This window comes from Staurois parvus, unplaced genomic scaffold, assembly GCF_062004578.1.
Source record: "Staurois parvus isolate SC_StPar_1 unplaced genomic scaffold, SC_StPar_1.0 ptg000293l, whole genome shotgun sequence".
Taxonomy (NCBI): Eukaryota; Metazoa; Chordata; class Amphibia; order Anura; family Ranidae; genus Staurois; species Staurois parvus.
The window spans coordinates 2,472,323-2,616,501 of NW_028318089.1; the positions used below are offsets into that span (position 1 = coordinate 2,472,323).

Here is a 144,179-nt window from a genome sequence, read left to right on the forward strand (position 1 = left end):
GTTGAACTGGATGTACTTTTGTTTTTTTTCAGCCAGACTAACTATGCAACTATGTAACTAGGCCACAACATGTGTTAACTGCATGCAATGTCCACAACTGAGTGCAGTTAAAGTAGTAGGTATTGGTGTATGAAACTCTCTCACCCAATGGGTTGCTTTCAGTAGGTCCTGGCTGTCCCTCTCTGTCAGCAGATGAGGGTCCCTACAGGTTCTCCAGCCCCATGTGCAGCATTGTGTATGGTCACCGCACTCCGGTTCACCTGCTGGCAGCCTGTCTCGCTGAATAAGGTGGCAAGGCTAGCGGTCAGGGTCTCCTCCTTGCCTCTCCTCTCTCTAGCTCTGCAGCCTGATTGGGTTCTCTGGCAGTCAGCACAACTCTCTCTCTCTGCTTCGTCTCTCCAGCTCTCTCCCCTCTCACTCCCTGTCCATTCTCCCAAGCTTCTGTATATATCTGCCCCAGTCCACACTCCAGCTCTTCTGGGAAAAGTAGTCCTCTACTCCCCAACAAAGTCCTATGGCTCAGCAGACAAAGTCCATGGGGCTGCTCTGCAGAATGTGAGTGCCACTGAATTTGCAGGACACTGCCATCTTGTGTTGGTTTTACCATTCTGCAGCTGAACTTACAGCAAGGGTGTTACATTGTGTTCACTAAGATGCACATCAAAGAGGCTTTTAAAACTATCAATACTTCCTACTGACACCACCGATTGTGGAAGTTCCACATCCTTGCTGCCCTAACATTGAAAAACCCCTTATGCAGCTTAAGGTTAAACAGCGTCTCCTCCAATTTCAGTTAGTGGCCCCAAGTCTTCTTATAGTCCCTGAGATGGAATAGTTTACTTCCTACACTGAGATCACCATTTAGGTATTTGTATACTGTTCTCATATCTCCTCTCAAGCATGTCTTCTTCAGGGAGAATAAGTTTAGTGCTTGTAGTCTTTCCTTGTAACTGAGTGCAGTCCCCTGGATAAATTTTGTTGCCCTTCTTTGGACTCTCTCTAGTTACAGCACATCCTTCGTAAGGAGTGGTGACCAGAACTGAATGGAACACTCCAGATTTGTCTGAACCAGAGTTTTATAAAGTAGCAGGATTATCATTTATCTCTGGAGTAAATTCCCTTTTTAATGCATGCTAATATCCTGCTGGCCTTGCTTGTTGCAGCTTGGCATTGCATGCCATTGCTGAGCCTGTGATCTACTAGGATCCCCAGATCTTTTTCCATCTTGGATTCCTCCAGAGGTTTTCCCCCTAGCAAGTAACTTGCGTACATATTTTTATCCCACATGTGCATTACTTAACATTTTTCAACATTAAACCTCATTTACTTATGTAGTTGCCCATTCCATTCTATTATTCAGGTCTTCTTGTAAAGTTTCTATATCCTGCTGTGAAGTTATTGCCCTGCTTAGCTTTGTATCTTCAGCAAACACTAAGATTGAGCTATTTATTCCAGCCTCTATATAATTTATGAATAAATTATACAGAATTGGTCCCAGGACAGAGCCTTAGGGCACTTACCAATTCAGACCACTCTGAGTATACACTATTTATCTCCGCCCTTTGGACATGCCCCTGTAACCAGTTTTCTGTCCAAGAACAAACCCTATGGTCAATGCCTACAGACCTCAGTTTGTAATTTAAATGTCTATGAGGCACTGTATCAAATGTTTTTGCAAAATCCAGATACACCACATCCCCATGCCTTTCTTTATCTAGATGACAGCTCACTTCCTCTTAGAATGTTAACAGGTTGGTTTGGCAGAAATTATTTTTTGTAAACTCATGGTGATTACTACTAATGATACCGTTTTCCTCAGCAGTTTATTGGATATACAGTCAGGTCCATAAATATTGGGACATGGACACAATTCTAACATTTTTGGCTCTATACTCCACCACAATGGATTTGAAATGAAACGAACACGATGTGCTTTAACTGCAGACTGTCAGCTTTAATTTGAGAGTATTTACATCCAAATCAGGTGAACGGTGTAGGAATTACAACAGTTTGCATATGTGCCTCTCACTTGTTAAGGGACCAAAAGTAATGGGACAGAATAATAATCATAAATCAAACTTTCACTTTTTAATACTTGGTTGCAAATCCTTTGCAGTCAATTACAGCCTGAAGTCTGGAATGCATAGACATCACCAGACGCTGGGTTTCATCCCTGGTGATGCTCTGCCAGGCCTCTACTGCAAATGTCTTCAGTTCCTGCTTGTTCTTGGGGCATTTTCCCTTCAGTTTTGTCTTCAGCAAGTGAAATGCATGCTCAATCGGATTCAGGTCAGGTGATTGACTTGGCCATTGCATAACATTCCACATCTTTCCCTTAAAAACTCTTTGGTTGCTTTTGCAGTCTGCTTTGGGTCATTGTCCATCTGCACTGTGAAGCGGTGTCCAATGAGTTCTGAAGCATTTGGCTGAATATGAGCAGATAATATTGCCCGAAACACTTCAGAATCCATCCTGCTGCTTTTGTCAGCAGTCACATCATCAATAAATACAAGAGAACCAGTTCCATTGGCAGCCATACATGGCCACGCCATGACACTACCACCACCATGCTTCACTGATGAGGTGGTATGCTTAGGATCATGAGCAGTTCCTTTCCTTCTCCATACTCTTCTCTTCCCATCACTCTGGTACAAGGTGATCTTGGTCTCATCTGTCCATAGGATGTTGTTCCAGAACTGTGAAGGCTTTTTTAGATGTCGTTTGACAAACTGTAATCTGGCCTTCTTGTTTTTGAGGCTCACCAATGGTTTCCATCTTGTGGTGAACCCTCTGTATTCACTCTGGTGAAGTCTTCTCTTGATTGTTGACTTTGACACACATACACCTACCTCCTGGAGAGTGTTCTTGATCTGGCCAACTGTTGTGAAGGGTGTTTTCTTCACCAGGGAAAGAATTCTTTGGTCATCCACCACAGTTGTTTTCCGTGGTCTTCCGGGTCTTTTGGTGTTGCAAAGCTCACCGGTGCGTTCCTTCTTTTTAAGAATGTTCCAAACAGTTGTTTTGGCCACGCCTAATGTTTTTGCTATCTCTCTGATGGGTTTGTTTTGTTTTTTCAGCCTAATGATGGCTTGCTTCACTGATAGTGACAGCTCTTTGGATCTCATCTTAAGAGTTGACAGGAACAGATTCCAAATGCAATTAGCACACTTGAAATGAACTCTGGACCTTTTATCTGCTCATTGTAATTGGGATAATGAGGAAATAACACACACCTGGCCATGGAACAGCTGAGAAGCCAATTGTCCCATTACTTTTGGTCCCTTAACAAGTGGGAGGCACATATGCAAACTGTTGTAATTCCTACACCGTTCACCTGATTTGGATGTAAATACCCTCAAATTAAAGCTGACAGTCTGCAGTTAAAGCAAATCTTGTTTGTTTCATTTCAAATCCATTGTGGTGGTGTATAGAGCCAAAAATGTTAGAATTGTGTCAATGTCCCAATATTTATGGACCTGACTGTAGCTCCTTATTATCCCCTCCAATAGTTTACATACTATCGATGTTAGACTGACAGGCCTGTATTTTCCAGGAAGATATTTCTGCCCTTATTTCAATATTGGTACCACATAGGCTTTTCGCCAGTCAGCTGGTAGCATTCCTGTCAGTATGCTATCCATAAAAATTAGGAATAATGACTTGGCTATAACCTAAGTTTTTTGAGTACTCTCAGATGTAAGCAATCTGATCCTAATGATTTGTGTTAAGCTTTTCTAGTCATTTTTGGACACGACCTTCTGTTAACTACAAGGGTACATCCTGTTGTGTGTTACTAACAATACAGTCTTGCCTGTGTAAAGATTGAGGAGAAGAATACATTTAGTACAGTTGCCTTCATTCAACTTCCCTTCATCATCCTTTATGTGGCTAATATGTTCTGACCTTGCTTTTTTACTGTTGATATATTAAAAAAATTGATTGGGATTTTTTTTACTCTCCCCTGCTATGTGTCTCTCATAGTCTTTTTTAGCCATCCTGATTGCGCTCTTACATTTCTTATTGCATTCCTTGTAGTGCTGGAATGCTCACAATGACCCCTCGGGCGTTAGGTTCAACCTTAGCTCTTCTATATTTATTGCCCATTGGAATGCACTGGATAATACCTTTTTTTAATATGTTCCTAAAGCACTCGCATTTTTCCTCTGTGTTAAGTGTTGCTAAAGTTTGATCCCTTTTAATATCTTGTAGTATTGAGCGCAGTTTAGAAAAGTTGGCTCATTTGAAATTAAGTGTTCTTGTACTATCGTCTTTTTCCTATGGTTTATGCTGAATGTAATTATTCTGTGATCTCTGGTTCCCAAGTTGTCCTGTATTCCCACATCTGTGGGGCATCCACCCATTGGGACATGAAGTTGACCTGTAGGACATTTAAGAAATGACAGGCCTTAATGAGTGAGCTGTTCCCTCTGTCCAGTCCATATTTGGATAGTTGGAGTCCCCCATTATGATGACATGTCCCTGTCACGCTGCCTTTTCTAACTGTGATAGGAGGTCCAACTCCTCCTCATCTTTCAGGTCGGGGGCTGTAACATACCCCCATTAAAAGTTTCTTGTTTCTTCCCTTTGAAGTTCCACCCATATGGATTCCGTCTTCCCCCTTGCGATGTCGTCCCTCTCTTCCACCCGTATATTATTCTTGATATACAGGCACACCCCTCGCCCTCTTCTACCCTCCCTATCCTTCTGATACAGGAAATACCCCTGGATAGTTGCCAGCCAGTCATGTGAGCTGTCAAACCAAGTTTCTGATGTTTCCACAAAGTCGAAATCCTCGTGTAACAGCAGCTCCAGTTCGTTCATTTTGTTAGCTAGGCTCCTGGCATTTGTATACATGCCTCTCAGTTTTGTATGGTCACATATTATTTCCTTTGTTTTTCTGAGGTTGTGATTTTGATTTGCCAGCTTACTGTCCCCTGGTTTAGGTGTTATGGTAATATTACTGCTAGTGCCTCCATTAGCACTTTCTGACCTTTGCTCACAACCACCTAGTTTAAAAGTCCCTCCAATGTTTTGGCCATCCTCTCCCCCAACAGACCTGTGACATCCCCATTAAGCTACAGTCCGTCCCTACTATAGAGCAGGTAACCAACTGAAAAGTCAGGACAGTTCTTCAGGACCCCAAAACCCTCCTTCCTACAGCAATTCCTTAGCCACTTATTCAGTTCTCTTAGTTCCTGCTGTCTCTCTGGTGTGGCACAAGGTACAGGCAGTATTTCTGAGAAAACTACCTTAGAGGTCCTTCTTTCCAATACAACCCATAAGTTCCTGAAATAATTTTTTAGGAAGTTCCACCTTCCTCTAACTTTGTCATTGGTACCAACCAGGGGCGGACTGGCAACTCATGGGCCGGGCAATAGGGGATCATGGGGCCCCTGTGTCTTTGCCTAAACTCAAAAAGGCCTATGAAAAAGGTACCAGGGGCATCTCATGGGGCCCCCTACTGACCCTGGGCCCTCGGGCAGTGCCTGAGTTTCCAAATGGTCAGTCCGCCCCTGGTACCAACGTGTTCCATGACAGCTGGGTCCTCCCCAGCCCCACCCAAAAATCTGTCCATCCAATCTGCGATGTGCCAAACCTGAGCGCTATTGTACTGTCCTTTTATACTTTAGGCGGTCTGGACTGCGGCTAGAGGGAGTATAAAATATCTCATGAAAGGAGGTAAACAATGCTTCAGGTTTGGTGATGAAGCATGTGATCAGGATTGAAGGAATATTGCCCCATCATTGGTGTCAGTGGGAGAATTTATGCCCCAGAATTATAGTGCCATAAGGGCCAGATAAAGGCTAGAAAAGGTAACACCTGGCCCACAAACTGCATTTTGGAGTCCACTGGTATAGATGATCATATCTCCAATCATGACAACCCTATAGCTATCAGTAAAGAAAAAATTCCTCAAACCGCACATCGCTGCAAATCCTCTGTAGAGGAATATGTGACAGTCTCAGCCCAAGTTCCGGCCTGGCCATGGGGGGCGTGGTCTGGCCAGAGCCTGGGCTGAAACTGCCATATATTCCTCTACAGAAGATTTTCAGAGATGAGCAGCTTCAGGCATTTTTCCTTTACTACATGCTTATGTTTGGAACCGAGCTGAGCTCCGTTCCTGACTGACACTCCCAGCAGTTGGCAATGGACTTGGATCCTCTGAAGCACCCATATTTGTACTTCAAACCCTATAGTATTTCTTCCGTGTCCTTCTTTGCATACATTACACCTCATTGAACACCTGTCAAACTACTTCCAGGATGTAAACCGCTCTGGTGACGCAGTTAAACAGGTAAATATCTTACATAACCCTCTTAACCTGATATTTACCAGAAAGATGTTTAATAACATTGGCAAGTATAAAAAGGAAAAAATCGTTAGACCCCTGAGCTGCAATTTTTAAATCAACTTACAAAGAACATTAGCGCCTGCAAGATCTGTAGGAGTTTATTCCTTTTTTTTTATATAGACAATTTTCCATTCACACGGACATATTTCACTGTTGATCTGTTTTGACTGTTTGTCAGACTAAAGATGGCCATGCACTATAGAAGACAGAAAAGAGGATTATTGTGCAGAACAACTGAAAGACTCCATGCTTACTAGAGCCAGACGAAACATTAAAATGATAGATGGGGAACCCATTAAACATGATGTCGGGGTGTCTTTTCCATACATGGCTCTAAAAAAAATAATTTTCTATATCAAATGGTAAAGCAAGGGGTGGAGGTGGTAGAACAGCTAGTGGTCCCAAGGCCATATTGGCAGATGGTATTGGATTTAGCCCGTGGTCATATGGTGGTCAGGGGCACACCAATAGGACGTGTTGGTACAAGAAATGCATTGGGTGGAGCCCTATTGCTGATGCCACGCCACCGCCATTGAGAAGCGGCGGCCATCTTGGTACTCACTTTACTATTATTTTTATTACTCCACGTGGATATTTTAAATTGTTGCTCGTTACCATTACAATAAAGTACTACACTATTAAGCACCTTTCTGGCTCCTGTGGCTGAGCTAATTCCTCCCCAGGACCCTTTTGGCACCCACCCTGATGGATGGATGGATGGATGGATGGATGGATGGAGCTGGATGACTAACCCATAGCTGCCAGCATACCGAACTTTTTTTTTAAGCATCATTTACCAGTTTACACCATCATTGCACTTATTTGCACTTTGTTGACTTTACATGCGTTTATGATTGTTAACATGCATTTATAGCGCTGAACTATTACTTTAACATAGAATAGTTACATGATTAAAGAGAATGAAGATATATAATTATATTGGGAAATTAGAACTAGACATTCCCAATTATTTGAGATATAAGTGTGAAAATGTTTGACATTTGAAAATAGAATGTATGACATTCATTAGGAAATGCATTAGTTGTCTGATCATTTATAGAGAAACAGCAACCCAAAAAAAAAAATTGAATATACCGTATTTGCCGGCGTATAAGACGACTTTTTACCCCTTGAAAATCTTCTCAAAAGTCGGGGGTCGTCTTATACGCCGGTATACGACATACTGACACTTTTTAGGGGGGCGGCGCAGTGCCGCCGCCGCCCCCCCTTCCAACGGAAGGGACACTAAGTACAGGGGTGGGCAGGGGCTGCTGTCTCTTACCTGGATCCAGTCCCATGACGATCCGGTCCTGGAAGCACGGCTGCTCCTTCAGTTCGGCCACTGGATGTTCGTGCGGCCGCTCGGCTCCGCCTCCTCAGCGGTGATTGGCCACCAGAACTGTAGCTCAGGAAAGGCACACAGGCGGCCAATCACCGGCGAGGGGGCAGAGCCGAGCCGTGCCGGAGCAGCAGGTAAATGTTCAGTGTAGAGGTGCTGCTGCAACCACATATGCTGGCTGCAGCAGCACCATACTAGAACAGGGTCAGCAAGTGTCATTGGTGTCAGTGGCAGGAATAGTGCCCCATCATTGGTGTCACTGATACCAATGATGGAGCACTATTCCTCCCACTGACACCAATGATGGGGCACTATTCCTCCCACTGACACCAACGATGGGGCACTATTCCTCCCTCCCACTGACACCAACGATGGGGCACTATTCCCCCCCCCACTGACACCAATGATGGGGCACTATTCCACCCCCCACTGACACCAATGATGGGGCACTATTCCACCCCCCACTGACACCAATGATGGGGCACTATTCCACCCCCCACTGACACCAATGATGGGACACCATTCCTCCCACTGACACCAATGTTGGGACACTATTCCTCCCACTGACACCAATGATGGGACACTATTCCCCCCACTGATACTAATGATGGGGCACTATTCCTGCCACTGATACTAATGATGGGGCACTATTCCTGCCACTGATACCAATGATGGGGCACTATTCCTGCCACTGATACCAATGATGGGGCACTATTCCTGCCATTGATACCAATGATGGGGCACCTATTCCCCCCACTGATACCAATGATGGGACACTATTCCTGTCACTGATACCAATGATGGGGCACTATGCCTCCCACTGATACCAATGATGGGGCACTATTCCTGCCACTGATACCAATGATGGGGCACTATTCCTGCCACTGATACCAATGATGGGGCACTATACCTCCCACTGATACCAATGATGGGGCACTATTCCTGCCACTGATACCAATGATGGGCACCTATTCCCCCCACTGATACTAATGATGGGGCACTATTCCTCCCACTGATACCAATGATGGGGCACTATTCCTGCCACTGATACCAATGATGGGGCACCTATTCCCCCCACTGATACTAATGATGGGGCACTATTCCTGCCACTAATGCCAATGATGGGGCACTATTCCTCCCACTGATACCGATGATGGAGCACTATTCCTCCCACTGATACCGATGATGGGGTACTATTCCTCCCACTGGTGTGCATTGGAAGAGGGGTAGTCTTATACGGCGAGTATAGCCCAAACACTACATTTTAGCAGGAAAAGTAGGGGGTCGTCTTATACGCCCAGTCATCTTATACGCCGGCAAATACGGTAGGTGTGCTTTCTATTTTAAATTATAAGTATTCTCATATGCAAACAGAAAAACGCCAACGGGACAAAGCCCGCGGTTGTGCGCCACCTAACGAACATATCTGGTGTGGCATCTAGAAATGTGCCTGATGTGATTCCAGATTTACTAACAGGAAAGAGTCTACAAAGTAGACTCTTTTCAATGAGTTTGCTGATGCCTTTCTGAAGACTGACAGGTCTTGATTGATTGAATTGAGTCTGAATGTTCAGCATCTGCGGGTAGACTCAATTCTTAGTAAATCAGGGCCAGAGTGTCAGATTTCAGGAGGCTTGCAAGGTCAGGGAAACCACTGGGGACAAGCATCATTGATCAGCCCCTACAGGGGTAGCGCTACACATAGTTTGAATACCATGTCATAGACGTATTACTTATCATTGTAAAAGAACAAATTTCACACTTTTTCCCATTTTTTTCTGAACAAAAATGGCTTTGAAAAAAAATTTTTTATTTGACCAATTTTTTCCATTTTTTTCTGGGCTTTCCCATCTCTAAGGAATTGTGTAAATTGTTCAAAATCTCCCATCTTTATACCTCTGTCTACCACCCTCAAACTAATGGACTTGTGGAGAAATTTAATAAGATGTTCAAGAACATCAAAGACCTTATAGTACTGCTCCAAGCCTTGTCAGGGCAGTTGCTCAGCCGCAGTGGCTTGAGCAGAGGGGGCATATATGATATAATGAAAGGAGAGGTGATTGAGGGATGTTATGTGTCACCTCATGTGCTTTCATATGTGGAAAACTAAGGTTTTTCAGGCCATCTTGGCTTGGGACCTGAACCAGGTTTTGCTTCCTTGTGACCAGAAGCAGGTGGGATAAATAGGGAAGGACTGGACCAAGATGTTACTCTTGCCTGAGACTTAGACTTATGAAGCTAGTGTGAGATAGAACTACATGGGTAAATCACTCAGTAACAGAAAGAAAAGGTTTGCAAAGCGCTTGATTTTTTTTCTTTTGTTGGAGACTAGGGAAAGACCTTTACCTTCACCTGTGAGAGTTTAATCTGTACTGTTTAGTTAGTTCCTGGATGGCAAGGGTTTATTTTCTGTCTTTTTTTTTTTTTTTGCAACCTTTTAAATAAAAATTGCACAGTGGCAGTTTTTTCTTAGTAATTGGAAAAAGTTTTCTCCCATCACAGATTATTTTAGAATTTATAAATGAATACAAACTGTTCTCTGATGGGATGAGGTGGAGATTGTGACATCACTTCCCCGCCCTTCACCCATGTCCAGTCAGAGAATGCAAAGTGTTCCCTGAATGGCACCCATGCAATATCCTATGTCTAGTAAGTAGCAGGGCAGCTGCTTGGCATGGGACCTGAAAGCCAGTGACAATCATTGTAAAAGCGGTCCCTACTACAGTGATTTCCAGCTAATATTGGGATCTCACGGGTATAGGCTTACATTGGACCAATGTAACTATGTAGAAATTGCCACAATAAACTTCATCTTTAGGAATTGCATATAAACTCAGCTGCTTATGTTTCTCTGGGACATCTTCTCATTTGATACATGGATTACTTACTGAAGAACCTGTGAAATTGTATGGCTAATTTGACTTGCTCTGGTTTATAACCGGCTTTACATTAAAGCGCATCTAAATCCAACAACCCAATTGCAGTTTACAAGACATTAGATACAGTTGTTGTATTAGTTTTCTTTTTTTTAGCTGTTTTCCTCTATTTTCACTGGTGATCCTGCCAGTAATACACTTCTTGTTTTATGATGTCAACACTCACTCGCCCTTCTGTATCAGGACAACAACAAAAAAAAGCTAGGACCACAGAACTCCAACCCTCTCATATTGTTTATATTATAGAGAGGCATGGTTCTGTAGTGAGAACAGTCAACACAGGCAGAAGGCATAAGAAGTTATCAGCTTGCAAGATCAAGTGACTTATCAAACAGGTGTAACAAAATGCTTTATTACTAGTTCATAAGGGAACGAGACAGGTTTATTGTTAGGGTTTACATATGCTTTAAGGCTGCATTCATACTTCAGTGTTTTGTAGCTTGAAGCTCCAAAAAAGCTCAAATTCAAAGAATCAATTGTTGTCTATGGTGTCTGTTCACATCTGATCCCATGAACAGGCACCATAGAGAACAAATGATTTTCTAAGTTTGAGCGTTTTTGGAGCTTCGAGCTTCAAGCTACAAAACACTTGAGTGTGAATGCAGCCTAAAGATGGGAATACACGGTTAAAAAATCGGCCGATTGGTCATCCGATAACCGAGAGGCGTTCGTTCGATGGGCAAAATCGTGGTCCACATTAACCAATCTAAAAAAAATCGTTAGTCGGGCAATACGTAGTGTTGACGTCTTCCGTACAAGTGGAAGTGATGCAGTGTGGGTGTGACCTTGTAGCCACGCCCTTCCGGTCAGAACGAGCGATATACACAACAATTACCAGCAATGAGTATAATATAGTTTATTACATCACCTATATACATAAATAGTGATACATAAAAATATAATATGCAGAATTCTGGTTTCATGATCTCATTAGGCCAATCTACTTTTAACATTTGGATTTTTCGTTCGTGTTTACGAAGATTCCTTGGCCATAAACATCCGGGTCATCTACTGTTTCTGCTCATGTGTGATAGCGCTTGACAGATATTTTTTGTACGACCGTCATACCACCGCATAGAAAATTGGTCGTTCGTATGCAAAACGACAACATTTTTCACTGTTGTTCAACCGGATTTTTCCGCTTACAATACCGTTATCAGTTAAAACATCCTGCTCATCAACGAAGAGAAAATCGTTCGATCAGTGGTTCCGCAAAATTTGTTGGCTGATTTTCTTACCGTGTGTGTTTGGGACATAAGTGTTTATATTGTTTTGGAAAAAAAATGTTGAAGGAAGGGCTTACAATAGCCATTCTTGTGTGTACATCAGAGTTCACATGAGGGTGTTTATTCAGCTTCAGAATACTGACACTCAATGGAAAATCCCCCTTTTGTGTGAAACCCACAGTCACAATGACAGGTAGAGCTGGTCACCTGATGTATGTGCTAATCCCTGTTTTATCCTATGCAGGCAGCATTGTTTATTTAAAGCTGTTGTACCAAGTAAACTAAATATATTCAGCAAAATGAAATACTAATCAATTGTTACATAGTTACACTGATGTGGGTTCTTAACATATTCGTATTTATTTGTTTATAAAGCAGTGTTGTAGCAAAAAAAAAAGGATAGTATTATTATGACCTTTTGCAAAAAAAGGCCCAAAAATCATTGAGCCTGGGTCCACTGATGCGGTGCGGAGTTCTCAGCGTTTTCTGTGCGAATTCCGCATCTCATTAGAATCAAACCCTGTTCATGTGAACCATTGCGGGTGTGTATGTTAAGTTAACAACACCCCGAAATTGGTACGCAAAACCCTGTGCGATGTGCAGAATCGGATCACATAGGTGTGAATGCCCATGTGATCCGATTCTACTGCGGACCAAAAAAAGGGTACTGCACCTTTTTGATGCGGTGCGATTTGAGCCATACAAAATGTATGGCTCTGATCGCACTGCACACAATTCGCATGTAATTTGCACAGGAATGCGGTGCGGTTCCTGTGTGAATCACATGCGATATACCGTACAGCACATATGTGTGAACCCAGGCTTAAACAGAAGTTCAGATTGGGAAAACCCCAGTAAAAACATTGTTGGTGTTATTGTTAGGCCTCATTCACATAGGCGCTTAGGCCCATACACTTTGAATTGGCCATTCAACAGCTAGACCCACAAGGTGGCCCATGAAAGTCTTTGGTGACGCAGTGGGTGTATGGACACAGTCACTTCTCTTAATTTAGCAGGCATGTGGGTGATCGCCTCCAAATGTGTACTGTCTACGTTTGTGGTCACCCATACACCTGTCATATAAGGACAAGCGGCTGTGTCACTTGTGTGGATGGAAAAATGAGAACTATACCAAAACCTTGGGGTTCCCCGCCCCAAAAATGCAGGTCAGGTAAGGGGGGGGCAAGCGAACCCTCCACCCTCCTGAAACATACCAGGCCACATGCCCTCAACATTAGGGGGTGCATTGCGGCGTGGGGGGCTTTTCTCCTTCAAAGCATGTTTTCCCCAGGTTGATGGGGAAAAAGGCCTCTTCCCCACAACCAACCCTGGGCTGTGGTTGTGGGGGTCTGTGGATGGGGAGCCTGGTATTGATTTGGGGAGGGGCACACTGTTTTTCTTATTTTTCATTGCTGGCTTTTTTTTTTTGCTTACATCCAGCTGTCAGTGGGTTTCCCCACTGACGTCTGATGTGTCATCGGTTGTTGAGGGCTCAGCAACCGGCTTCCTGATCCTCTTCTAAACAACCAGCTATTCTTCACACACAATTCAGAGCAGTCGATACATTTTTGACAGATTCAAGTTCGAATCATTCTGAAAATGTGGAATTCATTAGAAAACAAATAAACTAAACTTGATTAATTTTAACAAAATACATTTCTATTGTCATTGGGAAATTCTGAATTTCCAAATACCGAAGAATTTGTCCGAATTTAGATTTAATCTAGATTTTATCTAGAAATATTATTTGTGCCTAAGCTGTATTCCTGAAAAATGGACATTTTGTCCCTAATATAATATATTTTGTCCAGTTATGGCACAGTTTATGCATAGTTACTGTACATTGCTCTAAGATGGTTGCAAAAACATCCATACCTGGAATTCCTGTTTAAATCAAACAGATTTAGCAAGGCCATGTTACTCGCTTATGTATGAAAACACAAGAACTGGGGTACAGAAAAAAGGCAGCAGGTGCTCTGGACTGTTGAACCCAAATCTGAAATACTGTATTTCACTGTAACTAGGCTAGATGAACACATTAGAAATATTCGTAGGGGTTTTCCCATTCACAGTCTTTCAAAGCATAATGCATTGCACCACAACAAAAATCTGGATGGTACTTTATTTTTATCTATTGATAGATTTGTTCCCAATTGGAGAGGTAACCACATTAGACAAGAAATTTATAAATTAGAGACCTTGTGGATTTACTCCCTTAAGACCTACATCCCTTTCGGCCTTAACATAGAGTGGGATGTTAATGCTTTCATTAGCAACAGTTTAATATATTGTTTTTATTTTTGATTTAATTATTTATTATTTTTTATTCATTATGTTTTACTGTTTTTAGTAGGATTGCAGTGTAATTTATTTTTGCACCACAAGATGGCCCTGTCCCTTCAATATTAATAATATTTCTGCATGTTTTCATAGTAAGGTTTGGTCCTTATTGATCGAACCATGGGTGCTTTATCTTTTATATTAAAAAATATTTTTTAATCCTCTGTATTGGATTTGTTGCCCATATAAGGTTTTCTTTTCCCTTTTTTTCCTCCAATCTGTGAAAGTGTATTATATATCTGCTTCCTGATGCTGGATTGTGTTCCAATGTGTGGGCGGGCTCCTTTGTGATCCGTTCTGTCCTACTTCGGGTATGCCTTCCGTTGTGTGGAAAGCATTCCGATTAGGGGGAGTGACCCTCCAAGCCCTATATATACGTAGCGATGCATCTCGCTGGCCACGCCCCTTACAACATCTTTCTGATAATGAAACGCATTGGGTGTGATGTCACCGTGCTCTGGAGCGACGGTGGCCATCCTGTTGATTTGAAACTTTTCTGTTTTCAATGCTGGTTATCGTACACTTTGACGTACGTGGATCCTAAATAAATTTGCCAAAGTTTAATTTAACTACTGCACTATGAGTTGCCTTTTCTTTTTTACTTATTTCTTGACTGTCGGATGGAAGTTTCTTCTATTTCGGAGATCTTTAAAAGTGAAGTTATCTTTCATCTGGGAGAGGATTTCTACTGAGGATCGTTTGCTGTATTGATGTTATATCACACTGCATTTGCTGACCGGTTTTGTACAGTCAAGTTGTCTGGTAAGAGGCCAATCTGTTTCAGGTGTATGGTGATGGTTTTTGGATCTAAATCTTTTTATGCACCTGGTTCCATTCATTTGGGGACTTATATGGACTTTATTTTTATGTGATTTCATAATTAGTGCTGAATTTTTTTCATTTTATATTGTAACAAAAGCCAGTTTGCAGAAGGCCCAGAGAGGGGTACAAGGATGAGTGCCTGCAAACAACGGTGAAGCATGGTGGAGATTCTTTGCAGATTTGGGGCAGGGATTTGGTTTGAGAATTCAGCTGCCCATAGAATGATTGATTGAAATTCAATCGATTTTTGGCAGTTGGTGTTCTACAGAAGTCAATGTAATAATTCACTTTTGTCAAACAGGAAAGTTAGAAAAATTGTATTTGATTGGCTTCAGTGGTGATCAGTGTATTCTGACAGCCGAGAAATCCTTGGTCAGAATACAATAGTACAGAAGGTAGGAGTCCTCTATCCATCTCACTTGTGTGGATTGAGAAACCCTTTTTTTTTTTTTTTTTTCAATCATCCCTAAGCTGGCCATAGCTGTATATTTATTTCTATTATACAGGATTTATACAGCGCCAACAGTTTGCGCAGCGCTTTACAAAATGAAGGGAGACATTACAGTTACAATACAATTTGGTACAAGAGAAAACAGAGGGTCCTGCTCGTAAGAGCTTACAATCTAGGAGTGTTTCGAACAAAAATTCTTTGGAAAAGAATGTTCTAAGAAAGTCCATTCATTTTTCTAATGAATAGTGTGTCAAATCGCCATTCATTTTTGACCGCAGTGACAAAACAATTTGAAGGAATAGGATGAAATTTTTTTTCGTGAATGAATTTCTAACCGTGTATGTTGTTTTCATTCAGTAAAGTTATTTCATTCCAAAAGCAAACATTTGAACATCCTGAGAATTTTCATATACATATTCCTAAGATTGTCCCTAAGCATTTTCGTTCGAAATTCTGTTTTTTGTATGCATTCCCAACCCGCTATAATGTGAACTGACCCTTAAAGTTTCTGAGAGATATAGGAAATTGATTTAGAAGTTCAATGTCTACCAAAAACCTAAATGTGAGCTTTGGCTGGACAGTCCTGTTTACTGTAAAATGAGTTGTACTTTACTCATTACTGATGTGCAGTTTGTAGCCAAAAAAAATTTCAGGACGATTTCCATCTGGGCTATAAAAGCTCTTATCCCAGGAAACAGCTGCAGATCTTGACCCTGTCGTAACTGCTATAATGCAGCACCAAAATCATTTTGTGAGAGATCTTTTAAATAAAAGTAGTGCTTGTGCAAAGTTGTGGCAGACTGAAACCATTAAATATGTAAATATTTAATATGGTACATATGCATAGTCCTTTACCCAATTCATTATTTTCTTTTCAGACGCTCTATTTGGTTAAAGGACAATTTTTCAAAAATGTTTCCTTAATGCAGGAGATGAGGCATCTCCAACAATGTAATGCATCTGCAGGTTCCCAAAAGGAAAGTCATCAAACGGAGTACTATCAGTCCCAAGTGGGGAATTGTACAATCAGAGCCCAGTGATTAGGAAATCAAATCTTGCACAGTTTATTAAGAACATTAAAACATTAGGTTGTAAAGGCAGCTTACATACTGTACAATGTTCTCCAAACCTGATGAATCCGATCAACATGTACCAGTGGCTGACACAAACTCCCGTGGCCAGTGGGGTGAAGTAGGATGTAGCCGGTGACGCTAAGAAGAGGAAAGGATTCAGAGCATCTGGCAACCGCTGGGGTCCCAAGGACGTCATACTTGTGGGCCGGAAATGATGCACATGGAGCACCCAGAAATGATGTCACCATGTGGGTGGAAGAACCCAAGGTTGTTTTGCAGTGAGGGAAGAAGAGCCACTGGAGATCTGGGCACAAACAAGTCTGGAAATACTGGTGGCAATGACTACATGTCTCGGGGCATGCCCCTTCATCAGGTCATGTAATGCAATATGGCCAGGGAGATGTTTTATATAGGAGGGGCAGGGAGGATTGGTCATCCATTGATACCACCCTAAAACTTTAACTCCTTATGTGTCCACTTCGAAAACCAAAAACTTTATCAAAACTTGTAACAGCACATTCCCAAATGGAACATTCCCATTACACATCATTGCTGCTTAAAATGAACCTGTTCATTGCCCATGCACTTCACCCTGTCATAACTTGTAAAAATGCCGAAATTAAGTCGGTGAGGTCCCTTGCACTTCTTTCACCTTTGTTTCATTAGTTTGACATACCCGATGAAACACGTCAACATAAAAGAAGAATAAGGCCATTCTGAGGTTAAATAAGGTGTATGAGTTCATATAGTTGAGGATTTGGGGATTTCTTGATGCTTAGTATTTAATAATTATTCTAGCTTCTGCACAGCATGTTACTTGGCAACTATTTTTTTTCCGGAGAACTGGACCACTAACCAGAGACAACAAGGGAATGTTCAGGAGACAGAATGCATGGCTACTTAAAGCAGACACATACAAATAGAAGGAGAGGGAGAGAAAAGGCAGAAGGCCAATAAATAGCAAGAGTGTGAAAGACAGGCAGTTAATCCACTGCCTCAGCAGGGCTCGCTGAACGAGGGATTCCTTTCAAGCCAAAAAGAATACGTTTTTCACAGTATCACCTAGCAACTCTTAGGCCCCATGGCTGTGCCTATAGAGCAAGATGCGAGGACGTGGAAATGAAAAGGGGGGGGGGGGTGTAAAAGAAACATGTCCTGCCAAAATTGAGTATGTTAACTCTTCAAACACCAAAACCAGTGCTATCAGTCTACAGAACAGGAGCTTTCAGTTTGCAGGTCTTAAATAAACTTGAGTAACTTTTTCATAAACTGCTCTTGAATAGAAGGAATAAAATCTGAACACTCTAGTTCTTTTCTCATGTTAAAGTGACCCTGTGGGTCACTTTTACCAAAAAAAGCCACTGTTTGGATGAGGCAAAAGCTTGCTCCCCCTGCTGGTCACTGTGGAGGAAGGAACCACAGTGGTCAATGAGAGGCAGAAAACATGTGACTGATCTGACGGAAAAGACCACTGTAAAGGTGAGTACATAAATGCTTCTTTTTCTTTTTTTTGAAAGGGTCATTTAAAAAAAAACAAAAAACCTGTAATGACAAATATGGAGGCTGCCAGTGCTGACCTCTTGCTGGATATGCTAGTTAATGGCTGTTGTGCTGAATAATTAATGTCCATGCTTTCCGAGTGTAGCCAGGTGTTGGCTATATCATTATGCCATTCAGGGACAGTTACAGATGAGACTATGGTTAATCCTTTTCCTCCTAGTGCCCAGTAATGGAATTGCTACATCACATCCTGTTAACAGAGTGGATCCAGTTCTTCTGACAGCAGAGGATCTTGGAACCTGTAGTCGTATAGCCAATACATACTGTATTTCTGAGTGCTGATTGAACTACAACTACCAGAGAGCTGGGGAACCAGAAGGTTGCTGGGAGAACAGATACTGTATTTTCTACAACAGGGAACTGTCTCGCTCTCTTGGTGTAATATTCATAGCTGAACACAGGGGGGACTGCTGCTCTCCTCCAGAGACAGATTGTTTGCCTACTGCTGCAGGACTCCACACATCAGCACAGCGGTAATGCCGATCCCCACACTGGGATCACATCAGCTTCTCTGCATCAGGACTGTCATTATCCGGTCTTCATACATACATACATACATACATACATCTCTGCACACTGAGCTGACAGGCGTTCAGGAGGTAACTCTGCACATCCCTGCAAACAGCCAAAAGCCTCTATAAGAACTCTTGTTCGTAGGAGGCCATGCTATCCATGGGATTGGTGAGTGGTTGGCTACCCAACCTCTTTCTGGCATCACTCTAGAGACACTGCATGCAGACACCTTTACACCTCCATATCAGGAGATCTTCACTACTATTTATGGGCCACACCATTGCTAGCAGAAGACAACGGACATCACCAGATCAGGAACTTTAAACATCACAGGACTAAATTTGCAATCTCTATTATTATACAGGATTTATATAGCTCCACTAGTTTGCTCAGCGCTGTATCTCTAGTTAAACCTCTTCTCTAATAAGGCCATTATTATTCAAATTAGGATACTTATGTCTATTTATTTCGAAGTACACATTTACATAATTCTCTGCATCCACCATTGTAGCGCCGGTGGCCTAGAGGGAGCTGATGGGTCAACAAGCCTTTTCTTCCCCCTCTTGCTGCTGGTGTGGCAGTTTAATAGTTGAAGCTTAATACTTATGTCTGTATAATTTGTTAAACGTTGATAACTGATTATTCCTATTTTATTAGTGTTCTATATTTATGTGTTAACTGGGGTTGTATATCCTAAACCAGTGTTTCTCAACCTTTTTTCAGTCAAGGCACACTTTAAAATTCTGCACAATCTTGAGGCACCCATTACGAAATGTAAAAAACTAAACTAATAGTTTTATAGAACACAGCAACACCTGCACATGTGGGACACCCAGAGTTAAAGCTGATTTATTCTTCCAAAGCAAATACAGCTTGGCACACTGGTACTGATTAGTATTCCATTGTTTCTCCTCTTCCTCAGTTTGTCTGTCTCACTCAACTAGTGTGACCCCAGTGGCAATGGAGAGGGGCAGGGGAAGGGCAAACAAGGATGCTGTGCAATTGCCCGATGCCCTTCTCATCAACTGATAACATCATTGGTTTTTGTGTCGGTGACAGCTAAAGAGTTGTACTGATGAAGAAAACCTGTGGCTTTGTGTAACTAAAAGGCAGGCTTGAGCCACCTGATGGCTTGTATACAGTTTTTGGGCAATTTTTAGGCATTTTGCCAAGGCACCCCTGAAGAAACCTGAAGGCACCCCGGGGTGCCTGATCCTGGGTGAAAAAGGCTGTCCTAAACCTATTCTTGTGGCCTACTCTTTTGAACAAGAATAGTATAGAGGTGTTACTGAAGAATTGTGCCTCTTACATTATTATCCAATACTGTTAAAATATGCCTGAACCCAAAGTGTCAGAGGTATCAAGAGGCTTGCATAGCAACCACTAGGGACAAGCATTATCAAGTAGCCCCTCTCTCTCCATGTGTACTGTGCAGAAAACTACATGTCAAATTCAGGTATTTACAATGATTTTTAAAGTGATAATAAACTGTGTTTTTTTTTAACACTTTAAGCTTCTTCATTGTTCAATTCTTGCCTATGTTCCAGTTTAAGCTTTATGAAATGATCACGTCCCCAGGTTTTCTGTTTCAGGGTGATTCCTTTCTCCTGCAGCATCCTATGGAGTCACCCTTGCATGCAGGGACTAAAGATGTGTCTCCCTACACTGTGTGCATCAATAGAAGTACAGAGACCCATAGCCTAGGATGGCAAGGCACTCTCCTGCTCCTCCGCCTCCCTTATTCAAGCTAACAGACTGACTAGAGACTGCACCATCCACTGTTAACTCTTTCCTGTGAAGTTCAGGGAAGCAGCATTGAGAGAGTAGGAGCCAGTAGCATTGAAAGTTGCAAACTGCAAGCACTGGAGTAAGAATTTTAAAGTATTACTAAACCCAGGACCCCGCATTCACTATATCTGGTCTCCCACAGTACACAAAACATGGAAGTGCAATTATTTTAGTAAATATAAACTGCTAAATACATTTTCTTATCAGCAGTTAGAGCAGTCTTGTGGCTTCTATCTGTGTCCAGTCCAGCACTAGCTAAAGCTTGTAAGAGGAGTTTTCTTTCTGTTGTAGGAGGATGCAAATCCCCTGACCTCTGTCTGGACAGTGCTGATTGGCCCAGTGCTGATCACATGCACTCTCCCAAGAAAAAAAAAAAACCTCTCTAGCAATACACACCAAGCTCAGCATGTGCATGCCTATGGTTCAGTCTGGAGGTAAGAGGTGGTCGCTTGAAAAAGGGGAGGAACAGAGAACAAAGGATCAAACAGCCTTTTAACACAATTCAGGGGATTAACCCCTTAGGTTCCACAGTGAGTATAACAAGCATGCTTTACTGCATATACAGGCTAATTTTACTGTTGTGGGTTTAGGAACACTTTAACAAATAGTTTACTGGGGAATGTTTATTTTATCATGTTCGAAGTGTTAAACTAAAAAACGCTGAGAGTTTAATACTACTGTGATGCATATATAACTACAATATTTGGTGTTGTTTTTATATCTGCCTGGAGTTCAGCCTAATATTCCTTCAAAGGTTAGATCTGCCTATCTGTGAAATGACTGCCAAGGTGATGTCACCCACCTTGCTTCTACTTTGTACACCAATTGTTTTAATATGTTCCCAACAAAACCATAACTTTTCTCATGAAAAACACAGGAAGAAACAATTAAAGAATATTCATTTTACTGAAAAATTAAATATCAGTCATTGATAGATGTGTCTTTTAGGTTTTCTGTAAGTTTTGGATTGTTGAAGAAATCAGTGCACTCAGGATATTCCAACATGCAATATGAACGTCAAGCACTGGCGTTGATCAAACCCTGGACCACAGGAGATCCATTCACTGAAGTTCTCATACAAAGGAAGCTAAAACTGGCCTATGTCCGTTGGTAGAGTTTGATGATATTTTCACGGTGCAACTGTGCCCACATATCTTTCTCCATAAGATAATCATGATTTATGTAGAAAGTTACTTCTGTTTTTTCCTTGTCGTAGTAATGATTAGAATAATTTCTGTAGTCATGGGTCATGAAGCCATAGGCACTGACCTAAAAAATAAGAACACATGTATTAAAGTGGATGTAATGCCAAAGGTCAGGAACCTTAGAGAGGTTGTTGACCATTTACTGATTTTTTTTTTGTCCAGAAATATCTCTATGCATTACAGTATCCTCAGTACAATAATATCCTTGGTGTGAAAAACAATATACCCTGGCTAATGCATCTCTGGGTACTGAGTCAGGGAGATGTCTTGGTGTCAAAATTCTGTGCGTCTGGTCTATAATAAGGTTCTGAGGCTGTTCAAGAGGTAGTATTAGATTAAGAATTTGCTGTATGTAGGAAATAAGCTCTGGGAGGTAATTGCAGGTTGTTCCTGTGAGATCTGTTATCTAAACCAGAGACTTTGTCTTTAAGCCATTGAATATCTGTAGAGTGGCCATTTACTAGGTCATTATGTGTGGCCGCATATTCCCCTACTTTCCTCTCTACATGATCAGTCCTTTCTTCCACCTGTTCTAATTGAGCTTGCAATTTACAAATACTGTATCACTGTAAATTCAGCTGCATCTCTTTTTTTTCTCATTCCTAGAACTGCAGTTTACAAGGTGGAAGGCATGGACTGTGTGCCATTGGAGCATCCATGCTGATTTGCCCCTTATGGGTGGGATTAGGGATATACACTGAACCACAGGGTGTGATTGAGTGTGCAGGACTGCATGACTGTTGGTTGGGAGACAACATTGTTTTCGTATTCACGGGGAGAAAGGAATTCATTTTTGATCAGACTTGTGCTAGTAAATTTGCAAGCAAGTTATTTCAATAAAGGGTATTTGTATATGAGCATTTCATTTTTTGTATAAAGTATATGTGTTGTGTGTGTATATATGTTTTTGTATTCTTTTGGATAGAGTTGGGAGTGGTTAAACGGATGTCAAGTGTTTTTTTTTACCTGTGACTCATTGCACTTTCTGTCTCTGGCACAAGAGATAATGAGAGAAAACCTCTCCAAAGTAGATCAAAACCCAGTAGCATCACTAGGGTTGGTGTTACCTGGTGCGGTAAAACATGGTGTCACCCCCCCCAGCAGGAAAATGGGTCTAGGGCACTGAGCAGGCCTTCACATTGGTGTAGCTCTATCCCTAATAATATCTTCAGTGTCCTCAGTCCCCCCCTAATAATGTCCTCAGTGACCCCATTAATGTCCTCAGCGACCTGATTAATGTCCTCAGCCCCTCGGTTACTGTCCTCAGGCCCCCAATTACTGTCCTCAATCCCCCCATTACTGTCCTCAGTCCCTCCAATTACTCTTCTCAGGCCGCCATTACTGTCCTCAAGCCACCCAATTACTGTTCCCAGTCCCCCAATTACTGTCTTCAATCCCCCTCATTGATGTCCTCGCACCCCCCCATTAATGTTCTCAGTCTCCCCCATTACTGTCCTTAGCTCCCCCCAATGTGCCTCATTACTGTCCTCAGACCCCCCCAACGCTCAACCCCTCCCACAATGCCCCATTAGTATCCTCAGCTCCTCCCCCAAAGCGTCCATTTACTGTCCTCAGCTCCCCCCACAGTGCCTCAATACTGTCCTCAGCTCCCCCTCATATCGCCCCTCCTCCTGTCTTACCTTACACAGACAGTGCAGAGGGCTGGAGATACAGTGGGTCTGGACAGAGGGTGGTAGATGCAAGTTGGTGATTGGTTGCTAGGACTGCCCTGCATTCTAACAATCACGTGTTTTTAACTCAGACAGCCCTGCCTTTTATCCAGAGCAGTCCTTTTTCTCGCAGACAGCTCTCTGAGAGAATGACAGCAGTGGCTCATAAATGGTGGGACCAGTGTCACTGAAACATGATATCCCAGAAGTGTTCTTTTGGATTTAGGTCAGGTGATCGTGGTATCAATTCCTTCATCCTCCAGGTACTGCCTGCATACTCTTGACACATGTGGCCGGGCATTGTTGTGCACCAGGAGGAACCCAGGACCAACTGCACCAGTGTAAGTTCTGAAAATGGGTCCAAGGATTTTATCCCATTACCTAATGGCAGTCAGGGTGCCATTGTATAGCCTGTAGAGGTCTGTGCGTCCCTCTATGGATATGCCTCCCCAGACCATCACTGAGCCACCATCAAAACGGTCATGAACGATGTTACAGACAGCATAACGTTCTCCACGGCTTCTCCAGACCCTTTCACGTCTGTCCCATGTGCTCAGGGGGAACCTGCTCTCATCTGTGAAAAGCACAGGGCGCCAGTGGTGGACCTGCCAATTCTGGTGTTCTATGGCAAATGCCACTCGAGTTCTATGGTGCAGTGGGCGTGGGCATAGAGGACGGCAGGCCCTCAGGCCACCCTCATGAAGTCTGTTTCTGATTGTTTGGTCAGAGACATTCATATCAGTGGCCTGCTGGAGGTCATTTTGTAGGGCTCTGGCAGTGCTCATCCTGTTCCTCCTTGCACAAAAGAGCAGATACCGGTCCTGCTGATGGGTTAAGGACCTTCTATGGCCCTGTCCAGCTCTCTTAGAGTAACTGCCTGTCTCCTGGAATCTCCTCCATGCTCTTGAGACTGTTCTGGGAGACACAGCAAACCTTCTGGCAATGGCATGTATTGATGTGCCATCCTGGAGGCGTTGGACTGCCTGTGCAACCTCTGTAGGGTCCAGGTATCATCTCATGCTACCAGTAGTGGCATTGACCCTAGCCAAATGCAAATCTAGTTAAAAACAGTCAGAAAAGATGAGTAGGGAACAAAATGTCAGTGGTCTCTACCTGTAAAGCCACTTTTGTTTTGGGGGTTGTCTCATTGTTGCCCATCTAGTACACCTTTTGTAATTTCATTAACACCAAAGCAGCTGAAACTGATTAACAACCCCTTCTGCTACTTAACTGGCCAGATCAATATCCCAGGAGTTCAATTAATTTAATGCTGTACTCTGATTAAAGAGTGTTCCTTTACTTTTTTGAGCAGTGTATATAGTACTGTGCAAAAGTTATAGGCAGGTGTGAAGAAATGCTGTAAAGTAAGAGTGATTTCAAAATTATATATTATAAATGTTTCTTTTTATCAATTTACAAAATGCAAACTGAGCAAACAGGAAAAGGATTAATCAAATCAATATTTGGTGTGACTACCCTTTGGCTTCAAGCCAGCATCAATTCAATTCCTCAAGCTCCTTTGAAGATGCAGAAAGAAACAGGCAACATTGAGGACCATAGATGCAGCGGTCGGCCAAGGAAACGTAACCACTTCAGGACCTCCGGTCCACATTATACTGTGGACAGGCGGCTCCTACAGTCACAGTGACATACAGGTACTGCTTTCGAGTTCAGGGCATACCATCATCCCAAACCCCCTCCCCCCCCCCCAAGCCGACTTCCGCTGTGATTAGAAAACAATCTCTGTTTCATCTCCCTGATATTTTGTAGAAAGCAGCATGTATTACACACATTAACACTTGTTAGGCACACAATTAACCCCTTGATTACCCCGTTATGTTAACCAGATCCCAGCCAGTGGCATTAGTACAATGACAACGTATAGTATTATCACTGATCACTATATTAGTTTCACTGGTGATGAGTGTTAGTTAGTCAGTTCATGACCAAAGTCAGCTAGTATCAGCTTACCCACTCAAAGTCGCTGATCACTGCCATTACTAGTATAAAAAAAAGTAAATTCCAGTATATATACCATAGTTTGTAGACACTATGATTGCCTTGTATTTGGCTCCATCCATCTTTCCATCAACTCTGACCAGCTTCCCTGTCCCGGCTGAAGAATAGCATCCCCACAACATGATGCTGTCACCACCATGGTGGGGATGGTGTGTTCAGGGTGATGTGAAGTGTTAGTTTTCCACCACACATAGCATTTTGCTTTTTGGACAAAAAGTAAAATTTTGGTCTCATCTGACCGGAGCAACTTCTTCTCCATGTTTGCTGTGTCTCCCAAATGGCTTCTCGAAAACTGCAAACGAGACTTCTTATGGCTTTCTTTCAACAATGGCTTTCTTTTTGCCACTCTTCCATAAAGGCCAGACTTGTGGAGTGCACGACTAATAGCTGTCCTGTGGACAGATTCTCCCACCTGAGCTGTGAATCTCTGCAGCTCCTCCAGAGTTACCATGGGCCTCTTGGCTGCTCCTCTGATTAAGCTCTCCTTGCCAAGCCTGTCAGTTTAGGTGGACGGCCATGTCTTGGTAGGTTTGCAATTGTACCATATTCTTTCCATTTTTGGATGATGGATTAACCAGTGCTTTATGAGATGTTCAAACCTTGAGATATTTGTTTATAACCTAACCCTGCTTTAAACTTCTCCACAACTTTATCGCTGACCTGTCTGGTGTGTTCCTTGGCCTTCATGATGCTGTTTGTTCACTAATGTTCTCTAACAAACCTCTGAGGGCTTCACAGAACAGCTGTATTTATACTGAGATTAAATTACACACAGGTGGACTCTATTTACTAATTAGGGGACTTCTGAAGGCAATTGGTTCCAATAAATTTTGACAAATTTTGAAAACCATTTATCATTTTTCTTCCCTTCACAATTATGTTCCACTTTCTGTTGGTCTAGCACATAAAATCCCAATAAAATACATTTACGTTTTTTGGTTGTAACATGACAAAATGTGGAAAATTTCAAAGGGTATGAATACTTTTTCAAGGCACTGTACACTTATTGGGGTTTTTTTATTAAAACATAAAGCAAAATACATTTTGGCCTAAATTTGTGAAGAAATTTGATTTTTTAAATGTTTTATTGGATATGTTTTATAGTAGAAAGTATAATATATTTTATTTTCTAAATTTGTGGTCTTTTTTCGCTGATATAATAAAAATATAAAAATCACAGTGGTGATCAAATACCGCCAAAAGAAAGATCTATTTGTGTGAACAAATTATATAAATTTCATTTGCGTACAGTGTTGCATGACCGCACAATCACCTGTTAAAATAGTGCAGTGCAAACTAGCAAAACATTGCCTGGTCATGAAGGGGTAAAACCTTCCGGAGCTTAAGTGGTTAATGCAGCAGATGAAAGACACATCATGCTTATTTCCCTTTGATATCAAAAGATATCCAGCAGCGCCACCAGCAAAGAACCGGTGGAAACCAGTGGGATCTACAGTAGGAACACCCATCTACTGTCTGGCAAGAAGTGGTCTTCATGGTAGAATTGCACCAAAAAAACCTACCTCTGATGTGAAAACAAGGAAAAGCAAGTCAACTATGCATGAAAACATAGGAACTGGGGAGCAGAAAAATGGCAGCAGGTGCTCTAGACTGAGCCAAAATTTGAAATATTTGGCTGTAGCAAGAGGCAGTGTGTCTGCAAAGAGCTGCAGAGCGGTACAATAATGAGTGTCTGCAGGCAACAGGGAAGCCTGGTGAAGATTCTTTGTAAGTTTGGGGCTGCATTTCTTGAAATGGAGTTGGAGATTTGGTCAGGATCAATAGTGCCCTCAATGCTGAGAAATACAGGCAGATACTTATCCAACATGCCATACCATCGGTGAGGCATGTGATTGGCCCCAAATTTATTCTGCAGCAGGAGAATGACCCCAAATATACAGCCAATGTCATTAAGAACTCTCTTCAGCGTAAATAAGAATTTCTGGAAGTGATGGTTTCATTCCTAATTTATAGCATTTTTTTCACAGCTGCCCATAACTTTTGCACAGATATATATATATATATATATATATATATATATATACAGTCATGGCCGAAATTGTTGGCACCCTTGATATTTCTCCAGGAAATCATGTATTTCTCACGAAACGTATTGCATTAACACATGTTTTGCTATACACATGTTTATTCCCTTTGTGTGTATTGGGACAAAACAAAAAAAGGGAGGAAAGAAAGCAAATTCGACATAATGTCACACAAACCTCCAAAAATGGGCTGGACAAAAGTATTGGCACCCTTTCACAACTGCGGATAAATAAGAATGTTACAAGCATGTGATGCTCCTGTAAACTCACCTGGGGCAAGTAACAGGTGTGGGCAATATAGAAATCACACCTGAAAGCAGATAAAAAGGAGAGACGTTCACTTAACCTTTGCATTGTGTGTCTGTCTGTGCCACACTAAGCATGGACAACAGAAAGAGGAGACGAGAACTGTCTGAGGACCTGAGAACCAAAATTGTGGCAAAATATCAACAATCTCAAGGTTACAAGTCCATCTCCAGAGAACTAGATTTGCCTTTGTCCACAGTGCGCAACATTATCAAGAAGTTTGCAACCCATGGCACTGTAGCTAATCTCCCTGGTCGTGGACGGATGAGGAAAATTGATGAAAGATTGCAACGCAGAATAGTCCGGATGGTGGATAAGCAGCCCCAAACATGTTCCAAAGACATTCAAGCTGTCCTGCAGGCTCAGGGAGCATCAGTGTCAGCGCGAACTATCCGTCGACATTTAAATGAAATGAAACGCTATGGCAGGAGACCCAGGAGGACCCCACTGCTGACACAGAGACATAAAAAAGCAAGACTACAGTTTGCCAAAATGTACTTGAGTAAGCCAAAAGCCTTCTGGGAAAACGTCTTGTGGACAGATGAGACCAAGATAGAGCTTTTCGGTAAAGCACATCATTCTACTGTTTACCGAAAACGGAATGAGGCCTACAAAGAACAAAACACAGTACCTACGGTAAAATATGGTGGAGGTTCAATGATGTTTTGGGGTTGTTTTGCTGCCTCTGGCACTGGGTGCCTTGACTGTGTGCAAGGCATCATGAAATCTGAGGATTACCAAAGGATTTTGGGTCGCACTGTAGGGCCCAGTGTCAGAAAGCTGGGTTTGCGTCCAAGATCCTGGGTCTTCCAGCAGGACAATGACCCCAAACATACGTCAAAAAGCACTCAGAAATGGATGGCAAAGAAGCGCTGGAGAGTTCTGAAGTGGCCAGCAATGAGCCCAGATCTAAATCCCATTGAACACCTGTGGAGAGATCTTAAAATTGCTGTTGGGAAAAGGTGTCCTTCCAATAAGAGAGACCTGGAGCTGTTTGCAAAGGAAGAGTGGTCCAAAATTCCGGGTGAGAGGTGTCAGAAGCTTATTGATGGTTATAGGAAGCGACTGATTTCAGTTATGTTTTCCAAAGGGTGTGCAACCAAATATTAAGTTAAGGGTGCCAATACTTTTGTCCAGCCCATTTTTGGGGTTTTGTGTGACATTATGTCATATTTGCTTTTCTGCCTCTGTTTTATATTTGTTCCAATACATACAAAGGGAATAAACATGTGTATAGCAAAACATGTGTTAATGCAATACCTTTTTTGTGTGAAATACTTGATTTTCAGGAAAAATATCAAGGGTGCCAACAATTTCGGCCATGACTGTATATATTTAGATATATTTATATACACTATATTGCCAAAAGTATTGGGACAGCCCTCCAGATCATTGGATTCAGGTGTTTCAATCACCTTCATGGCCACAGGTGTATAAAATCAAGCCCCTAGGCATGCAGACTGCTTCTACAAACATTTGTGAAAGAATGGGTCGCTCTCAGGAGCTCAGTGAATCCAAGCGTGGTACCGTGATAGGTTGTCATCTGTGCAATAAGTCCATCCGTGAAATTTCCTTGCTACTAAATATTTCACAGTCAACTGTTAGTGGTATTATAACAAAGTGGAAGCAACTGGGAACAACAGCAACTCAGCCACGAAGTGGTAGGCCACGTAACATGACAGAGCGGGGTCAGTGCATGCTGAAGTGCGCAGAAGTCGCCAACCATCTGCAGAGTCAATAGCTAAAGACCTCCAAACTTCGTGTGGCCTTCAGATTAGCACAACAACAGTGCATAGAGAGCTTCATGGAATGGGTTTCCATGGCCGAGCAGCTTTATCCAAGCTTTACATCACTAAGTGCAATGAAAGATGTTGGATGCAGTGGTGTAAAGTATGCCGCCACTGGACTCTAGAGCAGTGGAGACATGTTCTCTGGAGTGATGAATCACACTTCTTTGTCTGGTAATCCGATGGACTTGTCTGAGTTTGCCAGGAGAATGGTACTTGCCTGACTGCATTATGTCGAGTGGAAAGTTTAGTGGAGGGGGGATTGTGATGTGGGGTTGCTTTTCAGGCGCTGGGTTTGGCCCATTAGTTCCAGTGAAGGGAACTCTTAAGGTGTCAGCATACAAAAACATTTTGGACAATTTCATGCTCCCAACTTTGTGGGAATAGTTTGGGGGTGGCCCCTTACTGTTCCAACATGACTGAGCACCATTACACAAAACTAGGTCAAAACTAGGTCCATAAAGACATGGGTGAGTGAGTTTTGGGTGGGGGAACTTGACTGGCCTGCACAGAGTCCTGACCTCAACCCAACAGAACACCTTTGGGATGAATTAGAGCAGAGACTGAGGGCCAGGCCTTCTCGTCCGACATCAGTGCTTGACCTCACAAATGCTCTTCTGGAAGAATGGTCAAACATTCCCATAGACACCCTCCTAAACCTTGTGGACAGCCTTCCCAGAAGAGTTAAAGCTGTATAGCTGCAAAGGGTGGGCCAACTCAATATTGAACCCTACAGACTAAGACTGGGAAGCCATTAAAGTTCATGTGCATGTGAAGGCAGGCAATATAGTTTATATATTTATCAATGTCTGCTTCTTTTTGTAGAAGTTATTTACAGGACATCACTTTTAACCTGTAATACATGTCCTGTCTGTTTCTGGTGAGATGGAGATGATTACCTTGCTCAAACACTTACAATTTCCCAAGGATTTTGTTTTTACCTTCAAAAACAGTACAAACAGAAGGGAGGCATGTCCTGGAAACAGGTATTGTATTGAAACTAATCTCCAGCTTAACTAACAAGCTCCAATAATCCTGCATGCTAGCCAAGTTGTTTGGTCTGTGGATTTTTACTTTTCAAATAGTCATAATTTGTAAAATAAGCCTCAGAAACATATTACAGCAAACTGTAAATCTACACACTGGTTTCCACTTTAAGGAAATAGATTGCTGATGACACATCAGCAAGGACATAATAGCACTATTGATGAATATGAATTGTTTGACATATATTACTGTCTAAATTGTGTACAAAAAAGGCATTACTCTGAAAAGAACACTGGCTTGCTTGGCATTTATTGTATGGTAAAGATGTATATTTATGAAGGTTTTAATCACACTTGAATCTCTCCATTCTTATTTCATTACAAGTAGCCTCAGTAAGCAAATGTCATTTTAGAGTGTGGCTAGGACATTACAGCTCTGTTGGCTTACTTTTAAAGCGTACACACCCCCTTTCTCCAAAGACTAGTTCTTGATGTGGGCCTTTTTCAAGTTCCAAAATCATATAAGAACTACACAGTGATCATAAATGCACCAAATTCCAACCTTAATATTTGCATATTAATGTGTATGTAACCCATTGATATAGTGTTAGATGAAGTGTATTAAAACAGACATTAGATGGTGGTGGCCTGCCAGTCAGGGGCAATCACACTTGGCAGACCAGCCTTCTGGAACTTGCATGCTGAACAGCAGAACTTCACTGGGGAGCAGAGCACCCAGGGACTGCATTTCCCAAGGGAGGTAGCGTGTAGGTGGGGGCATATATATCTAAAAGCCCAGGAGACTGAGTAGGAAGTGAGAGGGAAGAGATCGAGAGAGGAGGAAGTGTGCTGATGGCTGGAGTATTGGACCAGGCCGCGGAGCCAGAGTCAGAAAGGGAGGAGGAGCCATAAGAGCCTGCTGATCATCAGTCTTGCCATGCTGTCCAGCAAGCAGGAGACCAGACGGAACACCGAATCAGGATCGGAGACTCTGTGCGCACCCCCCAATCTGCAGAGAAAGACAGACCACAAAAACCCGCCAGACACCATTGATTGGGTGAGAAAGTCCCATATTCCCACTAACTAAGTAAACACTGTCAGTTTAATCATATCTGCTATCCACCTGCACATAGTTGCGGACATTACACATAGTTACCCCAGTTTGTGGCCTAGTTCTCCCAGCTGCCATCATTGGAAAATGCTTGCATTACAGTCTAATCATCCAAGCTGACCGCAGGACACACAGCTGCAGGCCAGAATACAGCAGTGGCAACTGAAACGGAAATTCACCCTTCCCAGCTGAAAGGGATTCCTACTACTGTTGCCTTTGGCCCCTGTCACCCAGAGAGAGTTGTTCCTGCTCACAGACACTTATACCAACTGTTACACTTCACTACTTTAAATCTGTCCTTGTTTAGTACCTTAAAGGGGACCTTGCGTCAGTGCACTACCATTAAGAGGAGAAGTACTTATTCCTCCTAGTTTTCCTTCTTATCCTTTGTGTTATTATCCTGAGGATATATCATCTACACCTTAAATCATCTTCACACCTATTGGGCCGCAACTAGCGTGCAGAAGAATCCATATTGTCTCTAAAGGGACATTGGTTGATTATAGACAAGATTTCTCTCCATTTTCAAATCTAATCCTTGCCATTAGGTTCTGAGGACCCGCAGTGAGCTTAACTGTTTATTGATAGTTGTTCTTGCTCACTGGGGATTCAACAATCATCTCAGATTTGAGGCAGTAGATTATTTTTGAAAGCAAGCCTGATAAATGTTACTGGTACTGTACTGTGGATGCTGTTACTTTTACTTAAAGTGGCCAAGTGATTATATTTGCTGCATATGCCATATTTTCGGGCTTTTTGATCAAGCTATGTTCAATTTTATAGTGGTGACTTATTCTGGTCACAAGAATACAGTGGTGTCAGCAGAGGTTGGGCTTTCAGACAGAGGTCCAGATTGACAGGGAACCCGAAAATTACTAAGCAACCAGTAAGGGGGTAGTGCTACGTTTTTTTCTCTATTAATGTGCATTGCATTAAAGCAACCAATTCATTTCGAATTGGACTGCCAATATACAGCAAGAGATGAAAAATTGGACATAGCATATTTTTAACATAATGCACTGCTATGCTCGGTGTAGTAGGAATGTTTTTCTTCATTGTTATTGTTTTATTCATATTCATATTGTTCTTTAGTTGCTATGTACGTTGGTTTAGTTTAGCTTAAACATGCAATGTTTGTGGGGTACCTTTTTATCTGTATTGCATGTTTTTGGCAGCTGGTTGGCACAACCATCTTGTTTGTTGGTGCTCAGGTCATCAGCCCAGCCTGTAATAACATTTGCAGCTTGCTCATGGTTAGTCGGTTGACATTTGGTCAAGAGAGGGAGGTCAGTGGTAAAGACTGTAACTTGGCTTCCTGTATACAGCTCTAAATTATAATAATTGATGCATGTCTGGTGCTTTAATGACAGTCAGCATCACGTATTGGGTATAATTCTCTGTTCAAACTTACAAGGACTGTCACTGGTGAGAATATCTTGGATGTGTATGGAGGAGTGCCTGGTCCAAAATTTCATTTCACTTAAATGCCTCTTTGAAATGTCTTATGGTTACAAAAAACAATGCGTTTCAAGGGAAAAGCCCCCCCCCCAACACCATTCTTCAGGGCTTGAAACGCATTGGACGTATTTAATTATATTTGACCAATAAACATCTAAAAAAACGATTACAGGAAATTAACATTTGTGCCAAGCACTCCTATGTACACATCCAAATATTTACTATCTGTTGTGTACTTCCTTTGCTGCAATATGAGAGTTCGTAGTCTAGGACCAGAACAAGGTCCACACACATTATATTTTTATGATGGATCTGCTTCACTTAAAGAAAACGCACCTCATGGTTTATCCAAAAGGACACGTTTTTGGCTTTTTTGTGGTCCAGCACTATCATAAACACATCAAGCATTGTTAAGTATATGAAAATCATGGATTAAAGAAATCTCAGCCAAGAGTAGCCTGAAATTGTCTCTCCTCACCAACACCTACTGCTGTGGATCTGTGTGTCACAGACTTGGGGCTGCAGGAGAACCATTGCCAGGAGATCTCTGTGTTTTGTTGTGTTTTCAAGTAATCCAGAAAGAACTGTCATTGTAACATATGGCTTTCTATGTATAATGTAGTCCTATGTGGGCGCCAGGCTGTCTGGGTTGGGCATTGTCTATGATAATGTGATTAGCTCTTATGCAGGCCATACATAGGTTGAATTCCGAATGAATTTTATTTAGAAAATTGGAAATTTTGTAATGCGATGGTGCCACCATTGATTTTGAAATTTGACCAACCAAGCCTTTAATTTCACCTCATGTTGCTACAGAAAAGAATTTTTGTGGCCAAGAATTTTTTTTTCTTTCCAGGTCACAGCTCATGCTCCTTTCTTTCTTGATTATATTTCTCGCACAATTCTCCCATCATTGATTAGAAATTTGTTTGTTGTTCAAAAAATTTCCATGCCCGATCACTCAAATTCGACGGTCGCTCGAAAATCGGCTGTTACTATGGCCCAGCAATGGTGCCAAATTCGAATGCAAATTCTTAGAAAAGATTTTTGAAAGAAAATTCTTTTGGCATTTGTGGCCAGCTTTATCTGATGGTTTTTTGTATAAATTCAGTGTGTTTCTCTAATAAAGCAGTTCTTCTTTTTACTCCAAAACCTGGTGTTGTCCAGTTCTTTGGGATAGCTACAGTTTGTCACTTGCCTTGTGTTCCAGAGCTTGGCAAGCAGCTTCTTGGCAGAGATACCCAGTCAGGGTGTCAGGAGTCCATCACACTGTGTAAGATCCTTTCTGATCTAAGGACTTTTTTGTTATGAATTAACCAAGCTGAGACATAATTATTCTGTCCAAGCAAGCTGGAGAGCTTCCAAAAATTCTAATATATCTGAGCTTAAAATGGTTGTACACCTGAAATATGAAAAAAGACTATTCTTCTATACTGTGTAGTTGTCTCTCTCTGCTGCCTGTTACCAGCATGGGTCCCTTCTGGCATCTTTACCTGACATCAAGAGTTAAAACGCTGACAGGAGGAAGCTGCAGCACTCAGCCGCCTGAGATTCATATTCACAGGTGTGCTTATCCTCCGGGAGTGTCCTTTCCCTCCAGTCAAGTGAGCGAGTTGTCCCCTTTGGTTACTATGCAGAAAGGCAGCTGCTGGGCACTGGACACGGGAGACTGCTGCTTATCACTCTAGTAGCGGCGACTACTACAATAATCTGCAGCCTCCACTGCGATCGCTCAGGTATGAGATATGCATACTTACATTGATCCAAGCTGGATCAATGTAACTAAGAAATAAAATTCATACCTAAGCTTTAGCTTTGTTAGTCAAGTCTATCTAAATGTGCTGGTACATCCAACACTCCCTTCTCCACAAGTTGACAATGCTGCTGTCCAAGGGTGGCTCCATCACTCTTCCATAGAGTGGAACCCCCCCAGGACAGGAAGTGTCACTGACTTGATCACTAGGTGAAAATAAAGGAAAAATGCTTAAATTGGTTGTAAAGGCTCATTCTATGCATGAAGGCATAACACCTTGTGTGTACAACAGCCCCCTAGCCTCCCCTACTTACCAGAGCCCCCTTTCAATCCTGCAATGTGCACAAGAGCAGCAGCTCTCATGGGTCTCTCCCTCCTCATTGGCTGAGACAGCAGCAGGAGCCATTTGGCTCGTGTTACTGTCAATCACAGTCAGTGAACCTATGAGAAAAGAGTGGGGCGAAGCTGAGCCACACTCTGTGTTCAGATAGACAGAGAGAGTAGTGGCTCAGTAGGGAGCCTGCCTGGGTGCTCTCATAGCAAGTTGCTTGCTCTAGGGGTACTCGGCAGATGGGAGGGGCCAAGAGCACCAGCGAGGGACCCAAGAAGAGGAGGATAGGGGCTGTTGTGTACAAAACCGCTGCACAGAGAAAGCAAGTATGACATGTTTGTTATTTAAAAAAAATCAGCCTGTAATATCACTTTAATAAAGGAAAACTAATGCAGCCACCACATTTAAGGTCTGTTAAGCTGCAATATTTTATTTTTTGGGGGGGGGGATTCGATATGCTTTAAGGAATGTATATCCTCTGCCAAGAATTGAAGAATCTTTAACTGTGTTATGAAAATCATGTTATTTCCCCACGTTTGACTTAGCTAGTGGATACTGTCATATTCCAGTGACAGAGAAGGACAAGAAGAAAATAGCTTTCTTAACACCTATAGGACAATTTCAGTTCAATAGAATGTACTTTTGGCCTGATAAATGCTCCTGCTACCTACTGTGAAAATATCTTAATTTATCTAATTATTCACCCTCCCTCCATCAAGAAGCATCTTATTCATTTGGAGAAATTGTTTGAAAGATTAATTTTTTATGGCTTGAAGTTAAAACCCAAGAAATGTAATTTGTTTAAGGACTCAATAGAGTATCTTGGTCATGTGGTCTCCCAGACAGGGGTAAAGCCTAATCCCCCACTCACCTCCACCCCTCCTGGTAGCAGTGGTGAGAGGAGATGATAACGCAGGAGGAGCAGGAGTATTAAGCAGAAGAGGTTATAAACCTAAAAACATAACCTTTGGGATAAAGGTTTACATCAATAAATAAAAACTGGGCATATTAACCACCCTGCCAATGTTAAATGGTCCGCCTCATCCCTGTAAACTGATGCATTCTGCTGGAGAGTTTGAGTTTTCATAAAACAAGAGATTTACTTTGACCAATCACCAGAAGAAAGTAGAAGAAAGAAAACTAATACTGCCATCACATCTAAGAATTGGTAAGCTGCAATATAATAAATGTTTGTTTTGGGGTTTATTACTGCTTTAATGCCAGTAGAGACTGCCCTTACTTAGCAGCCCAACAGTCCTCCACTGCATACAGTTTAAAGATGTGCCCCAACGTTAGCCAGCCTATATTTGTAAATCAGGTGCCAGGTCCTTTACAGCCATCTCCAGAGGTACCCTTCTTAGGAATGTACCACCCATCCACTCTTAGGAGTGTATGGGCCAAGAGTTACAATGAAACTTTTCTTTGTGCCATTCATGCTTTTTTATGGTTGATGTTCTTATCAACGCTGTTTATACCAGTTTAATGTGGTTTAGTCGTGTTGTGGGTTAAGTCAATTGTCATAGTTGAAACTAGTTATAATGTACTTACTGTATCCACCATTAAGTTGCCTGTGGCATATATCCTGGTTGTTAATATAGTGTGATAGTATAACACTTAAGACATACAGGTGTATGCAGCCTTCAACTTATATAACTGGATGTGTCAGAGGGAACAGAAAGGTTTACAAAGTTGCTGCAGAACAGAGAACCCATCACACCAAGTGGCTACTGCGGGGGGCAAGCACTACACTAATATATACGTAGCACTTGTCTTTAATAGCAGCTTTCTTTAAACGTTCTTGTAAAGATTTAGCATGTTTATCAAAGTGTACTATGAATCTACAGCAGTATCATGCTAGTTCTGGGAAGGCTCAAACTTCAGTGACAGTTTTCATTTTTTCCAGTTTTGTATATCGCTTATATAACTTTGAAATAAAGATTACCAAGTGCCAGTTTTACCTTGCTCTAATTTCACTTTACAAATTAAAGGATGAGTTCACTTTTACAAATAAAAGCAAATTTTTGGGCAGGTAAAAAATATGTGCATTTTGTTATTTGGAGCCTGGAAAGCATTACACCAGCAATCAGCAGATTGCTGGTGCCATGCAGGACTCCTGCAAACCTGTCAATGTGTCTGTGTGCTAGTACCTCGTACAGTCAAGCAGATACACTGTGACAGGAAGAATCAATAAACCACAAGCCATCAGCCGCAAAGGCTGTTGGGACTTGTAGTTCATTCATTCACAGAACTCTGAATGAATGACGTGGCTGTGTGGGAGCATGGCCTACGCTCTTTTCAAAAAGTGACAGCTAGTATGGGGAACGTCTCCCCGTACTGCTGTTACAGGGAGAGAGGACAGTGGATGGCATCTACAGCAGTGGGAACATGTTACATGTTCCACCCTAAAAACAGGTGGAATATGTAACATGTTCCCAAAGATTAACTTATCGTTAAGAAAACAGAAAAAATTCACTTAACTTGAGTTCTTTTAAACTAGAAATTTTAGCCATTATGTGGGCTAATTTTTGCTGAATATTTGACAGGGGCAAAGGTTAACATTTAAATCAAAAACAATGCTTTGGCATATTTTCAGACAGCTAAGGTAGGAGCTTTGGAGCATAGATGGGCAGCTTGACAGCTATGACTGACCAACTTAAATACTGCCCTGAACAAAACAATGCCAATGTAAGTTTACTGTCTTGAATTCCAAAAAAGTGATGCTTATCAATTTAATTTCTTGAAATTTGCAGTAGTTGGTCCTACTTAGAACAGTCATCTAAGTGTGATGGAGCTGAAGTCTTCAGCCTAGCCTGTAATAAGGGGTGTGCGCAGCTTGCTCAAGGCTTGTTGGCTGACAGTTGGTCAAGAAGAGAGGTTCATGGTGAGGCCTTGGACATGGCTCCCCGTATGCGGCTCAAAACAACAATAATTGATGGGGCATCGTTGACATTTAACATTAGGTATTGGGCATAATTATCAGTGGCAAGCTGCTTTCTGTTCACACCTACTCTGGCTGTCATGGATGTGAATATGGAAACCACAGTTTAAAGAAATCTCAACTAAAAAGAGTTCAGTTAATGTTATTGTCTATTCAAATATATTATTGTAGAATTTGAGTTGCCATTGAAGATACATCCTATTTCCCGATGGAATGTACAGGGCTCTTACCAATGGCTCCTGCTGCTGCTTGAGTCATGTGTGCAGATGAAGAGAGGGGAGAAGAGATGCAGCCGTGCACAGTGCTGGATCTCTTTTCCTCTCTCTACACCCTCACACAGGGAAGGTGGAGGACAGAAAGCAGTAAAAAGTTTTTTTTTACCTTAATGCAAGGAATGCATTACGGTAAAAAAGCTTTTTGGATTTAGAACCACTTTAAGCAAGTATTTTTATTTGCACATCAGATTTTTGTTTTTTCTTTAACAGCCTTAAAAAGGGACTATGGGCAAAATAAAAAAATGGCATACATGATGCAGTCTGTCACTAGCATTAGCACAGTGATATTCTTCTGTTAGTGCACTGTCAAAGAAATAACCAAGATGGACCCAAAAGGTGGTCTGCAGGATAAATGGAAAGATCATATATAATTTACTAGTGCTAATAAAATAAGGTTATCTTTTACTAAAAATAACAGCCATCTCAGAGAAGGTCATATGTCTGAAATGGAACGCAAACGAACATAAGCGTGAAATAACACATCCTGGGAGATGCTGTGTTCAAAGGTTATATTGCTTGGCTGTTAGAACAATACTATATTATTTATTGTTTTTCAAGATTGTGTACATCATCATGTTCTCCGGTGGGTTACAGGGTGCATAGGCGTTTTCACATAAGTCATTGGAACTTACAATCTAACATCCATACCACAGTCACACAAAATTGGTTAGAAACTAACTGCCATACAAGTACATTTTGTGATAGGAAAACATAGGAGGCCACTGCTCTGCCTTTTGTGAATGACACTATTTAAGCCAATGCTCTACCCTATGTGAATATAACTATCTAAGCCAATGTTCTACCAAACGTGAATATGTTGGAACTGACGAAGCCATTGCTCCACTCTATGTGAATATAACCAATTAAAGGTGGCCATACATGGGTCAGTTTTTATTTTTATTCAACCAGTGGGTTGAATGAAAGAAAAAACTGACCCAACTCCCACATCCACACATTCGATGTGGATACAGAAATCCTCCCTGCTGTGTCTTTGTATTCTGACAGCGGGGAGACTCTCCCACATCATATCTAGATCAGCGTTGCAGCCTATTGCCTGCGGTACTGATTGGGTGAGAATATGCTGACAGGGTGGCTGAACAGAAGCCGATTGATAAATGAACTTCTGTTCAACCACAGTGACCACACATGGATCAACCGGTCTCTGCTGAACTGGCCAAATTTCAATCAATATATGGCCAGGTCTTGTCACTTCTCTTTTTTTTTCTTCATCAATTCACCACCATACAATTATTAACCATTAGCCGCCCGGCCAATGGCCGTTTGGCGGCTTCAGAAGTGTCTCTCCACTCCGGGTGCACGCCATTTGGCGTGCTCCCGCACATGCGCCGTTTGCGCTAATGCAGAGCGGCGCAGCAGTGCGATCTGTCACCAGCCGTGCACCTCGGACACGGCCGATGACAGATCCGAGTACCGACTCCCATTGCTGGTACCATGTGACCTGCTGTGACCAATCACAGCAGGTCACATGACAGTTGTATACAATGGATGGCTTCATTCATGATGCCATCCATTGTATACTAGTGCCTAGCTGTGAATGGTCACAGCTAATCACATGCACATGTCATGTGATTAGCTGTGACCAAATCACAGCTAAGCACAAAAAAAAAAAAAAAAAAAAAAAAAAGCTGAATGAATCGATTTCATTCAGGTAAATGCTTGCTTATAGCAAAGTAATTCTTTGCTATAAGCAAATTGTGTAAAAAAAAAAATACTGATCACTTCCCCAAAGTAGTACAATGTTACTATGGTAACATTGTACTACTTTGGTCATAGTAAAATATGAAAAAAAATCTTAAAAAAAATAAAAAAATGTAATAAAAAATTAAATATAATAAAAAAATTTAAAAAAATTAAAAAAATATATATATTTTTTTTTTCATACTGTCACCAGTCAGTGTCCCTGTTCACCCTCATGCCAGTTATATGATGACGCTGTACTGCACTGGTGACAGTATGTAAAAAAAAAAATAGTGAAAATAATTTTTTTAATTTTTTCATTTTCCGAAAAATTATGACAAAAAAATACAACTTCAAAAAACTCGCCATGCCTCTTATGAAGTACGTCGGACTGTCTACTCTGCAAAAAGGGGTCATTTGGGGGATATCTGTACTATTCGGACATTCTTGGACCTCAAGAAATTAGATTGGCTGTCAGTACTTCAGGATTGATCAATATTCAGATCTATACCATAGTTTGTGAACTCTATAACTTTCCTACAAACTAAAAAATACATCCTAATTTGGGTTATTTTCACCAAAGACATGTAGCAGAATACATCTCGGCCTAAATTTATGAAGAACAATTATTTATTTGTAAGCTTTTATAACAGAAACAAAGAAAAATGTGTTTTTTTTTCAAAATTTTTGGTCTTTTTTTGTTAATTTAGCAAAAAATAAAAACCCCAGCGGTGATTAAATACCACCAAAAGAAAGCTCTAGTTGTGTGAAGAAAATGATAAAATTTTATTTTGGGTACAGTGTTGTATGACCGCACAATTGTCATTCAAAGTGTGAGAGCGCTGAAAGCTGAAAAATGGCCTTGGAGGGAAGGTGTAAAATTGCACGGTATTGAAACGGTTAAATATACCAACATAAGTGTAGCGCAACAAATTTAAATGCAAAAATGCAAATATAATCAACTCATCCCAGTAGTACCATATACAATGCATTCCCCTAGTGAATAATAATGATCAGTCTCTGTGTTAGAAACAATACATGTCTTCTAAATAGTGTTGTGATTCAGCCTTCCAATGGTGAACGTCTTGCTCCACACACACATGAATAGTTCTCTGTCGCAGGACATCGCCACCTGTATCCACTGACTCTTACCTCCACACCTTGACCCACCTATCGGTGAAAGTCAGAAAGAGCCTTCCAAGATTATTGTGTAATAGAAATTATGACAGATCCTCACTGCATCCTCTATTCATCTCCTTATGTCAGAGCTCTTCCACTCAGTGGTATGAAAAAGGAATAGGAAATCTCATAGTGTAAGATGTAACTATTCAGTTTTATTAAAAGATTAAAATGTTACTCATAAAAGTGCACTCTCAAGTCTAGTGCACTAGATTCAATCATTCAAATAGCGGCTATAATTTTAAGTCTGGACATCCAGGGCGAGATATGAAAAGTTGGCGACTCTGAGCTCTCCGGGCATGGCGTGCAATCGATATGTTCATACATCACCATAGTTGTCCATACTTTTACATATATACCGGTACATCTTCATGGTAATATCCTAAATAAATAATTCAAAACTAATATTAAATAGAATTCTAATTAATTAAATAAAATACCATTTTAGAATAAATACTTATGTATCACACATATATACTGTGTATATATATATATATATATATATATATATATATATATATACACACACTATATTGCCAGAAATATTGGGCCGCCTGCCTTTATACACACAGGAACTTTAATGGCATCCCAGTCTTAGTCTGTAGGGTTACATTTTGAGTTGGCCCACCCTTTGCAGCTATAACAGCTTCAACTCTTCTGGGAAGGCTGTCCACGAGGTTTAGGAGTGTGTCTATGGGCATGTTTGACCATTCTTCCAGAAGCACATTTGTGAGGTCAGGCACTGATGTCTAACGAGAAGGTCTGGCTCACAGTCTCCGCTCTAATTCATCCCAAAGATGTTCTATCGGGTTGAGGTAGGCACTCTGTGCAGGCCAGTCAAGTTCCTTCACCCCAAACTAGCATCAATATCTTTATGGACCTTGCTTTGTGCACTGGTGCGCAGTCATGTTGGAACAGGAAGGGGCCATCCCCAAACTGTTCCCACAAAGGTGGGAGCATTAAATTGTCCAAAATGTCTTGGTATGTTGATGCCTTAAGAGTTCCCTTCACTGGAACTAAGGGGCCAAGCCCAACCCCTGAAAAACAACCCCACACCATTATCCCCCCTCCACCAAACTTTGCACTTGGCACAATGCAGTCAGGCAAGCACCGTTCTGGCAACCGCCAAACCCAGACATGTCCATCAAATTGCCAGAGAAGCATGATTGGTCACTCCAGAGAACACATCTCCACTGCTCTAGAGTTCATTGGCGTAGTGCTTTACGCCACTGCATCCGACGCTTTGCTTTGTACTTGGTGATGTAAGGATTGGATGCAGCTGCTCGGCCATGGAAACCCATTCCACGAAGCTCTCTACATACTGTTGTGCTAATTTGAAGGCCACACTACGTTTGGAGGTCTTTAGCTATTGACTCTGTAGACAGTTGGCAACTTCTGCGCACTGTGTGCTTCAGCATGCGCTGACCCCCCTCTGTCATTTCAAGTAGTCTACCACTTAGTGGCTGAGTTGCTGTTGTTCCCAGTTGCTTCCCCTTTGTTATAATACCACTAACAGTTGACAGTGGAATATTTAGTAGCACAGTACCATTTTTAAATTCACTGAGCTCCTGAGAGTGACCCATTCTTTCACAAATGTTTGTAGAAGCAGTCTGCATGCCTGGGTGCATGATTTTATACACCTGTGGCCATGGAGGTGGTTGGTGGTGAACACCTGAATCCAATGATTTGGAGGGCTGGCCCAATACATTTGGAAATATAGTGTGTGTGTGTATATATATATATATATATATATATATATATAAAATTTGTATAAAACTATATGATAAAAATATATGTATGTCCCCTAATGGACATAACTACCATCAATCTATATGCCAACACTTTGCCTAACCTCTTCATAAATAATATAATGCAGCCTTTCTCAACCAGGTTGCCCAGGCGTCCTGGGGTGCTTTGAGGTTTCTTCAGGGGTGCCTTGGCAAAATGTCTAAAAACTGCCCAAAATCTGTATACAAGCTAGCGGGTGGAAAAAGCCTGCCTTTTAGTTACACAAAGCCACAGGTTTTCATTGTGCACCATTACAACCTTCTAGCTGCCGGATTCCTGACAACCAATGACATCATCAGTTGATAAGGAGGATGTCAGCTGCCTGCACAGCATCCTATTTTTACCCTCCCCTGCCCCTTCCCATCAGTGCTGGGGTCACATTAGCTCATTGATGGTGAAAAACTGAGGGAGAAGAGAAACACTGGAATACTACTCAGTACCAGTGTGCAAACGTGCATTTGCTTTGGAAGAATAAATCACCTCTAATGTTGGGTGTCCTACATGTGTGGATGTTGCAGTGTTATATAAAACTATTAGATCAGTTTTTCACATTTTAAAATGGGAAGTCCTTTTAAAATTATGGACAGTCTAGAGGCACCCCATTTTAGAATGGGGTGCCTCAAGACTGTCCATAATTTTAAAGGGTGTCTGTCAGGGTCCTGTCTACAGCAGGAGTTCTGGAAGATCTGGCAATTCTGCCAGTACTCTACATGGCCGCAAAAGTACACATCAGCCTCAGTCTGGTGCCAGACGGTCTTTGTAAGGAGGCTCATCACTTCCACTAGTTGCTGGATGATCTCTAGCTCCCCGTGCCCTGTTCCTGGTTCCTGAGATTCTGACTTGTGATTTCCTGTTACCGACTCGGCTTGCTCCTGGACCCGTCTACTCTGATTTACCCCTGATCTGACCTCGGCTTGGCTTACGGATACTCTCTCTCGCTCCTCTGTGAATGACCTCGGCTATTCCATCTGACTACGACTGCTCTGATTCCCACCTGGTACCTGACCTTGGCTTGAACCGACTACCCAGTAAACATCCAAATCCTGGAAGGGCTTGCATACCACGCACAGGCGCCTCCTGTCTGCAGACCTATCGCTGTGCACCAGCTGTGCTTCTGAGTGGACCACCATCCAGCACTCCTACAGGAGACTTGTGCAACTTTGGGCCAGGTTCCCGCTGTCCCACTCTCAGGGGAGTCCGGAACATAGCCGCAAGGGAAGCCCTCTCTCCATTGGCCTCCATCAACAGGTATGTGATACTGTCCATAATTTTAAAGGGTGTCTTGACTGAAAAAAGCTTGAGAAACACTGATATAATGCATATAATAACGCATATAGCTCCCCAAAATTACAGTTAAAGATCCTTTATAAAGCAATTTAATTCAAAATCCAGGCTCAACCCAGTAGGCGCCTAAGTCTTCATTAAATAGATCCATTTCGCCTATTTCTGATTTAGGTCTCTAATTTTGTTTGACCCCTTCCAATACCTTTTGTACTTCTCAATCCCCCAGAACCATAAACCTGTAGAATCCCTATTCTGAACATTTGTAAAGTACTTGAACACAAAGAGCTTCTTATAACTTCTACTAGCATTGTATACATGTTCCTGTATTCTTTTTGACATTTTCCTCTTTGTACGTCCAACATATTGCATCCCACATGGACACATAAGGAAATAAACCACTCCCTTTGTATCACACGTGATGCAATCCTTTATAGTATATTCCTTTTTGGTGACTTCCAAAATAAAAGGTTTTCCTCTTCTTGAGATTCCCTATAGTTTGACTACAAACTTGACATCTTCCACACACAAAAAAACTTTTTTGCAAATAGAATGGTCTACTCTGTCTCAGGGGATCCACCACTGAATTGACAACTTTATCTCCCACTGTTGAGGCTTGTTGATAGAAAAATTTTGGTTTTAGCACTTTAGGGATGTTCACAATAGGGAACCTACAGGTTTATGGTTCTCGGAAATTGAGACGTACAAAGGGTACTGGAGGTAGTAAACAAAATTAGAGACCTCAATCAGAAAGAGGCGAAATGGATCTATTTAATGAAAACTTTGGAGCCCACTGGATTGAACCTGGTTTTTGATTTAAATTACTTTATAGAGGATTTTAACTGTAATTTTGGGGAGCTATATGTGTTAGTATTTATGAAAAGGTTAGACAGTGTTGGCATTTAGAATGATGGTAGTTATGTCCATGAGGGGACATACATATATTTTTATCATATAGTTTTTATACAAATAAATACAAATAATATACATAAGTGTGTGTGTATATATATATATATACAGTTGCAAGAAAAAGTATGTGAACCCCTTGGGATTACGTGGAGTTTTGCATGAATTGGGCATAAAATGTGCTCTGAACGGCATCTAAGTCACAACAATAGAAGAACACAGTCTGCTGAACATAATACTACACAAATATTAGATGTTGCCATGGTTTAATTGCACATAACATGTAAACATTCACAGTGCAGGGAGGAAAAAGTATGTGAAGCCCTAGCTTAATGACTTCTCCCAGAGATAATTGGAGCCAGGAGTGAGCCAACTTTGACTCCAATCAGTGTGATGATATTGGATGTGTTGCTGACAGCTGTCCTGCCCTTAAAAAACACACACCTGTTTTGGGTTTACTGGTTTCAAGAAGCACTGTCTGATGTGAACCATGCCTCGCAGAAAAGAGCTATCAGAAGACCTACGATCAAGAATTGTTGACTTGCATGAAGCTGGAAAGGGTTACAAAAGTATCTCCAAAAGCCTTGATGTTCATGTGTCCACGGTAAGACAGACTGTCTACAAATGGAGAAAGTTTAGCACTGTTGCTACTCTCCCTAGGCGTGGTCGTCCTGTAAAAATGACTGCAAGAGCACAGCGCAGAATGCTGCATGAGGTAAAGAAGAATCCCAGAGTGTCAGCTAAAGACCTACAGAAATCTCTGGCACATACTAACATTTTTGTTGACACATCTACAATAAGGAAAACATTAAACAAGAATGGAGTACATGGGAGGACACCACGGAGGAAGCCATTGCTGTCCAAAAAGAATATTGCAGTACGTTTGAAGTATGCAAAAGAGCACCTGGATGTTCCACAGCACTACTGGCAAAATATACTGTGGACAGATGAAACCAAGATTGAGTTGTTTGGGAAGAACACACAACACTATGTGTGGAGAAAAAAAGGCACAGCACACCAACATCAAAACCTCATCCCCACTGTAAAACATGGCGGAGGGAGCATCATGGTTTGGGGCTGCTTTGCTGCCTCAGGGCCTGGATGGATTGTTGTCATTGATGGGAAAATGAATTCCAGAGTTTATCAAGACATTTTGCAGGAAAACGTACGACCATCTGTCCGCCAACTGAAGCTCTGCAGAGGATGGGTGATGCAACAGGACAATGACCCAAAGCATACAAGTAATTCAACAAAACAATGGCTGCAACAGCACAGAATACGCCTTCTGGAGTGGCCCAGTCAGAGTCCTGACCTCAACCCGATTGAAATGCTGTGGCATGACCTTAAGAGAGCGATTCACACCAGACATCCCAAGAATATTGCTACACTGAAACAGTTTTGTGAAGAGGAGTGGTCCAAAATTACTCCAGATCGTTGTGCAGGTCTGATCTGCAACTACAGGAAACGTTTGGTTGAGGTTATTGCTGCCAAAGGAGGGTCAACCAGTTATTAAGTCCAAAGGTTCACATACTTTTTCCTCCCTGCACTGTGAATGTTTACATGTTATGTGCAATTAAACCATGGCAACATCTAATGTTTGTGTAGTATTATGTTCAGCAGACTATGTTCTTCTATTGTTGTGACTTAGATGACGTTCAGAGCACATTTTATGCCCAATTCATGCAAAACTCCACGTAATCCCAAGGGGTTCACATACTTTTTCTTGCAACTGTATATATATATATATATATATATGGTATATATTTATTATAAAATGGTATTTTCTTAAAAGATTAGGATTCTATTCAATATGAGTTTTAAAGTAGTTATTTAGGATATTACCATGAAGATGTGGATATGTAAAAGTATGGACAATCACGTGATGTATGAACATATCGATTGAATATAAAGGTTTTACTCATGTAGCTTAGGATTTTGAATTGCATATTATAGTCATTATTTTATACCCTTATATCAAAATTCTATCAGCGGGGTGATTAAGTGATCAGACTATTGGAAAATGACCTCTATTCCTGGTAATAGTTTTACCTCTGGTTACTCAGACCACGGGAATATGGCTGTGGATGCTGGGACAACCAAAAGAGTGAGGGCAGGTATTTATAGAAGCGTATGATGTCCAATCGGGTTTCCTTTGAGGAAGCCATGGTACAGAGTAATGAAATGCATCAGAGGTGGTACCTAGGTGATGTCAGCACGTCCGGAGAGCTCAGAATCGGTAACTTTTCACGTCTCGTCCTGGATGTCCAGACTTAAAATTACAGCTGCTATTTGAATGATTGAATCTAGTGCACTAGATCTGAGAGTGCACTTTGTGAGTAACATTTTAATATTTTAATAAAACTGAATAGTTACATCTTACAATATGAGATTTCTTATTCTTTTAGTATCCCACTGAGTGGAGGAGCTCTGACATTAGGATATGAACAGAGAACACAGTGAGGATCTGCGATAATTTCTATTACTCAATTATCTCAGAAGGCACTTTCTGACTTTCACCAATAGGTGGGTCAAGGTGTGGAGGTAAGAGGCAGTGGATAGAGGTGGTGATGCACTGCGGTGGAGTAATATTGACGTGTGCGGAGCAAGACACATGTTCACAATTGGAAGGTTGACTCACAACACTATTTAGAAGATATGAATGTGGATTGTTTCTAACACAGATACTGATCACTATTATTAACTAGGGAAATGCATTGTATATGGCATTATGATATAGCACTATTGGAATGAGTTGATTATATTTTGCAATTTTGCATTTAAATTTGTTGTGCTACACTTTTTTTAGTATATTTAGTATTTCGGTGAGGGAACACATTGTAGTGAGCAGCGGCAACAAAAATTATTATTTCCTTTTATTCTTAGAGGCACGGTTTATATTATTTGTACACTTTGATATTAAGGGTAGCACAGTGATTCTTTTGGTTTTTGTACCATACAATTATTACTTTCTGTAGCACTTGCCCCTTGTTATTAGATTGTAAGCTCTCTTGAGAAGGGCCCTCCTAATTCTCTTGTTTTGAATTTCTTTTGTAACCGTAATGTCTCCCTTTATATTGTAAAGTGCTGTGCAAACTATAGGTGCTATATAAATCCTTTATAGTATTAATAATAATAACTTGGCCACAGAAAGAGGACAAGAAGACAGTAAAGAGAACCTATGACATATGTGTCAAACACAAGGCCCATGGGCCGAATCTGTCCCTCCTGGCCACTTTATGTGGCTCTCGCACCTCTCCAACAGCTGCAGCACCTCCCTCATCTCCACCCACACCTTGCTTCAGCAGTCAGCAGCAGAGAGGAGGACTGAACTGCCAGATCTTGCACCTCTCTGTCCATTCGTAGATGACACCGGTGTGCTTGTCTCCTACATCCGAACCATGGTGGCCTGTAAAAACAAGGACGATGGCCCATGGCCTGACAACCAACATGATGCCGTGCAGCCCTTCCACAGCATATCCTGCAAAAGGATGCTGTGAGTAAACCATCTAAAATGCCCAAAACCTCTTCTGTGGAACCCCCCAGAGAAATTAGATTCTATGCCCAAAAACTAGCAGGCCACTCCGAGTAAGCCACTCCAGCCACCACTCCCCGAAGATCTCTGACACTGAGCAAGAAAAGACAGGGTGTGTGCAGGGCTCAGACACCATTACAGATCAGCTAGCTTCACAGCCAACGGATACAGATGAGGGAGAGGAAGGTGATGAGGAGGAAGGAGAGCAGCCTATGCTGGAAATGATCTAACAGGCAGTCAATAAATGCATGACTTCAGTTAACAGACTAAAAACACTTTGGGGATTGAAGAAAGAAATAGCGCTGATCCAGCAGGATCTGCAAAAGATAGGGGAGAGAACCACAGCTGCAGAGAGCAGAGTCAGTGATATAGAAGATAAACTTCCTCCTCATCTCAGGGGAACCCAGTCCACCACCAACTAGCTAAAGCCACTGACAAGAGAATGGAAGACCTTGAAAATTGTTTGAGGTGTAACAATGTTCGAATTGTGAGGTTACCAGAGAAGGTGGAAGGCAGAGACCCCACTGATTTTGTGGAACACTGGCAACTTGATATCTTTGAGAAGGAGGCCTTCACGCCCCTCTATACTATGGAGAGAGCTCATACAGTCCCCCCTCACCCCCTGCCACTGGTACACCCACTGCACCCTGTCTTGGTGTATTTTTGATATGACAGGGACAAAGAAATTATTCTAAGGCTGGCTAAAAAAACCCAAAATATTCAATTTAATGGAATGAGGGTGTTGTTTTACCTTGATTTCCCTGCTGAGGTTCAGAAACGTAAAGCACGGTTCTCTGATGTTAAAAGTGCCTCCAGAAATTGCAGGCCTCATATGCCATTCTCTATCCTGCAAATCTCTGCATTACCATCAGGGGTCAAGAGCACTTTTTTGACAATGCAGCAGAGGCCTCCACCTGGCTTGAAGCCAATGAAAATGCTTTCTGTCGGGCCCTGAGGCCAGCAGCAGAGGAGGACTAAAGTTCACTCACCTTACTGGATAATCAATATCCTACCGCCTATTGGGAATGTGCCATTTACACTTTACTCCTGTCTGCACTTGTGTCTGGGAATGCATAGCTACACTTAATGCAGAAAGCTGATTCATAATATTTTCACTGAATGGTTCATCTTTCTAAACTTTTTTCAGCAAATTGTTATGACACACTGCAGCAGTTCCAGCAGCTGGGAGAACCTGTTGTTCTCTGTTCTTTGTTTTTCTTGTGGTCCTATGGAACACCGGCCTTCTGGCTCGGGTCTAACCCATTGCTTTTTGGTGCCCTCTAGTACTACTACCTTACTGTGAATGTTTGAGCGCCGTTGCGCACATTTGTACAACTAGTTTAGTTTTATTTCTTCAGTCCAATGGGATAGTACATGGGTTAGATTATGGGGACCTTCATGAAAAACCCATGTTATAGGCTGATAATGCTATGCTGATGTTAGGAGACACCTCCTCCTCCTCCTCCTTGTAGGAAGCCATGAGGGTTATTACAACATTTGGTACTTACTCTGGCCTGGTCATAAATTGGTCCAAGTCATCCGTTATATTATTGGACAGGGAACCAGATTTGCAGGCACTTTCCTTATATAGCATTCCTGTTTCATCCTCTTTTAAGTATCAGAGCATCCAGGTTACTCCACCCCTTCTTAACTACATTCGGCTCAAATTGGTACCTCTCATTAACCTCTTTAGAGACCAAGTCAAACTGTGGGCTAGGCTTAAATTGTCCCTGATAGGCAGGATCAACCTTATTAACCTCATCTTCTATGCCATAACCCCTTAGGAACTCAATGTAAATTCCCACTGCACCTACGCGGAACTTTACAAGTTATCCACCCTTCAACCAGTATAAAGACAGTACTTGAGATCTCTCATTTGCTGAACCACCACTATGTTATCCAGTCACAGACAAGACACTACTAGTACTGTTGTCATCATGAGAGTAGAGGCAAATATAAATATTTGCCTCTACTCTCATGATGACAACAGTACTAGTAGTGTCTTGGAACATTAGGGGGCTGCATGACCCTCTAACACGAACCATGGTGTCTACCTCACTGCGTATGCACTTACTTGCCATCTGTGCCTTGCAAGAAACACACCTTACAGCTGACTCTGTCTCATGTCTGAACTTTGCATGGGTGGGCAAAGCATATCACTCCACTCGCACCAACTACTCACGGGGTGTGAGTGTACTGGTACATAACACCCTGGATTTCCAGGGATTTGACCATGTGATAGATGATGAGGGAAGATATGTATTTTTACTGTGCCGATTATTTACTTTGAAATGTATTTTGTATTATTTACATTCCACCACCATTTAACAGCCTGCTCCTGAGAACACTATTAGAGTACCAGTTAAGCTACCCTGATGTATCCCTACTTGTAATGGGAGATTTCAACTGTTAACTTGACCCAGCTTTAGACAAACATCCCCCTGCTACTGCAGGGAGTAGATGTCACCACACAGCTTTATTGAAATTTACTGAAGAAGTGGGCTGGATTGACCCCTGGTGCCACAAACACCCAGGGGAAAGACACTTCTCATGTTTTTCTAAATCCTACTTATCCCTGTCTCGGATAGACTTTTTGCTCCTCACTTACTGAATGCTATGCCCAGAATATTTCCTACACCCTTAGAGGCATATCCAATCATCCCCCTCTGATAGTGAAATTGGAAGTCTGAACTCTTCATGCTTTATCAAGAACCTCATGGAAGCTCAACACCTTTTGACTACACCCTTTCCCATCCCATGACCACAAAGAGGCAAAAACATCTCAATTTTTGGGACATTGACGCTGGTTACTCTAGTGTTTGTACCACTTCCTCCAGGGATTCTTTATTTCAGAGATCTAGGCTGTTAAATGGTCTACCAATGAACAGAGGGAAAGGGCAGCACAGCTGGCAGGCTGTCTGGAAGCAAATTTAATTGCTGACCCCTCTGAGGTGAACAGGGAGGCTTGGATGTCAGCTCAAGAAGTGTTCAGTCATATTACCTCCATGACTGCGGAGTGTAAACGTTTCTTCTGCAAACTGACTTTCTATGAAGACAAGCAAACTGGTCTCCTCCTGGAAAAAATAGCACACTCCCATTAAGTGTCCCCTTCTATTGGTGCTTTAAGAACATGAGAATGGTCAGTGACTAATTCCCCAGAACATATGTTAACTTGAACATTATTACTCTACCTCAATCTAAACAAAATTACTCTAAGGATTCTCTATCCGCTTATCTTCATGATATAAAATTATCATGCCTTTCTAATGCTTCTAAGAAACAGCTTGATGCCCCTGTGACTTTAGAGGAGCTCCAGCTGGAAACCAGACTGTTCCCCAATTCGAAAGCCCCAGGAGAGGATGGCTTACTATTATTATTATTATTATTATTACTACGAGTTTATATAGCGCCAAAGGGTTTGCTCAGCGCTGTACAATAGGGGGGGACAATACATGGCACAGTACAACAAAGACAGACAGCGTACGAGGGGTAAGAGGGCCCTACTCTTACGAGCTTACAATCTAGGAGGGAGGGGGTAAAGGTACAGTAGGAAGTGGCTGGGGGGGATGAAGTGGTAGGAGGAAGGAGGGAGGATGGCCGTTAGGTGAGGGTGGGGTAGGCTTCCCTGAAGAGATGGGTTTTGAGGGAGCGCCTGAATGTGAATAGAGAAGGCGACAGTCTGATGGATTGGGGCAGTGAGTTCCAGAGGATGGGGGAGGACCTGGAGAAGTCCTGCAGTCGTGCATGGGAGGAGGAGACCAGGGAGCAGGATAGAAGGAGGTCCTGTGAGGAGCGAAGGGTACGGGTAGGGTGGTACCTGGTGATCAGATTGGTGAGGTAGTCAGGGGCAGTGTTGTGAACGGCTTTGTAGGTCAGGGTAAGGAGTTTAAATTTGATGCGTTGGGCAATCGGGAGCCAGTGGAGGGAGAGGCAGAGGGGGGTGGCAGAGGTGGAGCGGGTGGTAAGGTGGATGAGTCTGGCAGCTGAGTTCAGGATGGTCTGGAGCGGGGAGAGCCTGCACTTGGGTAGGCCAGTGAGGAGGGAGTTGCAGTAGTCAAGGCGTGAGATGATGAGGGAGTGTACTAGAAGTTTGGTGGTGTCTGGGGTGAGGAAGGAGCGGATCTTGGCAATGTTGCGAAGATGGAGCCTGCATGTGTTTGTGAGTGATTTGACATGCGGTTGGAGGGAGAGGTTCGCGTCAAGAATGACGCCAAGGACTTTGGCTTGCGGGGCGGAAGTGATAGTGGAGTTGTTGGTGATGATGGATAGGATGGGGGGGGGGGGGTGTGGGCAGGGGGAAAGACGAGAAGCTCGGTTTTGGAGAGGTTAATCTTGAGGAAATGTAGCGACATCCAGTCTGAGATGTCATTTAGGAGGTGAGTGATGCGGGCGGAGATAGTGGGGGTGAGGTGAGGGGTGGAGAGGTAGATTTGGGTGTCGTCAGCATAGAGGTGATAGTTGAAGCCGTGAGATTGTATGAGTTTGCCCAGGGAGGAGGAGTAGATGGAGAAGAGAAGGGGTCCAAGGACAGAGCCTTGGGGGACCCCAACAGAGAGGGGGAGGGAGGGGGAGGTGGCACCATTGTAGGTGACACTGAAGGAGCGTCGGGATAGGTAGGATGAGAACCAAGAGAGAGCAGCATCTCCGATGCCAAGGGAGAGTAGTTTATTAAGAAGGAGGGGGTGGTCAACTGTGTCGAAGGCCGCAGAGAGGTCCAGGAGAAGGAGGACAGAGTAGTCGCCCTTGGCTTTGGCGTTGAGTAGGTCGTTACCTATGGAAGTATACAAATATTATGCTGAAACTATCCTACCACATTTTCTTGAAGTGTTTAACCACTTGCCTACTGGGCACTTATACCCCCTTCCTTATCAGGCCAATTTTCAGCTTTCAGCACTGTCGCACTTTGAATGACAATTGCGTGGTCATGCAACATTGTACCCATATGAAATTTTTATCATTTTTTTCTCACAAATAGAGCTTTCTTTTGCTGGTATTTACTTGCCGCTGGGGGTTTTATTTTTTGCGCTATAAACAAAAAAAGCAAAACATTTGGGAAAAAAAGGGTTCTTTGTTTCTATATAAAATTTTGCAAACAGGTAATTTTTCTCCTTTACTGATGTGCGTTGATGAGGCTGCACTGATAGGCAGCACTGATGGGCACTGATGGGCACTGATAGGCAGCACTGATGGGCACTGACAGGCGTCACTGATAGGCAGCACTAATGAGATGGCACGGATAGGTGGAACTGATAGGCAGCACTGATGATGGGTACTGATAGTCCGCACTGATAGACGGCACTGACTGGCGGCACTGCTGAGCTGCACTGATGGGCACTGGTGAGCACAGTTGGGTGGCACTGATGGGCAGAGGTGGGTGGCACTGATGGGCACAGGTGGGTGGCACTGATGGGCACAGGTGGTTGGCACTGATGGGCAGAGTTGGGTGACACAGGTGGGTGGCACTTATGGGCACAGGTGGGTGACACAGATGGGTGGCACTGATGGGCACTGGTGGGCGGCACTGCTGGTCACAGGTGGATGGAACTGGTGGGTGGCACTGCTGGGCACCGATCATCAGGGCACTGATCATCAGTGCCCTGATGATCAGTGCCGATCCCTGCTCTGACAACTGCTGGTTCTCGGCAGTACTTTCATCACGTTCTGACAGCGTGAGGAAAGTGCAGCCGAGAACCGGCAATTGCATTTCCCTGTGATCAACGTGTCATTGGACACGGCTGATCACGTGGTAAACAGCCGTTGTGATTGGCCTTTTATCACATCACATGATCAGCTGCGTCCGGGGGGCGCGCAGGAAAGTGCGTTCTGGGAGGACGTCATATGACGCCCTCCCAGAACTGGCCGGCCACTGTGTAGCCATCATTCGGCTATCTGCGGTCGGCAACTGGTTAAAGAGGCAAAGGGACAACATTGCCTTCCGGTATCTATGACTACAGCCAATATAGTCTTAATATTGAAACCAAGTGAGGACCCCTAGAGCCTGGTTCATAAAGACCCATATCACTCCTTCAGAGTGATGTGAAGATCTTGGCGAAAGTCTTAGCCTTTAGAATAAATAAGGTCATATAAACTATCATACACTCACTCCAGTCCAGGTTTATGCCCCAAAAATCAACAGCCATCAATTTATGCAGACTTTTTCTAAATATACAGTCCAGAGCAGGTAATATGGGAGATCTAGCTTTGTTGGCACTTTATGCCCATAAGGCAATTGAGAGCATTGAATCGACTTATCTTTGTACCATTATGCACAAATTTGTTTTTGGGGAGGGCTTCATATCATTGGTCCAGCTCCTATACAATGCCCCTAAGGGAGGCGGGAAGGGTGTCCCCTTGCTTTGCCCTTTACAGAGGTACTAGACAGGGTTGCCCAATGTCCCCACTCCTTTTTCCCCTCGTCATTGAGCCTATGGCTGCTGTTATTCGGTCCATTGGGATAGTACATGGGTTTCATTATGGGGACCTTCATGAAAAACCCATGTTATATACTGATGATGCTATGCTGATGTTAGGAGACACCTCCTCCTCCTCCTTGCAGGAAGTCATGAGGGTTATTACAACATTTGGTACTTACTCTGGCCTGGTCATAAATTGGTCCAAGTCATCCGTTATATTATTGGACAGGGCACCAGATTTTCAGGCACTATCCTTATATAGCATTCCTGTTTCACCTGAGCATCCAGGTTACTCCACCCCTTCTTGACTACATTCAGCTCAAATTGGTACCTCTCCTTAAGCTGTTTAAAGACCAGGTCAAAATGTAGGCTAGGCTTAAATTGTCCTTGGTAGGCAGGATTAACCTTATTAAAATGATCCTCATGCCACAATTATTATATATTTCCATAATTCCATGGTTGTCATCCCTCTGAAAATGTTCAGAATTACTATTTCCATTTACCGATCCCTCACATGGTAATCTAAAATTCCTAGAGTCAAACTGAAGCAATTGCAAAGGCCTAAAAATGCCGGGGGACTGGCCTTACGGAATCCCTGGCTTTACTACCTAGCCTCTCAACAACAACATATAGCTCAGACCATATGCCCAGAAGATGACCTTGAGGTGAATCTCTAAGACCCAGCTACTAGACTTCTGAAATTCTCTGGGGGTACGGAGGTGGCAGATGGCTTAGAAGCATCACTCTTCAGTAAATCCAATAAACTTTTCCCAATTTATGTCCTTTCACAAAAAGTATGGAACAAGGTTAGAATGATGCAGCAGATTAAGGTATTTATGAGATTTAACCCTATCTGGGATAATGCACATTATCAGGAATTGGAACTAGTACGATATAGCACACAATGGAAACAATATAGTATTACCCACCTATGCCATATTTTTACTCTTCCCAGACCTACCTTAGGTCCATATATATTTGGACACAGGCAAACTATTTTTAGTTTCCGTTTTATTCTGTTTCCTATTAATTGTGTCATTTTCTAGGCATTGAAGGATAACCCTGTTTACCAAGGCTCCTGAGAATTGTCTTGTCCAGCTGCATGAAAGACCAGCAGTCCCTCCCCCTTGTCATCACTTGACTGCACGCTTTAAAGCATTTCAGCACTTGAAAGTATGTACATGTCTCTCAGATGACATGGGAAAATATTTGTCTATATATGCCGAGTCACGTAGCAAGTGATTCTTGGATTAGTCAGATCTCATAGAACTAGGATTTTATATTGTATGTATAATAAAAATTGAATACCAGTGTACTGCTAGCCAGAGGGCTGATTGATAAAAAAAAAGAAAGGATTCCCTCATTCTCACAAGCGAGGTGGATGGAGAAATCCTCCCCGCTGTGTTATTCTATTCTGACAGCAGGAACTCCTCCACTGTCAGAATACACTGATCAGCACTGTAGGAGATTGGCTGCAGCTGCTGATCGAATGAAAGTTTTCCAGCATTTCCTCTCAACTTTCCTCTCAACAGAAGTTAATTGTTAGATCAGGGCTCGACAAATCCCAAGTGCTAAGCTACCAGAAACTGCATCCCTGCGCCCGGGCCCCCACCAGTCCATTCACCACTCGGACTAGACGCAAGTAGCTCCCACCGCTCGATCAGATAGCTCCTGTTCTGATGTCCTCACACCTCCTGCTGCCAGTGGGCACCGATCACACAGCACATCCATTCTCTGTACAGACTGGAAACCTCTATCGCTATCCGGTCACAAGATACCAGTTTTCCTTCATGTGTGAGCGAACTCCCGGCTAACAAGATTATCGGAGAGTGCATGCACAAGAGGCACGTCAAAGATCAGGGTATGGGAGTGTCACGGATGCAAGCCACACGCACACGCCCACAGCAACTAGCTAACCGAGGCGCGCAGTTGCGGCCGTGACTTGGGGTAAGAGGGAATAAGGGGGACTTAATCTGAATATATGTACGTATATAAGACCGGCCATGATATACTTTCACAGCCCGCGCTACCTCTGGCCACCACTAGAGGGAGACTCCACTCCAATCCAGCTGGCTGACCGCACACAAAAATCTTATATAGACACAAATCTTACATACAATCTGGTGCACTAATTAGGGTTGAGGAGCAGCCTAGCGATCGGCAAACCCTTCTAGGATTCCTCCAGCTGTCCTACAAGCTAGAACCCTGGTGTTAATCACTTTTCCACTGTCCACACACCCCCACACCAGACACACCACAAACGGTAGCTTGCCACCACCCAACAGTTTATCCACAGAACGGTCTGCTGTTACACCACACACACACAGATCTCTGTCTGGCAGACCTGTCACCCTTACAATCTGCACGCAATCTGCCAACACGCAGTGCAATTGCATACAGATTGGCAATGAGCTTGACTGAGCATATAAAGGCACTAAAATACAATACAATCTAATCTCTCCGAAGATATGAGTCCAAGCTTAAGTACCCAGAAGTCACTTAATAATTTTATGATTTAATATCCCAAAGTGGGCAGTGCATAAAATATATATATATAAATAAAGAACCAGCGCCACGGAAATTATATAAAACAGTAAGCTGCAAAACCTAGCCTATAAACTTATAGGATATACAAAACTTCAAAAAAATAGGTTGCGCTTAAATACATACAAAAGTGTAACAAGAAAATAAATAACAAAACAATAAGAAACAATATTTTAAATCAAAATAAAATCCAGCAAAAACGAAAAAGTCCAAGAGTTCAAATAATCAATAATGTTCAAAATAATTCATCACCAAGTAAATCCACCACCAAAAATGGTTAAATAGAACTCACCAGAGTAATATGCTGATTGTTGAAAAACCAGCATATAATACTTGTTATTCTGGGAGAAATTAATAATATGGTGACAACAACACTGAAGAAATGAGGGATGAACTCCAACAGATGATGTGCTGCAAAGTTGAAAATCCACTCCAAAATCACCTTTGGAGTGGATTTTCACCTACATACATATACGGGAAGTTTCTTGCACTGGCCTCAGTAATCAGTGCTCACGCAGAGGGCCTGAGGAAGTAATGCAAATGAATATATTCTAGAGAAAAAGGTTGCAATATGCGTTCACTTCAGTTTAACCACTTGCTCTCCTGAGGATTTACCCCCCTCCCGGACCAGGCCATTTTTTGCGTTACTGCGCTGCGATACTTTAACTGACAATTGCGCGGTCATGCAACGCTGCACGCAAATGAAATTTAGGTCCTTTTTTCCACGAATTGAGCTCTCTTTTGATGGTATTTGATCACCTATGCGTTTTTTATTTTTTGCGCTATAAACAAAAAGACCGACAATTTTGAGAAAAAAAACTATATTTTGGACTTTTTGCTATTAAACATGTCCAGTAAGAAAATTTTAAAAATCAAGTTTCGTCATAAATTTAGATCAAAATGTGTTCTTCGACATGCCCAGTAACAGGCACTGAATCTCCTGCTCAGGGATTCCTCCAGGTATCCAGATAGAGGAGCATCTGGGGACTGGAGTGGTACAACAGGAGATGCTGGCTAGCTCTCCATGAAGATAACTTTTTGTGTAAAGACTTGTAGATAGTGGAGGAAGTTGTCCTCAGTTTCCAGGTCATCCAGGTTACAATCCTCTAATAAAATCACAAAAAAACAAAGCTCAAGGACGGATTACTGACTCCTGGATGCAGGAAGATGCATGTTGTCTGGCTGTGCTGGACTATAGGGGGGACCCAAAACATCAGCAACTCATAAGGGGGTAGTGCTACATAAACATGGAGCTAGAGCTCTGAGAGGATGGTGCAGGCTAAGTTAAGTTACTCAGAGAGAGTGCTATTGCTGTGAATTTTGAAGATATGCTTCACAGTGGTGGCAACTAAAGAGGTTAGTGTGGGCAAGTTTAAATCTCACTTACGGCTTGTTAAAGCTGAACTCCAGATATGAGTTCCAGCTTGGACCAATGGAAGTATCAATATTATATGCCTGAGGGACAGCTGTGGAAGCTGGCAATCATTGTAGTTGTCAGTGCTACTACAACGATTGCCTCAGTCTTCTAGGTCCTGTGCTGCCCCACTGTACACTGTACTTGCTGGGCACTGCCGGTCTTATGTTGCATTGTCATTATGGAAAATTGCCACTTGTAATGGAGACTGTAGACTGCACTTGCCTACAAACATGCATAAAAAAAGCCTAGCAACCCATGCACAATCACCCCAGCCCACATTATTAGTGCATGTCAACATGTTTGCACTCTGATTTCAATGGGCCTTAGTGTTGTGTTTACAGGACAGGACATGAAGGAAAATCTTCCCAACTGGGGAAATCTAAAACTTGCCAGGGAATCTAACCATTCTCTACTCCTTCCAAAACTAACTGAAAAACGTTTTGGCTTTATACTTAAATATAAAAGAACAATTATATCTATGGGTAGTGGATGGAAAACATGGATAAGCACCACATTCCAAATTGTGGGAATAGTCAATTTATAATTTACTATAATAACGCGCTATATTATATGCGTAATTAAACGCGCTATATTATATAAGTGGCACACAAAAATTGATACCACAAAAAAGCAGCCAACACAGTATTGCAGGCAACAACACATAAACATACTGTATAGAACACAAAGATGCGCCGCACCTTTGTGTTCTAATAGTCAATTTATACAAAGTGAGGGATTTTAAAGGTGCATATGAAACGCTCACATTCACTGACTTTTTGTAAGAATAAAATCATTACAGTTTTAAGTAATATACATAGTTTAAATTGACATGAATAAAACCACTGTTGATACCAAATGGTCTCTTTTGTCATCATTTAATAGCACTCATGACAATGTTGCTCCCAACATGCTTTGCAAAGTAGGATTCTTCAGGGAAAGCATCTCTAATAGATTTAAACTGTGTAAAAATATATAAAATACATTATTAACAAAAAACAAAAGCATATCAAAGTACTTGTATCTGTGAAAATCACTGAATAAGGCTTACCCAACTATTCATGGGACTTTATTTCAATCAAGAGGACCATACAACCATACTGTATGTTCTGGATCAATAATTCTGTTGATAGTAGGGAACCCCAAACTGGAAATGCTGCCCTTATTTGTGGGATTTCCAGTTGAACTAATGTTACTTTACATTTTTGCTTTTTATTTGTAATCAATGTCAGAGGTATTTTGTAGGTTGTTGACCTGGCGGTTGTGTTTGTGTGACCATACGGGTGCTCCCCTTGAAGAAGAGTACTTGGCGGAACATGTTGGGAACAACATCATGACCACTATTAAATGATGACAAGAGAGACCATTTGATATAAACAGTGTTTTTTTTCATGTAATTTTAAACTGTGTATATTAATAAAACTGTAATGATTTTATTGTTTTGAAATGTCTGTACATTTGAGTGGTTCATATGCAACATTGAAATCCCTTACTTTTGTAAAAAAAAATGAACAATTCTTGAATATAAAAGACTGTAGACATAAAAGCATTATCCAACCCGATCAGCTGGCAGGAAGCAGTGGTATGTAGAGTTAGCTCATAGTAAACAAGCAGACATGTTTGTTTTACTGCACACTTCTCACTTATTGCTGTACAACTGTTCCCATGGGCATGTTAGTACACAGCAACTCAGCAGGTAGGAAATTAATGTCTTCCATGTTTACTTATTACACATGAATCCTGCAGGCCGGATAATCAGCTCAATTACTACTTCAAACACACCAGTAAGTATTTATCTTCTATTGTAATTAAAAAAAAAAAAAAAATCACTGCAATTATTTCATTACTGTGTCACACAGATGTAGGGCTGTCAGCAGCACTAGGGCACCAGTACTTGGCCTATATAGTTTCCAGAATTTTCCTCTTAGCGTGCTTGACCTCAGGAACCTGCAAAACCATGAGATACATGTAAATATATGCTTCCTACATATAGATCTTGACAATAAGCAAATAGTCCTTTGCTGCATGCATCATTGAAGTTCATGTATATTATCTGTGAACTAAGATGTATTACCCAACCACCTGTGCTTTGTGTCAATAAACAAAACAAAGGACTGCAGCACAGGTAGGGCTTGCTTACACATGCTTCAAAGTGTGGTTTCAGACACGCATTTTTTAAAGCGCTCTGAATGCCAATCAAAGCCCTGTCAAAAAAATAAAATGGTTAGCTTACTGTCCTGTTTACATGTTGCTTTTGCTTTGCTTCAAAAATGATACCCCGTGTTGCTTTCATTGTGCTTCAAAGGGTCTCTGAAGCCTCCACAGAACTCTATGACAAAGCTCGTTTGCAGCACCTGCAGCTTTTGAGAGACTTCTATTCAGCTTAATGCAGGCCATAGATGGGTCAAAAATCGGCCGATTTTTCGACCGAAAATAAAATCGGCCGATTTTCGGATCGTTAGTGGGCTATTTGTTCGGCCGTTTTTTGGTATTTTGGCAGATTTTTTTTATCGGTAATGTTGGAAAAAAATCGGCCAATTTTGCCGATTGGCCAATTTTTGCGGCAATGATGGGCAAATCAGCCGATTTTTTACCAATAAAAAATCTGCGCATGAGCAGTGACCTGCAAGAGGAAGACAAAAAGAAGAAAAAGAAGAAGAGGAAGAAGAAGAGGATGAAGAAGAAGAAGGGGATGATGATGAAGAAGAAGAAGAGGATGATGATGAAGAAGAAGAAGAGGATGATGATGAAGAAGAAGAGGATGATGATGAAGAAGAAGAGGATGATGATGATGAAGAAGAAGAGGATGATGATGATGATGATGAAGAAGAAGAAGAAGAAGAGGATGATGATGAAGAAGAAGAAGAAGAAGAAGAGGATGATGATGAAGAAGAAGAAGAAGAAGAGGATGATGATGAAGAAGAAGAAGAAAAGGATGATGATGATGAAGAAGAAGAAGAAGAGGATGATGATGATGAAGAAGAAGAAGAAGAAGAGGATGAAAAATAAGAGGAATTCCAGTACGGCAAAAAGTGTCCCTGCAGAGAGCTCTGCTATTTCTTTGACAGTTCCTTGACATTTACAGCGGTTGCAACAATGTATCTATTTGTTTCTGAATAAAAACATCTGTATCCTAAATGGATACAAATAGATACATTGTTGCAACCGCTATAAATGTCAAAGAACTGTCAAAGAAATAGCAGAGCTCTCTAAAGGGACACTTTTTGCCGGCTGTAGACGGGATTAAAATCGGCCGATTTTTTTTACCATTGCTGGTAACGTTGGCCGCTTGAATGACCGATTTTTCGTTTTTTAAAAGAAAAATCGGCCGTTTTTCTCCCCGCCTATGGCCTGCATTAGCTGTGCTTTGGAGCTATTGCAGGTAGGAGATCTCTCAGGAAGCACTGGGAAACCAACATGTTAACCTTTCTATCCAGATTGATGAACTTTTAATTTCGAAATAAATGTACTACTGAAGAAAATAATATATTGGAAATAAATGCAATATCTATATACAATATATATTATATAAAAGGCTATTCTGTCTCCCTTTTCACTGGATAACAGGTTATGCTTTCAGAAGCAACATGATATATATTTCTAGCTCATACACTATATAGTTAAGTCTAGATTCACACCTATGCAGTTTGTGTTTGATCCATTTCTGCAGTGCGCTCTGCCTTTTTTTCTTGTTGCTAGGCAAAAAAGAGTTAAAATGCAAAATGCATAAAAAAAACCATAACATGCTTTTCTGCAGCGTTTCCATTGAAGTCTATAGAACCAAAAACACAACTTTTTGAGTCCCTGACCCTTTCCAAAAAACACACCGGGTGAAAATGCGGAGATGTAAATGTGTCTGCAAAACGCAGAAAATGCTTAGGTGTGAACTTAGGTAAAGGTTTGTGGACACCTGGCTATAATATCTAGATGAGCTTTTTAGACATCCCATTCCAAATCATAGGCATGTTGCCACTAAGCACTATTGACACTAAAGGGGGCAATACACAGTATTACAAACTAACGGTATGCACAGGGGCGGACTGACAACTCATGGGGCCCCCGGGCAATAGGGGATCATGGGGCCCCTTTGTCTTTGCCCAAACTCAAAAAAGCCTATGAAAAAGGTACCAGGGGCATCTCATCCCCCTACTGACCCCGGGCCCTCGGGCAGTGCCCGAGTTTCCAAATGGTCAGTCCGGCCCTGGGTATGCAGACCTTTGAACATGGGTCATTTTATTTGTTTACTTGTTGCTATGTTTTGTTTTATGATTGTGCCATTCTGTTATCACCTACAGTTGAATATGAATTCCATAAGAAATAAAAGAAATGTGTTTTGTCTGTTCCCACGTTTTCTTTAAAAATAGTACAAATGGTACTAAATTCTCTAAGGGTATGCAAACATTTAAACACAACTGCACTTATTTGTAATTAATTTTAAAATTTTTGATATGAATTGTTTGTTTATATTGATTTTGATTAATTTGTAATAGTTATCTCATTACGTTTGGTTTATTTGAGAGCACTTATACTGACAACACATCTATTTTTTTTTAGTATTATCTGTGAACTAGCCAATATAATATAATAAAATAATAAAAAAAGAGATGGACTGCACCCCTTTCAATAATATCACCAACAACTTTTTTCACTAATGACTCGAAGATCCACCAAACATATGCTATACAGACAACCTTTCCTCAGCCTGAAAGTTAAGAAGGAGAACCCAAAGAACATAATTTATTGCCCTACAGATATGAACATTAAATTGTATGTGTGAACATTTTTTCTTTTTTCTTGTTTAGCTTTGGCTATAGTGAGGATTGTTTAAAACCTGTGTTGGGATTTTTGTGCTACCTGGGGCTTCTTTGGAGAGATTCCCCACTCACTATGGGTTTTCTATAGAATTTGCCCTTTGAAAAATGCATGTGCATTCATTCTGTGAGAATGGAGCAAACAAATTTGAGTAAATGAGCTATATCTTGTGTTGTTTGAATGTAAATGATTGATTTAAATGGGAAATACTGCATTTGGCCATGAAATTGAGCTAAGTATCATAGGAACTTCACATGATACTTAGCTTAACCCAGTAACCAAATGCGATTTTTTCCATTTTACGCAGTCTGAAAGATACATTTGTTTCTCTGAAAAGAAAGAGTAATGGTTCACCATAACCTCCCACGCTTGTAGAATGAATGTCCTGAATGTGTCAATTGTTCCATGTACAGTAGTTATGAAGAACCATATTTCAACAGTGGCTTAGTATGGCAATGTAGAATTTCATGGCTTGTTGTATATTGGAACATACTGTATCACTTTCTATACAATATAGTTGTGCAAGGTTTGTGGACATTGTAGACATGACAAATTGTGGAGAAGTGTATCACTTATTGTGCTGTATAGAAGTGGAGGGTTCCATGCATAACCATACTGTATCATATTTTGGTAGTTATTTGGTAATCTATCCTCTATACTTTGACAGTACACAACCCTTTGGATGGATCCTTTGAACTGTACATGTGCTTTTGTTATGGCATTGTACATGCTTTTTCTATCAAAATGGGTTTCTGTCCCTACATGGTATCAACAATAGGGTTAAACAAAATTAACAGTTTGCAATTTGCTAAAACCTGTATATCACTTGTGAATATTTTCCATTTTGGCAAAATGCAAGTTAGTCAATGAGGAAATAAAAGCAAAATAAGTAATGTTTGGTTTTTAAAGATGTAATGGGCTTTAAATGGCTCCTGTCTGAAAGTACAGTCAAAAAAGCCAACGTAAAGCCAAAAAATGTCCCCTCAGTATCTGTAAACATAAAGGTAGGTGCTAAGATACAGAGGAACCCTAGCTCCAAATCTGTGGCTTTATCAGTAAAGCAATGGGGTGGATTTATTAAAGGCAAATAGACTGTGCACTTTGCAAGTACAATTGCACTCATTTTCCCCAAAGCTTAGTAAATACGGTAAAGCTCTGCTGTTTTCTGTTAATCAATCATGTGCAATAAAAATGCTTTTTTAAAATTTTCCTTGCACGTGATTGGGTATTCTTTACAAAGTGAAGCTTCACCACATTACATTTACTAAGGAAAATGAGTGCAACTGCACTTTGCAGAGTGCAACTGCACTTACAAAGTGCATAGTCTATTTGCCTTTAGTAAATCCACCCCAATGTGATCATTATATCAGAGCTGATGGGGATCACATGGTTTTGTTGATAAACAAAGGGTTAAGGTTAGCTTTGGGGCTGGCATGTTTATCAACACAGGCATTGATCACCATGTCGTTTTTATTTTCAGGTATATTTTGTCAAAGCAGCCTGCATCGCAAAATTTGAGTCCAATTTTGGCTAAAATTTCAGGAAAGTGCAATTGTTTTGCACTTTTTTGTGGCAAATTTGCAGCAAATTCAATTACTTCACTACGCTCATTCATAATCAGCAAGCTATGACAAAGCAGGCCAAGCTGGATGGCTTAACAGGTTGGGACTCTATCTATTGGTTCTGGAGGACCATGGAACCTTCCAGAAGTCAGTGGACGGAAGGGGTGGAGACCTAATCTGCATGTTTATGGGAGTCTAACCAATCCCAGGTTTGAAGGCCCTGGTAGAGTGGTAAGACCAACCCATAAATATAGGAGAGTCAGGCTGGCAGGGGAGTTGCCTGGAAGATGGAGTGCTAAGGAGACTATTGGTGGCCTGGAAGGGGTCCCTTAGGTCTAGGGGGAGCTGGCCTCCAGGCTGGGCTCCGGCTGTCTCAAGAGGGTTTATTCGGCATCATGGCATGAACAGTATCAAGGCTTGGGAGCAGTGGGGCAAGGAGGACAGATTGATCACATCAGCACACCCAGGGATCTAGTTAGCTTAGCTTGTTGCAGACTACATGCAGACATGTCTCCTCTCCCTGTAGAACTGCTCCCAGCTCCACAGCCTGCAGACACTACCAGCTGTTCTGAACATCCCCAAGAATCCAGCACAGCGCTGACCTTTGAAGGCTTGCTACATGTGGAAGTCTCTCCCCTTGTAGATCCCAGCCTGGAGGCCAGCTCTCCCTAGACCTAGGGACCCCTTCCAGGCCACCAATAGTCTCCTCTGCACTCCATCTTCTACCCAACTCCCGTGCCAACCTGATCCCTCGCCCGTAAGGGGCTGCTGCTACTGATCCATAACGACTGACTGCATTCATGGAGAAGAACAGTCCAGGATCTGTCTCTGTAAACAGGAAGTAAGTTGTCCCCATGCATTGATTCAGTCAAGTTGGGCATCCCATAATCCCTATTACCCCTTCCAAGTTTTTTCCCTAATAAAATAACAATAACCAAGCTCATGGACTGTTCACTGACTGCGGATGCAAGTGTGGAAAATACCTGGCTGTGCAGAGCTAGGGGTGACCTAGAAACACAGTGGCCCTCAAGAGGGTAGCACCACATAGATAACCAAATCCTTTTCCTATACTCACTTCAATTAAATAAGTAAAGTAAGAATTCTTAATCTGCATACTAATTCTAAATCAGTAGCTTAAAAAGTAGGGAAGCCACTGGATTAATCTGACAAGACAGGTTCATCCTGATATTTTCAAAAGGAAAGGCCATTTACAGCAACTTCCATTGTAGTATAGTGGTGTAATTATCACATGGTATTCTATAGCATTTACAAGCATGCTAAAAGTGACATCTGATCTGCATGACATTGTGGAACTGAATTGCCTGCAATCCAGGCAACACAAATATGAATACTGTTTCTGCGGATATTTGGCTTGACTCACCTGTTCTTTAGATATCTCACAAAATCTGGATGAGCAACCAATAGCCTATTAAAGTCAAAATTGTTCCCAAAGTCATCCCGTGGGCGAAGTCTAGAGAGAGACAGATGAAAGCTAATTACAGTCATGTATTCTGCAATGTGGTTTTTAAAGAACTCTAAGAAGTTGTAGATTTTGAGTAGGTAAGTCTTATGTGTGTAAGATGTTTTGGGAGCCTAAGCAGCATACGGGGGCACAAAACCAATGGTCATCTTCAGGCTTTCAAAGATCGTAATTTCCTCATGTCACTTCCTCACTACATATCACAGTTTTGTAGGCCCTGAAATGCCAGGATAGTACAAACAACCCCCCAAATGATCCCTTTTTGGAAAGTAGACACCCCAAGGTATTTGAGAGGCATGTTGAGTGCATGGAAGATATTATTTTTTTGCCATAAGTTTCTGGAAAATGACGAAAAAAGTTTATTTTTCCAGTCCCAAAGAATTTAATAAGAAGCATGGTGAGTGTTTGCAGATCTCAGTTTTTATCACAAGGTTTTGAAAAATTAAAAAAGAAAATAAAAAATACATTTTCCTTATTTTTGCTTCATTTTCCAAAAACTTGTGGCAACAAATGAGATCTGCAAAATACTCGCAATGCCTCTTAGCAAATACCCTTGGAGTGTCTACTTTCCAAAGGCGTCATTTGGGTGGTGTTTTGTACTATCCTGGCATTTCAGTGACTCTGAAACTGTGATATGTAGGAATTGAAATAAGGAAATTACAGGTGAAACTCAAAAAAGTAGAATATCATGCAAAAGTTCATTTATTTCAGTAATGTAACTTAAAAGGTGAAACTAATATATGAGATAGACTCATTACATGCAAAGCAAGATAGTTCAAGCCATGATTTGTTATAATTGTGATGATTATGGCTTACAGCTCATGAAAACCCCAAATTCACAATCTCAAATTAGAATATTACATGCCATCAATAAAACAAGGATTGTACATAGAACAATATCGGACCTCTGAAAAGTATAAGCATGCATATGTACTCAGTATTTGGTTTGGGCCCCTTTTGCAGCAATTAAAGCCTCAATGCGACGTAGTATGGAAGCTATCAGCCTGTGGCACTGCTGAGGTGTTATGGAAGACCAGGATGCTTCAATAGCGGCCTTCAGCTCTTCTGCATTGTTCAGTCTCATGTCTCTCATCTTTCTCTTGGCAATGCCCCATAGATTCTCTATGGGGTTCAGGTCAGGCGAGTTTGCTGGCCAATCAAGCACAGCAATCACACGGTCATTGAACCAGGTTTTGGTGCTTTTGGCAGTGTGGGCAGGTGCCAAGTCCTGCTGGAAAATGAAGTCAGCATACCCATAAAGCTCGTCCGCAGAAGGAAGCATGAAGTGCTCCAAAATCTCCTGGTAGACGGCTGCGTTGACCCTGGACTTAATGAATCACAGTGGACCAACACCAGCAGATGACATGGCTCCCCAAATCAACACAGACTGTGGAAACTTCACACTGGACTTCAAGCATCTTGCAGTGTGTGCCTCTCCATTCTTCCTCCATACTTTGGGTCCTTGGTTTCCAAATGAGATGCAAAAGTTTCTCTCATCAGAAAAGAGGACTTTGGACCACTGAGCAACAGACCAGGTCTGTTTTTCTTTAGCCCAGGTAAGACGCTTCTGACGTTGTTTGTTGTTCAGGAGTGGCTTGACAAGAGGAATACAACATTTGAAGCCCATGTCCAGGATCCAATTGAGTGTGGTGGCTCTTGATGCACTGACTCCAGCCTCAGTCCACTCCTTGTGAAAGTCCCCAACACTTTTGAATGTCCTTTTCCTGACAATCCTCTCCAGGCTGCAGTCATCCCTGCTACTTGTGCACCTTTTTCTTCCACACTTTTCCCTTCCACATAACTTTCTATTAATGTGCTTTGCGATACAGCACTTTGGGAACATCCAACTTCTTTTGCAATTACCTTTTGAGGCTTTCCCTCCTTATGGAGGGTGTCAATGATGGTTTTCTGCACAACTGTCAGGTCAGCAGTCTTTCCCATGATTGTGATTCCTACTGAACCAGACTGAGAGACCATTTAAAGGCTCAGGAACCCTTTGCAGCTGTTATGGCTTAATTAGCTGATTAGAGTGGGACACTTTGAGCCAAGAATATTGCACCTTTTCACAATATTCTAATTTTCTGAGATTGTGGATTTGGGGTTTTCATGAGCTGTAAGCCATAATCATCACAATTATGACAAATCACAGCTTGAACTATCTTGCTTTGCATGTAATGAGTCTATCTCATATATTAGTTTCACCTTTCAAGTTGCATTACTGAAATAAATGAACTTTTGCACGACATTCTAATTCTTTGAGTTTCACCTGTACTCCCTTTGAAAGCCTAAAGTTGGTCATTTGATTTTGGGGCTACTGTGAGAAATATTTTTGTGTCAATTTTGTGTGAAAAAAATTTGCCATTTTCCAAAAACTTGTGGCACGAAATAAAATCTTTTGTGCACTCAACTTGCCTCTCAGAAAATATTCTGGGGTGTCTACTTTCTAAAAAGGGGTCTAATCCTATTATTTTCCTTTACTTACTGTCCTGTGCACACAACAGGATGTGAGATCAATCCTCCCTAAAGACAGAAACCATCTTTTAGAAATTTGCAACTTGAATAAGTGTTCCCCCTTAGGAGATTTCCCCTTACATCTTTTTTTGGGGAATTCAAATTTTGAACTTACCCTCACTTTCTGTTCCAATGACAATAGTAACCAGAACAAAGATAAAGGACAAATTTCCCCAGTGGGGACACAAACAGCACTACAAACCTAGCCGGTATTCAAAAATTTCTGTACTCCATGGAAAATTAAAACAAAAAGTTTGACTTTTTATACCTTTAAGCATACTTTTATTCCAGCATTATTGTGCCCTCTAGTGGTGAAGAAGATTAGTATAATACAGAACAAACGTTCTATTAATGCTTTTTTCTTCTACACGAGTTTAGCAGCAGCAAAAAAAAAAGGCAAACATATTTTTGCATACGCGTTTCCATTTTTGGCATTAATACATTCTATTGGACAGAATTCTGTCTATTAAAATGCATTCATGTGGGAACACAACTAACCGCGCCTAGCATTAATGCAATTTTAGTTATGTTTAGGTTCTTTTTTTTTATACTCAAAGCACCTCTCCTGATTGCATAAGTGATGTTTTTTTTTCTATGCCTCTAAACACCTCTGCATGGACACATGCTTTTACACTGATCAAAAAAGTAGATAAGCGAGCGCAAGTATATATAAGTATACATATAGGCAGCTGCTAGCACCTTAGGGCATAGGTAACGGTCCCAATAGAAATATATAGATGGATAAAGTGCAGCGCTATAAATGTATAAATAATAAAATGACAATTCATATACAGTAAATATCGATGCAAAATATTAAAGTGCTATTCAGTGCAATTTGTGCATAAAAGTGAATAAATAAATGTCCGTATATATATCTCTCCAATCTCATCAGTAGAGAAAATGAGCAGTAATAGTCCTCTGGTTAAATCATAATCCACCACCTCTGATGGGTGTACACTCACCAGAAATTAGATGTAAGCAGGCATTGGTTACAATCTGTCACATCTGGGTGCAGGAACAGAGACGCAGCCTAGGGATTAATCATCCAGCATCCTCTATGTACCAGTGGTACGAGTATCCCTTGTCCTGGGGAAGATAGCTCATCCACTGACACCCGCCATGCAGCCGCGGAATACACTGCAGCGTTGCTCAGGGATTTCCTCCAGCACTTAACTTGTCCTGCGCTCCCACGATGTCCCCCCTGCAGCGTCCCTGTCCATCTCCTCCGGTCGATGCCGGCATCCGTCTTCCAGGTTCCGTTCCCTGTGAGCGTTGGGACGTACAGGACGTATGGGGGACGGAACCGGCGGGAAATTCAAAAATGTAAAAATGTGACATTCACTCAATTCACAAACATTTTGTCCCGAGTGCTTTGTCCTGTGCCCTGCCTGCATTTTTACCGTTCTTTCTGCCAGGAAACTGAGAAACGTCCATGGCGTCCAAAAAAAGTGTCCCTTTAGGTCAAAAGCAGTCTTAGACCAGATAGAAAACAGCGATAGTGAATTAGAATCACTTGCAGAATTGAGCGATAATGATTCGTGGGAAACTTGGTTTGCTCAGTGATGTGCGAACTTGGCGCTATATTTCAAATTTCAGTGTTTTTGGTTTGATTACATTATTGAATTAAATTTATTATTATATTATTATTTTTTATGATTATTTATTATATTATAATTTATGATTTCGTGTTTCAAATTTTATCATACCCGGGATGTTTACTAGACTCTTGTTGGTTTTGATCACAGAAATACTGACATAATCAGACCGCTAGGGAAGTTAACCTGAGGACTATTACTGCTCATTTTCTCTACTGATGAGATTGGAGAGATATATACGGACATTTATTTATTCACTTTTATACATAAATTGCACTGAATAAAACTTTAATATTTTGCATCGATATTTATATGAATTGTCATTTTATTATTTATACATTTATAGCGCTGCACTTTATCCATCTATATTTTACACTGATCAGTTTTTCTTCTGCTTTTGAGTTAAATAAAAGAGAAAGAAACCATTTGACCATGTATTCCTATGGAACTCTTCACACTGATCTGCTATGCGTCTAGTGCGTTTTTTTTAAATCCTACTTACTGCATTTTTGGTGCAGGTTTGGTGCAGTACAAGAAACACACCAAAAAATTCACCCCCCATTGAAAAACATGGCAAAAACACATAAAACACGCATCAAACTTTTTTAAACAAATGTCTTAATAAAAAAAAGGACTGCAAAAGCGGTATCAGAATAAAATTAGACTAAGTTAGCTTGTAGGGGCAATTACAGGCAGAAAGAAAGAGCCTGTAAAAGAAAGAAATGCCTGTAAAAGCAGTGTTTTTTTTAGCTCAAAGTGGTTGTAAAGGCTCAAGGTTTTTTTACCTTCATGCATTCTAAGAAATTTCTAAGAAGTCCTTTATTTAAGGCAACTGGAAAACTGACACTTCTGGAAGTGCTAATCTCCATGTTCCCCTGCAGCTCTCACTGGTTTCTCCCACTAACCGTTACACCACTACAGGATACAGTAATGAACCTTGCTGCCAAACTCATGTTGTGTCCAATCACAGCATGGGTTAGCAGGGGGCGAAAGCATGTGCTCCCAAAAACCCAGAAGCAGGGGGAAACATTTTTTTTTTTTTAAATCTAGAGTGATAAGGGGATAGATTCAACGCCAGATTTTTATTGCTGTTCCTGTTACAGAGATTCACCCTCTCTAATTTTCCTGATCACCAATGACAGGGGGAATGAAAATTAGGGTAAATCCAAAATCCTGTCATTGGAAAGATTTTCCTGCTGCCTGTTGTGTCTAGGGGACAGGATGTAAAGGTAAATCTCCCTAATGAGACAAAAAAACTTACTTAATCCTCCTCCATTCTATCCGAGACGAGAAAACAGTTTTGACTTTACATATATTTTGAGAGCTGAGTGCAATTCTGGCAAATCACCAGGTATTTTTCTGTACTTACAGGGTCTCTAAAGGATAAATCACAGGAAAATGTGCCTGTGTTGTAGAGGTGTACAACACATGTTTTATTTTGCCTTTACATACACTTTAAATACAGAGAACGCATTTTATGTTTGGCTAATGGAACTTAGTGGTAGAGAAGTGAAACCCTACACTGAGGAGACAGGCCAGGCACTTTATTGTACAGCATAGGGGTGCAATGTGATCACATATGTTATATGGATGGCTGGTTCCAGAGAAAGCATTTTATAGACAACAAGTGATGTACCTGTATTGCTCCAGAGTGCCTTTGCTGATCTCTTTGTTCTGCTGTAAAGCTTTTAACCACTCGTAGTCTCTCCTGGCCTCGGTGAAAAGGATGTACTTTGTCTCCTGGGAAACCCACAAAGGAACGTGTTATTACCTGACCTTCCCCAAATGTCCTCATGAAGTATGTATTAGGACAGGTGGTATTCCTTAGAATTGGGCCACTCCAGGGCACAGTCATGAAAGGCAGAGCAGAAAGCTCACATGTCCTATATTGTCATGATTGCAGGCAAAATGCTGCATTGGTAAGCAGGGAAGTTGACTTCCTCCATTGTCTGTCCACAATACGTTGGTCTACAGCTTTAAAATCTATCTTAGGCAACTACAAGTACTTGGTCAGCAACGTATAACCATGTCTGTGAGATGCTGGATAGTTCACACAATGCAGAATGAGGCTGGACAAGTTCCAGGATGCTGCAGAATATACAGCTTGAAAATGATGGGGCCTCCTTTTGAATTTTTTCTGAAATTGTATTCTGAGACCTTGCTAGGTCCCCCGTTTAACACCTTTCTGCCTTCTCCTAGGCACCCTTAAACTGGGTCTTTACACCAGGGGGCGGGATATACTTCCCAATCATGTGATCATTGTGATAGGCTTGCACAGTGGTCGCATGATCATGAGCCTGTCCCACCAGGTCCCAATCAAAACCAGAGATGGGGAGTGGTCTCTGGTAGCTTGGTAACTGTACAGGAAGCATATGAAAATATGGTGACCTTATTGTTCAGGAGATTCTCCTTCACTATTAGGCTAGGTTCACATACAGTGGGGCAAAAAAGTATTTAGTCAGCCACCAATTGTGCAAGTTCTCCCACTTAAAAAGATTAGAGAGGCCTGTAATTGGCATCATAGGTAGACCTCAACTATGAGAGACAAAATGAGAAAAAAAAATCCAGACAATCACATTGGCTGATTTGGAAAGAATTTATCTGCAAATTATGGTAGAAAATAAGTATTTGGTCAATATCAAAAGTTCATCTCAATGCTTTGTTATATATCCTTTGTTGGCAATGACAGAGGTCAAATGTTTCCTGTAAGTCTTCACAAGGTTGGCACACACTGTTGCTGGTATGTTGGCTCATTCCTCCATGAAGATCTCCTCTAGAGCAGTGATGTTTTGGGGCTGTCACTGGGCAACACGGACTTTCAACTCCCTCCAAAGGTTTTCTATGGGGTTGAGATCTGGAGACTGGCTAGGCCACTCCAGGACCTTGAAATGCTTCTTACGAAGCCACTCCTTCGTTGCCCGGGCGGTATGTTTGGGATCATTGTCATGTTGGAAGACCCAGCCACGTGTCATCTTCAATGCCCTTGCTGATGGAAGGAGGTTTGCACTCAAAATCTCATGACACATGGCCCCATTCATTCTGTCCTGTACATGGATCAGTCGTCCTGGTCCCTTTGTGGAGAAACAGCCCCAAAGCATGATGTTGCCACCCCCATGCTTCACAGTAGGTATGGTGTTCTTTAGATGAAACTTTTGGTTTCATCTGACCATATGACATTCTCCCAATCCTCTTCTGGATCATCCAAATGCTCTCTAGCAAACTTCAGATGAGCCCGGACATGTACTGGCTTAAGCAGAAGGACAAGTCTGGCACTGAAGGATCTGAGTCCCTGGCGGCGTAGTGTGTTACTGATGGTAGCCTTTGTTACGTTGGTCCCAGCTCTCTGCAGGTCATTCACTAAGTCCCCCCGTGTGGTCCTGGGATTTTTGCTCACCGTTCTTGTGATCATTTTGACCCCACGGGGTGAGATCTTGCATGGAGCCCCAGATCGAGGGAGATTATCAGTGGTCTTGTATGTCTTCCTTTTTCTAATTATTGCTCCCACAGTTGATTTGTTCACACCAAGCTGTTTGCCTATTGCAGATTCAGTCTTCCCAGACTGGTGCAGGTCTACAATTTTGTTTCTGGTGTCCTTCGACAGCTCTTTGGTTTTCACCATATTGGAGTTTGGAGTGTGACTGTTTGAGGTTGTGGACAGGTGTCTTTTATACTGATAACAAGTTCAAACAGGTGCCATTGATACAGGTAATGAGTGCAGGACAGAGGAGCCTCTTAAAGAAGAAGGTACAGGTCTGTGAGAGCCAGAAATCTTGCTTGTTTGTAGGTGACCAAATACTTATTTTCCACCATAATTTGCAAATAAATTCTTTCCAAATCAGCCAATCAGTGATTGTCTGGATTTTTTTCTCATTTTGTCTCTCATAGTTGAGGTCTACCTATGATGTCAATAACAGGCCTCTCTCATCTTTTTAAGTGGGAGAACTTGCACAATTGGTGGCTGACTAAATACTTTTTTGCCCCACTGTATGTGTGGGTGGTGCCGCTGTAGATCTGCACAAAAATCTGTGCAGCCACACCACCCGCACAGAGGAATGCGGGCCCGTGGGCGGGTGCCATTAATTCTAATGGCATGTCGCCCGCACTGGTAATCGCAACCGTACTGGGAACCGAGGATCCCGCGTGGGCTGCATTTTCAGAAGAAGTGCAGGGACTTCCCTGCGTGTCCCGGGGCACGGGAGTCCATTCAAATGAATGGGCTCTCGTGCCCACGCAAAACGCGGACCGCAGGAACGCGGATATCTGAACCAAGGGTTAGTATCTTGGTGACTTTTGTCCCAGAAACAGGAGTAGAGCAAAAAGCCAAAATGTTACGGCTGTCACTAGAACAGAAGTAGACTGGATATTTGAAGGTGGAGGAGCACCTATTTATGTGGCAACTAGTTGTCAGAGAAGGGATTTTTCCTCATTATGGGGAGATTTCAACCTACTTCCTGCTGTCTTTGGGAGCAAGAAGCACAGGTAAATCTCCATAATAAGGGCACAGACAACAATAAAAACCTTTCAACATACATACAGTAATATATATATATATATATATATATATATATATGGGTACAGCAACCATCTTAGTTCCTAATAATATATCAGGGAAGGAATCCTCTCCAAATTAAGCTATTAAAGAATAAAACTTAAACAAAGTTATGATTCTGATTACCAGTAAAACATAAAACAATTGTATCTTTATTAACACAAATATGCACGGACATCTAGCAACTATTGCCCACACATCTAAAATACTATGGACTCCTAGGTTATTAGGTTCAACTGCACACTTTAGGCTGTATTTATAAAAAAAATTGCATAACAATTTACCCAGTGAAAGTGCATGTACGTTCTGTGCAAATGGGGCAAAAAAACCCAAGCTAGTCAGAGGTTTTTCATTGATTTAAAACAGTAAATGCTGTATTTGGCCACTAGGTGGCACTACGTATTACATAACATTTATATATAGCCTATTAGTACACACATACTAGAGCCAATTTAACCAGTTCCCATTCGGCCTATTGTCAAATGTGCTATTCTGGGTGGACGTCATATGACGCCCTCCCCAAAACGCAATGTGGCGTAATCTGTCACCCGCTCTGACTGATCAGTGTACTGGCCACTGCTGGTACCATTTGATTGCTGTGACCAATCACAGCAGATCACATGACAAATGTACACAATTGATGGCGTTCATTCATGCCATCCATTGTGTAATATTTTGTTGTTTTTTGTGATTAGTCACAGTGACCACATGGTACAGACAGGGCCAGTCACAGCCGAACTGTAGCATGTGATTAGTTGTGGCCAATCACATCTAACAAAGATGGAACTGCAGCCTCTCACAGAGACGTCCAGGCCGTCCACGGAAGTTAACACCTCCACAGGAGCATCTTCTGATGAGAAGACTTGATAAAGCGCATGCGCGCGAAACATGTTGTCCCGGCAACCAGCCTTTCCTTCTAAAGCTGCGGCTCCAGCAAGAGTTCCTCCCCTCCGTCTCTCCACATCGTGGTGACGTCATCTGGGACGCTGGGACGTCGGATACACGTGGTCCCTGCACTGACAGGCATTCTACTCCACTACTTCCCTCTGAGTGGATGAGCCGCCCATCTTGGAACCTGACTTCTTAAAGCCACAGGCTGGTTATCTATTTTTTACCATATGAATTATTAAAGGCACACCTCCATATAAGGTGTATTACTTTTATCACAAAACTACACAGCGCCTGGCTCCTGTTCATACATACAATTCCCTATCCTATCCTATCCTGGTTATGCCAGAAATAAAAAAGAAATAAAGATACCCCTAGACTGCTCATTGAGCCCATTTGAGTGACTGTTGCTGTGTACCTGGCTGCCTCTTTACTACTTGGGAAAGAACCTGGGTAATATTCCAGTGGCTCCTTCGAGGGTGAGCGCTACAAACAGAATCACCAAATTTAACTAATAGTCTAGAAGAGTGTGAATGTATGTATCCAACAGTCCATTCACTGTAGAACGTAATTCTTTCCACTGCTTGAGAAAGCCACCATAATGATAATGAAATGCCTTGGGGCCATGTCGGAGCCCCTTTAGCCATGTTCCTTTCTCTATTGTGCCTTCACTATTTTGAGCAGGATCTTGAGGACTTCAATCCAGTCCCCCACTATTGTGGACTTTTTATAGTAAATCTGCTGTAACTTTCTGTGGAGAGTTGATGTACACTTACTACAAATTTGCTTATGCAGGTACTCCAATGATCTGATTTACACATCAGATAACAGCAATGGCCAACATTAACATCTTTATGAGTAGATTACTGATTTATAGAACTTTGGCTTAGCATTTGAGCACTTAAGCATTGTATGTCTGAATTCTATTTTTATCATGGAAGACTTAATACCTGGGATACAATTCTACTAACTGCAGCCATATTCTGGCACCTTCATCTACATAACTACAACTTGATTTGCATAAATGAGATTATATGTGGATGAGTCTTATGCACATATACAAGCCATGGAAAAGTACCTGATGAATATTATTCCATTTACAGGCATACTTTAAGGATTTACAGATAAATTGTACATGCAAGAAGGAAGATTGAATCTAATGAATGTGATTTTTGTGTGCTTCAGCTTCATAAATGCTTCACAATTCGTCCAAGTGTGCTACCATGATTCCACCTACATATGCTTGGATTTAGCAAGGACTTATCAATCAAATCCTGACTTTTTTTTCAGTATTTCCTGTATAGCACTACCCCCTTAGGAGTCGCTAGAGTTTTGGGTCCCCCATAGTCCTGCACAGCCAGGCAACACGCATCTTCCACACAGACTTGCATCCAGGAGACATAACCAGTAATTGAGCTTGTTTTGTGGATTTTATTATGGGAATTTAAACTTGGGTGGGGTAAGGGGTGTATGGGATGCCCAAGGGAAATGTAACTGAGGACGAAGGTCCTGGAACTATGTACAAGTCTCTTCACATCAAACATTCACTTCTGGAGAGCTAGCCAGCATCTCCCGATGTACCATCCCAGACTCCAGATACTTCTCTATCCAGCTGTTCTAGGAGAATCCCTGGGCAGGAGATCCAGTGCCTGTCACTTTAAAATAAGACAGTCCCAGGTAGCAGCTCATCTAGTTTCCTACCAGAGTGCTCCTTCCCCTTACTGGTCCAAAGGGCGGGGGTTGTAGGTCTACTCACTTAGTCCTCCTCCTTTGAGCTGCTGGGTCAGTGGCTGCTCTCAGGCCTGCTGTATCCTGAGATTTCCTCCTTTCCAGCTCCACTGCCTGTAGTTGAGCCCATTCCCTTCTGGGCCCTCTCCCAGGCTCCTGCTCACCAGCCTCTCACTCACCTGAACTCTCCTGCTGCTGAGCAGACTCTGTCACTCTTAAGGGCTGCCCTGACCCCATGCCAAGCCTCCTGTTGGGGATTATTCAGGATCCCTCAAGAGCACAGACCAGCCACTCCTCACCCCCTCCACTGCTCTATGGATTTTCTCCAAAACTCTAGAGCAGGAGACCAGAGAGATGGTCTGCAGAGCCTCTCAGCTCTGACCTGAATTTGACCTCCCTCTGCCTATTACCACAGGCTACTCAGCCTCTGACTAACAATTTAGAATCTAGCTCCCCTAGCTATCTAGGAGGGTGCTACACATGTGCTATGCTTTGTGTGCTTTTGCTTTATATGTGCTATTGCTCATTATTTTTATGTTTGGTTACTAAACAATAACAGGTGCTATATCAGATAAATTGTGTTCATGTGATAAGAGTGAATGGATTGTTGGTGACATGTATATTCACCCTCTGGTGGACTGTTATCAGTGGGTTTTGTTGATTTTCTTTTTTCTAATGATGCTGATGGTATCTAGTGGATTAATTCATTTTACTAATATTTTAGGATATATAAAGGCCACCTGATCCCCTTGACAACGTCTATAGAGACAAAATGTACGTCGGGGCTGGGCAGAGATTGCTCTGACATCACCCACACCTGTCTGGAGCCGGCACCAGCTGTGTTTATGACTTACATGCTCATTTGTCTTTGAAGTTTGTAAGTGGTGTTTTTATTTAGTTTAATAAATAATTTGTATGGAATCACACTATCTGAAGTATTATCCTTTCTGACCGAGCAAACAGTGGATTCTAAGAAGGGAGGAACAGAGGAGGAGAGATACCGAAGTTTTTGACACCTCTTTTACATCTACGATGTTACAAGCAAGATATGTTCAGCATCATTCTCTGTTATACCACCTATAATGTGGGGTCTAACTATTCGGTAAGGAGTAGTGTGTTTTTTGTGGTGGTACACACGTGGAGGATTATTGTGAACACAGCTGTTCATCATAATCGGGATATTGTCATGAAAAGACTTTTTCATTGTTTGGTGTTTGATGCATTTTTACGTAATAATATTATTGGTAGGAGCACATTTAAAGTATAAGTGACTCCCTATTAGTATTTTTTATCAATAGCACAACAATAACTGGATATCACGCTTTGAGTATTTGTATTGGTATTTTTTGAGTGCAGCTATTGTTTCACTGTTTGTTTTATTGTTCACAGTTTGTTTGGATTTTTTTGGCATTCAGCGCAGTTACATAATTTTCAGATTCCTAAATGTACCTATTCTTGTGCCTTACACAAGAATATGTATATTTAGGGATGTTCACTTTAGAAAAAAAATGTAGTTGTATTTTTTTAGGCAAAATCCATCTATTCAAAAACAGAATATGACAAAAGAGATGAGTTTGACAAACCTGCTTTTACGGCATTACCTTGTCCTGTGGAATTTTGGGGAATCCTTTACTATGTAACATGTACAGGGAGGATAACATGGTGTAAGCTGTGAATCCATAAAATGAAGTCCGAACTCCCACATCCTTTTCATAGCCACTGACTACTGCTCCATTGACACTAAGAACAAAGAGGGATTGTGGAGATGAGTATAGAGACTAGCCTTGGATAAAAATACATATTAATAGTAATTGTGCAGTTGGAAATCATACTTTATTTTAGAAAGTAGGATAAATTTCTACGTATATCTTTGCTAATGTAAATTTAAAGTTTGGAAGGCTTTAGTGGGTGACAAGATGGAGGTCCAACTATGCCATGCTATGGGCGAGGCCTAGCACAACCATTCTCTAGGGGTACCTTGCCCGAAGGCGTGCTCATCAATGCCCAAGACTAGGCAGAAACTGCTGTCCTGTGCACAGTCTAACATTAAAGCAGTCTCTGAACTTATGAGATGAGCTGACACTGCATGTAAGATGAAGATGAGCTTGTAATAAAGTGTTGTCCTATAGCTCTACATACAATGACCATTATGTGGTGCATTCAGAGTGGCAGGTAGAGTCGTGGGATATACTAGAACCAAATAATGATGACTGGGATGACAATTGGGCTGTGGGGCATACTAGAACCAAATAATGATGATTGGGACAACAATTGGGCTGTGGGACACACTAGAACCGAATAATAATGACTGGGACGACAATTGGGCTGTGGGACACACTAGAACCGAATAATAATGATTGGGACGACAAGTGGGCTGTGGGACACACTAGAACTGAATAATAATGATTGGGACGACAAGTGGGCTGTGGGACACACTAGAACTGAATAATAATGATTGGGACGACAAGTGGGCTGTGGGACACACTAGAACCGAATAATGATGATTGGGACGACAATTGGGCTGTGGGACACACTAGAACCGAATAATGATGATTGGGACGACAACTGGGCTGTGGGACACACTAGAACCGAATAATGATGATTGGGACGACAAGTGGGCTGTGGGACACACTAGAACCGAATAATGATGATTGGGACGACAAGTGGGCTGTGGGACACACTAGAACCGAATAATGATGATTGGGACGACAACTGGGCTGTGGGACACACTAGAACCGAATAATGATGATTGAAACGACAATTGGGCCGTGGGACACACTAGAACCGAATAATGATGATTGGGACGACAATTGGGCCGTGGGACACACTAGAACCGAATAATGATGATTGGGACGACAATTGGGCCGTGGGACACACTAGAACCGAATAATGATGATTGGGACGACAATTGGGCCGTGGGACACACTAGAACCGAATAATGATGATTGGGACGACAATTGGGCCGTGGGACACACTAGAACCGAATAATGATGATTGGGACGACAATTGGGCCGTGGGACACACTAGAACCGAATAATGATGATTGGGACGACAATTGGGCCGTGGGACATACTAGAACTAAATAATGATGATTGGGATGACAATTGGGCCGTGGGACATACTTGAACTAGATAATGATGATTGGGATGACAATTGGGCTTTCCCATTCTTGACCCTGGTTTCTTTAAGAGACCGATGAATTCAATTCAAACTTATTCACCTGGCCTACTACACTCCATATAGACTCCAAAAAGATACACCCATTCTGTTCTCCGGAGATGTGGGGGTGTCCCGGGAAATTTTTCTCACATGTTCTGGCTTTGTCCATCTGTCGTCGACTTCTGAAAGGAAGTCATGACTTTGTGTATTCTACTGACCTCGGTCCCTCTCCAACCATCTATGTCAGTCTGTATACTGGGCCTAGGTGAAAGTCTCCTACCCACAATTGCTGAGCGCACTCTGGTTAACTTGCTCTTATATTATGCGAGAAAGGCCATACCTTTACATTGGAAAAAAAAACACCCCTCCATCTCTTACATTCTGGAAACAATTGATCAATAATAGTCTACCGCTCTACAAAGATACATATACCAATAGAGGCTACCCTAGAAAATATGACAAAATGGTTGGCTGAGCCTTCTGCCGCCTCTGAAATGTCCACAGAATTATGCACTTTACTTGTTTCTGTGAAGCTGTGAGGGGGATTTACTAAAACTGGGGAGTGCAAAATCTGGTGCAGCTGTGCATGGGAGCCATTCAGTTTCTAACTTCAGCTTGTTCAATTAAGCTTTGACAAAAAAAAAAAAAAATGGAAGTTGATTGGTTTCTATGCAGAGCTGCACTCTCCAGAGATTTTGCACTCTCCGGTTTGAGTAAATCTCCCCCTGTGTGTTTCTCCTGGCCATAGGAACTTGCCTATTTCCTTGTTTAGTTCTCACTGTCTAGTTACTTTTTGTTATAGACTCTGACGAGTTCCCATGTCGCTGCTAAGGTCAACTAAGCCTCACCTTATGTTCACTGATGTAACCCTCCTTTATTCTAAATGTTCAAATCCGTGTATCTACATTATTTACAACCCCTGCGAGGATTCCTTCGCTGTGAACTGTTGTTGTGTTTATGTTCTGCATAACCATTTACACTGCTAAACTTTTAATAAACAGATTTTGTTCTAAAAATATTGATTTCTGATTCATTCATTAGGTTATGATTCAGAGATTCTTATTGATCCACCTTCATCCTACCCAAACACAATAAGGGCCCTTTCACACTGATCAATTTTTCAGTTAAAAAAAGAGGAAGAAAAATGCATCCCTTCAAATCCTATGGAACTCTTCACACTGGTCCTTTGCATTTCAGTTGCATTTTTGGACTGCTTTCACACTGCACCAATGCAAAAACAAATATTCATTTTTGCAGCGGAATGTTGTGTTTTTAATGCATTTTTGATGTGTTGTGCTGTGTTTTATTTTGCCCCTGGATGTGTTACTTAACAAAGCACTTTCCAAAAGTGTGTTTCATTTGTGATGCTTTTTTGCCACGTTTTCCATGAATTTCAAAAGAGAGGAGCAGTTTTGATGCATTTTTTTGTTACTGCACCCAAACATGAATCAAAAATGCAGCAAGCATGACTTTTAAAATTGCATCTGTAACGCAACAGACCAATGTACAGAGTTCCATAGGATTTAAAGAGATGTGGGAAAATGTCATTACATCTGTGCAGACTTTACTCTCCAGGTATGGACATCAGACTAATAAAGGTAAAGTGAATATTTATTTATGCCCCATTCACACCTCACATAGCGGGAACATGCATTCCCACTGGCGATTTTTAAACACGCAGTCTTTGGCACGTTTCTGCGGGTCACGCATGGGTAGCACATTCACTTGAATGGACTTCCCTATGCGTGACAAATGTCCTAAAACAGCTCCTGCAACTTTACGGGCATGGAGCAACTTTTGGTGCTTTTGTTGTGAGACAAAATGTAAGTCTGATAAACATGCTTAGGGTGAATTAATGGCATCCAAATGCGCGTTTTGCGTCAATCTTAGTGTGACTGGGCCTTACAGTTTATACAGTTACTATTCAGGGATTGCTAGAGAGTTGTGACATAAGAAAGAGGATACAATAAAGCGTTTCAACAGTTTTTGTGGCGTAACTACAGATCATAGGGCCTCATAACAACATTTTCATGGGGCCCCTCCAGTGACCTCCCTACACACAATTACTCTATAACCCTAAGGCCAGGTTCACGCTTATGTGTTTTTTGGTGCTTTTTTCCCAGAAATGCACTACAGTCCATTTAACATGGTTTCATATGGGACATGTTCACATCTATGCTTTTTTGAGCTACTGCATTTTTGGAAATGGTCAGGGACTTTTTAAAACACAAAACAGTATATTTTTGGTTCAATAGACTTCAATAAAGAAGCTGCAGAAAAGCATGTAGTCTTGGTTCACACCTATGCTTCTTGCTTTTGATTCGATTTTTAATTCTTTTTTACTGCGCTTTGCATTTTTTCGTCTTTTTTGTTTCATTAAAGTGGAAAATTGTTTGTTGCTGGGCAGAATAAAAAATAGGCAAAACACAGCAAAACACTACATGCGTTTCAGCAGCTTCTGCACTGAACTGACTATTGTAGCAAAAATGCTGCTTTTTGTGTTTAAAAAAGTCCCTGATCCTTTACAAAAACACAGCAGCTCAAAAAAGCACTGATGTGAATATGTCCCATAGGAAACCATGGTAAATGGACTGTACTTCATTTCTGCAAAAATCAATAAAAAATGCATTGGTGTGAACCAGGAGTAAATCTGCCCAACAAGCAAATTGGACAAAAAAAAAAAGCATACAAAAAAGCAAACGAATGAAAATTGCATCAAAAACGCTGTGTGCAAAAATGCATAATGCATAGTAAAAAGCACTAATAATAATAATAAATCACTCTAAAACCCAAAATCCCGTATCAGCACACTTCACCCCTACCCTTAGAGGTGTACAAAATATACAAATAATATGCTCAGTGATAATAATAAATGATAACCCTTTCCCCCAATTTGTGCATATAAATCAAAAAGTCCTTGATCAAATAACTCAAAAGTTTTTGAAAAAACAAATGTCCCTTTAAAAATCCAAAAATGTCCAAAATATCCAAAAAGTGATAATCTCCTCAATGTCTTGCAGAAACTTGATTTACCTCAAACAAAACAAAAATAAAAACCACATAGTGCATTATCCTTAATGTATACAAATCATATAAATCATCCAGTGATAATTCACCCAAGTGAAATAAAGGGTGTAAACAGCAAACATGTGCCAATACACTATATATAGTGAAAAAACGTGTAAGTGAATCACTCTTTTAGTGCTTAGGAAACACATCAAAAATCCACTTCTACTGAAGTAAGGAGTGAATACCCTTACCAATATATAAATCACTTTTAAGCCTTAGATAACAATCCCCAAGTAGACTGTATGATGGGATGAGTTGTATTCGGCCAGTATCATCATATTTCACTTCCACCTCATACTTCAATGTGGATCCATCCACACTAGTTTCTCAGACCAGTCTCCACCATAACCGCCATCCAGATATCCATATATATAAAACAAATAATAGTATAATACCGCCACACACTCGAATCAAAAACTTTAATGGTGCTGCTTACAATATAGAAATCTTTCTCATCGCATGATATATATAAGAAAACCTTTTTGCCGTCAGTCCAGGAGAGTCCAAACCGCTTCTCACAGTCTCTATTCCACTCTCCAAGATGGCCGCCGCTCAACTTCCGGTTCCTCGTTTGCGTCTGACGTCACTTCCCTCTAAAGGGAAGTCAGAGGGAAGTGACGTCAGACGCAAACGAGGAACCGGAAGTTGAGCGGCGGCCATCTTGGAGAGTGGAATAGAGACTGTGAGAAGCGGTTTGGACTCTCCTGGACTGACGGCAAAAAGGTTTTCTTATATATATCATGCGATGAGAAAGATTTCTATATTGTAAGCAGCACCATTAAAGTTTTTGATTCGAGTGTGTGGCGGTATTATACTATTATTTGTTTTATATATATGGATATCTGGATGGCGGTTATGGTGGAGACTGGTCTGAGAAACTAGTGTGGATGGATCCACATTGAAGTATGAGGTGGAAGTGAAATATGATGATACTGGCCGAATACAACTCATCCCATCATACAGTCTACTTGGGGATTGTTATCTAAGGCTTAAAAGTGATTTATATATTGGTAAGGGTATTCACTCCTTACTTCAGTAGAAGTGGATTTTTGATGTGTTTCCTAAGCACTAAAAGAGTGATTCACTTACACGTTTTTTCACTATATATAGTGTATTGGCACATGTTTGCTGTTTACACCCTTTATTTCACTTGGGTGAATTATCACTGGATGATTTATATGATTTGTATACATTAAGGATAATGCACTATGTGGTTTTTATTTTTGTTTTGTTTGAGGTAAATCAAGTTTCTGCAAGACATTGAGGAGATTATCACTTTTTGGATATTTTGGACATTTTTGGATTTTTAAAGGGACATTTGTTTTTTCAAAAACTTTTGAGTTATTTGATCAAGGACTTTTTGATTTATATGCACAAATTGGGGGAAAGGGTTATCATTTATTATTATCACTGAGCATATTATTTGTATATATAGTAAAAAGCACTGCAGAAACAATCAAAAGCAAACTGCATAGGTGTCAACCAAGCCTTATACAGACCTCTTTAACCCCTTCGCGCCGGTGCCTCCCGGCCCTTTAAGGGTTTCAGAAGCCGGGAGGCGGGATTTAGGGTCATGCGACCGCTGTGACACGCCATCACAGCGGTCACATGATCGGAAAGGTCCAGATCGAAAGAGGAGATCGGGACCTTTCCGTGAGTAGGACGTGTGTGCTGGGGCACGCAGGGTGCAGGGCGCGCAGGGTTGGCGGTGCAGGTCGCTGGTGTCAGTCATGAGGCGGAAGGCAGCGGCGGTGGTTTCTGGTGGAGGGACCGGCAGTCTGAAGCTGGGAGCTCCCAAAGGGACCGGTGCTGGCCGGTGGAGGTGCCTCCTGGAGTGCGGGTGGCACCGAGAGACGGAGACTAAGGAGGAGCCTGAACAAGGAAGGTCCCCAGGAGGGGCGGCCCAGGAGTGGAGGCATCAAGCTTGCTGGACACCCCAGAGGCTAGAGAAATTGGACACACTACAGGAGACTTGGAGGCCAGGAGAGACCTCAGGACTCCAGGATACAGGACTTACTGAGCTCCAGCCCAGACCCCCACTCAGGTGACCCTGCAAATTGGAGCAGGAGATCCCGACAGGGACAGAGGAACGCATAAACATAGACAGATCCAGAAGCCTGGGCTCAGAGGGTGAGTTGCTGTGGGAGATGGCAGGAGATTTTAGTTGTTATTTCTTCTGTTATTAGCAACTGAATACCTGAGCAGTGGGGCTGGATGGTTAGAAGACCAAGGAGTCGGGGTCTTTCAGGGGCCTAGTAGTGTTGTTAATAACGTATGTGCTATAAACGCTACTTGGGACTGTAAAGTCATTGTACAAGATCAAAGAGGATAGGTCCCCCGGGGGTGTGGGAACATTGTATTTTTGAACACTGAGTGAAAAATCTGCAGCTAAGTGCAGCTATTATGAAGAACAGATCCACTAAAGGGGAGGGGGGAACCCCGCAGTCCAACACAAATACTAGCACACTAAAGAAATACTTGCCATTACAGCAAACAAGCCCAGAGAAACAAAGTCCGGGGAAACATTCAGAAAGAACTAAAACATTTGATGGAGAGCAGTCTAGATTGTCATTTGGTGTACGGGAAGAGAATCAGAGTAATGAATTGATAAACAGTAACAGTGTAAATTACCAAAATGTCTCTGAACAACAAGGTGAAAAATCCCCACAATAATAGAGATGGCAGAAATGTTCACAAAACTGGAACTTTTTATGAAAAATGAAATGGCCATGATTCCTAAGGATCTTGGACGAATGTTTACAAGGATAGAGGAAGTGGAGGAGAGAACGGAGACACAAGCTCAGCAGATATATAACCTGGAAACGCAGTTGGAGGAGATGCGAAGGAAACAGAGGAAACTGTCATTTAAATTGGAGGACCGAGAAAACAGAAAGAAGAAACAACTTAAGGATTAGGGGCTTCCCAGAAGATTCACATAAAGAGGACCTACGGCAAAAAATAAAGAAGGTGTTTAACCCATTGAAGGTAGACCAGCCACAGACCCTCTAAAGATTGATAGAATACATAGATTAAGACGCACACCGGGAGTTACATTAGACATCCCTAGAGACGTGATTGTCCAATTCCATCATTATGAGGACAGAGAAGGAACAAGAAAACAATTGCAAGAGACCCCACAAATAAAATTTGGAGAGATGAAATTACAAGTCTCTACAGACATTACCTCAGAGACATTAGCTAGAAGAAGACTGATGAGACCCTTAGGTCCAAGAGATAGATAGTCTATGCCGTATTCCCTCCGAACAAGAAAGAGAACAGAAACACTAGATAGCTATGAGTTTGATTAACTTTATGACATAACGTGAAAGGGTTAAATTCTCCTACTAAAAGACATAAAATACTTAGAGAAGTTCACCAACTTTCAGTAGATGTTGTGTTTGTACAAGAGACACATTTAACATATGACTCTAATATTAAACTATACTCGGGGTACTACCCAACATGGTACTATGCAGACTCACCAATAAAGAGAGCTAAAGAAGTAGCGATTGGGTTCTCAAAAAATGGGGGTTTGGATGTGGAGGAGAGATTGGTGAACCCAGAGGGCTAGTCCCTATGCTTAGGAGGGAAAATAAGGGGACAAACCTACAGCTTTGGTATTATCTATGGCCCAAATCAAAAATCCAGAAATATTTCTATATGGAGTGTTGGGAAAAATTATGGAATTTAAGAGGTGGATGTTGATCTTGGCAGGAGACTTTAATTTCTGCCTTGACCCATGGATGGATGCGTCATTGAATGCGCAGAGAGGAGGAGGTAAAAAACTAAGAATGTTGAAAAAGAGGCTACATCAAAGTCAGTTAATGGAACATAGAGGGTGAAACATCCTAGAGAAAGAGATTATACCTTCTCTCTGGCGCATAGATCATACTCAGGGTTGGATTATATAATGATCGAGCATAGACAATTGGATTCATTGGTTAAATCCAATATTGAAATTATGTCTATATCGGATCATGCTCCTGTCACGGCGAAGTTAAAGGTAGGAGGAGAATGGAATAAAAAGGGCAATGTGGAGACTAAATGAGACGCTTATACAGGACCCTGAAATAAAGATGAGACTAAGGGAAGAAATAGAGTAATTTTTTCTGTTCAACGAAACTGAAGAAGTCTCTGTGGCCACTATTTAGCAGGCATATAAGGTGTATGTGAGGGAACTCCTGATATCCGCAGGATCCAAAAATAAGTAAGATTGTGAGATAAAAATAAAGGAGGTGACGGAGGATCTGTATAGATTAGAACAGGCACATAAAAAGAGACAGGACACAGAGGTTTATTCGAGGATCATACTTAAGAGAGAAGAGTTAAAAGACCTATTGGAACATGAATCAAGGAGGATTTTCAATGGGATTGCAAAGGAAAGATGGGGGAATAAGCCAGGAAAATATTAAAAAGACTTAAGGAAAAGAAATAAAAAAATTTATATTGAAAACATTAAGGGCATTCTCATGTACTTAACTTTTATGTTCTACATAATTGTACCTTATTGGAATGAATATTACAGATGTGCCTTTTTTTTGTTGTATGTTATACTTTATGCTGTTAAGCTGTTTTTGCAGCCTATTTCTTAATAAATAAAAACATTTGTAAACAAAAAAAAAATTAAGGACAAAAAAGAAGAACTGGTCTACGCCACCACTGATATTGCTGAAACGTTCCAAAAATTCTATAGTAAGCTGTATGATGTTAAATCAAAGAGCCCAAAAGTTACAGAGGGAGAAATGAGGGGGAAATGGTTGGAATATCTGAAGGCAGCGGACCTGCCAAAAATAGCAAAATAAATATTAGCGTATTTAGTACAGGCTATATCTCAGGAAGAAATTAATAAGGCATTGAAAAATACAGTGGGGGGGGGGAGAGCCCAGGACCCGACGGGTACATGGTGGGGTATTATAAGAAATTTAGAGACCTATTGGTTCCTTAGTTTTGTATATATACAGTATGGAGCAGAATTTTTGCAAGCGCATATAATTATTATTTTAAAAGAAGGAAAAGATAGCTCACAATGTGCTAGTTACAGACCTATATCACTTCTAAATACAGATAAGAAACTGTTTGCAAAAGTGCTCGCTACGAGGTTAAAAGAGCTTATGCCTGAATGTATACACTTAGATCAAGTGGACTTTGTCCCAGGAAGAGAAGGGAGGGATAATGGGCTAAGAACATTGATTCTCTTAGAGAAGGCAAAAAGAGAAAAATTACCAACAATTATATTTTCAAACGATGCTGAAAATGCTTTTGACAGGGTAGACTGGGGGTTCATGATAGACACCCTAGAGGTCTGGGAATAGGTACTAAGATGATGGGTTGGATAAAGGAGCTCTATAATAGCCCAAAAGCAGCAGTTAAGGTAAATGGGTCTCTTTCAGAGTCTTTTAGGATGTACAATGGTACGAGAAAGGGATGCCCCTTATCCCCGATATTGTTTGTTTTATCCTTGGAACTTTTGTTGGCGATGGTAAGAAATAGTGTAGATATCAGAGAAATTGAGATAAGTGAGATAGAGCATAAGGTAGCGGCATATGCTTATGATATACTGTTTTACATTGTGAACCCAGAAAGAAGCCTTTACTGCATCAATGACACAAAAAGGCCTGGTTAGGCATGTCAAGGTGTTGTCAGGCATATTGTAACTGGGCTTTTTTGTGGCATTGGTGCAGTAAAAGCTTCTTTCTGGCACCTCGACAAAACAGCTCATTTTTGTTCAAGTATCACCATATTGTACTCCTTAAAAACAACCACACCATCTTTTTCCAGAGCAGCCTGTATTTCTTTTGAGGTTGCCTGTGGGTTTTTCTTTGAAAATAGTTGGTTTAATAGTACTGATTGGCATATTCAAGACTTTGGACATCTTTTTATGTCCTTTTCCATCTTTATAAAGTTCCGTTACCTTGTTACACAGGACTTTTGACAGTTCTTTTCTGATCCCCATGTCTCAGTATCTAGCCTAGTCAGTGCTTCCATGTAAGAGCAAACAAACTCATTGACTATTTATACACTGACACTAATTGCAATTTAAAAAGCCACAGATGTGGGACATTAACCTCTAATTGGCATTTTAACCTGTGTGTGTCACCTTGTGTGTCTGTACCAAGGCCAAACATTCCAGGGTATGTAAACTTTTGATCATGGCCATTTGGGTGATTTCTGTTATTATGATTTAAAAAGGAGCCAAAAAACTATTTGATAATTATATACGGCTTCATATGATCATCATCCTTCAATAAAAGAGCATTTTTTGGCATGATCAGTCATATTTTCAATATCAATGCCAATATTTCACAATTTCTGCCAGGGTATGCAAACTTTTGAGCACAACTATAGCCATGTTGCATCTCAGTCACATGAACAAAAGACACGTGTGACTGTTGCATTAGGCAAAGATCACATAGTATTAGCCTCACTCCATGGCATGGTAGTCTTGTAAAAGAAATAGAAAGTATATTTGAATTTAAGTTTAATCCCCAGGAATACTACATTTGGAACAGGTCTAACTAACATTGTGATAATTTAAATATGACCAGGGAAAAAGGGGCTAAATCTGGTACTGCTAGCCAGGGGTCCCAAAACTTGGAGAATCTGTTGAGATTACCCCTACACCCTACACTGAGTTCTCACAGCAGCTCTGAGAGCTGTGTGCTCTGATTCCCCCCCCCCCCACGCTCACTGGAGCGCTGGACTGTGAAGAGGGAGGGAGCGGCTGGCTGAGAGGCTGAGCCAGGTGCCACTCCAGACTCTGGGGTGGATCTTGACTTTAAAGTCGGAATCTTTCCCCAGTCTGGACCGGCTGCATGATATCAGCCAACAGCGGATTTCAGCTTCGGCTGTACTTCTCTTTTAACAGAGTAGTGTTAACATGTTGTCTCCAATCTTCAAACATGGGGGGACAAGGAGATAACCACTTCAAAACAATGGTTTTGCAGGCAGGAGAGAGTAGAAGGGGGGACACCGCAAACGTAAATAATAACTGTAAAATTGGAATTCTAATTTCGGGTGGAAATTGTTCCTCATCTATGTCCCCTACAGGCAGATCGCCGGGAAAGGTTCCAGCTGTGTTTGATATACTCCATTAATTGTGTCAACAATCACCCTTCAATATCTAACTAGCTTGGGACATTTCCAAATCATGTGGAAGAAGTCAGCTGGGTTACCCTGACTGGGTTACCCTGGGGCCTACAGCCCCAATAAAATAATTTAAGGGGAGTACGGTACACCCAGTGGATGCTGAATAATTGTGTTAGCCTCTGCGTTGGAGACAGGGATACTTGGGTCACTTATTCCCACTCTCACCATTATGACCTGGAAGGGCTAGGTTAGCCAGGTACTTCTCCGGTGTTGTTTATATAGGTGGAGGAGATAAGACCTTATTTTACAGAAGTAGCCTCCAAAGAGGTGATTAAGGGCATGCTTTGAAGAGTAAAATTTGCTTTCTGGGTCTGAATTATCAGGGCATGCCTAAGTTGGAGATACTGAAAAATTATAAGCAAGTAGATGAAAAGTCTCCTGCAAATCCTGATAGGGTCTTATATTGTGTTGGGTATACATTTGGGCAACATCAAACACCCTGAGTATACCAGCAGTGAAACCTCTTTAGCTTCTGCACGTCCTCCAATCTAGAATTCTCCCACAAAGGCAAGTACTTTAATATCACCATCAATCTTTTCCTTTTAGTAACACCACAGAAGCAGGGGTATTTCTACCATCCGGAGACATCATCTATACAGGGGCATTTTTTCCTCACACTGATGTCAGGGCATTTCTTTTGACATCACTTTCCGACCCAGATTTTACTGGTGGATTGAATATTACATATGTTTGGGTGTGGCATGCTGCATTCCACACCTTACACCCCCCCCCCTTCCTTGGGAAGGATGAGAGGGCACAGTTCGGCATCTTTGTCACTAGCAGGTGTGTTCCTGTATAACCGTTTGCCAAGTAGAGAGTTGAGGTGAGCTGGTGCTTTTAAATAATACCTGGATGCAATACTGAATACTGATCAGGTTGAATGTGCTCCATGCATCTTATTTTCCAATTTTAAATGTGAATGGAGCATACCTATAAAGTAGATCTGAATTTAAAAAGTAAATATTTGTTACGTTATAGGTAATATCTAGATGTATTAATTGTGCCTAAGCAGAACCTTGAAAAATCTTTTTGTATTGAAGTTCTCCTGAAACACAGCAGCGCACTTTCTATGCCTAGGCACACCTGTCCCAGAAGATTTGGAGTGAGATTTGGTGATGTCACTCCTTTGCTGCTTACTGTTCTCCTTGCTGAAGAGAAGGCTGTACCTGAAGATCTGCAGTGCAAGCATCTTCCTGCTTCTGCTTGATTCATTCAGTTGACCTTTAAGATTATGGGTGGAATTTAAGGGTGTATCCAATTTATCTACTCACTTCTCTCACATAGTTTTCTCACAAATGTTATGGGCATCATGTGAGCTTACACATTCTTTCTGAACAGTCTGGTTTAAATCTAGATTGTATAATGAAATGGAAATATGCAAGGCCAGATAGCATGGTGAACAACCCTGGGGGTACACCCCTTCTTCATATATTTTTTGGTTTCCATTATTACAAGAATAGGTCTAGGAAACAATTAGGTTTATTTTTATTGTTTTCACAAGGGCTTACCGAAATACGTAATCATGCCCATCAATCTCCTTGCCAAGACCTGATGCTTTGAGAATACCTCCATTTCCAACCACAGCACAGCTAATGCAGCGTGGAAACTTTTCCTCATTCTTTTCAGCGAGAAGCAGTTGCTGATCTGGGATGCGTGGAAGAGCAGAAACCACCTGCTGAACCACTAAAACATATAATAATTAATTAGAAATTTCATGAACAAATACCTTCACCCTTGAATGCAGAGCTAACAGAGAAGGGACAAAAGCACACCGATGAGCCGCCCTTCTCCTCTTCTGTAAACATGTTCACAGCATTGTGAAGTGGGAAAGTTAAAGTATATGTGAACCCTCACCTTGTAAAACAACTTAGTTAATTTAAAATTGAAATGACATTTGAGAAAATCAAAATTGAAAAAACATTTGTCTATACATATAAAAAAAATGTTAAAACCCTTTTATCCCCTTCTATATAAGTGATAACATACCCTCTGTTCTGAGCTGCATAAGGATCTTAGAGAGCTAGGCGAGGAGAAACAGCAGTACACTAGTCTTCCTAGTGAATGACTGTTCGGGGGGGGCATGTGCAGGGCTGGAGCTACCGCTAGGCACCTAGGGTGCAGCCATGGCCACTGGGAGGGAGGAGATGGGGAAGCATCCGGTAAAGTTACAAGCCGGGGAAGGATGTGACAACCTGGTGGGAGAAAGAAGCTGGTGGGAGAAGGATGTGACAAGCCGGCCGGCTGTGGTGGCATGACATTTCCTGTTAGGATTTAGGTACACTTTAGTTCTCAAGTGCAGATCTAACTGGAATTCACTTTTCTGAAGTCTGGCTAATACAAGAGGGATTCTTACTGTGCTTGCTGTGGGTTACTACCCTGAAAGCCCATCTCTGGGCAAATTGTGTCTGTCCCCCATCCCTTCCACCCCCTCTACTCCAATCCATTCACAACATTTCCTTCTCTGAAGTGAAGATTATGAAAAATAATGTATTAATAAATGTATTCTTATATGAAGAATGAATTACCTGTGTAGTTTAATTCCATCCAGCCATATGGAGGAATAAAGTGTCCCAGTCTGATCCATTCATGATCATTGAAGTGATGATTATCCATAAAAATGGTGATTTTGGGAAGGAATTTCTCTTTTAGCCAAGATGAATTGAGAGCCTTAATTTTTACAGACATAGGGCAACTCTGAAGAGAAAGGAAATATAAACACACACATGTATAATCTTATCAGTGATTTCCTGTATGCAAAACGCGTTGGAACATCTTTTAACTTATCCTTGGTTTTTCCCCCATCATTTAGATGTTTTGCGTTTGTCACTTTTTGTATGATTTATAATGTGTGGGGGGAAATGATGTTGGCAGGTGTGGCTGAGCTGCTTATCTTATAAACTGATGTTTTCAAGGGTAAATATCCCAAGATATTTTAAAATATTGTAATAAAAGTTTTTTACGAGTTTTGTTTCTGAAGGGAGGTTTTTAGCACCGTTTAAAATCCCATTCATTATTTTTCTTTCGATTTCCTGATATATACCGTACATGTAAAACCAATCAGCTTGAAGTAAACAATTTTATCAATACTTGTTGGTCTTTTAAAAACGTTGTAATAATATATGCATGGGGGAGCCATAACTGTATGTTACATATACAAGTGATGCTTCCTTCTTTGCACTGCTACACAAAGGTTGTGCTGTAAGAAACATTTTGGGGCAGATTTGCTCCCCCTGCTCCCTCTTCCTGTTCTGTGTTTTCATTACAAATGTGAAGGCTACTGTGTCACTGCTGAGAGAGGGAGCAGGGTGGGATATACTGCTGCAGGAATGACTGGATTCAGGCCAAGGTCAGCAACGGAGAGGCAGATCAGGCAAAAGCAGGAGACAAGAGCAGATTCTAGGAACAAGCCCAAGGTCAGGGCAGGTAGCATTCATTCATGGTCAAAGGCAAACCGGGTTAGCATCAGAAGTCAGACACAGGGACAGGCGACAGTGTACACAGAACACTGGAGATCAAACAGCAATGAGCCAGTGCAGCAGCCATTTAAATAGCTGGTTTAATGCCAGTGTTGGTGACAAGTGCGCATGCATATTTGCACGTCTACGCACATCTGCCCCAACATTCGCCAGCCTGTGCACGTGCACACGTATGAGGAGCATTGTCTATACCAGGAGTCCTCAAACTTTTTAAACAGGGGGCCAGTTCACAGACCTTCACACTGTTAAGGGGCAAAACTATAGTAAATAAATAAATAAAATATGAACAAATTCCTATGCACACCGCATGTATCTTATTTGTAGTGCAAAAAAACAGGAAAAAACAATACAATATTTAAAATGCACTGTACACTGTAATGTACTGGACATCAAAATGCACTGTACACTGTAACACACTGGACACCTCAATGCACTGTACTCTGTGACACCGCAATGCACTGTACATTAATATATTGGACACTGCAATGCACTGTACACTTGGCACTGCCATGCATTGCACTTTTCATCACACTGGACACTGCAATGCGCTGTACACTGTAACGCACTGGACAACAAAATGCACTGGACACTGTAACGCATTGGACACCGCAATGCACTGTACTTGGTGCCTGGTGCGCTCTCCTCCTCTCCTGTTGCTCCTCTGGCTTCAGCAGGTGAAATCCGGGGCTTCCAGGCTGCAACTCGCTGGGTCCTTACGGCTGAGGACTCAGCGAGCAGCCTAGCTATTTGCTGGCTGGCGCCATTTATTATTTGTTTTCTGAAATTTTTTTTCTGGCTGACCCGGTGGGCCGGATAAATGTGTTTGGCGGGCTGTATCGGGCCCGTGGGCCTTAGTTTGAGGACCCCTGATCTATACTATGGGCAAGCCTTCCCTGACAATCTGATTCCTGGTTCCTAAAGACAGTGAGGCTTAACAGCAAACCACACTGGGTGGATTACATGCTCTTATCCTCATGCATCTTTTGAGTTGCCACTTGTGATTTTTAAGTCTTTTCTTATATATTGCACTTAGTTGGCGCCCGTTGCTGTTTCCTTTATATATTTTAGAGATTATTTCAGACCCATTGAGGAGCTGTCATGGATATCTTTAGACCTATGGACTTTTAAGTATAATCCAACACCCCCACAGCACGTTCATGTGTATGATTATGTTGTAGCTGAGCTGTATCTCTACCTGCACCATTCTCAATAATTCTCTGTGGCAATGCAGATTATGCTGGGAGAGAGGTCCTCCTGGTGTAATCTGAAGGTCTTCATTGTCAGTGTCACAACTGGGTCATACAATGTGTCTTGGGGGTCGGCCCTGTGGAACTTGACTGTCACTTTACCAGGCAATCCTGATCTGTGTATGCAGAGCCGCTGACATCGCTCCCAATACACTGAGTGGACTGGACCAGGTGTTAAACTTACATGGATGAAAAGTGAGCGCTCTAAAATCAGCGGCCAATGCACTCAAGGTAATCACAGCAAACCTTATAAGATAATAAATAAATAAAAGTGCAGCGCTAAATGTTAGTAGATAAATGAATAATAAAATGTCCCAAAAACATATTATAAACGCATGAATAAATAGTTCATAAAATATATAGGTAATCCACTAGATGTCGCAGTATACCAAGGCAAGTAGTTGCTGGAGCAAATGATAAAACTGCACACTCACCGGACGCGCATAGGTAATGCTCATGTAATCAATATCCAACCAGGTCACTTAGGAAGGCGGAATAGGTGAGCATCCATCTAAAGGTGGAAAATCTTGTCTTGGTGGTAAGTGATTAAAACTGCCAGGTCCAGAGGTCCCCTTAAGGTTGGATGGGTGCACAGACTGGATACAGGGCTCCCTCCCTCTGGTGGTAGTGGATAGCAATGGGATATCCCTTTATTAAAGATGGCCGCCGGGCCTCCTCGTGGCTCCAGGCAGCAGTGATATCACGTTCTGTTGGTTCCTCCTAAGGCCTTTCATGCAATGCACATCATCAGAGGGGAGACCCTCTGATGATGTGCATTGCACGAAAGGCTTTAGGAGGAACCAACAGAGCGTGATATCACTGCTGCCTGGAGCCACGAGGAGGCCCGGCGGCCATCTTTAATAAGGGGATATCCCATATTGGTGATAACCAGTTGGAGTCTAACCAGTTTTTGCCTATGGGACTAAATGAGAAACTTTCTTCGTGGCCCATTTTATGGATATACTATACCATTATTTCTTTGCTTCTTTTCTCCTTCACTTACTTTCAATAGTGATTTCAATAGAGATTTTAATACTCTTAGGATACTATGTATTATGTTTAGTTATATTGCTTCTTCCTTATTCCTTAGGTTGAAACTATGGGGTTTTTTTCTATGCTTTATCTCCACCTAGTGGAATAAGGGTGATATTCTTAGAGACATGCTATGAGCTCAATTTGAATATTCTTATGAATTATTTCTAGCTATTTTTATAGCTAGTTTTGCGGTACTATTTTATGAATTGTTTGTGAATAAGCATATAATTTTTCTTATTTTTTTTATTTTTTATGCATTTCATATGTATGATTCCACAAGAACATTGAGTTTATTTTCAGATATAATATGTTTTAAATGTTTTTAAAGATATTTTTGTTTTTAAAGATATTTTTTTCACATTTTTTATATATTTTCTATAGATTAACTCCTTCCTGCCTTCCCTCCTCTTGGTGGGTGGGCCTTAACACTGAGAGGCTGCATATATGCATCCCCAAAGAAAAATAGAACTGTGCCGCACACCATGCATGCTCCCGGCACAGTTACCTAACGAAAACTCGGAAACTTTCAGATCATTTGACTGCTGTGACTGCCAATCATGGTGGTCACATGATCACAAACCCCACCCCGCCTGCCAGCACCAAGGGGTTAAGTACAGAATATACTGTATATTGTAAACTCTTGTTTTTAATCACATGGTTATATCAGTGGCATCACTAGGGTTGGTGTCACCTGGTGCGGTAAAACATGGTGTCACCCCTCCCAATGATTTTTGCAACCTGTGTTTGGGGTGTCGTTGATTTTGAACTGACATCTGCAGCAGATGCAACTGGAATGTGGTGCTGGAAGCCGCACAGGAATGTGGCTTTCCTGCACTGCATTCTAGTGTGAAAGACCCTAAACTGTAAAGCAGTCCTATGCAGCCTGGGATAGTGGAGCAGGGAACTCTCTCAGGGCCTGTTCACATTGGTACACAGTCCTGCCAGGAGTCAGGAAGGCTCCACTTTGGATAGAGGTTGGAGCCAGCACTGCCCTTGTGATCTGCAGCAGGTGTCAATGCAAAGTTCAGGACACCCCAAATGCAGGTCGCAGTTGCAGTGCGTTTGCCTGAACCAGATCACATGGTGCAATTTCTGGTCCAATTTCCCAGCACTGGACCAGTGTGCTGTCCATCATAGGAGCCAATCCAGAAGGAGGGACTTTGACAGCGGCCGATGTAGCATGAAGACACTAGCGTCTCAGCTCCAAGTGGTGATAGATCCCCATTCTGTCTGCTTTCTGTATGCAATGTGTCACAGTTTTGTTTAATGATCAATCGCTTCTCCACCACTTCCACCGGCCCTGCATGTCTGCGGTGGAAGTGTTGAGGCCTTTCAGAGGGCATCCGAGGATTGGAGGCAATTGCCCCCCCCCGGCCCAGTCCACCCCTGGTATTACCCATCTGGCGGGAGTCACCCCACGGTCTGCACCCCCGAACCACCATAGTGACGCCACACACTTATACTGTATATACAGTACAGTGCAAATGTTATAGGCAGGTGAGAAAAATGCTGTAATTGAAGAATGCTTTCAGAAATAGTTTATATTTATCATTTAACAAAATGGAAAGAAAAGGAACTGAAGAGAAATCCAAATCCACATTCAAATCTATATTAGGTGTGACCACCCTTTGGCTTCAAACTAGCATCAATTCTTCAATTCTACACACAGTGCTTGTGCACGCAGTTTTTAAAGGAACTCAGCAGGTAGGTTGTTCTAAACATCTTGGAGAACTAACCTTAGGTCATCTGTGGGTGTAGGCTGCCTCAAACCCAACTGTCTCTTCATGTAATCCAAACTTCATACCCCTTCACATGCTCTCCTCCCCTGATGCAGTAGCTCTGAACTCACTCCTGTGATGGATGAGGTGAACAGTAATGCCTAGGTTTCCCTTAGTAACATCCTGGGAGCAGGGGCGGACTGACAACTCATGGGGCCCCCGGGCAATAAGAGATCATGGGGCCCCTGTGTCCTTGCCCAAACTCAAAAAAACCTATGAAAATGGTACCAGGAGCATCTCATGGGGCCCCCTACTGACCCCAGGCCCTCGGGCAGTGCCCAAGTTTCCAAATGGTCAGTCCGCCCCTGCCTGGGAGTATTCCAGTTATTCAAGCTGCACGGTTTGTTTCTATCTACAGATGTCCCTTATTTGCATAGGCAGATTTTTGGTAAAGGTGAACTAACCCTGTAAAGTCCTGTCCCCGACCATTATGGCTTTGAACACTCAAGTACACATCCCTGTGAATAGGCATGAGAAAGGAGGAGTGCCTCCGAAACGCGCTGCCTAGGTTATCAAACCCGGAAGTTCTACTGGCTGAATAAGTCCTCCACTCCTGATTGACTAAATATTTTTTGGCAGTGTATACTGCTTTCAGAGGGACTTAAAACTGAGTACTGGGCACAGCTGTGCCAGGCGCCCATGTGTGGTCAGCATTGAGATGTGTTTTTCTCCTTGGTGCCCAATAGATGATGGGCTGCATACAGAATGCCAGTGGGCCACATGTAGGCCTTGGGCTGTGTATTGGGCACCAAGGATGTAGACACACCCTTGGCCAAGACCTTAATTATGTGGAAGAATACAGAAAATAAACTTTGTTTTAGAAAAATTCGATTCAAGTATGTATTCTTAACTCAAACCAGTACCTATTGCTCATGGCCTCCTCCAAATCTCTAATCACCCAGGGTTCTCATCCAAGCAGGATGAAGGGCTCCAAGGTTCATAGAAACTTGGGAGGGGATGAAAGTTTTGCAGAAAACCAGCACACTGATTTTTAGCCCTGGTGTGATTTGTCATGCGATTTGAAAATTCAACATCACATGACAAGTTGCACCCTTTTTGCGTCAATGGAATTGTTCAAATCACTGTGACGCAAGTCTGAGTAACTTTGAAAAGGGTTCCTGCATTGCTTTTCTATGATTCCATTGTGACATGCATTGACTTCTGAAGTTGCATGCCACAGTAAAATGGAATATCCAAATTGCATTTATCTGTGGTTTTGAAATCGTGCTGAAGTAGCACAATTTCAAAGCCGCACTGGTGTGAACTAGGGCTCATTAGAGATGTGACTATGGTTTGGGGCTTCACCCTGGCCAACAGAGGAGGTTCCTGCCAGGAGTCAGGAAGGCTCCACTTTGGATACCATAGTCACTGACTGTGGTATCCAACTGAGGTTGGAGTTATCGTTATCTCATCACAACTGTAAGTTACAGAGATCACACTATCAATGCTTAGATTGGAGAGACAGAACACCAGCTATTGTACACTTATCCGACACCTTTATGGAAGAAGTACTCACAGTCTCGGAGGCAGATGCAGCTAGAGTATAATCTTCCTCGATATCCCACTCTGGCTCAGCCTGAAGTGGCATGGCGGTAGTTTGTTTAACAAGAGCCACGGACTGTACTTTCCATGGGCTGCTGGGCCTTGCAGGCTGAGTTTGAAGTGGCAGCTCTTTACTTGTTAAGATGTTCTTCTTTGTCATTTGGAATTTCGTCTTCATGAAAGATGTTGTTTTTCTGTCATGTGTAAATGATGGGTGAACAGTCTTTGTCAGTTTTGTTGATTTGACTTTTACTGTCGTATCACTGTTGGCTGTAGTGAGAGTAGAAAATCTTGATTTTGTTTTATAAAATAAATGTGTTTCAGTGACATTTTTCGAAGGCGCCTCTATTTCGTAATCTTCCAATTCATAGGCCACAATTAGTGAAGGCAAAATGCTTTCTGCTGTTGAGGTTACGCTGAAAACCAAAAATAGCGAGTTACAAGGACTGTACTTATTTTATTTAACCTCCCTGGCGGTATGATTATTTCAGATTTTTGGTGCTGAAAGCGGTACCATTATTTTGCATGGAAATATGTAGTTTTTTTATTGTAGGCTGTAATTTTTAGGAATAACTGACTGAAATCTGTCCGAACAAGAGTCTATTAAACATTCCGGATATGATAAAATTTGAAACACAAAATCATAAATTATAATTTAATAAATAATCATAAAAAATAATAATATAATAATAATACATTTAATTCAATAATATAATCAAACCAAAAACACTGAAATTTGAAATATAGCGCCAAGTTCACACATTGCTGAGCAAAGTCGCAAAATCGTTTTCAGTGTCTGATGACGAATTTCCCCACGAATCATTATCACTCAATTCTGCAAGTGGTTCTGATTTACTATCGCTGTTCTCTAGCTGGTCTAAAACCGCTTTTGACCTAAAGGGACACTTTTTGGACGCCATGGACTTTTCTCAGTTTTCAGGCAGAAAGAACAGTAAAAATGCAGGCAGGGGACAGGACAAAGCAGTAGGGACAAAATGTATGTGAAATGGGTTGAAACAGCAATGTTTTGCTATGTAAAATTTGTTTGGAAAAAAATGACATTTTTTAAAATTTTCAAATTTCCCGCCGCTGGCGGCGCCCGTACGTCCCGACGTCACAGGGACCGGAACACAGAAGCTGGATGCCGGCATCGGCCGAAGGAGATGGCCGGGGACGCTGCACGGGACACATCGCGGGAGCAAAGGACAAGGTAAGTGCTGCAGGGACTCCCTATGCAGCGCCGCATGGTAAGCCCGAGTGTAGCTCGGGGTTACCACTTTTGGTACTGACATTTTACCCCGAGCTACACTCGGGAATACCGCTAGGGAGGTTAAGTAAACATGAAATATTGAATTTTGTTGCTTTAATAGTTTGCCTTTCAAGTGTATATCCATTTTAAATGTTTTATTAGATATGGATAAAGTGGGAAAGAATTAGAACCTCTGATAGATTTACTGCCATCTGAGTCCCTGTTGCAGATTTTTCCTCTCTTTCTGTCTCGAAAAACTGTTGTCACCATGACAGAACAGAAAGCGAGGGAAGTAAGATCCAACAGGGGTTCTAATACTTCCCTACTTTTTTAAAAATTTAATCAAGAAAGAAGGGGATGGGAATTCACTATCAACCACCAGTTGAACGTCTAAACTCCTTTTTCACATATTTTCCAGGGCTGTTTAGCCCTCTTTTTAAAAACTTCCTTCTGCTTACAAACCTCAATAGCTGAAGCTGACATTAACACACACATACACAAGCAAACATGCAGGTCTTCCTCATTACTTCAGATGGCACCTCCTAGGTGTCAGAGGCACAATGGGGTTGATTTACTAAAACTGGAGAGTGCAAAATCTGGTGCAGCTGTGCATAGAAACCAATCAGCTTCCATTTTTTGGGGGTTTTTTTGTCAAAGCTTAATTGAACAAGCTGATGTTGGAAGTTGATTGGCTACTTTTTAAACTTTCTAGTTTTAGTAAATCAAACCCAATATCTGAAAGGAAACCCATTTCTGTTTTAGAAAACTCATAGTGCTCTGGGGATCCCTTGTCATGAGTGAAAACCATTATTAAAAGTTTATTTGAAAAATAAAGATTATGGACATACAGTAAAAAAGATATATAAAACATCAATATAAACAGATACAAAATAAAATATGACTCAACCTCATTAAAGTTTACCTTTGAACTTTCTTTTTGGACGTTTATTTATGTGAGCTCTAACATTTTTGTGACACAAATAAATGAATAAATAAATAACAAATAAAATGTACTTGTTGCAGGCATTACCAGATCCTGAAAGTGTATTGATGCTCAGCATTGAGCATGTTAGAGATAAGTGTATGTAAAACCTGAATTTATTTTTCAGTATATTTGGCATCATGCTTCACTTCATAGTTTTCTTAAAGTATAACTAAAGGCAAAACTTTTTTTCTTAATAGAGTTAAAGCAATTAGAACACCCATCAGGTCTTTATTGCTGTATGTGCTCCTGTCAGGGAGATTCACCCTCTCTATTTGACCTATTTACCATTATCTTCGAAAGTGAAAAGAGAATCCCAAATTTTGGAATGTCCCTGGAACGGTAGTAGAGGTGAAATTTTCGAATGGGGGACACCAGTTTAGGTGACCCTGGTGACAACAAGGGATTCCCTCCTTTTGGATGTATTTTATCTGACTTCCTGCTTAGGCTGTGAGACAGGAACTGAGAGTAAATCTCCCCAAGAAGACAGAGATGGCAAAAAAAAAAAACCAAAAACCTGAAAGGGGCTATAGATCTCTCTTAAGCTATCTGAAATGACAAAACAAGTTTTGCCTTTAATTCTACTTTGTGCAATAATATTTTTTTTGTTACAGTTATTTACCTGGAGACCCTGCCAGTAACAGCACTCCTTGTTTGAGACTGACAATGCTAAGCCAAAGCCTCACAATTAGCAGCCATGTTGTCAGTCTGCTGTAAGAGCTCCTTCAGTTGGCTGTTGGGCTGAAGCAGCCTAAGGGGCAATTAAAGGAGTTCTCTTCCAAAACCAACATTGTAACTTTGGGCTTATGCTGGCAGGTTGAATCACTCAATGACTTCTTCTGAATCCAAGTGGCTCTAGAAGGAATAGAACACCAGGTCTTCCTACCTGCTCCGGTCATTATAAGGAGTCCTTCTACTTGTTCTGGGTCAATTTAATCTATTTTTACATCATTGTTAATTCACTAGGGTGCACCCATAACTGAAATATCTATTTTAGGTAGACTCGGACTCAAAAACGAATTTCATAGAATTACAGTCCAATGCTGATTTCCCCAAGATAAGACCCGCATACAGGTACTGTCTTCTCCCATAACTATGACTTACATCTAGAAGATTAATGTGCCCACATATTGCTTGGGTGGATGGAATCATCAGTTCTGAAGAACATGGTTTGGCTTTCTCAGCATCATTTTTAATTCCTAGTTCCATTACTGTTCTTACCGAGCTTAAACTGATTTGATTTAGACTTTCTAATTGGAATTTAAACCAATAGCTATTAACAGCACTAAAACTAAAATGCAAGCCTGGCAAATGAGAAAACTGAAATAAAAAATTAACAATTACAAAAATTTCTTAGAGACATTGGCCATTTGGGGTGTTTTGGCAGTTAGCAGTAAACACGAGAAAAAAAATGCAGGTGAAAAACTCACGTGGAAGCAATTATCTTCGTTTTTATAAGCGTTTGCCTGCATTTTTATTATTTTTTTAAACTCATATTCAGCTAGCTGGAGAGGTGAGGAAGGAAGCTGGCAGTGCTGCAGGAGGATAAGGGGGGTTGGAGGAGCACACAGAAGGACCTGGAGAACAAGGGGAATCCCATAGACAGCTGGGGAAGATCGGTGTGGTCGGGGCAAATTACAAGCACCGATCTCCCTGTATGGCTTTCCATGAAAGTAGCTTAAAGCTGTGGGAGGGAGAGAAGAAGAAGCAGCTAGCCTTACAGGGAGATCAGTGCTTGTAATTTGTCCCTGCACTGGTCACCTCTGTCAGATTTCCCCTGATGCAGGTGCTTTCTGTGTGCTTTGGCACAGTTCAACTGCGTGGCAGATTTCCGCACTACAGGTGACAGCTATGGGTAAGTATAAACAGGGCACATAGAAAAGCAATCTTTTCTGTGTGCCCTTGCAGAGAGCTGCGTTTTTCTTATGCAGAAACATGCAGCTCTCCGCTATAGTGTGAAGTTCCATTACCTTGTTACGCAGTTCTTTTCTGCTCCCCATGGCTCAGTATCTAGCCTGCTCAGTGCTTTTATGTGAATGCTACCAAACTCATTGACTATTTATACACAGACATTACTTGCAATTTAAACAGCCACAGATGTCGGAACTTAACTTTTAATTGCTATTTTAACCTGTGCGCGTAACTTTGTGTGTCTGTACCTAGGTCAAATATTCCAGGGTATGGAAACTTTTGATCAGGGCCATCTTGGTGATTTCTGTTATTATGATTTAAAAAGTTGTCAAACAACCATGTGATAGCAAATGGCTTAATATGATCACTATCCTTACATAAAAAATAGTTTTTTGGCATGATCGTTCATATTTTCAATATCAATGCCAAAATTTCATGATTTCTGCCAGGGTATGCAAATTTTTTAGCACAACTGTATTTTCTCTCAAAGTGCAGAGTTGTTTTCCTGCAAGAGAACAAAACAGCAAACAACATACCCATTCCATTTTAGTTTTGAAGCACAATTTCTTTAGAAGTGATTCTCCAATGCATTAGCAGTACATCAATTTATATAACATAGGTGTATATGACTGCTTTCATGCTGCTCAATTGCAAAAATGCGGTAAAGCGCATATGCATTTTTCCATGTTTTTGATGCATTTAGGGTGCTTATTACCCAGCATGTACCTGTGAAACCTAGGCATGTTACTCTAAAAACGCACCAAAAACACAACTCTAGGTGCTTTTTTGATGCGTTTTCCATTCACTCCAAGAGATATACAAACGAAACCAGCGCTCCAATCTTCATGCAAACCAAGGAATTGCCAAAATGCCAATCGAAGAGGTGCTGCCCTTCTGAGATCGGGAAATCTGACCACTGGTAAATGAAAACAAACAAGGTCGCACTCTCATCGTGCATTACCGTGGTATACCACGTCATTTATTGAATAAAAAAGGAAGTATACTCACAAACCAACGTGATTATAGGCAGTATGGGTGATCCACAAAGACAGTCACAATACAACTGTGTCTAATGATTTCGGGGGCTGGACCCCCTTCCTTAGAGCTCTTCCATTCAGTTCAATGGGGATGTGCGTTTTTGGTGTGATCTTTAAACATGCACCAAAAATGCAGCAAGCAAAAACAACAACTGATCGTTGTGAAGAGATCCATAGGAAGGAATGTATTTTTCATGCATTTTTCTTCTGCTTTTTTAACTGAAAAACTGATCAAAAACTGATCAGCGTGAAAAGACCCAACACTGAAAGTCTGCTACCTTATCTTTTATATGTTACCAAAAAACTGAGTGATATATTGTGTTGGTGTGCACTAAAATACCTTTACTGTATTTTGGACAGAAATTTTGGGTTTGATGAACAAGCACTAATGGGCCAATATGAGGACATGGAAGGTAACAGCAAATTCGACAATACCTGGAGGTATTGGTGATTTGCCTGGTGTTTAGCTGTTACTGGAGGTCTTTGGAGTTTACTGCAGGTACATACTTGCACCTCAAAATGCCTGCACTTTGCTGTTTTCCCCTGACATAGTCTCCTTAAGCAAGTATATGCAAATTGGAATAAGGAACTGTACATTATTAAAGAAGAACTCTGAGATAGGCAAAAAAAATAACCCATTAGTACACCACCATACACAAAACACTAAAGTTAATACATTTGTGAAATTCCTTACCATTTAAGAAAAAAGGCTAATATAATTTTGAGGACGTCATCTCTGTATTTAAAAACATTAAAAAATTTAAAAAAAAATTGCCAAGGAGATGTAACAGCCGGGATTACATCATATCCTCTCCTCTCAGGAAACTACACTTCCCATCAACCTCTGGGAATTGTAGTGAATGTGGGCTGGTGACACTAGGCCTGTACATGTTGAATGTGTACTCGCCCACTTCAAGAGGAAACACTCCAACACATTCCCCAGCTGCCACTTCTATCCTCACATGTGATCACTCGCCCTCCAGTCACAACAGAATAGGAACTAATTGCCCTGATATTCTGTTTTTAATCCCAGAATAAATATGGCCACATGCCCAGAATTAGATTGTATATCTACTGTTGTCTGCTGGTATTAAATATTAGAATTTTTCACCCTATTTTTCATCCAGCGCTGCTTGTATGCTTCCATGTGATCACATCCACGACCACAACACAACAGAAATGAAGCACCGGGACATACGGATCCATTCACACTAGCGAGTTTCAAATTGCGGGCGGAATCGTGAAAATGTGAAAACATGCGATTGTGTGTTCAGGTGCCGTTCATTTTAATGGCAACTGAAAACATGGGGTGTTTTTTGCCGCAATCGTGGCACAGTTCTCCAGGCGGGAAACACATTTTGCCATAATTTTACCCACGATTTTGCCACAATTCTACTCCTGATTTTACCATGTTTAGGGTGCAATTTTCAGGTCATGTAACTCAAAAACCGTAGCACATGTGTGTTTTGATGCGTTTTCAATGCATTTCAGGCCTGATCCACACCTGTGCAGTTTGCATTTTGTCCATTTTGCAGTGCATTTTTTTATGCGTTTTGCATTTTTAATTTTTTGGGGGGGGGCGAAAACAAACTCTAAACGTGGCAAAATTGCAGCAAAATCGTGAGCATAAATGCAGCAAAATTCAGGATAAAATCGCAGCAAAATTGTGGAAAAATCATGTGTAAAATCGCCGCAAAATCACAAGTAAAATCATAGGTAAAAAGTGGCAAAATCGCAGGTAAAATCACAGGTAAAATTGAGGCCACCGATATATATGGGTGCACCCTAGTATATATAGTATATACACTGTTACTAGATGAGGGAGTGCCGAGACTCCTATGGGAGGCAATACTGACCCAGACTGTCCTGATCTGTCATTCTTAAAACACTGCCTGGGTGGGAGGTACAGACCAGGAGTCTGACTCCTCCCATTACAGCGAGCAGGGAGGAAATACATTACAGCTTCCTGGAGGAAGAACTACAGAGGGGATGTGCCAAGACCAGTGGCTGGGGAAATAGGACAAATAGCAGCCACTGGTGTTACAAACAGGAAACCACAAGGGATTAACAGTTTTTTATTTGAAAATCATTTCAGAGCAACTACTGAGTGAACCAAAAGATGGAGGACATATTCAGTGAAGGTAGGAGATCTGTAGCAAGGACATGGAAAAAAAGTTTTTGCCTTGAGTTCTGCTTTAAAGAAAACTGTTTTGTTCATGTGGAGGAAAGCAACAGGTTCAATTTATTGAGAACCCCACCAAAAGCCTATGCTTAACTTCCCTTTACACATTTATCACTCAGCTATGGGAAGAAAAATAGCCAACACTTACTCCCCTTCCCCATATGGCTTTGGGGAGGGGAAAGTTCGTAGCCTTGTGTAAGCTCCTCAACACAGGATATTACCACCTCCATGCTTTACTGTAGGAATGGTGGGATTTGGATGGTGAGCTGTATTGGATTTCCCCCGGACATAGCAGTTGAGCCCTGATAATCCAAATTTAGTCTCATCTGACCATTAACACCTTTTTCCATGTGGCCTCAGAATCTTCAAGGTGAGTTTTGTCGTGACTGCATGTGGCCTTTCTTGAGGAGTTGATTTTTTCTTGCAACCCTCCCACACAAGCCACATTTGTGGAGTATTTGTGATATTGTTGACACATGCACACAATGACCACTCTTTGTCATCAATTATTCCTGCAACTGCTTCAGAGTTGCTGTAGGTCTCCTGATTGCCTCTCTGACCAGTTTCCTCCTGGCTCTTTCATCTAGTTTGGAGCAACATCCTGATCCAGGGAGGGTCTGTGTTGTACCAAATACCTTCCACTTCTTAATAATAGACTTCACTGTGCTTCAAGGCATTGATAAAGCCTTTGAATTTTTGTGTATCTATCTCCTGACTTGTGCCTGTCCACAACTTTATCCCGGAGATCTGTTGACAGTGCCTTACCACCCATAGTTGATTGTTTGCTTCAGTTGCACTAGCAGGGACTGAAATGCTCCAGGAAAGCTCTTTTCATGCTAAAGTAATCAAAATGACTGCAGCCATTCACAATTGAAAGTCAAATGGCTTTGTGTGCCGTGGAGAAAGTGATTAGCTACACTTGATTGAGTTTACAAGTCATTTTTAGGAGGGGGGGGTGATCCTTTTTCCAACTCAGGGATTCTGTGTTTGAATGTTTTTAAATTTTACTCTGACATGTGTTAAATCTTTCACTTGGATGTTATGAGTTGCACTGAGTAAATACAGCTGGATTAGATTGTTTATCTTCCTATTTTATATATATTTCTTTTTATATGTATTTTTATTTATAAGTGGGTGTGGCCAGCAAGTTGGCGTGGCCAGCAAGTTAGCTTGGCCAGCAAGATATTTCTTAATGGTCTATGGCTTGTAGTCCTGGGGGGTGACCTGAAGAGACTGTAGGATTAAAATAAGCCCTGATGGGGCCAGAAATTAAGACCCCCAACTTGTGTAAAGTTCAGCAATAACCCTCAGCACAGCAAAATAAATAACTCCCAGAACATTTCAATAATTAACCCACAGGAGGACACACAAATTAACCCCTAGCACAGTAAATAATCAGGGCATGGTTCAATGCATAACTCTCAGCATGGCACAGTAATTAACCCCCACTAGCATTGCACAACAATTATCCCTCAACATTGCACAACAATTAACACCCAATATTGCACAACAATTAGCCCCCAAAATTACACAACAATCAGCCCCTACACTTACTCAACAATTAGCCTGCAACACTGCACGTTAATTAACCCCCAGCACGACACAGTAATAAACCCCCAGCACAACACAATAATAAATCCTGAGCACAGCACAGTAATGGGCCTTCAGCACTCTATAGCGTATAGAGTTTTGGAGTCAGAAGTACGTACAACATTAGTTCCTCAGTGTGCCCTCTTACATTGGTGGTCAATGCTCAACATTACCTCTTACATTGGTGATCGGTGTGCAACTGCACAATGGTGGTTGGTGTGCCCCCTGTATAATGGTGATCAGTATGTCCTCTGCATATCAATAAAAAGCAAAAAAATGCAGCGCAACCCTGCACTTCCCCTATATAATTGTACAAATGGACTTATAGGTGCAATGTTAAAACCTACATATGAATATCCAGTGCAAATCAAACAATGTATTGCAATATAGTTGCAATGGTGTAAAAATATTTTGAGAAATTGCAATGTACAAACAATGGTGAAACCCCCTACGTACAATAATAATAACAGAGGTGCAAATCAACCAGTGTATGACAACATAGTAGTGATGGTCTCACCCTCTCTGCAAAAGTTAAGAAATATTGCAGCACTGAAAAGTGCAAATGGTGGCGAAATTCCCTATGTATAAAACTTTAATGTAAAATATTTACATCAATTTTGATTATATATAGGGGGCTTCACCATTGTTTGCACATTGCAGCTCTGCAATATTTCTTAATTTTGCATAGAGGGTGACACCAACCATCAGTACTTTATTGCAATACATTGGTTGATTTGCACTGCATATTCATATATAAGTTTTACGATTGCACTAACAAGTCCATTTGTACACCTTTAGAGAAAGTGTAGGGTTGTGCTGCATTTTTTTGGATTTATTGATACACATTGGATGTGGGAACACATATCAGTGCTAGCAGCAACCAGCTAAAAAGATTCTGTGATTATTGCTTTGAGACTTTTTAGGTTGTGCGGTACTTGTTTTATTTGAGGTCCTCTGTGTGATGGGACTGCCTGTCACCCTGATTGGGTGATTACGTCGCTGGGACGCAGGACCAAGGTATTATACCTGGGCATTGCACCCAAGACTAGGCGACACTAGCTTAGGTGCAAAACTGGAACTCGACTTCACACAGAACTTATGCCACATAGAATCAGTTCAGAGCTTGGTCACATTACCCTAAAGAATGCAAACTGTAAACAGTAATATCATCAGTACATCTAATGAATAGCTAACAGTGATCTAATTAACGGTAAGCTAATCTACAGCCAGGCACGCAGGCCAGCCAGGACCGCACCCTAGAAAGGCCAGCAACAAGCCCACACCCATGGATATACAAAGTACATTACACATGCTGTCTTTCAGGTGTTTGTCTTTCACTTGTATAATCTGTCTACCAGTAAAGTCATCATAAGAAAAAGTAGAATTTATTTATCTTCATAGATTTCTTGTGGGAGATTGGTGATAAATATTTCTGTTCCAAGTGAAAGAGCTTTTCCAAACCAGTCCGCAGGAGGGCCCCATATTTTCTCTGACCATTAACCTGTACACAGTTAATATTACATTTTTCCATCCATTCCAGAAGAGAAGCTTTATTGTCTTTATGCAGAGAATTAATCCAAGCCTCATTCTCAGCATTCATCGCGTTATTATCCATCATCACAGACTGATCCGCTCTCTCCATGTGATCAGAGGTTGAAATGAGCTCTTTTCCATGCTCAGACCTGGAGAAGCAGACAAAATCTCTGGTCTCCTCAATGGGCCATAATCAGTTGGTAGAAGGCTATCCCCTAGTCCACTCCAAAAGCTCCTGCCCCGGTTGGGTCTGTCACACTCTGGTGGTCAATGCATACTGGTGGTCAATGTGCCCCTGAATACTGGTGTTCAGGTCTTATTTCTCAAAGAATAGGTGCAGGATCTCAACCACGTTCCCACTACAATACAAATGACCCCCTCACCTTCATTGAGGGGGAGAGCATGCCGCATAAAATGGTGGGTCTGGCCAAACTGTACTAACATTGGGAGGGTCTTAAAGGGGCATTGTTAAATACCAGGAGTGCATTACACACAGGGTGCAGAGTTCAGGAGCATGTTATATACAGAGTGCAGGGTTCATGAGTGCGCTATGTACAGAGTGCAGGGTTGAGGGGTGGGCAACATTAAGAGTGCAGAGTTCAGGGGTATGCTCTGTACAGAGTGCAGGGTTGAGTAGTGTGCTATGTACAGAGTGCAGAGTTCAGGGTTGCACTCTGTACAGAGTGCAGGGTTGAGGAGTGTGCTATGTACAGAGTGCAGGGTTCAGAAGTGCTCTATGTACACAATGCAGAGATCACGAGTGCTCTATGTACAGAGTGCAAGGTTCAGGAGTGTGCTATGTACACAATGCGGAGATCAGGAGTGCTCTATGTACAGAGTGCAAGGTTCAGGAGTGTGCTATGTACGCAATGCGGAGATCAGGAGTGTTCTATGTACAAAGTGCAAGGTTCAGGAGTGTGCTATGTACACAATGCGGAGATCAGGAGTGCTCTATGTACAGAGTGCAAGGTTCAGGAGTGTGCTATGTACACAATGCGGAGATCAGGAGTGCTCTATGTACAGAGTGCAAGGTTCAGGAGTGTGCTATGTACACAATGCGGAGATCAGGAGTGCTCTATGTACAGAGTGCAAGGTTCAGGAGTGTGCCATGTACACAAGGAGATCAGGAGTGCTCTATGTACAGAGTGCAAGGTTCAGGAGTGTGCTATGTACACAATGAGGAGATCAGGAGTGCTCTATGTACAAAGTGCAAGGTTCAGGAGTGTGCTATGTACACAATGCAGAGATCAGGAGTGCGCTATGTACAGAGTGTAGCATTCAGGAGTGTGCTACAGAGTGCAGAGTTACGAACTGATTGATTTTCTTAAATAGATTGTATCTGTTGGAGGTACTGACCACCAAACTCAATATGGGGCATCATTTACCCTAACATGAAGAGGGAGAAGATAGTACAGAAAGTTCACATTAATTTTATTGAGATTTAGGGATTTTCCACAGGTGGCTGAGACTATTCAGTGTAATTGCAGTTGAATTTCCTCCATCCAGGCAACCCAGGTGCAGCGTACTGCCTGTCATTGACATGAATAGTTGTACACTGCTGGTATTTATGCTTATGATATCACCACTGTATAGTGAATACAGCAGCGTACAACCATTCATGTCAATGCCAAGCAGTACACTGCACCTGGGCAGCAATTTTCACAGAGTGTGGGAAACAGAGGGTTATCAGATTCTTTTTACAATCCATTCATCTTGTATTGTGATACCAACAATGTATATGTTAAAGATAAAGCAAGCAGAGGGAAGGATCATCTTGATCATTTTGTATCTGGCAAGTTGTTACTCTCATTGCATGCGGTGGAGAAATGCACAAGTGGATTACTCCAAATAATCTTTTGGACACTGGGTTTGGAAGGTCTAACTTCTTTGGAGTTAATATATGGACTTTCTTTTTGTGGAAACTTATTAACTATGTTTATTCCATGAGGATATTATTTATTCTTATTTGACACAGGGTGGTATTACATATTGTATCATATGCAGATAATTATCACTTTATTATCATTATGAGTAGCGCCTTTTTTGGTTATTTTTGATTATACTGTTTCTTTCACTTTTTCAGCTTCTCTTCTTATATGGGAATGATTTGAATGATCTGGAGGTGGGGCCCTCACTTTTTTGTTTGTACAATATGCAATTACCAATGTAATTTAAGGTAGATATTAAGGCAAAAAACATATTTATTTTATTTGCAATATAGTAGGTAGTTCAGGGACAGAACTCAGGAGGGCAAGAAATTAGAATCGGCAGGCACACCAGGAGCTACGCTACAAAAATTCTTTAAGCACCCCCAAATTTCACATGCCAGTACTTGCATATGACACAGTGGGGTATTTTTTATGCCATTGTACCTGCACATCCTCTATTGCTGCCAGGAGCCTAGGGAATCTCTTTTTCCATTGGAGGGATACAGCAGCTCTGGCCTTTTAGTGAGTCTTGGCAGGCTGGTATCAGAGGTGAATTATTATACAGCCTCTCTGCTGCCTCCTTAGCCAATAGGCGTGTACCCGCACTGTACCCGCCCCTTTTCCCAGCCCACCTTATTAGACCTCTATGGCTGGGTTCACACTGATGCGGTGCGGAATTCCCAGCGTTTTCTATGCAAATTCAACACCGCATCAGAATCGCACCCCGTTCATGTGAACCAATGCGGGTGTGTATGTTAACACCACGAAATCAGTCCACAAAACATGGTGTGATGTGCAGAATCGGATCACATAGGTGTGAATACCCATGCGATCTGATTCTAGTGTGGACCCAAAAAAGGGTCCTGCACCTTTTTGGTGTGGGTGCGGTCCGATTTGAGCCATACATAATGTATGGCTCCAATCACACCGCACACAAATCGCATGTGATTTTTACAGGAATGTGGTGAGGTTGGTGTGCGAATCACATGCGATGTACCGGACCGCATTAGTATGAACCTAGCCTTAGATGTAACAGAGGAGATATCAGCCGCTGAATGGGTGGCAGGGAGAGGAGAGGAGAGAAGAAAAGACAGCCTGCTATGGGGGACAGCCTACAAGAGTCAGCCTCTGTAGTGAAACACAGTGAGATGTGTTTGCCTACACTTTGTCTAAAGGGAAAGAAACAGCTTCTGCCAGCTTGGAGAGAACAAACTGGTTTCTACAGTGTGGAAAGGTTAGCAGAGCAGCTCCAGAGGACAAGAGCCTTCATTAACTCCATCCAAGCATCCTCCATGGGACAGACAGAACACAGACATCATGCATTCCTTTCTGCCAGCAAAAGTCATGTTTCTTCTTACAGAGACTTTTTAACAGGGAGAAAAGAATGCAGGATGTCTCTGTCCAACCATCCATCCTTCCCACCTTTTCACAATATTCTAATTTTCTGAGATTGTGGATTTGGGGTTTTCATGAGCTGTAAGCCATAATCATCACAATTATGACAAATCACGGCTTGAACTATCTTGCTTTGCATGTAATGAGTCTATCTCATATATTAGTTTCACCTTTTAAGTTGCATTACTGAAATAAATGAACTTTTGCACGATATTCTAATTTTTCAAGTTTCACCTGTATAACAGGGCAGTTCAAACCCACATCTAAACTGAATGGAACATGTCATGTGACTTATTGATTGGAATGCCTGACTCTAATCACTTACTTGAAATGTCATTTATTTAGTGTTTCACATCTTTCTTGTCACAGATTGGGAATCCGTTCTGACCAGAACTTGGCAGTAGCAGCTGGGGATATCTGGTGGCATAGGCCACAAAGGAGTCATGGAGAGGCAGAGGACACTGCAAAGACTGAATACCTAATGACATTTAAGGGAATGTGGTCAGCATGCCCACCTAGGGTTGCCTCCTCATCTCTTTAAAACCAAACACATATTAATTACACAGGTTCGGTGGCTGATTAAGGTGGTAATTAAACTCACTTAGTGCCTTATCTGCAATAAGTTAGCCTCAGAACCTGTGTAATTAATATGTGTTCGGTTTTAAAGGGATGAGGGCAATCCTATGCCCACCCATGCAGTGAAGATGAGAGCCTTTAGAAAGACCGAGGTTCAAAGAGCTGCTGATGCTGATTGCATCACCCAAGCAGGCAGCTACCAGAGACTGAATACAGATATATCAAGATGTGTCTCTTGCAACACTGGGGTGCTGGACTCACTACAAGTCTAGAAATGATAGTAATAAGTCTTTTGTAGCACTGGGGTTCTGGACTCAGAGGACAAATCTGTATAGTTAAGGAGACACCCTAGTGTAGAAAGACTAGACGCAGGCTGGAGTGCTAGTAACACACAGGAAATCACACAGGTGCTGACATGCAGATTGCTGGCTGGATTACACAATGGGGGAGATTTACTAAAACTAGAGCATTCAAAATCTGGTGGAGCTCTGCAGAGAAAGCAGTCAGCTTCCATGTTTTATTGTCAAAGCTTAACTGACCATGCTGAAGTAAGAAGCTGATAGGTTACCATGCACAGCTTCACCAGATTCTGAGTGCTCCCAGCGGCATATTTATCACAAGGCAAACAAGGCATTTGCCTAGGGTGGCAAATTACAGGGGGGCAGTGCCACCCCTCAGTAGAAGTAACACAAGTGGCAGGGATGAGGAGCTGGTGAGGATGGGGACCATGGATTCCGAGGAGGCTGTGTGTTGCTGTAGGGTGTAAGCTTCCCGCACAAGGAAAGAAGACACTGGGCTTGGCTCTGGGGATGGCCAGCTGCTTTCATGAAAGGTTAAGGTTAGTGTTTGACAAACTCTTTCTCTTTCTGCAGGCGGAATGTGTTTGGCAGAGAGTGATGGGGCTGGGTATTTGGTGGTGGCGGTGGTGGTGGTGGGGGGCGCCCAGTTTTAGTGGAGGCGGGGGGGGCAGGGGGGTGCTGGTGGTGGTGGGGGGCGCCCAATTTTAGTGATGCCTAGGGCAGCACAAGAGCTAAATATACCACTGAGTGCTACAGTTTTAGTAAATCAACCCCAGTGAGTCAAAGAGGTAAAGAAAGACTGGACGGTGGCTGAGCTGCACATAGAAGTAGAGGGTTCACTGGCTGCAGGTTAGTATGCATGTTATTGCTGGAACACAGAGAATCACATAGGTACTGGTTGCAGGTAGCAGGCTGGAAAGCATAGGGAGTCACAAAGGATCACTGAAATCAGGGACTCTAGGTGTTGTGTTACACTATTTGATTTATTATTATTTATCTGTGACCACTACTCGTTTTATATCGCTCTGTGTCTTTAAGCTGTCTCCTTCTGTCTAAGCTGAACTTTTTCTCTCACCATACTTGTGTATATCCCTCCCCCCTGCCTCTCTCTGGTAGTCACATTCCACTGTATCCTGTCTTACCAAATGCATCTTTCCATGAGGGTACAACAGTAACGTTTTTCTACCTATGAATATTTGCCATTAAACGGAACATTCAAATGGGTTTCCTCATCTGACTTCCTCAACATGCAAGTTTATTCATTGACTTAAACTATCTGACCCGATGCAAGAGATAGATTCAACACTACGTGGTATAGCTGTATACAGCGTGGGAGATAAGGTTTATCGTCCTGTAGTTGAGTCAGAATACTAAGAGCACACAGGGGTCACAGAGGATCTCTGGGGACACACTTAGGGAGTGTGACATTTCTTCCATAATGACCTGGATTTTTTTTAATAAAGATGTGACAGTGAAAAATGATGTATGTGATGTGGAGAATAATAGCAAATTATTAATGGTTTACAAACCGTTAATCACAGATGTAGTCATATACTATATGTACTGTATAAACAGAGGCATACCTAAAGCAGGTTGGTTGTGTAGTACTACACCCTTGGAGGTTGCTAAGAGATTTGGGTCATCTTATAGTATTGCACAGCCAGGCAATCTGCATTCTTCAAGCTTTCATTCAAAGTCAGAAAATGTTCCTTGAGCTTTTGTTTTTTTGTTTATTGAGGGGATTTAGAACTGGGATAGGGTAATGGGGGTATAGGATGCCCAAGGGAACCGACAACTGAGGAAAAACTTCCTAGAACTATTCTCAAGCTTCTCTTCTGCAACACAGTCTCTGTTGAGAAGCTAGCCAGCATCTCCTTGATGTACCACCCCAGACTAGATAAAATTCTCCACTCCACCCAGCAATCTGAAGGTTTTCCTGAGCAGGGGATCTGGTTTATGTCCCTTTAAATGGGTGCACAGTCACTAGTAGGGGGCTAATCTGGTTTCCCACCAAAGTGCTCCTTTCCCTATCCGCCCAGGGGGTGCAGGTGTACTCACTCAGATCCTCTCCTGTACCGCTTGTGGGTTGGCTGTTGCTACCAGGCCTATCAGCTGGGCTGCTCCTTCCCTGCCATACAGATGGTCCTCGCTCAGGGGGCCAGTGAGTTCCAAGTTTCCTCCTTCACAGCTCCAGGCTCGCAGGCAGGCTGCATCCCACTAGGCCTCCTGACAGCCTCCTTCCTCACAGCCTCACATCCTCCTCTCAACTTTACACACTCCCAACGTCTGCTACTGAGCAGGCAACAACACTTTTAAGGGAGTCCCAGCCCCTTTCCAAGCCTTCTGTTGGGGATTGACTGAGGTCCCTCAAGAGTGCAGCCAGCCACCCCTCAGATCCACCCACTGACCCAGGGCTTTCCTCCAAAAGCCTCAGAGTAGGGGGAGATTTCAGAGGGGCTGGCCTGCAGAGCCTCTCAGCCCTGACAACAATCTGACCCCTCTCTGGCTATTTCATCTGAGCTGCTATTCAGCTCCTGTCTAACCTTTAGGATCCAGCTTCCCCTAGCTAAACTAGGAGGGTGCTACAGTTGCTATGCTCTGTTCCAAGTACTGACAGTGACAAGGTGAAGCTAGATCCTAATGACAATGCACACACTATCCAGTGGATTTATATCCTGTCCAATAATATCTGAAAAGTTTTGGCATCAAAGTCACTCTACAGAACCATGGTGCCAGTTCACTAGATGGAGTAGCCTGTGTGTTCTTGAAGATAAGTAACTGAAGAATTAAACAGTGCCACCACTATCTTATATAAGGTACATTCTTCCCAATGAGCACTAATGTATGGGACATTTTTCCCACTGACCACCAATGTAAAGATATGTTTTTTCCACTAGAAACCAATGTAAAGGGTACTTTTTCCATCTCTCACTACTGTAAGAGACATTTAATCTTTCATTGGACACCAATATAAAAGAAATTCTAAATGGTCCCAACATTGGCTTTCAGTGGGAAGATTATCCATAACATTGGTAGTAAGCTAGAGAAAGTATGCCTCTTACATTGGTGGTCAGTTAGAAGAATACAAAATGCCATTTACATTTGTAGTCATTGGAAAGTAGAATGCCCTTTATATGGGTAGGTAGCAGGAAGAATTCTTCCTATTAACAACCAATAAGAGTGGCTTTCTTCTCCCCACTGACTACCAAGGTAAAGGGCTCTTTTTTCAATGACAACCAGTGTAAGGAATATTGTTCCCACTGACCACTAACATAAAGAGTTTTCTTATTACTGATCACCAATTTAAAAGATGGGTTTAGTGAAAAAGAACAAAAACAAAAAACAAAGTTTACTCACCTAAATAGATGCGGCATCGATCTAATGCCACATCTGTCCCCTACCAGCTCCAGACTGAGAATTGAGCGATCAAACAACACTGATTGCTCAGCTCTTGGTCTTCATTCAGCAGAGAGCTGGCGATTGCCAGATATTGGTTCATTCATGGATTTTTGGATCTACAGATCTATGCACACAGGCGAGGCAAATACAAGTTTACTCTAGCACTACAGTTCAAATACGTCAAGCATAGTTTGTTAAAGTAGGTGTAAACCCATCCACTACAATTTCATATTGGCTTTAACATGACAATATCATTTGTAACGCCAAATTCTTTTTAATTGATATCTTTCATAAAAATAACAGTAATATTGATATAAACACTCAACAGCCACTTTATTCGGTACACCTGTTCAATTGCTTGGTAACACAAATGGCTAATCAGCCAATCACATGGCAGCAACTCAATGCATTTACGTGATGAAGACAACTTGCTGAAGTTCAAGCCGAGCATCAGAACAGGAAAGAAAGTAGGTTTAAGTGACTTTCGGCGTGGCATGGTTGTTGGTGCCAGACGAGCTGGTCTAAGTATTTCAAAAACTGCTGATCTAATGGGATTTTCATGCACAACCATCGCTAGGGTTTACAGTGAATGGTCCAAAAAAGAAAAAATATCCAGTAAGGGGCAGTTGTGGAGAAAAATACCTTGTTGATGTTGGAGCTCAGAGGAGAATGGGCAGACTGGTTGCTGCGACATTCAGATGGTGGGGTCAGAATTTGGCATAAACAGCATGAAAGCATGGATCCATCCTGCCTTCTATCAACGGTTCAGGCTGCTGATGGTGGTGTAATGGTGTAGGGGATTATTATCTTGGCACTGGCAAGATGTACCTAATAAAGTGGCCGGTGAATGTAGGTCCTTCTTTGGTCGGGTTGTTTTACTAAAACTGGAAAGCGCACATTTTTGCCTCTAAACTGAATACACTACATATACAGAAAATGTAAATAATAGAATTCATTAATCTTTTATATAATACAGTTAATGGCTTATCTAATAAGGCATTGCAAAAAGCAGTGACTCTTTAAAGAGCATGACTTTACAGCAACCAAAAAGATTTCAACTTTTCCGAATCCCACTAAGGCAAACTGAAATCTGAATTTTTTTTGCTGTGTTACTGCATTCTGCACATATTATACTTGCTTTCCCCCTATGCAATTATTAAATAATATTTTCAAATGGAACACTGTGAAATAACATTAAATTAGGTCCTTCATTGAACTCCCAGTATCTACATATTGGACTTACCTTTTGGGGTAGAAGTGTTCCCGTACGGGATTGGTTAAAACAATAAGAAGTATAAGGAGCAGGACAGCCTGAAGAGAGATACAGAAATAAAGTTTAAAACTGGAGAACTTCATTGTTTCAGTCTAGAAGAGAATGGGACATGTTCACATGCAGAGAAGTTGCTTGCGTCCTGTTGAGGTTGCCACTGCCAGTTGACCTTTCTACAATGTCCTGTTCTGTATGATATCTAATTCATTCTGAACCTTTGTAGTTCCCACCAAAGGGTCCTCCTGTTTGCACTCTTGAAACACCCTGAAATTAAATATGCTCTTGTTTTTTCTTCTCATTCAGGTAAAGACTGAGTGCCAAGAAATGTTCTAATGAGAAAAGTGCACAAGACAGGATGAGAAGACAGCCCAGCTGGCTGCAAAAAGCTAATCCACGGAACATGAAGAATTAACTGAACTCCGGAGTATGATGTACTATCTTAACCCACTGACTACCACACCCTTTATATAAATATGTGCTTTTCTGCCTCTGAAAGCCACTTTGCTGCCCTGATTTTTTACAATAGGTGCTTATCCTGAGTATGTGGGGTGTTGCTCTTGTGCCATGGGCCACCTACATGATCATGTTCAGTGGATCAAAGGTTACCGGACTTAGCATGTCCTATGCTAAGTTTCCCCAGTGTCTGCCACGGTATCTTTAACCCTTAATTATTATAATAATAGTTTGCTAAAGGAAAGTACCGGTATATCATAAACATTTTTCTCTTTTAAAATGTACTTTTTCATTATTTTTTGCATCTCAGTGCTACTGATATCCTCCAGCCTTTTTCTGCCACATCCTATCTGCATGCATGTACTTCATCAGCTGCATGTCATTGTTTATGACAAGTTTCTAAATGTTGAAAAGGCAAAATACGTATGCAAAATGTGGCTGACACGGCAAAGCATATTCTTCATCAAAAACACAGGAGACCAATAGGAGCAGTGCATTTAACCCTACTACAGGAAGTGCCTGAACATGGAACAATCATGGCAGGCTCACCAAATACTATTTTAATGACAAATGAAATGTGACCTTTGAAATTACATGAACATGTTAAAACGTATATGAGATTTTAGTGGTTGAGTTTTTATCTACTCCCTCCTGCACCTGTATATCCCCTATGGACGAGAGCAATCTTTTGTATTTCAGCTATAGGCCTGTTGCTTTGGAAACAACTTTGTCATTGCATAGAGCCATGATACATATATTGTTTTCTTGGAGACAAAAACAATGCTTTCTTTAGTGGGATTTGTGTCCAAAAATGATTTCATTTTCTAAAGATTCCTAAAAGTAAAAGGTAAAGTAAAAAAATATATATTTCTTTTCAGTTTTAAACCAACTAGTGTTATTGTAGATAGAAATCACACAAGATGGTTACACGCTAAGAGACTAAACATGCCTGACAAAAAAAATACATTCTCTGTTCTTGCATAGGTGCTTATAGGATAAGTTCACCTTTTGCACAAAAATAATAAATGCACTTTTTTTGCAGGTAATAAAATGTGCATTTATGATTTTTGTCTGTAGGAGCCTGTACAGCATGGCACCAGCGATCAGCAGATCACTGGTGCCATGCAGGTCTCCTGCAGACCTGTTAATATATCTGCTTGTCCATGCAGGATGTACGGGCAAGCAGATATACTGACAGGAAAATTTAATGAACTACCACAGTACTCCACAGCGCCATGGTAGCTCATTGGAAACTACAAGCTGAGGCTGCTCGGACTTGCAGTTCATTCATTTACAGAACTGTGTGAATGAATGATGTGGCCGTGTGGGCAGAGCCCCATACGGCCACGCTGTTTTCAAATCAGACAGCTAGTACGAGAAACTTCTCCCTGTACTTCTGTCAGAGGGAGGCGGCTACAGCATTGGGAATGGGTGGAACATGTAACATGTTCCCAAAGGTGGATTTATCCTTTAAGCAGGCCATAGACAGATCAAAATTTAACCAGTTTTTATCCATGTATGTGCAGCCTGGTTTTTATAATGACCTACAATCAGCCTTTTCGGGTTTTTTGTTCAATTACTGCCAGTGGCTATAGTCACAAGCAGTGACCAGGGTATTCTGATGGCTGGGAAACCTCATGCTGTCAGAATACAATAGCTTCACATGAGGGATTATCTGAATACCCCATTTTACTCACCTAAATCTGTGGTCATGTGTCATTCCAGTCCTGTGTCTTGTCTTTTCTTCCAGGCAGGGGAAGCAGGTCCTTCTTTGGTTGTCCACATCACGGCCTGCATGACATGGACACCCTTTCTGTTGGCTGTCCAGTGGTGGGGTGCTTTCAGGATCCAGAAGACATAATATCAACAGGGGCCAACCAGCACAGGTACATCTGCATCATTGGATTACTGGTCCTTCTCACCTGGAAATAGGCTGGAAAGGGAAACAGATGGAAGACTTAGATAGTTAGTTATTCCTGATGATGGGCTATATAAATTTTGTGACATGTCTGATTTTTGAGAAGTTCTGGTGCGCTGGCAGCCCATCATTTTCAATGGGCTGCCTTAACGAATGAACGTTAATGAGACATAATGCACTTTAACAGACTGCAAAAATGTGAATAAGCTCCTAATATTCAGAAAAGGATCTGCAATTACTTGCACCTGTTCTGCCCACTTGTATCTCATTTCAGCAGCCAGCATAGGATCCCCTAAGTTTAGACCAATTTGAAATTTCAACTGCAATGTTGGGTGTAATAAAAAAAAGTAAGATATAAATAAAGATTATATGTAAATGCAGGTGAAACTCGAAAAATTAGAATATCGTGCAAAAGTTAATTTATTTCAGTAATGCAACTTAAAAGGTGAAACTAATATATGAGATAGACTCATTACATGCAATGCAAGATAGTTCAAGCCGTGATTTGTCATAATTGTGATGATTATGGCTTACAGCTCATGAAAATCCCAAATCCACAATCTCAGAAAATGAGAATATTACATGCAATCAATAAAATAAGGATTGTACATAGAACAATATCGGACCTCTGAAAAGTATAAGCATGCATATGTACTCAGTACTTGGTTTGGGCCCCTTTTGCAGCAATTACTGCCTCAATGCAACGTGGCATGGAAGCTATCAGCCTGTGGCACTGCTGAGGTGTTATGGAAGACCAGGCTGCTTCAATAGCGGCCTTCAGCTCTTCTGCACTGTTCGGTTTCATATCTCTCATCTTTCTCTTGGCAATGCCCCATAGATTCTCTATGGGTTCGGGTCAGCCGAGTTTGCTGGCCAACCAAACACAGTAATCCCATGATTGTTGAACCAGGTTTTGGTGCTTTTGGCAGTGTGGGCAGGTGCCAAGTCCTGCTGGAAAATGAAGTCAGCATCCCCATAAAGCTCATCTGCGGAAGGAAGCATGAAGTGCTCCAAAATCTCCTGGTAGATGGCTGCGTTGACCCTGGACTTAATGAATCACAGTGGACCAACACCAGCAGATGACATGGCTCCCCAAATCAACACAGACTGTGGAAACTTCACAATGGACTTCAAGCATCTTGCAGTGTGTGCCTCTCCATTCTTCCTCCATACTCTGGGTCCTTGGTTTCCAAATGAGATGCAAAAGTTGCTCTCATCAGAAAAGAGGACTTTGGACCACTAAGCAACAGACCAGGTCTGTTTTTCTTTAGCCCAGTTAAGACGCTTCTGACATTGTTTGTTGTTCAGGAGCGGCTTGACAAGAGGAATACATTTGAAGCCCATGTCCAGGATCCGTCTGTGTGCGGTGGCTCTTGATGCACTGACTCCAGCCTCAGTCCACTCCTTGTGAAAGTCCCCAACACTTTTGAATGGCCTTTTCCTGACAATCTTCTCCAGGCTGCGGTCATCCCTGCTGCTTGTGCACCTTTTTCTTCCACACTTTTCCCTTCCACATAACGTTCTAGTAATGTGCTTTGATACAGCACTTTGGGAACATCCAACTTCTTTTGCAATTACCTTTTGAGGCTTTCCCTCCTTATGGAGGGTGTCAATGATGGTTTTCTGCACAACTGTCAGGTCAGCAGTCTTTCCCATGATTGTGATTCCTACTGAACCAGACTGAGAGACCATTTAAAGACTCAGGAACCCTTTGCAGGTGTTATGGCTTAATTAGCTGATTAGAGTGGGACACTTTGAGCCTAGAATATTGCACCTTTTCACAATATTCTAATTTTCTGAGATTGTGGATCTGGGGTTTTCATGAGCTGTAAGCCATAATCATCACAATTATGACAAATCATGGCTTGAACTATCTTGCTTTGCATGTAATGAGTCTATCTCATATATTAGTTTCACCTTTTAAGTTGCATTACTGAAATAAATGAACTTTTGCACCATATTCTAATTTTTTGAATTTCACCTGTACATCCATCATTCTTTTTTTTTTGTTCCATTCTCATTTGTTCATGTTTTTTCATTTTGAAAAAAAAAAAATAATAGAAAGTAGACAAAGTATATTTACCTTTTCAATAACTATATAGAATAAAATAGATGCTTTACATTTATTCAGAATTCTTATTGAATCTGTTTCAGATAATATGAAACAGAAATGGGAAGTTTTGTAGTCTCAAACAATATATCACCTAGCCTCCACATCTTATAACAGATGAGGTTTAATTTGATCCTTGAGAAATCCTTGAGAAAACAAGGATATACATCATTCTTTATAGATATTCTTACGTGTACATATTGTTTCATATGACTTATTACATTATTTGTTCTCATCATGGGTCACTAAATACTATTGAAAGAATTGTATTTATATTTCCAAAACATGTACGTAGTTATAGTGATCTACTATACAGAGTAAAATCTTTTACAGCCTGGGCTGGTCATAGAGCCAGTTACCTCTCATTATAATAATAAAACAGCATCTTAATTTGCATAGCTCCCTTTAACTCCCATTATTCTTACAGAGGTAGTAAGCAGCCAGACAAAATATTCAATAACTTGTAAAGCTTGTAATTTACTCAAGCCAGAATGATGAGGCTAACCTCCGGTGAATTCTGTCTACAATAAAAGTTTTCAAATATCATCTCTTTCATTAACAAACCAGTCTGTTGACTGAATGCAATGCATTCCAGGGCTTTTGGGGACCTGGGCAGTTAGATGATTGGCCATGCCAATACATTTTGTTGGCATTCTGAGGCAAACCTCTGATTGTTACAATGCTGCATCCCTGACAGTCCTTGAAAGTCCCATTGCCTGTGGACCTGCTGTGGTAATCTGTGTCCTTCAGCTGCCAGTGTCACAAACCTGTGGTAGTGAGCCCTTGTACACCGCCTACTCGGGGTGGAGTCTAAGCCCCAGCCTGCTTCTTCACCAGAGCCCCTGATGGTGGGGATGGACTTGTAGCAAGCTAGAACCAGGTCGCGGCCCCCAGGTATGCCCAGCTGAGGATGCGGAGACCAATCGCGTGAGCAGAGTGTAATCCAGGAGACAGGGAAGCCGATAGACAAGCCGAGGTCAGGACCGGTGGAGATCAGCACAGTCAGTGGACGAAGCCGGGGTCGGTGCATGGGTAGTCAGATACAGGATACAAGCGTAGCTCCAGACAGGAGCTCAGAAAACTAAGAAGTTTCTCAGGCAAAGTGGGCTAGACTGAACGTGTCTTATTTAGACAAGCAAACTAGGAGGCGGGCCAGGAAGTGATGGAAGGGAAGGAAATAAAACCCAGAAAATAGCAAACAATGCCCATAGGTGAGCACAAACAAACCACACATGTGAAAGGAATCAGGAGCAGCACTGCAGCAAGGAGGTAAGCATATACAAACAAGAAACTGCAGGCTAACTTGTGACAGCCAGGTAGACATATTATATTTCTATTTCTGTCCAGAGCTTGCAATATTTGGCACTAAACAGCATACTATTGGTATGCATATTGTTTACTCTCAGAATGGATTAAACTATGCCAACCCTTCCAAGAGACCTGCCAGTATAGAAACGGTAGGTGAATGCTCCTACTATACTGCTGTTGGATTTGGCATTTCTTAATTTCAGCTGGAACTTTTTTGGAACTTCACTCCCAGCAAATCAGATCGAAGGTCAATGCACTCGAAGGTCAGGGTCTTTTTCAAGGCATCAGATATTGGGCTTACTCCAATGTTGCTTGCACAACATATGATATATGATGTATATCATATGCTGTGTGAGCTGCTTTTTCCTATTTTTCCTCAGCCTAAAGTGTGGTTCTATTAGCTGTTGGTTTATTGCCCTAATGTTGCATTACTGGGAAAAAATACTTGTGGGAGCTCTTTCATGGAAGCAACCAAGGATGAAAAGGTGGACAATCAGAAAGTATTGTCCATAATGAAACAAATGTTTCAGGGGAATCTAAAATGTTTCACTTCTTGGAGTCAAGCATACGCTGAGCAGAATTCTCATCAGGTCACAATTCCTAAACCTCTTAAGTCATTTTAATCTCCTCATGAAGAGTCTATGTCTGATGATTCTAGTCAAACCTCCACAAAAGAGGAGTCAGGCAGTTTTGACTTTACCTTATTGAAACCTTTGTGAAATCTTTAAAAATCCTTTAAAAAGATCCAGCAGAGGAAACTCAAAAGAAAAAAATCTTTAAACTAGGGGAAAAAAAAGAAGTCAGTAACTTCATTTTATAGACTTCACTTCATTGACAAAATTAAAGAAATAATTTGCAATGAATAGAACAGTATCAACAAAAAAAAACTTCATAATAGCTTTGCAAAACTGTACCCTTTTATAAAGGATGAAAAACTCTTATAGTCCTCCTCTTGTAGAAGCGGCCTTAATGAGGCTCATTAGCCACATCATATTACCTCTGGATGATGCTGTTTCTTTCAAACATTTTTGTGGACAGGCTCGTTGAGCTAGATTTTGAAATAATATACATGACAGCCAGTGGACTCGGTAAAGTAGAGTTGGCTTTAGCTTCAATCTCAAGCCAAATTGACAGTCTGAAATTATCTCAGTAAAGCCAAGATTCTTGCTGCTATGATGGACACAAAGCTAACCTCCATATTCATGGCTGATGCCCCACTGACATCATCAATTCATTGATGAAAGTAATGTTATGGTTGGTTGTGGAAAAGAGCATTTTGGCTGACAATGGGTAGCAGACCCCACCTCAAAACAAGGATGCTGCAAGATTCCTTATGAAGAGCAATCATTTTTTGGCAATAAACTGGATGCTTTAATTCCCAAGGTGGCTAGTGGTAAGTCCGGGTTTATATCTCAAAATCAGTGACTACTAAGGTAAAAGAGGTCCCAATTTAAGAATCCACTGCAAGAAAAGAGGCCTGCATTTGCAAGAAAATAAATACACGTCTTGGAGAAACACCAAATCCAGCTTATCAAAAATCCGCCAAGCCCCTCAGTAGGGCAAGAGGCCCAAAACTCCTTTTGAGGTTTTGCCTGCTCAAATTTGACAGGCTATTCAGGTTCCTGCAAATTTTGGTGGACAAAAAAAGAAACCAATGTGGTGTTAAAGAAGATCACATGTAGAGATTTCTAAAGAATTGTCATCTAAAATGTATGCTGACAAAAAATCCAACATGCAGGAAAAAAAAATACTTTTCACTTAGGTAAGGACCAGCACTGGAACAGCAGGCAGTGACTGCATTTCCACGTCAAGAGCATTTTGGAGCATATATTCACCTCTCTTGCCAGTCAAGAAAAAGCCCGGAGGACACGAGACCTGCTAAAGATATGAGCGATCTCAGCAAGTGCAACCATATTGGGCATGGTATTGACACAGCTCCAGATGATCTACATTGGGTTACAATTAATATGATCCAGAAATATTTTTACAGAATAAAGGTGAATAAAGCACCAGGACCGGATGTCATACACCCACAGGTCCTTAAAGAATTGAGCTCTGTCATTTCAAAACCATTGTTTCTAATTTTTAGGGACTCGTAAATGACTGGCATAGTACCACTGGACTGGTGTAAGGCCAATGTGGTGCCTATATTCAAAAAGGGGTCAAAATATTTACCAAGTAATTATAGACCTGTTAGTTTAACATCTATAGTTGGGAAGATACTGGAGAGTTTAATAAAAGATCACATAGATAAGTTCTTGCTGGAAAAAATATTTTAAGCAACATATAGCATGGATTCATGAAAGACAGAAGTTGTCACACAAATCTGATTTCTTTTTATGAGAAGGTGAGCAAAACCTTGGACAGAGGGGTGACAGTGGACGTGGTATACTTGGATTTTGCAAAAGCGTTTGACACAGTTCCCACACACGGCTAATGTGTAAGATAAAGCCTATAGGCTTGGAAAATCCATATGTAAATGGATAGAAAACTGGCTAAAAAATCGTATTCAGAGAGTAGTGGTTAATGATTTGTACTCTGAATGGTCTAGGGTTGTCAGTGGTGTACCCCAAGGTTCAGTGTTGGGACCCTTACTTTTTAATATATTTATAAACAATATAGGGTCTGGGATTAAAAATCCCATTTCAGTCTTTGCAGATGACACCAAGCTGTGTAGTGGAATAACGTCCTTACAGGATGTCTCCAATTTACAGGCCGACCTCAATGCACTGTTTAATTGGGCAACTATGTGGCAAATGAGGTTTAATGTTGATAAATGTAAGGTTATGTCCTTGGGGACTAAGAATAAGCATGCATCATACATACTAGGGGGGGTACAAATGGGAGAATCAATGGTGGAGAAGGATCTGGGGGTTCTGGCAGATCATAAGCTTAATAATGGCATGCAATGCCAATCTGCAGTTTCTAAAGCGAGCAAAATCCTCTCTTGTATTAAAAGAGGTATAGACTCCAGAGAGAGAGATATCATATTACCCCGGTACAAATCATTAGTAAGACCTCATCTGGAATATGCTGTTCAATTTTGGGCACCAATTCACAAAAAGAACAATGGGGAACTGGAGAAAGTACAGAGAAGGGCAACCAAACTGATAAGAGGTATGGAGGAGCTCAGCTATGAAGAAAGATTAGAGGAAATTATTTTATTCTCTCTTGAGAAGAGGAGATTAAGGGGGGATATGATCAACATGTATAATACATAAGGGGGATATGATCAACATGTATAAATACATCAGTGGTTCACATAGTGAACTCAGTGTAGAGCTATTCACCCTGTGGTCATCACAGAGGACAAGGGGGCACTCTTTATGTCTGGAGGAAAATAAATTTAATCTCCAAACATGGAAAGGTTTATTCCCAGTAAGAGCTATGAAAATGTTGAAAATACTCCCTCAAAAGTCGGTTCTGGATTGCTTTAAAAAAGGTCTGGATTATTTCCTATATACACAGAATATAACTGGATACTAACATTTATAGGTAAAGTTGATCCAGGGAATATCCGATTGCCTCTTGGGGATCAGGAAGGAATTTTTTTCCCATGCAAGAGCAAATTGGATCATGCTTTGCTGGGTTTGTTGCCTTCCCCTGGATCAACTGTGGGTATAGGATTATAACTTTTTTTTTTTTTCTTAATATGGTTGAACTGGATGGACTTTTGTCGTTTTTCAGCCAGACTAACTATGTAACTAAAGAAATATGTCGTTTTTCGTTGTCGTTTTTCAGCCAGACTAACTATGTAACTAAAGACATATGTCAATGTGGAAACTCTGCAAACTATTTTGTAATAAGTACAAATGGGACACTGGATTCTTTCCATAGATTTAAAAGATGCTTACTTTCAAATTTTGATACATTCACCCTATCAAAAGTAACTTGGCTTTTTGGTTCTGCAACCGTATTATCAGTTTGTTTGCCATTCTTTTGGCAAGACAGCATCCCCCAGAGTCCTTCCCTGCCTTTCTGCAAGGGAAAGGCATGAACATTTACCACAACCTAGATGACACTCCACTATTGTCTCAGGATCAAAGTCTCTTGCTCAGTTATTGAGAATTAGTCCTGATGAGGACTTTTTGTCTCAGAAAATAGGTGAAAGAACTCATCCACGCCCCCCCCCCCCTCACCGCAAACCGCAACGAGCAAAATCATTGATTGGCCTTATGTGCACCCAGGCACAGATGGGGATTGCAGTGCAGCCTACCATGTGATGTCCCATCCCATCTATGACCGCACTGCACCTGCATCTCCTTTGTCCCCATTGTGCATGCAGGGCAGGCAGGGGTCTGTGAGAGCCACCAAGAGGAAAGCTGTCCTTGTAAGCACAGAAGGCTTATGTGTTTAAAAGTGACAGTGGTGAGCAGGGAGCAAAGGGCAAGAGCCTGAGGTAGCGGAACTTCCATATTCCTGTTGAAAAAAAGCCCTGGTTCTGATCATCACAGGGGAATTCAGCTGGCTGGTGACTGTAAGGGAATAGCCACCTCTCCCCAACCAAGGACCAGGTATACCCGTGGGCTTGAATAAATAATGTTTATTCCATCAGAACACCGATTTTATTCCTGTAAAAAAAATTCCATTCATCTTGGAGATAATTTTGCAGGCCTTAAGTGCAATTTTCCAATCTGTGGCTTAATGTCTGAAAATAATAGAAACAAATGTATACATGTTACTGTTGGTCAAGTAGGCTCAGTGGTCACGTCTGTTCAAAAAGGGTTTCCAACCCAGGCAAAAGATTTTTCTCTCTCCATTAATAAAGAAGAGTCTTTAATAGTGTATGAACAGAGAAAATAACCTAAACTGCCATTCTCTCCTATCCATACAATTAATTGCAACTACAACAAATGCCAGCAAGAGCTGATGAGGAGCCCCATGTCTTCTCCCCTTGAAGTGAGTTGTGCCCAACATCTTGGAGCTCAGGGCAGCTAATCAGACCTTTCTGGCTTTATAACACGTAATCCAAGGCAAGTCAGTTCTGTTGAAAAAGGACAACACCACAGCAATAGCTTACATAAGGAGACATGGGGGCACCCACAGCTACAACAGGGTCCCCTTTATTGACATAGGGCCAAGCCAACCTGTTCCACTTGTCAGTGATGTATATTCCATGTCCAGGCTGATTATTTGTCAAAATCCATATTAGACAACAGGTGGTCCCTGTGGTATTCAGTAAAGTGACAAACTGGCCTTCCCATCAGATCTTTTTGTGTCCCCAGTGAATGCCAATATGCCAATATTTTACTTGAGTTTTATAAGCCCTCAAGCAGTGGGAACAAATGCCCTGACTATGGACTGGCATTTCCGCTTGACATATGGGGGTTTATTTACTAAACCTGGTTGACTCAGAATCTTGGGCACCTGTGCATGGTAGCCAATCGGCTTCTAACCTCAGCATGTTCAGTTAAGCTTCAGCAATAAAACCTGGAAGCTGATTGGTTTTTATGCAGAAGTGGACAAGATTCTGAGTCAACCGGGTTTAGTAAATAAACCCCATGGTTTCTTTCACATTCCACTAATATTCAGACTATTTAGAAGACCCTTGAGGAAGGAGGTGCTGATCCTGGAAAGACCCTCAGTTAGTTGAGAGGTCCAAGTGGCCTCCTACTACAGCTTACTACTTGAGACTCTCTTCCTTTACTCATTCTTCTGAATCTCCTATATCAGGGGCCCATTTTCAATTGCACGCTGAGAAACTCTGCCTGAAAGCTTAGATATTGATAGGCGAAGGCTACTGAACCCCATCTGTTCAGATAAGATCATCAACACTTTTCTAAAGTCCAGAAAAAGCGGCACCAACAGCACAAAGGCCTCATGCACACTGGGCATAAAAAATGGTGCTTGTACAGGCTTTTGGCAATTATTTTCTTCAGTCTGTAACTCTGTTAGCCTATTTGTCCATGTGCATTTGGGCAATTTCAGGCATATTTGCAGGAGACATAAAAACAAATGGCAACCATCCCAACCTATAACTATCCAGCAAGGAGCACATGGAAGGTCAATGCATGTCAAAAACAAACAAATATTCCTAGGGCACTTACCATCCAGCCTGCAGCAAAACCAAATTGAACCTGTCTAACAGTTCATGTTAAAAACAAGGGGTCTAGTTTGCACACATTTGTAAATATATGTGTAAGCTCCAGTGGCCACGACAAGGCACCCTAGTATATTTGCAGAGGAGCGTTTACAGGCTGAAAAACTAATCACAACCATGTTTTGAGAGGAGCTTTTCGGGCAGAAAAATGCTTGGTGTACATAAATGCGGTGTTTAGGAGCGCTTGGCATTTTCAAGTGTACATTGATTATAGTAAAAATGCACAGAGGGGAATGTTTTAGAAAAGAATGCTTAAAAAAACAAATGCCCATAAACTGGCATAGTCTCTTGTGCAATACAAGCCATTATGAATGTTTTCAAAGCGGTTTTCTTGCCAGAGGTTCTGCAGTGCTTTTTATGGTGCATTTCTGCACATGTGTTTTGCTTTTTTGTTTCCCCAACTTGTTACTGTGCAGATTATAATGCAAAACGCAACAAAAACACATCAAAAACGCACTACATGCATTTCTGCAGTTGTTTCCTTATATATAATAAATATAATATATAATATGATATTATAAGGCAACAATTGCAAGCTATGTCCCCACAGGGAGATTTCCACCACTTCCTGCCCTGGTGACACCAAGAAAGGAAGTGAGGGGAAATCTCATCAATGGGGACACAGCAATTGACTATATCTATAGACCTGCACTGGAAGGAGATATCAGTACATAGAGCCTCAGTCTGAGCCCCTCATAAGGTACCCCCATCTCCCCCTTACATGAGGATGGTGGCCAGCAGCAGCCTACAAAGGACCAGCAGCCTCTGGCGCCTCTCCCGCCTCATGTCTCCTGCAGCTCCTCTCACCCGCTCCGCCACACTTGTTGGTTGCTGAGGCAATGCCAAGCTCTCTCCTTGGTGGAGGTGGGTGGAGACCAGGGGCGGACTGACCATTTGGAAACTCGGGCACTGCCCAAGGGCCCGGGGTCAGTAGGTGGCCCCATGAGATGCCCCTGGTACCTTTTTCATAGGCTTTTTTGAGTTTGGGCAAGGACACAGGGGCCCCATGATCCCCTATTGCCCGGGGGCCCCATGATTTGTCAGTCCGCCCCTGGTGGAGACAAGTAGCTACCGCTGCTGTCAATCATTGAGACTGTAGCATAAATACCACCAGGGCCCCGGTCCCCTACATGTGTATGGACTGTCCCCATTGATGGCGGCCCTGCCTGTTTCACAAGTACTTGCAATGTGACCTTCTCACAAAAATAAACTCAACTCAGCTGTAAGAAGAGTAATTGTGGGAGACTGGGATCTGCTTTGTCAGAGGATGAAGTTTCTAGAGCATAGCATCAGCAACTAAAGAATGAAATAAGCTATAATGAATTTGTGAGAAGTATACATTGTGAGTAATTATGAATATGTTTATCTGACAAGTTTATGTGATCACATTGTCTGTGCTTGTATATTAACATGCTTGGTTTATACCAATGTTAGTATTTCTTTTAGAAGCTACTTGCATATAACACAGTGCAGTCAGTGTTCTCACCAGGGATGGATTTATACTTCCTGTCACAAGTGCTGGCACATGGTCATCCAGTGCCCTGGGCAAAGATGTCAAACTGCCCCCTCTCCCACCCGATATTTTATGCATGGCCAAATACATTTTGAAACATTTAACCGCTTCCCACCTGGCCACTGCACAGAAACGGCCAGGTGGGAGCTTCGCTGTTCTGAGTGGACGTTCAGGAACGTCCTTCAGAACATGCGTGGCCGTGCAGCTGTGCGCTCTCAGTGTGTCTGTGTACCTTGGACACAGCGCAACGCTACTCGGCAGAAGGGCTCTCTGATTGGCCATTCTGATCACATGACGGCTGTGTCCAATCACAGATGTCATGTGATGTCAACAAAGCAGCCATTCAGGTGAACACAAAGCCCACGAGTGAGGAGAAGCCGAGCCAATCTGCAAGTTACATAAAAGCACATTGCCCACACATCACCATGTCACAGTACCAGTGATCCACATCTGTCACAGTACCATTGATCCATATCTGTCACAGTACCAGTGATTCACATCTGTGATCCACATCTGTCACAGTACCCGTGATCCACATCTGTCACAGTACCAGTGATCCACATCTGTCACAGTACCAGTGATTCACATCTGTGATCCACATCTGTCACAGTACCCGTGATCCACATCTGTCACAGTACCAGTGATTCACATCAGTGATCCACATATCTGTTAAAGTGCCAGTGAGCCACATCTGTCACAGTACCCGTGATCCACATCTGTCACAGTACCCTTGAGCCACATCTGTCACAGTACCCGTGATCCACATCTGTCACAGTACCCGTGATCCACATCTGTGATCCTTATCTGTCACAGTGTCAGTGATACACATCTGTCACAGTACCAGTGATCCACATCTGTGATCCACATATCTGTTACAGTGCAAATGATCTACATCTGTCACAGTGCCAGTGATCCACATCTGTCACAGTACCCGTGATCCACATCTGTCACAGTACCCGTGATCCACATCTGTCACAGTACCCGTGATCCACATCTGTCACAGTGCCATTTTCTTTCCACATTTTCTGAAAACTTGTGGAAAAAAATGTCATGTTCAAAAGACTCATTATGCCTCATAGAATATACTAGGGGGTGTTTTCTTTCCAAAATGGGGTCATTTTGTGGGGAAATTCCATTGTCTTGGTGCGCCAGGGCCTTCAAAATTTTGATAGGTAGTCAGGAAATAAGATGTGTAATTTATGCCTCCAGAACGCCTGTAGGTGCTACTTGGATGTTGTGCTGCTGTATGTGGCCAGGCTGTGGAAAAGTCTTACACGTGTGGTATCCCCATACTCAGGAGGAGCAGCAGAATGTCTTTTGGGGTGAAGCTCCAAATATGCATATGCTGTATGAGAGGAATAATTAATATAACAGTTGTGTGAAAAATAAACACATTTTTTTATTTGCTTTCTTCATTTTCCAAAGAATTGTGGGAAAATTACAGGTTCAAAAAACTAACCATGCATCTTACTTTTCAAACAGGGGTCATTTGGGGAGTATTTGTACTGTCCTGGCTTGTTAGTGTCTCAAGAAATCAGTACATCAGGTTTGATCAGGTGTGTTAAATGTTCAATGATTGGTACCATTAGTGTTTTGGGGGATTGAAAAATATAAGAAGAACTGGAGAGGTAGTAATAAAATCATATCTCTCAGTCAAGCAGAATCTAGATGGATATATTCTATGCAGACACAGGTTCACAAAGGTTTAAATGTAGATTTTGACATAAATTGTTTTATTAATGATTATTGAAAATGTAGAAGTTGAATTTTAACAGTCTTTTTATTTGTATAATATGCAATTTATGTCCAGATGGGCGTGGTCTAGATAGACTATTATTTTTTAAGATGTATTGATAGGTGTAGTACCACGGTTGAGTAAATAATATGAATGTTTTTAAAGAAAATTGTAACTGGTTGTTCTCTTGTGGGTGACACCATGGTTTAGCCTCCTAGTTCTTTTTTTATAAAAAAAATATTTTTTAATTGGCCCTGGTTCTTCCCATTTTTTTATATGACCCTCTATATATTAAGATTTTTTAGATAATTCAACATCAGAGATAGGTCAGTGTGGATATCATTCCTTCTTGCTCTTAAGTTGTCCAGTTTGTATTGTAATTTTAGTATATGATTTTATTTTATTTATATGGTAAGATAGTTGTGGCCATCTGATCTTATTATTAAAATTATTATCCCCACCGTATTAGGTTTTGTGAGAATAGTTTCCTTGTTAAATATTTTTAGAATGTTTAATGAGATTTTTTGGCTGGTTTTATAGTTTTTTATTATTTTTATTTTTTCATATTTTTCACATATACATAATTTTTTATACATTTTAAAATCATTATTAAATAAAGAATTTTTATATTTATGGCGTTAGGTCAAGTTGTGACCTTAATAGGTATATGGATTTTTTCATTGCAGTAGATATCATACATTTGAATGTATGGTATATATATTTTAATATATCCCATTGCAAATTGATCCCATATTGTTGTTAGTAACCATATGTCCCCGGTAGTTTAGTATTTTAAATAAGAATTACTGGATATGGGCTCTTAAAATCGACTTTTAATTTGTCAGATTGCACAGATCGTTTTTGTTTTAAACTTGCTGAAAAGGCTTTTAGAACATGGCCGCAGGTCTCCAAGAGAATGACCACTGGTGTTCCTTTCTATTAGATTTGTGTGTTAGCCTCTTAGAGTTTGATCAGCAGACTGGGTATACATAAGATGGATTGTCACCATGCCTACTGTTCCTGAGGAAGTCACATGGTATGTGACGCAACGCGTCGGACAATTACAGAGACGTGGTAACGTCACTTCCGGCACAGGCGCCATTTTGGTACACCAAGAGAGTACACCCAGCATTTTACACATGAGGCCCTGTAAGCTTGATTTTATCAATGAAAATGTGAGTGAGCAATTTGCTGGTTTATGTTATGTAAAATAAAGATACAGTATTACACTATGGGAGGATTTCTCTTCTTCTTTCCAGTCTATATGTGAGTTGGCTGATTATATCATCCTGCCTAAAAGAAGTTTGGATATCAGGATTGGTCATACCTATTGTTCCACAAGGGGGGATACCACCACTACTGCTAACCCCGATTCGTATATATGCTGATTGGCCGTGTTGCTATATCTTATATTGTGAAGGCTTATTGGCCCTTTGGGGTCGCTGCATGAAGGTGAGGGGGCAATCCAGCTGGTGACAGATCCCAATTATTTCACCTATATTACCGTGGAATTTTCCACTTGTTTGAAGAGCTCACATGGGGACATTTGTTGCTTATCATTATTATATTATTTAGTGGCACATTATTTGTGGCATTAAATGGCTTAAAGAGTTTTTATTTTTATTTATTTATTTATTTTGCCGCACATTGTGATATATTGTTGTGACATTTTTTTTTGTGATTGTGTTTACACAAATAAATCCCAATTAGGGATTTGATCACGAGTTATACATTGTTTATTTTGGTCACTTAACACATTTTGTAACACATTTATGTAGTAGGACTTTGTGTGGTCCGAGAGTTTTGTTTTAAGTCAGGTTTTTATTCTGACACTCTCACTTTATTTTATTCATGGCAGTTGTGAGTCTGCTGGTCACGGCACTTTTTTCCATTGATTTATCGCTTTATTTGTGATTTATGTCCCTTTTTTCCCCTGATTTAAAGGATGCATGTATATTGTCTCACCTTTTTTGACAGTGTGTGATGTTTATTTCTTGTTTACACATATATATATTTGTTGCACATTATCACATGATATTGTCCTGTTTTTATGTGTATATTTTTTTTTTGTTAGAATTCATTTGAGATTTATATTTATGCAATAATTATGCCATTTAAGTGTATTTAAGTGCTGATTAAATACCACCAAAAGAAAACTCTGTCAAAAAAAAAGGACAAACATTTCATTTGGGTACAGTGTTGCATGACTGAGTAATTCTCATTCAAAGTGTGAGAATGCTGAATGCTGAAAATTGGTCTGGGTAGGAAGGGGGTAAAACTGCCCGGTATTGAGGTGGTTAAAAAAAAAACTGCTGTGACAGTGCGAGGCTTTGTCACTGTGGAAATGGTCAGGGAAAAGACACAGAGTTTGCATGGCTACTGACTGCAGTGCTTTTGCAGCTTTTTCCAGATCTTGGTATTGCAGGATGGGGCTCTGTAGTTTGGAGATTCCTAGAAGTCTTGAGTGGGACGGAATCTCCAACTCAGTGTCTGGGTGTTGTGGACAATCAGCAGGGTGTGTGCCCAGGTGCACTCAGCACGTAGGCTAGGTTCACAAATGTGTGGGTGGTGCAGCTGCAGATCTGCATGAAAATCCGTGCAGCCGCACCATCCACACAGAGAAATGCGGACCCGGGGGTGGGCACCATTAGTTCTAATGGCACGCTGCTCGCAATGGAAAACCAAGGTTCCCGTGCGGGCTGCGTTTTCGGAAGAAGTGCAGGGACTTCTTCTCTGCGCGTCACTGGAGTCCATTCAAATGAATGGGCTCTCGTGCCCGTGCAAACGCGGCCCGCACGGCCGCATATATGTGAACCGGGGCTTATAACCATGGGCTTGTGAGAGCAGTAGGTGGTGGAAGTGGGAGTCGGAGTTGTTTGAAAACAGATCTCTGTCAGGACATTTGTGAGTTCCTAGTGTAGACTACAACCAGTGTGAGGGGGATTCAGGGCCCAAGGACTGGGAAAGTCTGGCCTGCAATGAGAATCTGGGGACTGAGAAAGCTGTGGAGGCCAGTGAGTTCAGGGGGCTGGAGAGAATCTGCAAGATTCTGGGGGGTGCCAGCTGGAGATGCTGGAAAAACCCTGTCAATAGGCTTTGTGGGCCTGAACAGCAAGGTTCTATTACCTATGTCAGAGAGAAAGCCTGATAGCAAGTGGTCTGGAAGACCAAAACAAGCCGAGGTACTGCTGACCAGAGAGCCAGGTGGCATGGTATTTTTCATTTATGTTTGCTGAATGAAGTTGAAATCTCTGCGTTGGAAACCTGGATGGACTTTTGTTTTGTTTTCTACCTTTTAATAAAGTGGGCCTCCAGCCCCTTAACCCCTTCGCGCCGGTGCCTCCCGGCCCTTTAAGGGTTTCAGAAGCCAGGAGGTGGGGCGGGGTTTAGGGTCATGTGACCGCCGTGACACGCCATCACGGCGGTCACATGATCGGGAAAGGTCCCGATCGAAAGAGTAGATCGGGACCTTTCCATGAGTACCGGACATGTGTGCTGGGAGCACGCAGGGCGCGCGTTCTCAGCACATATGTTTTTTTTAAATAGAACGCAAATGTGCGGCCGCTCGGCGTCTAGGCCCAGACGGCTGGGAGGCCACACATTTGCTTTCAGCCGGCATGAAGAAGCTACCAATAGTGCCTGTGTGACTTGGACTTGCTGTACAAACATTGCATCTGCCACTGAGCTAAACATTCCCCATACTACACTGGTTAAATTAACCACTTCCCATCCGGCCCATGTATATAAATGGCCGGACAGGAGCAGTGCAGGGGTGGGTGGCCTTTTTTTAAACCTCTTTCCCGCTCCATGTTTGTGCGTGTTCCCTGGGAGCACACATCACCGCGATCCGGTGCCCACTGTGTCCTCAGCAGAACACCGATCATTGTACAGGACCTCTGTGTGAGGCCCTGATCATATGATCACTGATTGGCCAATCAGTAATCATATGAAGAGTAGTAAGCAAAATGTCACTTCTGACATCATTGCTTACTACGTGTGAAATCTGTGAATGATCACAGAGGTCACATGGTACAAGGCTATTCACAACAGCCTTGTACCATGTGGCAAGCAGTGACCAATCACAGCTCACACAGTATTTCTCAATAGCTGCAAGAATGCAGCCAGAGAGAAAGAAATCATTGCTTTTACAGCCTTTATGGATGTAAAAGCAATCAGTGGAAAAAAAAAATCTTCATCACCCCCCACAAGTACTATGGTGACACTATACTGCCTGGGTGACAGCATGTTAAAAAAACAACAAAAAAAACCATAATTAATAATATTAAAAAAAATAAAAATGTAAAAACAAATTGAAAAATTATAATTTTTGGTTATAAACTAATTTGGGTTATTATTTTTTTTGCTAAAAAGATAACAGAATACATTTGGGCCAAGATATATGAAGAAAGATTATTTATTTGCAAAATTTTATAAGAAAAACACTTTTTATCAAAATGTTTGGACTTTTTCATTTATATAGCAAAAAAAATAAAAATTCACCAAAATAAAGTTTTATCTGTCTCAAAAAAATGCTAAAGAATTCATATGGGTACAGTGTTGCATGAGCATGCAATTGTCATTCAAAGTGTGACAGCGCTGAAAGCTAAAAATTGGCCTGGACTGGAAGAGGGTTAAAGTGTCCGGACTTGAAGTGGTTAAAGTATAACTAAAGCAGAACTTTTTTTTAGTGTTGGATAGAATGGAGAGGGGTTAGAACCCCTGTCAGTTTTTATTGTTGTGACTGCCCCGTTAGACAGATTCATCCTCTCTATTTGTCCTGTTCACCATTATCATCGAAAGTAAAAGAAAAATTCCAAATTTAGGGTTGTCCCCAGAAAAGTAATAGGGGCGGAATCTTCCAAAGGAGTCACTAGTTATGGTGACCTAGGGGTCCCCAAGGAATTCCTTTAATTTGCAGGGATATCCCATCACTTCCTGTTTGACAATGGGACAGGAAGTGAAGGGAAATCTTCCCAATGGGACACAGATGGCAATCTTGCAGGGGTTATAAACCTCCCTTGCTCTATCCCAAATAAAAAAAAAGTGCTGCCTATAGTCCTACTTTAAAGTGTTACTAATTCCACAACAGTAAAATCAGTCTGTATATGCAGTAAAACATGCTTGATATACTCACAGTGGAACCTAAGTGGTTAATCATCTGCATTGAGTAAAAAGGCTGTTAATCCTGACTTCTCTGATCCTCCTCTTTTTCTAGTGCCCCCCTCTTATCTCCTGATAAGACATATTGTGTGGAGTCACTCTGCACATGCTCAGATTGATGTGTATTGCTAGAGAGGTTTTTTTTTTTTTTCCTGGGAGAGTGCATATGATCAGCACAGGGCCAATCAGCACTGTCCAGACAGAGGTCATGGGTTCTGCTTCCTCCTAGAGCTGAAAGAAAACTCCTTCTACAACCTTTAACCGGTGCTCTGCTGAACACTGATAGAAGTCGCAAGACTGCTGTAACTGCTGATGAGAAAAGGTATTTAGCAGTTTTTAGTTACTAAAATAATTGCATTTCCATGTTCTGTGTACTGTGGGAGACCAGATATAGTGAATGCAGGGAACTGGGTTTAGTAACACTTTAATTCTTGATCACTTAGGCACTGCACTTTTGTTTTTACAACTTATTCCAGGAGGTCTCAAGGTACTCTGCTGTGCATACGTCACAGCGATTGTCAGGGAGCTGGCCTTCTCTTCTTGCTTTTTGCAGCTGCCCCCCTTAGCATGCTAATCATGAGGTTTGCAAGAACCAGATAGAGAGAGCTAGTTCTGATGACATCAGAAAAGAAGTTGGCGGAGAGGGACTCGTGTTCCTACAGAACACTACTGAATCAAGCTCCATTTTTCTGTTATAGAGCTGTGCAGGGTGTCTCACTCACAGAGCTGCCCGAATTCCCCCCTCTCCCCATCTCTTGTCCTGGCCAAGACTTCTGATACAACCAGAAATATACCTGCAGAAACACAATAAGTATCATCAAAGAAAATAATGCAGCGCCTCTAAATATAGAATGTTACAAGCTCAAAGCATGTGCTAAACACAGCATTCATAATGTGCAAAAAGCATCCACAATAGTCAAAAAAGAAAAATAAATCAGTGTAAATAAAGTCCAATGCAAAAATATCCAAAATATTTGATAAATATCACCGCAGAGAAAATGTCCTCCACCAACGACTGTAAATTCTCTCCATCACACCTGAAAAACAGAGCTAAAATGCACTCACTGACATTAAAGCTGCCAGAGGAAAGCACCAAATGTGCATTTGTCAACTAGATCCTTCACACGAGGTCAAGCAGCTCCATTCTTAGAATGGGGACACCCTGCAGTACTGATTCCCACCACCAGGGACAGTTAGATTTGCTTGATAGTGTCTGGGGACAACAAGCTCGCCACAAGAAAGGGACTACATATAGTGTAGTGTGTTTAAAAGGGTAAAAGGCTTCATTCAAATGCCAATAAATGCCATAACGATTGTTATGAAAAATAAAACAGTGCACTTACAAAAAAAGCCATCTGTTCCAGACATGGAAGTGGCGTCAAGATGTCAGCGCCTGCCCCAATCTTCTAGCGTCCCCTAAAAACGTGCATTCGCATGAAACCACCCATAAGGAAGAAAAATATATTTGAAATATATTTTAAAAATATTCTTCCCAAATGTATTGCCATATATTTGAAATGCTACAATTTTGGCCATATTCAATATATAAATATATTGAATATGGTCAAAATTGTAGCATTTCAAATATATGGCAATATATTTGGGAAAAATATTTTTAAAAATACATTTCAAATATACTGTGTGTCTTTAAAAATACAAATCTAAAATTTTGGCATGCATTTACAAATATATGTTAAAATGACTTTTTTAAATGTAAAAAATTCTGAAGAATATATTTAACCACCTCCCATCCAGCCATTGTATATAAACGGCCGGACGGTGGCAGTGCAGGGGCGGGTGGCCGTTTATAAACGGCCTTCCCGCCCCCTGCTTGTGCGCGCTCCCTGGGAGTGGAACACCGATCGTTGGACGGGACCTCTGTGCGAGGTCCCGATCATGTAATCACTGATTGGCCAATCAGTGATCACATGCAGAGTAGTAAGCAAGATGTCATTTCTGCCATTATTGCTTACTATGTGTGAATTCTGTGAATGATCACAGAGGTCACATGGTACAAGGCTATTCACAACAGCCTTGTACCATGTTACAAGCTGTAACCAATCACAGCTCACACAGTATTTCTCAATGGCTGCAAGAATGCAGCCAGAGAGAAGGAGAAATTATTGCTTTTACAGCCTTTATGGGTGTAAAAGCAATAGTGTAAAAAAAAATCTTCCATTGCCCCCCACAAGTAGTACATGGTGACACTGTACTGCTAGGGTGACAGTATGTAAAAAAAACAAAAAACCCATAAATAATAATATAAAAAAATAAAATAAAAATGTAAAACTTTTTTTTTTAAATTATAATTTTTGGTTATAAACTAATTTGGGTTATTTTTTTTTACTGAAAAGATAACTGAATACATTTTGGCCAAGATTTATGATGAAATATTATTTATTTGCAAAATTTTATAAGAAAAACACTTTTTCAAAATTTTTGGACTTTTTCATTTATATAGCAAAAAAAAATAAAAAGCCAGTGGTGAATAAATACCACCAAAATAAAGCTTTATCTGTCTCAAAAAAATGCTAAAAAATCCATATGGGTACAGTATTGCATGACCGCGTAATTGACATTCAAAGTGTGATAGTGCTGAAAGCTGAAAATTGACCTGGACAGGAAGGGGGTAAAAGTGTCTGGACTTTAACAAAAAAAGTCATTTTAACATATATTTTTACATATTTTTGTAAATGAATTTCAAAAATGTAGATTTATATTTTTAAAGACCTACAATATATTTGAAATGTGTTTTTAAAAATATTTTTCATATATTTTGTAATAAAAATGCATTTCAACATGCAGTGTGTGTGTGTGTATTGAATATGGCTAAAATTGTAACATTTCAAATATATGGCAATATATTTGGGAAGAATATTTTTAAAATATATTTTTCTTCCATGTGGGCAGTTGGGGCAGGAGCTACATGCATGTCTAGAACTGGAGCTGATTGACCACATGTGAAGGATCTTGTTGACACAAACATGCATGTTGCTGCTTTCTTCTGGCAGCTTTAGTGTCGTTGAGTGCATTTTACCTCTGTTGCTCAAATGTGGTGGAGAGGATTTCCATTAGATGGCAGAAGACATTTTCTCTGCAGTGATTTTCTTTTTTTTTTTAATTTTTTTTTTTAAACTTTTTTGTATTGGTCTTCATTTACCGGTATATTGATTTATATTTCATTTCTGAGTATTGTGGATGTTATTTGCACATTGTGAATATTTTGCTTAGCACATGCTTTAAGCTTGTAATATTCTATATATTCTGCATTTTTTTCTTTGTTGGTTTGTTTGGGTACTGTATATTTACCTATTGCAAGCTGCCCATTTCTTTTCTTTTCTTTAGCGCTGACTTCCTTTTTATATTTTCACAATAAGTATCATATTGACACAAGCAGGAACATGTCCACAAAGACACAGTCAATACCATACTAAAGTAGCAGAGTGCCTGTTTGCTCACCATTCTCAGATGAAGGCACTTACTGTGTAGTGGAACGTGTATCTGTAGCAAGTGAGGTGGGCCACCCAATGTTTCTTTTCAAGGTACTCAGTTTAGCAGTCTCTAGGTATGCCACTTTATTGTCTGTATAAATGTCTACCAAACTCCCAGCAGGTATTTTGCAAACTTTTCAGGCAGTACATTATCATTTTTTGAGACAAATCTTTCATTTGGTGGTATTTAATCAACACTGAGTTTTTGTTTTTTTTTTCTTTTGCAATATAAGCAAAAGAGTATTTTTCATAGTTTCTATTAAAAAATTTAGCAAATAAGTAATTTTTCCTCATAAATTTAGGCCAAAATGTATACTGCTACATTTCTTTGGTAAAAATAACCCAAATCAGTGTACATTTTTTAATCTGTGTGAAAGTTAGAGTCTACAAGCTACACAATTCTTTGGAATATGAACTACATTTT

General features: G+C 41.5%; 1 protein-coding gene across 1 annotated transcript; it reads right to left on the minus strand.

Moving 5' to 3' along the window:
- Nucleotides 1-21,287: 21,287 nt before the first annotated feature.
- Nucleotides 21,288-120,411, minus strand: ST6GALNAC1 (ST6 N-acetylgalactosaminide alpha-2,6-sialyltransferase 1). Its single transcript, XM_089682631.1, has 9 exons — nt 119,941-120,411; nt 100,591-101,032; nt 94,064-94,232; nt 93,047-93,221; nt 79,766-79,904; nt 72,636-72,739; nt 66,795-66,884; nt 60,887-60,986; nt 21,288-21,669 (listed from the first exon to the last, which is right to left on the minus strand). Exons 1-9 carry the CDS (start codon nt 120,051-120,053, stop codon nt 21,499-21,501), a joined length of 1,503 nt encoding a protein of 500 aa, XP_089538757.1. The 5' UTR covers nt 120,054-120,411; the 3' UTR covers nt 21,288-21,498.
- Between the last annotated feature and the right edge of the window lie 23,768 nt (nt 120,412-144,179).

Coding starts and splice junctions, on each gene's coding strand:
- ST6GALNAC1 (XM_089682631.1), bottom strand. CDS start 120,053: ATGAAGTTCTCCAGTTTTAAACTTTATTTCTGTATCTCTCTTCAGGCT. Junction 60,987..66,794: donor GTGAGATATCTAAAGAACAG/GTGAGTCAAGCC, acceptor ATGGTTTTGCAG/GTTCCTGAGGTCAAGCACGC. Junction 21,670..60,886: donor CCCTACATCTGTGTGACACA/GTAATGAAATAA, acceptor CTTATTTTTTAG/GTCAGTGCCTATGGCTTCAT.